Genomic DNA, 143,140 nt, shown 5'->3' with positions numbered 1-143,140 from the left:
TAAGAGTTGTTCCATCTTTTAGCAATATTCGAGCAATGTCTCAACGTTAGACACTAGCAATGGGCTTTGTACATCGTGATGAGCGAGTGAGTGAATGAGTTGGGTTTTACGCCGCTTTGAACAGTAGTCCAGTTATATCACGGCGTGTCAGCTTAATGTGGGAGGAAAGCCTGAAGTGATGCAGGTCTCAGACGGTTACCACTTCAGTGAAACCCACGAGCACGGGTATGGTGCTGACAAACCTAGAAACATAATCGGAGCGAACCGGGATTCGAACCCACAATCATAGGTTTCTGGCGTGCCCAAGGGACGCAACTCTGCACAGCGAATCGCGGCGCCTCAGATGACTGGGGCACCCGTGTGATGAGCGAACCACTGTAGTCTGTCAACTGTTATACTGGCACCCAGTTTTTCACAATTATTGTCCATTGAACCCACAACCATGTGACGAGATTTAGTTAGTATCGAATAAAAATCATTGACCTAACTACAAATACCAGTTTTATGTTTCATATGTGAGTATTATGTGTAATATTTCGTGTTTGAATTAAACATTTTTCTTATTGTTCTCATTTAATTTTGTGACCGTTCACATGGCCCTGTAGTGGGGGTAAGAACACGATTTATGTGTGTCAAGCGTGCTTGCTTGCGTGCATGACCCCAGGTGACCTTAATATCCAGCCCGATGATGAGGGAATGTCTCAAAGACATGTGAATAAATTAAAATTAAAATTAAAATGAGTTACAGTGAGTGAGTTGGGTTTAATGCAGCTTTTAACAGTATTCCAGTTATATCACGGCGTGTCAGCTTAATGTGGGAGGAAAGCCTAAATTGAAGATACCCACGGGTATGGTGCTGACAAACCTATAAACATAATCGGGGCGAACTGGGATTCGAACCCACAATCATAGGTTTCTGGCGTGCCCAAGGGACGCAACTCTGCACAGCGAATCGCGTGCCCCCTATGAAGTAAAGTATGATTTTAACTACCCTAGTACATGGAAATTAAATATTATACTAGAATAGTTGATTGAAACACCTAGAATAGTTGATTGAAACACCTTCGGGACATTACATCAGATGCGCAGTTGTCGGAAAAAAATATCTGCTTCCAATGTTGGTGTCATCTAGCATCTAAAATAAAAAATGACATCGTGGAATGAAATCTCAATACCCGCTTGTCAAAACCGTCCAGATTTTGCTTCTTCTTTTCTCTGCGGTGATCTTTATAGGGGAGATAATTCGGAATAAAGTCCTTCCAGATATATGCATGCATTGTTCTCTATATGAAACAATGATGAGATATAACAGAGGCGTAGGCTGGCCTAGGGTTATGCATGCAGCGTGCGTGCTTGGCACTCATTTGGCCATTGTTGTGAGACTTTAATTCCCCCACCCCCCTAAAAGGGATGCAACTCTGCACCCTACAGTAAACGTGTTATTATCCCCCGCCACGAAGTGGAAGGGGGATATAGGAATGGGTGCCGTCCGTCCGTCCTTCCGTCCGGCCGTCCTTCCGTCCGTCCGTCCGACCGTCATATTTCGTTTCCGGAACAGATCTTGAAAACCGTACCATATTTCTTCACCAAACTTGGCACATAGATAGATCTAGTGGTGAACTGGTGCCTTTTGATAGTTTGGGATTTTAAAAAAAGTTATTTTTCGAGTTTCCATGGCAACGACTTTGATTTAGACTGAAAATGGCGGTAGTCCTCGTTTCCGGAGCAGATCTTGAAAACCGTACCATATTTCTTTACAAAAAGGCCCAGTGAACATAGTTCACAGGAGCTAATGCATTGCACACACCCGACATGTCATATTGGCGGGGGATGTGAGTATTTCATGCTTGTTGAAGTATACAATGATCACACTCAAACTGCATTTAACAAATCTTTATTTAAAGGCTGTTGTCATAGGCAGGTACATGAGGTACTCATGAGGTAGGTGTGTTGAGTTTGTAGATGTACCGGCGGCTAGGCGGGCACACAGCTCCAGCTTGCCCTGTCCACTTGGAAGGCATCAGATGGCATTCCGCCTCTGAAACATGGGAAGGAATTGAGAGAAGGATGGTAAGAGAAGTGGGGAGTAATGTTTGCCGACAGCGATAAGGCAGCTCAAGAAAGTATTCACTAAAAAATGGAGTTGACAACAATTACAAACGTTTTCAAAACGTTACTAGGCTGAAAACGGTCCTTGAAACAATGCAAACTTAGGTCCAAAACACAACAATGAAACCCGTGTCATATACATCACTATCACCATCGATTATCCATTTCTTGCTTGTTTCATTTTTATCCATCATCAAACATGGTTGTAGACATTCTTTTGTCCAGCAGTTAATCACGGCGGCCAATAGGATGGGGTAGAATGTGGGACTCTTTAGGTCCACTGGGAATCACATCTTGTCTACATCTAAGAAAATCAGCTTCTGTGCAAATATTACAAAAACGCTTCTGGAGAACCTCCAAAATCGACGTATTTTAGTCGAATGCTACGCTTATAAGTCGCAAACATCAAGTGTTGAAATGAACAGTCTAGTTTTCAATCCTTTGAACACAGGGGCGGTCGGATAGCCTAGTGGTTAACGCATTCGCTCGTCACGCCGAGGACCCGGGTTCGATTCCCGACATGGGTAAAATGTGTGAAGCCCATTTCTGGTGTCCCCCCGCCGTGCTATTGCTGGAATATTGCTAAAAGCGGCGTAAAACCATACTCACTCACTCACCTTTGAACACATTTGATAACTTTCATAACGATTTCTGAAAGTTGTGTTCATTCATTTTTTAAATTATGTGGATCCAGTGCCGTGTTCACACCTCGCCCCACCTTTTATGTTTTATGGTTTAATGCGTCCCCGAGTGATACTGCTACAACAAATATATCTTGCCGACATGTTTCAATCTGCTATTAACAAATTGGAAACTGATAGGAACTGTTCGACTGAGCTGAGGTTTACTTTTGTTGTGTCACGTGTTTTCGTTTAAATCGAAACAGCGTGCAGCTTTTTGTTTCGAGGTAGCAAGGTGCAAGCGATTTATTGTTGATTTATAATCACTAGCAGCCTGTTTTCTTCTAGGCGGGATATGAGGGTTTTATTCTCCCGCTCAGAAATATACCCCTACCTAAAACTAAAGTCACGACAATACCCTTGACGACCGAGGATGATAATCAAAGTTAGTTTTCCCGTACTTACCTACAGTCCCTGATGCATGAGTTGTCGTAGATGTTCCCATTGGTGTCACAGACGGGCAACATAATCCTCGGGCAGGGGCAGCCCCTTGGCAAGGAATTGGCTTAAACAAATAGCATCGGCTAAACGAGCATGACGTGGTTGAAATAGGGTTTAACGTCGGGCTCAAGATTATTGGACTTACATAGCAATGTGCATGCATGTGTGTGTGTGTGTGGCTGCTTGTACAAGTCTTACGTATGCAGGTTTTATAGTGCAAGCCCGCTGAGATTCCATGCCGCAGTTTAACATCAATACCCTACTCAGACACAGTATACTGATTCCAGACAGGGTAACAAGAAGTACCATCTTTTAACGTCTTTTGGTATGACGCGGCCAGGGATCGAACCCCAGACCTTCCGCTCTGAGGGCCACAAGATCACGGAGGCTGTCAAATAACATGGAGCTTAGAAAATCTGGACACGTATCAAATGCGTTGTTTGTTCTGTAAAATGACAAACCTAAAATAATTGCTGTTGAATTTGATGAAATAATAAAATACATGATATTGTTTCATCTCCAAATGTGAAATGTTTGAAATCTAATCTCAACTTGTACACAAAAAAGGCACCAACTATTATACAAGGGCGCAAATAAACTCCAGGGAAAAAGGTTGTATACACGTGAAAGTTGGATTTGACCAAATAATTACAAACGTTATCAAAACGTTGCTAATCTGAAAACAGTCGCCGACACATTCCAAACTTAAGGTCCAAACCAGAACTATGACATCGGTATCAAAATACTTCACCATTTCTTGTTTGTTCCGTTTCTAGCCAACATCAAACTTGTATACTTTTTTCCCGGTATTTTATATCAAAAACCACACAATAAAGACGTGAACAAGATAGAAGCATATTTAACCCGAGAGATGTACAATAAAGTGAGATAAGTTTTTAAGTTTTCAGGCTCGCGACAGGCTGGGTCGTTTTTACGCGTACTTTTGTATTATAGATTAATCTAATCATACAACAGATATAATATTATGCAGAATATCTAGAAGAATTAGACTGACATTTCGTCACAGAAATAAAGTTGTCTTATTTAAACATATATCTACGAAAACAAATCCAAAAAATCCAAATGGAGCCGAGACCAATCCTTAATTTCAGACTAGAGCTGAGGCAATCTAGGTTTGCCAAGTCATTCTCATTGGACTCCTTTTTAAAAGAATTATTCTCTCGGGTCTGGGAGAAAGACTAAAGCAGGATCTATTTACTGACGATCTTTATCTCGACATTTAGTAGACACACTGTGATATAAATGAAATACTGTTCAAAGCGGCGTTAAACCCAACTCACTCACTCATTAATACAGATTCCTGTAAGCTACTCTGTTATCAATTCCTTAGAGTACATTTTGTTTATTCTAAAAGCGTGATCCGACTGTAGATTTGTAGATGTTGGAACTACATGTTTTTAACAACAAATTCACTGGCACTCTTTTGGGGAGGAAGTCAATGGATGTTATTATCACTATTACAAATAATGTAAATAATCGAGTTTGGACAAAACACAAAGTTATGCTTACCACACAGAGCTGTTGCCATCAACACGAGAACAACCATTGTCTTCATCTTGTAAGTCGGTGTCCGTTGTTTCTCACTTCAGGGGATGCCAGAGGATGAGTAGAGAGGAAACTCGCTTACTTGCCTTTTATACACCCGCATGGAATAATTATAATATCATTCACCCGACAGTTGGGACACCCACGGGGATCATTATCTGAATTAAGCAATTGATATGACATTTGTCATCTGACATATGACTTATTATTGCCCACTCAGACTGGGAAATATTTAACGTTAGCATTTTTTATATATTTTTATTTGATTTAAAGATATGTTTTTAAAAAAAATTAAGTATCTTTAAAGTATGACCCATGTGAAAAATTAAGTATATGAAACAGTTCAGTGTTTCTTTACAAGACAGTTCAGAGTGAATGTTGTTTAAAGCCGCAGTATTCCAGCTACATGACGACAGCGACTCGATTATTTATTCGAGTGTGGACGAGACAATCGAGTGGCTGATAGCATGAGCAACGAACCACACCTCACGATGACGTAAGATCAGCCGCTCATAAGGGTCCCATAGAGCTTCTAAACGTTTTAATGTTAGACATGTAGAGGGCAATTCCAAACTTGACGCATCAGAATGATTCTTATTTTGACTTGTGCAATAATGTTCTGGTGAACCCTTGACTTGCCTTTGCATGTGTTTGTAACGGGCAGGACAAGCTCACCTGTTCGCAAATACCTGGTGTCGAAATTGTTTGATAATGATTCATATACAGATGCTTGTGACATAGTCGGAATCGTCCAGTGGACTCCTTCGTATGATCAAGGAAATAAATTTGTCGATTATATTTTCTGACGATGTCAGACATTTAAGATTTTGTATTCAGTGCATATCTGAGTAATTTTGCGGCGGATCCGCAAAACTGTGTAATGTGATTGCTCTTGTGAGGCGACATGTATAGTATGCGTTCGAACTGATGATATTATGTTTACCGCCTCGCGCGTGTATGCGTGTTTGTGTTGTGTATGTGTTGTGTGTTTGTGTGTTGTGAGCGTGTTTTTTATTGTGTATGTGTGTGTTGTGTGCGTGTGTTGTGTGCGTGTGTATGTGTTGTGTTTGTAGTGTGTGTGTTGTGTATGTGTGTTGTATGCGTGTGTATGTGTTGTGTTTATAGTGTGTGTGTTGTGTATTTGCGTTCTGTGTTGTGAGTGTTCTGTGTTGTGAGTGTTGTGTGTGTTGCTTTTTGTGTTTTTTGGTGTTGTGTGTGTACCTGTGGCTGCAAGAGAGCATGTGTATATATATGATAGTACGGGATCACGTGCGCTTGTATTGTATCGTATTGTATTGTCTGCATTTTCCTGTACTTTCCTAGCTACTTACTGTATTTTTAACCTGTTTTTTTATTCGAGGAAGAATGTAATCTGCATGATATGTTTGGACAGAAAGTGAGACTTAAATTCACAAGGCCTCTCGGTTACACAAACCCACCTAGTTTCATTTATACCTGACATGCTATAGCAGTACATCCTGTGTTTATGTGTTCGGTACTTGCCTGTTTATGGCATATGTTGTTAATGACGATGTCTGTTTGCCTGTCTAGTATGTTATGATTGGTGTAGTGACACATTGACGAGAACCTGATCCATGGAGTGTCACATACTCACATAAAACACGCGTGTCAGCTCTTCACTGAACTGGGTATAATTGTTACGATTAACCTTAAACAGCACGACGACACTAACATCTGTGATTGCGGTCCAGGCTGTTTATATACTTGACATATGTTTAATGGCTAGGTTCTATCTAACTCTATATGGAGCAAGGTTTTGTGAGTGATTTGAATGTTTACTTTCGTTACCTCAGTATATATATGTACAAGCTGAAATAATAATAAGAACAAGAGCAAGAACATGAACATAAACAACAACAACAACAACAACAACAACTACAATAATTTGTATGGAGCATTTCAATGCTCAAAGCACATCTTTATTACTCCGGTCAATGGATCAGAGCAAATTCGAATTCGATTCTCAGCTCCCTGGGGTGTATACTACACAAGCTGCCTTATGAAGTGCTGGGGGCACGGGTGGCCCAGTCGTCTAAGGCGCCGCGATTCGCTGTGCAGAGTTGCGTCCCTTGGGCACGCCAGAAACCTATGATTGTGGGTTCGAATCCCGGTTCGCCCCAATTATGTTTCTAGGTTTGTCAGCACCATACCCGTGCTCGTGGGTTTCACCGAAGTGGTAATCGTCTTAGACCTGCATCACTTCGGGCTTTCCTCCAACATTGAGCTGACACGCCGTGATATAACTGGAATAATGTTAAAAGCAGCGTTAAACCCAACTCACTCACTTACTATGAAGTGCTGGCAGGATTTACACGAACATGTGCTTCAGTGGGGTAGACCCGAAGCCCCAGAAACCCTCAGGGGTCGAGCTCCCGAACAAGGCCACCCATCCACCTTCTTTCTGCCACCAACGTCGCTTTATAACGTCGCCTGATTTGTAACGAACACATGACCACGTTCCAACACAGGCTTAAGTTATAACGAATTGTCCGTCAGAGTATTCTCTGAAACTATAAGGACTTGCGAGTGAATGAGTTGGGTTTAACGCCGCTTTTAACAGTATTACAGTTATATCGCGGCATGTCAGCCTAATGTGGGAGGAAAGCACGAAGTGATGCAGGTCTCAGACGTTTACCACTTCGGTGAAACCCACGAGCACGGGTATGGTGCTGACAAACCTAGAAACATAATCGGTGCGAACCTGGATTAGAACCCACAATCATAGGTTTCTGGCGTGCTCAAGGGACGCAACTCTGCACAGCGAATCGCGGCGCCTCAGATGATTAGGCCACCCGTGCCCCCCATTAATATGACAAGGACGTCAGGACTCGCCGGGTGACGGAGCGAGTTAAGATATAAAGTCTCACAGACAATTTTGCACCCACTTAGTGTTTGTTTGTTGTTTAACGCCGCACTCATCAATATTCCAGCTATATGACGGCGGTCTGAAAATAATCGAGTCTGGACACACAATCCAGTGACTGAAATCATGAGCATCGATGACATGCTTCAACCAAGTCAGCGAGCCTGACCACCCGATCCCGTTAGTCGCCGCTTACGGCAAGCATGGGTTGCTGAAGACCTATTCTACCCCGGATCTTCAGGGGTCGCACCCACTAAGTGACCACTCTGGTGACCTTCAGTATTGGTACTGACAGACCAAGAATCGTAATCAAGGAGCATCTGGGATTCAAACCCTTGATCAGCGGATCCTGACTCCATGGACCACTGGGCCACCCATGGCTCCGTCGGCTCTGACGTCAAGTTTGATGCACTGGGGACCTATTTACCCGTTATCACAACGTGTATTGAAAGAAGTTCCTGTCGTCTAAAAAAATAAATCACTTAAATAGTCACGTTTTGTGTTTATGGGTGGTATGCCAAGGCCAAGGTGTTGGTATTTTTGTACACGCTCCAATAAACACACAAATCGGTAAGTTAGCGGTACAAATTCTGAGTGAGTGAGTGAGTATAGCTTTACGCCGCTTTTAGTAATATTCCAGCAATATCACGGCGGGGGACACACGAAATGGGCTTCACACATTGTACCCATGTCGGGAATCGAACCCGGGTCTTCGGGCGACGAGCGAACGCTTTAACCACTAGGCTACCCGACCGCCCCACATATTCTGACCACGTATTTTGGCTCGGAATCGAAAACTCAATCTATTTTGAGCTTCTGAGGAGGCTGGCTAAAAAAAGGGTTCGATTTTCTTCTTCTATGTCTCATTGGGTAGGTAAATGTATTTGCTTGAAATTAGTGTATAGTTTTATAGGGGTATTTACAGTGGGCGTTGCTGAATTCGTCCTCGAACGAACTTGGCCTCGTTGGCTTCGTTGCATCCCTTTCCTTTAATATAGTGTACTGACACCAGGTGTGATCTTATATCTTGAAGCTGCTTTTTGTGGTTAGCCCTAAAATGCAGTCCGTGATTCACGATTGCACGCTTTGAGACATGTAGGGAACAGTCCATGTCTTGGGAAGGGTGGTGAAAAAAAGGTTTCGGGAGTTACCATATTGAATACATGGATTTAATTCAAAGTAAATATGTTGTGGTTTATTAAACAAACATACCAGAAGAACAAAAAGCAGATTTTAGATTTCCCTGTCATGCTTGACAGATATATTGAAACATTTAGGGCTACTATGTGGCCTACCCAACTCCCCTCTAACCCATAGGTCGCGCTTGGGTTTGGCGTGTATCTCATAAGGGTATAAAAACAGCAGGGACCAAGCGTCTGTCACACCAGTCTCTGTCAAGGTTACTCAACGTTCAGATCCAACCATGAAGACCGCAATTGTTGTTGTAGCTGTAATGGCTGTTTTTTTCTTCGGTGAGTATTTTGAAATATTCTGCATCAATTTTAAAGGTCGGGAACTACTTGAAATATTGTGTATACTTTTATCGTCTATAGTTTTGATGTGGCATTAACCATAGTTAAACGCCTTGACATGTTTGGCCATATCCCAGGGTATTAATTCGGCTTCTAACACAATGCTGAGTAAGTGCGTTAATTTTCAAAATGGCAGGAATGTATCGAGTTCAGCCGGTGCCCGCATGTCTCCAACGCCGCGCCATACACAAAGATGGCTGTCCCGTGAAGATCCGGGACAGAATTGGTCTTCAGCAACCCATGCTTGTTGTAAGAGGCGACTAACGGGATCGGGTAGTCAGGCTCCTGACTTGGTTGATGCATGCCGTCGGATCCCCATATCATAGATCGGTGCGCATGGTGAGAAACTGGATTGTCTGGTCCATTATTTATAGAACGCCGTTACATAGCTGGAATATTGCCGAGTGCGACGTTAAAGAACAAACGGTAAGTAAGACAGTCGCTTTTCTAAAGCAGTGCTGTATAGTCATAATCTAAGTATTAACGGGTGGTCGCGTAGCCTTGTGGTTAAAGCATTCGCTCGTCACGCCGAAGACCCGGGTTCGATTCCCGACATGGGTACAATGTGTGAAGCCAATTTCTGGTATCCCCTGCCATCATATTGCTGGAATATTGATAACAGCGGCATGAAACAATACTCACTCGGAAGTATTAACATTGTAGCTATCAAGTTATCGTAATATTTCTTTATCTTATCGCTCTCGTCACGAAACAAGTCTAGCTTATTAAACTTGACATAGCTGTTGTGAGCTTAAGGAAGTTTAAGAAGGCTCGCAACTATCCATACCCAATGAGTTTATTTAAGTAAATTACTCGATGGCTAAAATATTCTAGAGCCCTGATGTTGACATCGGCATGGTGTGCATATTCATGAGGCAAGGCAGTAAACCGACTATGAAAATAGTTCCACGAGACTGGAATTTCCGAGTCGCATATTGTGTAGACCAAGACGATGCTAGTCCAATACAAATCGCGTAACAAAATCCACATCCTGTTCGTGAACAACATGGCGACTGTCGCAAAATTCCGTCCATTTCAGGATTTTGCAAAGCATGTGTACAGTCAACTAGGTGTCGATATATTTCCCAAATCTTGTTAAGTCGCGCTCATGTGTTGTGCTATAATCCATTACCACAATGTCTGTGACGCAGGGAATGTGAAACTTTCTTGGGATGAACTTGGGATGAGGTCGTTTTGACTGGGCGCTTCTATTTGTAGCTGATGCAAGTTGTATGAGAAATGAAATCTGCTCAATAGGAGGTACGTTTTAGGGCCGACTCATAATGGCCATTTTGGGCGCTCCGATCTCGGCCACGAAATTCCAGGCCAGATCGAGGGTGGAAAACTAGACTTTATAGTCTTGCCTTGGGACAAGTCCTGTAATTAGCACTTACAATTTTGATTTTTTTTTCCCCAGAGCACTCTGGCGTGCTAAGTTTCTCAGATGGCCCCTGTATGCCATCTTCCCGAAGCTAGGGAGTTGACTGTCGGTAAAAGTCCAATTTCCACTGCCAAACAAGGTTGGAATTGCTGGGCTCGATCGTAGCGCCACTAGTGGCTATTAAGAGTTATAACCCTTCTGTTGCTCCTATTGATAGATTACAACTCTATGTCGCTTACATTTGCTTCAAACAAAATGACGCTCTGAACGACAATAAAAAATCGGGTCTTACTTTGCGAAGTGCGTCACATGAGCAGCGTCATTAAAAACGTGAAAGATATGGAAAATATATCTGACGTCTTGTTGACATCGCACATGCTTTGCAAATCCTGCAATCGACAGAAATCTGCACGGCAGTTTACGAACCGGATGTCAATTTTGTTACGCGATTGTGATTGGACATGGAATTGGTGAGTTGTCTCCCTTGCCTTGGGAAGATGTTTGCACACCGACGCTGGTTTATGCATGCTATGATGTATTTTCAGGTAACGGCTCTGCCGACTGTAGGTGTGATATTGACAACGTGGTGGTGTGTGACACGGAAGGGAATAGCTACCCAAATGCCTGTGAACTTCGTTGCGAGTAAGTACAAATTAACATTCGCAAATTTCTAGTATCGACCGCCGTGTCGGAATGAGATCTTATTGGTACACGTGATCTTGATAAAAATGTAACTCGCCTCGAGGGGAATAAATTTCTCAAATCTTTTATACCCCGCCACGAGCAAATCGGGCTGCACGTGGATGTCGGAGACACGTAATAAATCCGATGTGCCCTGCTTAAAAGCAAAATTCCACGCTTTTTCCGAGTCATGGAAGCCACGCAGCACAGCGCAAGCTAACCTCGGCTAAATTGAAAAGCTGTTTTCCTCAATTTTGAATTTTTTTTTTTTTTGAAGTGTCATATTCAATATGTCGGTAAAATAAATTCATTGTAGCGGGATCACTCGGGGTACATGGGGTTTTGAGCGTCCCTTGGTTTTATACCACGAGCCTCCGGTTCGTTGGGCTAGCTAGCACTATAAATAGTCGTTTGTACGGACTAGTACAAGCGTACACGCACACACGTCGCTAAGTGCAATAATCTTGGACCAACCTTCAACCCCATTTCACGGCGCTGCACAGAATAGATCCATAACCAGTGCTGGTAAGAAGCGACAAATTCGAACGGCTGTCAGGCTAATTGCATGTCATCCTCCCATGGCGTGACGGGGTAGAATAGGTCTTCAGCAGCAACTCTTACTTGCCGTAAGAGGCAACTAACGGGATCGGGTGGTCAGGCTCGCTGACTTGGTTGATGCATGTCACAGATTCTAATTGTTGTGGATCGATGCTCATGATATCAATCACTGGATTGTCTGTTCCAGAACCGATTATTTACAGCCTAAAGCTGTAATATTGCTGAGAGGCCTTAAGCAACATTGAGCAGCAGGTACCTAACATCTGTTTTCAAATTCAGAGCATTATGTTTTCTGACAAATGTTTGTCCTGTTTGTAGAGGCAAGACGCTCGATAAAAGCAAGACCTTCAATAGCAAGTCTGGGGCCTGTGAGTGAACGTGCCGGCCTTCACCCTGGCCCACACCAGGATGCCACCGACATCATGGTGTTATGTGACCACGCCCTTGTGTAATAAATGATCTGGTTGAACTGTCTCGTCTTGTGTCTGGGTTAACCAAAACGGGCGATAAACCTGTTAATGGTTCAACCCTGAAATGTTTCGAATACTTGTAGCTGCAGCTGGGTTCAGAATTCTGGTATTAATTTTTTTTAATACTTGGATCATATCAGTGTATTTGTACAAATGGGCTACCAACAGAAATCTATGTCTGAGATAGTTGAAGACACATTATGCACATTTCTAAAGACAAGCGCGTGAAGATCCGGGTTAGAACGGAAAAGAAACGCAAGTCGAGTATGCAGTGTACATGTGTTTTATTTTCAACAGTAAAGACAAGAAATACTAATAGGGCAAGATGGACAAAAATTTCACTGAAGACAGTTTAATGGATTAAAAGGCAGATGACATAATTGTTTTTTCTAATGTTAAGGGCTTACAGTTCGGGTCAATACCCAAAATGTCGGTCAATACCTTGTGTGACCACCATTAACATTGATCACTGCCACACATCTGTACATTGAGTGGATCAGACGATTTGTGAAGGCCCTAGGGATCCTCCTGCATACATCCAGAGCAGCTGTGCGTAGTTCATCGGCAGTTGTAGGGACTGGGCGCACATTGTGCAGACGCCTTTGAACCTCATCCCACAAGTGTTCGATGGGGGTTCAGATCAGGGCTGAGGGCTGGCCAAGGTAGAACACGGATGTTGTGTTGTTGCAGAAAGGCCATGGTAGCTCGGGCAACATGGGGACGAGCGTTGTCCTGCTGGAAAATGTGTTGATGTTGGGGCCCCCCCCCCCCAAAAAAAAAAGGAACGTGGGGTCTGATGACTTGGTCGATAAAACGCTGAGCAGTGACGCCATGTCCCCGACCTTGACCAACATTCAGAAAGCACATGGGTCCAAGTCTCGCATTAAGTCAAGTCCCTGCCCATATCATGACGCTAGTCGTGCTTGTCGATGCCGTGGTTGGAGAACAGGACGTGCTGGTCGGCGACATCTGAGGTTGTTGGAACGGAGACGTGGTATTGGGGGTATTTTGATTCTGATAACATAAACTTAGTTATCACAGTTTGGAGAGATAGTGTCGGTTGTTTTGTTCCTCGGGGCGGATGGCCACGATGCATGTACCTCGGTATACAGCTATAATGTAGGATGCTGTTGGCTTTTCGCCTGCTTTTGTTGTATTTAACATTGTTACTTGCCCCAGGGCCCATCTATAACACCCCGCAGTTCAGGGTACAAGAGTTCAAACAAGGTTATCTTTTCAGAATGTTTCAGACCTATATGTGACTCTGGATAATGAGATCACTTAGTTACTTCGTTAAAACGCTTGGCTGATGTCAATCACAAATGACATCCCTCAATACAAAGTTCGATCAGTTTTGTGAAGAAGTATGTGAGAGACTGAATACAGTACAGGATGAAAATAACATAAGCTCCTCCTGCACAGTTGGTACTGAGCGTGCAAACAGATTGCATTCACGCAGTGGTAACAGACCTGTGGTTGTCAAATTTGCCTTCTTTAAGGATAAATCTGAAATATTCGAAGCTGCAAGAAAAACGTAAAAGGAAATGAACAATTTAGAGTGTCTGAGGATTTTACAGAGCAAATGCGACAGATTAGATCGAAATTACTCCCCTTCATAATGACAACTCTATGGAAATTCGTTATCGATGGTACTGGGATTCATGGTTACATTGTCACAGACAATAAATCTTGACACACTGTCTTGTATATGAACTCAAACCTGAATTCTAATACAGATTTCACACACTGTAAAATAGATTTGACAACCAGATCTCTGCACAACAAACTGGGGAACATAAATGTGGTGGTGTCAATGTACATACCAACCTTGATACTACAGGTTAATACTAAACAGATCTCAGATGGAATACCAGATTCAACCAAATTTCATCATCAGGAAGATAGAACACAAAACTGTTGTCAGGCAAGACCTAGTGAAAACACTGACTCAATACCAGACATGAATATAACTGATATTATGACTGGCAACAGTGCCATAGTTAGAAAAGGTTATATTACCACCATAAGCTCATGGAATATTAACGACTTCTTGTCAAAAATTGAGTTTTCGTATTTTACTCTCTTTTGTGAAATATATGACATTTTCTGTAGAACAGAGACAACACGTATGAATGCGCATGATATTTTACAAATCTATTTAACGACTAAGAAATCTTTAGTATCTTCCACTTCCTTAAGAGAGTTGGATGATGCTTAATCTCTCAAGGTAAAGAATAAGTTTTTGTTTCCATCAATCCTGAGGTTTCACCAGTATATACAAACAGAGAAGAGAATTGAATTGACATGTGCGAACGGCAATTTATTATCATTCTTCATAATGATGGCGATTCATCCGAATTTATTTTATGTGGAGATTTCAATGCCAGGACTGGAAATCAGTTAGATCTCTTGATCTCAACAATCATTAGATAAAGTCATAAACAACTATGGATTAAATCTATTAGGTATGTGTAAGATACTTGACATCCTTATAGGTAATGGAAGATTTAAATCACAGGCGATCTAACTTGTGTATCACACTCTGACTGCAGCGTTGTTGACATTTGTATCATTTCCACAGATATTTTTACAAAAATACCAAACATATACTATAGACTGATGTCTCAACTTGAGTGAGTGAGTTGTGTTTAACGCCGCTTTCAACAGTATTCCAGTTATATCACGGCATGTCAGCTTAATGTGGGAGGAAAGCCCGAAGTGATGCAGGTCTTAGATGTTTACAACTTTGGTGAAATCCACGAGCACGGGTATGGTGCAGACAAACCTAGAAACATAATCGGGGCGAACCGGGATTTGAACCCACAATCATAGGTTTCTGGCGTGCCCAAGGGACGCAACTCTGCACAGCGAATTGCTGTGCCTTAGACGATTGGGCCACCCGTACCCCCGTCTTAACTTGAGATCAGAAAAGACACTTCTTCCTGTATTCTTCCGAAAAATATATTATTTTGGTTAATAGAGAGAAAAACCTTCTCTCATCTTGGCTTTACCTATCATCTGTACCTTAGAGTTCATGTTAAAAGTCGGTTTAATTATTTCTTTAAGGGGGAATGGACGTTTTATCAGATGCGATGTGATGTAACGTAACGTTACGTGATGACCAACTCTCACAAGAATACAGTATAATACAGTACAAGATAAACTTGATTTGTATTTAACCTTGTAGACATACAACGGTAGTAATAAATATAAATAAAAACATAGACATGATCAGATGGAATGCTTCTATATTTTATTGCACAATCAATATGTACTTCTGTAGTCGGGAACGCTCCATTTGGTCAAAGGTGAAGGTGAAAGTCATCTACTTTCTGGCAGCAACACAAGAGTTGGCACTGAAGGTGTAGGCGCCTTCTGCGGCCTGGACGGCACCCCTACAATGTTAAGGTTCATCGTGAGGCAAGAATGAGAAATTGTTACTGGTACACTTCCTTCCATTTAGTTAGATTACATAGCATGTGTGTTTTGATAATAAAGGCAGAAAAGGATATTTATCGTTTCATTAAAATTAATGTATGCGATTAAAGATCTTAAGACACGATAAAAATAACACAAAAACATGTTTACATGGTAACTGAATTCCCTGCCCTTGTCTACTGAATACATATACAGACGACGTGTTGGTAACTTTCATTATTTCTTGAAGCAAGGTGGAGGGGTTGGGTGAGGGTGGGAGTGGGCGTGTTTTCAGATAATGGGGATTAAATGTTAAATTGTATGTATTTACAGTGATCATTGACAACAAAAGGACATAAGTGCTACAACAGATGTTATCACTTTACACTTTCTCATTGGCTTAGCAAATCGCAAAGAGAACCATCGTAATTATCATCACTATGATTAATTGCGGTTTCGTTACAGTCGACTAATCACTATAGTCTAGCCTGTTATATCTGGGATGAACTCTACTTTGCTTTGACACTCTTAGTGCTAGGGTTATGAGACGGATCTCTGTAAAAGTATTTCATGGATATACTTACTCAACGCAGTTCAACTGGCACGCGTTGTCGTAGTAGTTGCCGGCGGTGTCACAGACGGGGTCAAGGATGCGGGGACAAAGGCAGTCACAGTTGACAGTGCTGGCTATGAAGAAATATGAGGGGTAGAGTGACATGTCTCTCAGCAAGTACAAGGTTGTTGCTAGGAATATTTTCCACACAGTCTACCTTGTCCCACACTTTAAATAAACATTTTGTCAAGACGACTCGTATAAGTTGGGGGCACGAGAGGCGTATTCGTCAAAGGCGCCGCAATTCGCTTCGAAACGAAGAAACCTATGCGGTGGGTTTGAATCCCAGTTCGCCCCGATTATAATTTGAGGTTTGTCGGCACCATACCTATGTGCGTAAATTTCACGTAAGTGGTAAACGTTTGAGTTGTGCATCACACAATGGAATACCGCAAAAGCCGGCATTGAACCCAACTCACTCACTCATATTGATCACTAAATGTAAAACGATAGCTATGTTGCTTCATTAGGACGCGGTATTGTCATTCTGAAACTAACAAGCACGGTGGGATACTGACAGGAATGCGGGAACAAATGCAGTCACAGTTGACAGTGCTGTCTGTGAAGAAATTTGGGGGGTAGAATGATATTGCTCGAGAAGCACTACGTTTTTGCAAGGAATATTTTCCACACAATATACCTTGACCGACACTTTACATGAACGACTTTTAATCAGTAAATGTAAACGATATCAGTGTGGCTTCATTTAAACGCAGTTCGTCTGAAACAAACAGATATGGGTGTGATGGTGACAAACTAATTAGGATTGAAATCAGAACGAATCTTGGATTAAAGACTATAAGAGGATTCTGACTCAACTAACTCAGCGACTTCCTCCATCTCAGGCGACAGTGTCAATTGTGACCCGTGGGAAAATGCACAACCGATTGTGCATGTACACTTGAATATAACTGATTAAACAGAGTTCAAACTCACCACACAGCACCGCAGCAAAAACAGCAAGAATAACAGCAGCCTTCATCTTGATGCAAAAGGATGGAGCTTCTCTTCCGAACAGGATCAAAGTATCGAATGGATTCAAATGTCTGTATTTATACACTACACACGCCCAATAAAATACTAATTCAAGTAATATATAGCTCCTCGGTCGATTTACAAGTCGAGGATATATTGTATCCTCAAGCACCGGGTTGCTATAAGTAGTTTGTGTCGCGTACTACCAACTTCATATCCACATAAAAACAATCTCATGTGAACGTAAAAATATATTTATTATTCAAACAACATGTTCTGCAAAAGCATCCACATTGTGTCAATTTGGACCTTTGTCATATTGAGTGTTCGATGCCCGGTTTCAAATAACATTCCAAGGCATCGAATATTCAATAACATCCGAAAAACGAAAACATACGAAATGTTTATCAACAATGTAAAATACAGAAGTAATCGAAAATGTTCTGAAACATATTGATCGAACTGGATAATTATTTAATGTGTCATTGCCACGACGGCATCATCACAACTACAAAAGGGCTTCATTCAACCCTTCCTTTACATGAGTGAAAAACAATCTCAATGGTCAACAGATTACACAATGGCAGCATGATAGAGGATAGAACTAACAACTTATACCTTATAACACAAAGAGGTGAGCAGCAATTATTCTATGAAGGATGTTGACATCATCGGCTTATTTCTCGACATCGAATTGCTTTTCGCGTACCCTAATGTTATGGAGTCTCTGATTTTACAATGGTCGCTCTATCTGTTGCATCTGTCAGTTGTAATAGGTAAAGTGAAGGGAAATGGCGTTTAACGCCGCGTTCAAGATTATTGCACTTACAAAGTGACATGGACTAATGCCGATTTTTAAGTGCTAGTCCACTGAGATAGCAAGCTTCAGTTTAACATGAACACCACACACAGACACAGTATACTGACTCCGAGCTGACCTGTCCTTGTTTTAGCCCCTTAATGATGAGTGCCGGACAGGTACAATCAATAAGTACAATCTTCTAACGCCATTTGGTAGGACGCGAACTGGGATTGAACCGCTCTCTGGGGAGACGCTCTGCAACTAGGCATCAAAGGTGGTCCAGTTACAACAAATATACAACAATGGTGGTTCATTTTGAAGATAAATGCACTGTGTTACCATATAGAGCTGGCTGTCATGTGTAAAATGTGTGAAAAAACACCCTTTAAGTTGTCTTAATAAAATCCAGCCATCTGATTGCAGAACCCATATGAGTCGGTTGGTCGGCCTGCCTATACAGACATATGACGTCATCTGTTTGCCACGTCATAATTGACCTTGTTCCAATTTGAGTAAACATACCGATCTCACTGGCGTCGTAAAGAGGAATTGATATTGTCACACACACATATTTTACCTGAAATAATTTACCAGTGCCATAATATTTGAGCAACAAATGTCAAAATCTGATTTATATCATGAAAACAGCCCAGTTAAAAAAAGTTGTGAAAATGAATACAAACTGAGAAGCAAAACAAAGTACACCGAGTTTGCTTTTTTTTCGTGTAATTGAAAATTGAAAGAACTGTTGCTAAATTTCATTATGTCTACTTTGCCACTCATTGAAATGTTGTAAACTTGTGCTGAGAAAAGCAAATGTATTTATTTTCAAAGATAAGATGTCGAAGTAACAGTATCGTATTATGTGAAAAAACAATACATTTTTAAAAGTTTTTGAAATAACTATATTTAAAATAATAAAACCTTGTAGAAGTATTCTTTGAGTGCTGACAAAGCTCCAGTATAGTCCATTTGGGGGACATTTTATCTCTAACTTGCTATATTTTCACTTGAAAATCATACATAAGGTAAAATCCACTGAGAGGTATTGTTTCATTTGCTCCTCAGATTAACTGAACATTTCAGAACACGCTTCACCTTCGATCTCGCTTTGTGATAGCCATTTCAGCTAGTCCGGTATACCCGGGTAATGGCTACAACTACTCACCTTAACCTCGTGCATAACACATAAAGTTTTAAGAGAGTATAAATCATACCTTACAAATCGGCTGAGGAGACATTGGTATTCTTTTATATTTGCTTGTGCAGTGTATAAATGCGGTGACTTCAATCTATTCGATACCTTGATCCTGTTCGGAAGAGAAGCTCCACCTATAGCATCAATATGAAGGCTGCCGTTATTCTTGCTGTTCTTGCTGTTGTGCTGTGCGGTGAGTTTAAGTTCTGTTTTCTAAGTTTTCTGTTCCAAGGGGTCACATTTGGCCCAATCTTCAGTCAATGTGTTGGTAGAGCCAGAATCCTCTCAAAGTTGTTTTCAATCCCAGATTCTTTCTGATGTCCACACTTTCCTTTTGGTTTTAGAAGGAGTCGGCCTTGTCAGAATGAAGCTACATAGCTATCGTTTTACATTTAGTAATCCCAGTGAGGAAGTGAGCTGGGTTTAACGACGCCTTTTGCGGTATTCCAATCGTATGATGGTGTGTCAGCTTAATTCTGGAGGAAAGCCCGAAGTGATGCACGACTCAAATGTTTACCACTTCGGTGAAACTCACGAACATACGTATGGTGCCAACAAACCTAGAAACAAAAACGGGGCGAACCGGGATTTGAACCCACTATCATAAGTTTCTTGTGTACCCAAGGTACGCAACTCTGCAAAGCGGATGGACCACGACACACAGATATCGTTTTACATTTAGTAATCAAAAGTCGTCCATTTAAAATGTCGGTTAAGGTATATTGTGTGAAAAATATTCATTGCAACAGCCTTGTGCTTGCTGAGGGACCTGTATCAGGATAGACATATCATTCTACCCTTCATCCCTCTTTACAGCCAGCACTGTCAACTGTGACTGCCTTTGTCCCCGCATCCTTGACCCCGTCTGTGACACTGCCGGCAACTACTACGACAACTCGTGCCAACTGAACTGCGTTGAGTAAGTATATCTTAAAATATTCTTACAGAGATTCGTCTAATACCTCCATTCTAGGACAAGGGGTATTAAATCAAAGTAGAGTTCATCCCAGATTAGAATATAGTTGTTAATCATCGCCGGTATCGAAACTGCAGTTAATCCATATGATGATTAAATACCACGGTTCTTTTGTGATTTGAAAGTCAAATGTAAAGTGATCAAATCAGTCATAGCACCAGTGTATATTGTCGTGGTTAATACATACAACGTAACCTCCATCGTAGACAAGGGCAGAAAATCCAATGAGCAAAGAAACATGTTGTGGAATTTTGTGGTGTCTGTATTTCTAATAGCAGAGATTGATATAAATGAAAGATATTTTTTTTCAAACTGAAACTATCCCTTATTATTAATACATACATCCTTTGATATACTGAAGGGAATGTGCCAGATACAAGTTCTCATTCTTGCCTCACGATGGACCTTCATATTGCAGGGGTGCCGTCCAGGCCGCAGAAGGCGCCTACACCTTCAGTGCCAACTCTTGTGTTGCTGCCAGGAAGTAGATTACTTTCACCTTCACCTTTGACCAAATGGAGCGTCTCCGACTATAGAAGCACATATATGTTGTGCAATAAAACATAGAAGCAATCCATCTGGTCATGTCTGTTTTTTATGAACATTTATTAATACCGCTTTCTGGTGTAATCGTAAAATACAAATCAAGTTAATCTTCAACCGAAGTTTGAAAGTGTGATTGGACTAAATTGCCTTTTACAGTCGTAATGATGGCATTAGTTACAAGGCAAAAGTGTCCCCACCACACAGGGAGATGTCAAAGCCCATTATGATATTTTGGGGTAAAGCCTCCAGTAAGTGAAAGTCAAATTATGTAGACATTTCAAGGGTTGATTATTCACCAATTAACCGAGACAGGATACGACAAAGGAAGGATAGACCACAGAGTTGATTGATCACTGGCCATTCTCTGCCACCATTGTTTCCATCCCATCCTCATTTAGTCCGCTCATCCAACACGATGAACTCAGAGCATAAATTGTTCGGAAGGTTGGCCCACGTTAATGCAATGTTGACTTTGTATTGATGTACATATTTCCATCAAATACAGAGTCAACCGTCTCTGTTGTGTAGAGGATAGGGCGTCTGTTCGGAGAGAGAGAGAATGGCTGATGGTTCCATCCCCTGCCCACGTCATATCAAAAACGTTAAAATATGGTTACGTCATTAAGTTCACTGTGGGTGTTGTGATTCTGATCTGGGGAAAAGGTTTCATACATAGTTCATGGACAACTAAGCTGTTAAGTATACCCACATTCGGATTTACTGATATAAACATTGCTATCACAGTTTGGAGAGGTAGAGTCGGTTGTTTTGTCCTTCGGGGCGGACGGCCACGATGCATATACCTCGGTATACAGCTATCATGTAGGATGCCGTTATCATTTCGTCTTCTTTTCTTGTAGTTATCATTGTTACTTGCCTCAGGGCCCTAATATAACACCCGCAGCTCAGGGTACAAGGTTAGTCACTTTATGGCTGAAATAATGCCTCAGGGTACAAGGGTTCAAACTATGTTATCTTTTCAGAATGTTTCAGACCTATGTGTAACTCTGGACAATGAGACAAATCTCAGTTACCTCGCTAAAACTCTTGCCTGTATTCAATCACATATGACATCCCTCAATACGAAGTTCAATCAGTTTCGTGAAGAATGAAATTAGAGACTGAATAGACTAGAGGGTGAAAATGTCAGGTTGAGAAAACACTTATCAGACGTGGATATAAAAAACCGAGGAGGCTCAGTTCCGGCGTTGCTACTTGATTTTCCATGGGCTATCAGAAAGAAATGGGTAGCCATGGAGTGAAAGAGATAACAGGGTGTGGGATTTTATGTATTCGTTACATAGCTCACCCTGCACAGCGTACACATAGACAGAATTCATTGAGTGGGAACAGACATGTGATTGTCAAATTTACTTTCTTTAAGGATACATCTGAAATATTGGAGGCTGTAAGAAAAGATTTAAAGGAAATGAACAATTCAGAGTGTCTGAGATATTTTAATTCACTGTGGTATATATGTAGGAGCATTAGTTACTATAGCTACAAATCATGTTAGCAACAACCGCCCTTGTTTGACTGTACTATTCTCAAATCATGTTCAGAAAATGGAAATGTGATGTTAATTTATACCTTTATCTCAATGCGAAATCTGAGTACAAGAAGAGAAGTAAATAAACGACGAAGGCATACGATTCTAAACTGTGTGATGATATAAAGGTGGCAACTAAGCATGGAGCCTGTAAACGTTTCAGGATCACATTAAAAAGGGTGATACAAGGTAATACATTAGTTACTCCTTGTGACTAGATGTCTGGCTCACTTAATTTAAAAATCTACTAACCCCGCATTTAATAACCTGGAAGTCAAACCCTGTGATTGCTATGGAACGCAGTTTGTAAATTCTCATTCCTGTGATTGTCACGATTTATGTAGACTTATGTGTACTGTATTTACTTTGTACCAAAGGATGCCATGGGAAATAGTTTCTAGTTCTGAAAAGTATGTATTCATCCGTAAATGCTTGTATTAAAACACAATCTGGTAAAAACACAATTCTTCTTAACATCAAGTGGGGTAAGCCCTGGATGTATATTAAGTCCAACATTGTTTATTGTCTTCATTAATGAGCTCGTCAGAGGAATAGATAATGAATGATATTATGGTGTGTTCATTACACAAGATGTTAAAGATTTTTTGTTACTTCTACTTGTTGATTACGTTATAATGTTTTCATACTATGTTAATGGTCCACAGAAACAATTGGATGTATTATATTCTTTTTGCAACAAATGCGGATTGGAAGCAACTTTGTCAAATGAAAGGGTTTTTTTTAGAAATGGAGGCATCATTCCCAAAAATGAAAAATCGATATACAGCAATATCCCCATAAAGATGTTACTTATAATAAACATTTAGGTCACGATATGGCTGAAATATTACCGATGTGACTTTTAACATCAACTCACTCACTATAAACATTTAGGCTTGACGCTATCATCTAAACTATCATGGGCAGTTGCACACAATTTGCATCAAAAGCATCAAAAGCAATTAAACATGTCTATATTTTATCAAGCAAAATATACATGTATCCTTTTCTACAGCATGTGCTATACGTGACGGGAAACCTGCACCAAATACCAATGGGTTGCCACACTTCAGGAAGCAATTGAAAAAGGACATTCTTCTTCCTTCTTACTTCAAACGTTTTATAATGGTCGGAAAAAGACAAAATATTGGTTAAAATTACTGAGCCAAGATATCCTTATCAATGTTATAAACTACTGAAAGTCCTTGATGACAATGGTAAGACAAATTGAGTGTTCAATGTCGGATATTTATTATTTTCATGTGTTTAGTAATTTGTGTGGATTTCCCAAACTGTAGGGGGCATAAATGTATTCTTATGCTCTTTTAAACAAAGGTTACATGACATGTACAGTTAAAACGGGCATGATAGTATATCTTCTTCACATTTACTCAGCCATTACAATGATATCAAGTCTGCTATAGAACCAGAGAAGCAAAAAGTATGTCAGATGAAAAATCGTTTGTTTGGGCTTTATGTCCAAATTATGTCGTTACAAAATTTCAATGTAATTTTTAGATTTTATGTGATACAAGAGAAGTTGAAAGTACCTGTAAAAACTGCCAATTTGGAGAGATTGGGGATGAATTTCATGTTATATTAGTATGTGATAAGTATGAACATCTTAGAGAAAATATAATTCCGAAGATTGCTTTAAAAAGTTGTTAATGATCAGTCTTATCAAATCCAACAACTCTGCTGTTATACGTTCATTTGCCATATTGTTGAAACATAGTATTCTCTGTGAGATAGTTTTTATGTATCGTCTATATCATGCGACTTAAGAAATGAAAGTGAAATATCAACCGATAAAAATGTCTGTTTAAGTATGATACTTGTTAGGGAAGAGAATATATGGATGTCAACTTCTTTATTATGAGGAACACAACGTTTCGGAGTATATGATTACTCCTTCATCATGATACTTGTTGTGACCCTGCCTTGAGCTTGTCATTAAATGGATAAAACAAGGAGCCGGTTCGGAGTCAGCATTATGTGTCAGAGTAGAGTATTCGTGTTTCCAGTAGCATTTCAGTGTGCTAGCACCATAAAACCGACATAAGCATGAACTGGTACAAGCAAACACACACTTGTGCATGAAAGTAGGTACACGCGACGTTTAACCACACATGACCTCAGCTCAACCCACGCCGTCCTACCTCACCCCACCTCACCTCACCTCACCTCACCTCACCTCCAACGTGACGTCATATGAACCACAGATGATTTTATTTGACGACATTCCAAAACACAATGATTTCTCAACGTGAGATCATAAAACATACATCTTGCTGTATCCGTCATAAAAAAGACTGACCCTCATCCGTTTGACAGATGATATGTCCGAGGAACATTTTGTCATTTTTACGTCTTATACACAGAAGCGAGGATATGGTGAGGTTTCCTGTGTGGCTGGGAGTCTTTTGTCTTATCAGTGGCTTTATCATCAGTACGATATGACGGAAGCGGTTTAGGGCTTTTGTTTCAGGTGGGTTTTTTTTTCAAGAAAATAAGTTGACATTTATACTTAGTTCAAATTTCAAGATGCTTTGATGATATTTTCAAGATACTAAGTTGAAATGTCACGATATATACAAAGTAATCTTGAAATTTCAAGATACAGACGTTGAAAAAATGAATAAATAAATGGCCCTAAAGGCTTCCGTAAGATATAGTTTTCTCCCACTTTCAAATTGTTTACATAATCACAAACACACGTGAGCTATATATCCCAACAGACAAAAGTGTTCACCTCACTCTGTGACCAGTACTCAGAAAAGAATACTTGCTATCGTGCCGGATGGTGAGACACTTGACAATACACATGTGCATACAGCTATATCTTTGTCGACAGTCGTCAGCAGAAAAGATGTAAAAAAATTAAACATGACCAGGCTCATGTCTGTGCGATTAGATCTGGAGACACAACGAAAAGAACATGTTACCTTAATCCTTGCTTTTCCTGAAGATATATGTACGGACTTATTGTCAGTTTAATTATTTCTTGAAGGGGAAATGAATGGGTTTTTTCAGATGTGATGCAGTGTGATGAAAGTGACCTGACGTGACGTGATGTGATGTGAATCGCAAACAGATGTGAGATGAATTCAGCCTACACTACAGAGACAAATGTATTGACCTAAGTCTGTAATACATTCTGTCGTGTCGTATCGAATCGGAATACAGTGCAAGATAAACTTGATTTGTGTTTAACCTTGTCGACAGTCAACGATATTAATAAATGTACATGGAAAAGAGACATGAGCAGTTGGATTGCTTCTACATTTTATTGCCCAACCAATACGTGCTTCCGTTGTCACGGGCGCTCCATCTGGTCAAAGGTGAAAGTCATCTACTTCCTGGCAGCAACACAAGAGCTGCCACTGATGGTGTAGGCGCCCTCTGCGGCCTGGGCTGCACCCCTGCAACGTAATGGTTCATCGTGAGTCACGAATGAGGAATTATGTTGTTGTTGCTGTTGCATTCACTTCAATTCAATTTAGTTAGATTATATAGGATGCATGTATCTTGATAAGGGCAGAAAAGGGTGTTTTTCGTTTCATGAAAATCAATCTATGCGATTAGATCTCTAGACCCGATAAAAATAACACAAACATGTTTAAACGTATTCATTGAATTGATGCCCTTTTCTACTGCATACATATTTTTGCTGTCAAATTAAACATATATGTCGGCGACATATTGGTCAGATTCATTATTTCTTGAAGCGGGGGAGGGGCGTGATTTCAGTGACTGTCAGTATCATGGGCGTTAAATTGTATATACATACAATGACCATATACAAAAAAGGGACACTGTTATCACTTTTACATTTTCACATAGACAACCGAATCGCAAAAAGAACCGTCGTATTAATCATCACTGGGATTAATTGCTGCTTCGTTACAGTCGACTACTCACTATATTCTAGCCTGTTATATTTGGGATTAACTTGACTTTGATTTTATACTCTTAGTGCTTTGGTGGGTACATGAGACGGTTCCTGAAATAATATATCATAGATATACTTACTCAACACAGTTCAACTGACATACGTTGCTGTACGAATCTCTATAAGCATATTTTATGGATATACTTACTCAACGCAGTTCAACTGGCACGAGTTGTCGTAGTAGTTGCCGGCGGTGTTATCAACGACTAATGTTATCACTTTACACTTTCACATTGGCTTAGCAAATCGCAAAGAGTACCATCCTATTATATCATCATTGGGATTAACTGTGGTTTCGTTACAGTCGACTAATCATTATATTCTAGCCTGTTATATCTGGGATGAACAATACTTTCCTTGACACTCTTAGCGCTAGAGTTATGAGATGAAATATCCATGAAATACTTACTCAACGCAGTTCAACTGGCACGCGTTGTCGTAGTAGTTGCCGGCGGTGTCACAGACGGGGTCAAGGATGCGGGGACAAAGGCAGTCACAGTTGACAGTGCTGGCTGTGAAGAGTGATGAAGGGTAGAATGATATTGCTATCCTGATACAGGTCCATGAGGAAGCTGTTGGTTTTTGCAATGAATACTTTCCACACAGTATACCTTCATCAACACTTTACATTTTGTCCAAACGACTTTTTTATATTAAATGTAACACGATAGCAATGCAGCTTCATTACGACGCGGTCGATTCCTTCTGAAGCCAACAAGCACCTGTGGGATACTGACAAACCAAGGATCGAAATCAGAACGAATCTGGGATTCAAAACAACTTTAAGAGGATTCTGGCCCTGTTAGCACATCGACTTGCTCCATCTCAGATAATTGGGCCAACAGTGACCCCTTGCAATATGCACAACGAATTGTGGATGTACTTTGGAAAATAACGAATAGAACTTATAAAACATAACCTAAACTCACCGCACAGCACCACAGCAAGAACAGCAAGAATAACAGCAGCCTTCATCTTGATACTATTGTTGGAGCTTCTCTTCCGAAAAGAATCAAAGTATCGAATGGATTCAAATTACTGTATTTATACACTACACAGACCCTATAAAATACTAGTCCAAGTATTATATAGCTCCTCAGTCGTTTTACAAGTCAATTAACCATAAAACACGAACTTAAATTTTGTTTATCTTCAAACACGAGGCTGCTAGAAGTAGTTGATTTTTTTGGTGCCACGTTGTACCAACTTCATATCCACATAAAAATAATCTCATGTGAACGTTAAAAATATATTTATTATTCGAACGAAATGTTCTGCCATGGCATCCACATTAGGTCAATTTGGAGATTTGTTTTCAGATTTGCAGGTGTTATTGAGTGTTCGATGCACGGTTTCAAATTTTTCAAATGTTAACATTTCAGGGCATCGACTATTCAATAACATCCGAAAATCTGAAAACACATAATGTTTATCCACATTGTAAAATACAAAAGTTATCAGTAATTTTCTGCAGCACTCTCTTCTTGTTTACTCTTTCACAGTTGTGAGGCTGACATCACGTCACTCTGCAATGTGCTGACGTCATGCTGGAATACTGTGACGTCTGTTACGATTAAACACGTCTTGTTAGCAGAATGTGGAGAAAAAAAAATCGAAATTGTTCAGAAACACAATGGACCGAACTGGATAATGATTTAATGTGTCATTGCCCCGATGGCATAATCACAACACTAAAAATGGCTTCATCCACCTCTTGCTTCACATGGAAAGAACATCCAAACTATTCTGAAAGATATTGATTGAAGTTAATAATTAATTATTATAATTTTTGTAGTCTCACCGAAGAATGACGCCACCAAAGTCAAAATGTCATTAATGTTCTAACATCTTCACAATATAGTCATTACGACTCCAAGGTATCTTCAACGCCATGACTATTTTCCAAACAGCATATCAAGACCAATTCAAGGGGACATTAAGATGGTTTATAATCACTAAGATTATATTATAATCACATAATCACAACAAAAAAGTGGCTTCACCAAACTCACGTAAGTCAAAACAAGCATAATGGTGAGCTCACTGCACCAGGGCAGCAAGACAGAGTATAGAACTAACAACTTTAAACCTAGAACACAGAGAGATAGGCATGCACCATTCCTATTCGTGTACACTGGTGCCTGTACTATCGCATCTGTCAGTTGTAATTTATATATACAACACAGGTGGTTCATTTAGCATATAAACGCAATGTGTTTTCCACCTAGAACTTAGTTTCCTGTAGATTTAACTGCGCTCACTTGAATTTGGAATCGAATGCGCAGATTGTATTGGAAATTTAAAAGTACGGGATTGTGATTGGTCAATAAGAAGTTTTACATTACAAGAACCACCTCTCACAGGAGCAGCTGATTTGATTTGATCATACGGATGTCAATATTTACAGAAAAGTACTTCTTTAGTCACTGTTGGTAGGCATTTGAAATGATTATAGGTACAATAAAAGGTTACCATGTACACTACGTTAGTCACATATGTATGTGTAGCAATATAGATTGAAGGCAGAAAACACGGTAGAGATCGACTATAAGCATATCATAAAGTTCATGGACACCATAGAGCTTGATATTTGACGCTTTTGGTTTACGACTGTGGCGTGCTGTGAAGAACTAAATTCTTGAAAGCTTGCTTAATGTTCTTTAGAGGGCCCACTCCATATTGGCTACCCACGTAGAGTCTCTTTACTTGTGAACAGGACGTAAAATTTGAGGGAAAATGTTAAAAACTGATTTATATCATGAAACATGCCCAGTTCGTGAAAATGAATATAAACAAGGTACACCGAGTTTCTTTTTTATGTAATTGAAAGTTGAAAGAACTGTTGTTAAATTTGATTAAGTCTATTTATATTTAACTATCTACCAGTCCTTGAAATGTTGTAAACTTGTGCTTATAAAAGTCAGTGCATTTTGTTTCAAAGATAAGATGTCTAAGTGTCCAATCGGCAGTTGCATATTATGCGAAAAAAGTAATTTAATATTTAAAAGTTTTTAAAAAATGATATTTTAAAAATAAAACAATGTAGAAGTATTCCTTGAGTGTTGACTGAGCGCAAGTACAGTTCATTTTGGGGATATAATATCGCTAACTTGCGATATTTTCAATTAAAAATCAAACATATGGTAAAAACAACTGAGAGGTATAGATTCGTTTGTTCCTCAGTTTAACTGAACATTTTAATACACGCTTCAACCTTCGGTCTCGCTTTGTGTAAGACCATTCAGCTCGTAAAGTCCCGTATACCCGGGTAATGGCACATCAACTACTCACACAGCCTGGTGCATTGCACATAAAGTTTTAAAAGAGCTTAAAATCATAACTTACAAATCGGGTAAGGAGACATTTATCACTTGAATTATTTTACAGGGGCTTGTGTAGTATATAAATACGGAGATTCATTCGATTCATTCATACTTTGATCCTGTTCGGAAGAGAAGTTCCAACTAAAGCATCAAGATGAAGGCTGCCGTTATTCTTGCTGTTCTTGCTGTGGTGCTGTGTGGTGAGTTTAAGTTCTGTTTTTTAACTTCTATTCCAATGTATATCCACAATCCGTTTTTCAAGTGGGTCACATTTGGCCAAATTGTCAGTCGATATGTTAGTAGAGTCAGAATCTTCTCAAACTTGTTTTGATTCCCACATTTGTTCTGATATCGATCCTTGGTTTGTCGGCATCCCACCCGTGCTTGTTAGTTTCAGAAGGACTCGACCGCGTCCTATTGAAGCTACATAGCCATCGTTTTACATTCAGTAATGAGTGAAGGAGTAACTGGGTTGGAGTTAACGCTACTTTTAACAGTATTCCAGTTATATCACAGTGTGTCAGCTTGATTAGGGAGGAAATCCCGAAGTGATGCAAGTCTCAGACACGAGCACGGGTATGGTGCTGACAAACCTAGAAACATATTCGGGGCGAACCGGGATCTGAACCCGGCCATAGGTTCCTGGTGTGCCCAAGGGACGCAACTCTGCACAGCTAATTCGCCGAATTACCCAAATGGGCCACACGCGCCCTTGTAATCAAAATTCCTCTTGACTAAATGTCCATTTAAAGTGTCAGCCATGGCTTTAAGTGTGGAAAATATTCATTGAAAAAAACTAGTGTTTACTAAGGGACCTGTATCAGGATAGCAATATTATTCTACCCTTCATATTTCCTCACAGCCAGCACTGTCAACTGTAACTGCATTTGTACCCTCATCCTTGACCCCGTCTGTGACTCCGCCGGCACCTACTACGACAACGCATGCCAGTTGAACTGCGTTGAGTAAGTATAACCATGAAATATTCTGACAAATATGCTTCACATAACTCCTCCCTAGCCTTAAGAGAATCAAATCAAAGTAGAATACTCACGGATATAACTGGTTAAGATTAATATATAGTGATTACTCGCCCGTGTCGACAGATGTTTTCGCAATTTGTTTGTCAATGTTAAATTAAAGAGTTGTAACGTCAGTCATAGCAAAATACATACAATATAACCTCCATCATAGGCTAGGGCAGGATATCCACTAAGCAAGGCAACATGTTTGGGGACTTTTGTCGTGCCTGCAGATCGTATCGCATAGAGTGATGTTAATGTAACGATAAATATTTGTTTCTGCTTTTATTATCAATACATGCATCCTACATAATCTCAGGCAATTATTATCCTGTTGCATAAAAAGGGCGACATAAAGAATCCCGATAATTACAGAGGAATGTCTTTACTAGGTTCGCCAGGACGGTATTTTACATGTGTACTAAATCACAAAAATGGGCAGGTGTTATGAGTTCAGTTTCTGAAAATCAGAGGTTATTCGACTATGGATCATATTTTTACCTTGTGTGCAGTTATTGAAAAATGTCTTTGAAAAAAGATGAAATTGTAGGTAGTTTTAATTGATTTTAAAAAGGCTTTTGGTCATGTCAGTGGAGCAAAGCTATGGAAATTATCATTTTCCTATGGCTTAAATGGTAATGCTGAGGGCATTACATCGTATATACCGATGATTTAAGGCATGTGTTAGATGTAATACAGATTACGTTTGTCAATTTGGTTTGAGACAAGGATGTATGCTGAGCCCTATGTTATTCTCTTGTTATAAATGAATTAGCTGTAGATGTTATGGTACATGGAATTCATGGGATTCAACTCTTTCAAGATATAGTAGAAGTGTTCATGTTGTTATTTGCTGATGATGTAATTATGGTTTCTGATACTATATGCAGTTTACAACGTCAGATATATATTCTAGATTCATTTCCAGATACTCCAGATAAGTGGGGAATGACTGTTAACTTGCACAAATCTAATGTTGTGTTTAGAAGAGGAGGAAATGTATCAGCTAAAGAAGTGTGGTACTATAGGGTACAAGTTTTATGAGGTTGCTAATCCTTATAGATTATTGGGGTTAGTCTTCACTGTAAGTTTAGTTTAAGTAAATGTGCTGACGTGCCAAAAGGCTTATTTGAGTTACCTACTACAACTAGAAAAATATCTATTACTGCCTCCAAAGTGTTCTTTAATATGTCTGATCGTCAGAATAGTCCGATTATTTTGTACTCATCTTTAATTTGGGGGAGCACTAGATTTGAGAGTATAGAGAAAATACACTTCCTGGCTTGTAAAAACCTCTTACAAATAGGACCACAACCACCTAATGCTATAGTTTATGGTGAATGGGACCGATATCAAATGCATGTCAACTCACTCGTTCGCATTGTTGGATACTGGTGTTAAATAGTATCAATGCATGAATACCGCTTCCCCAAAAAGCGTACATGTCACGTTATTTAGATAATGTAAGGTATAAAAATTGGGCTTCAAATCTTACATATCTACTATTTCCTCGTCGTTTTGGTATTGTTTGGCCGTCACAAACAGTTCGAGATAAAAAAAAAAGTTAAATAAGTATGTTGAAGGATTGTGCTATTACTATGTTTCATCAAAATTGGATATCTGCTATAAATAACAATTCAAGATATAACCTTTGTGAAAAACTTTAAACGTTTGTTAGAACGAGAAAATTTAAAGTACCTTTATGCCATAGCTAATTAAAGCTTCGAAATATGTTTGCGAAGTTTAGAGGCAGACTATTACGGTTGCGAAATGATGAGGGTAGATGAAAAAAACTCGACATATGCATGAGAAACTGTCCTTTATGTAATCAAGGTGAGGTGAGGTGAAATTGGGTTTATTGTCGCGTCCAAGATTATTGCACTTATATAGCGACGTGTACGTGCGAGTGTGTGTGCGGCTGCTTGTACTAGTCCGGACTGATGCCGATTTATAGTGCTAGCACACTGAGATACCATACCGCAGTTTAACATGAATACCCCACTCAGACACAGTATACTGACTCCGAGCCGACCAGTCCTTGTTTTAGCCCCTTAATGCCAAGCGCCAGACAGGGTAACAACAAGTACCATCTTTTAACGTCTTTTGGTATGCCGCGGCCGGGGATCGAACCCCGGACCTTCCGCTCTCACGGCGGGCGCTCTACCACTAGACCACGGTGGCGGTCTTATGTAATCAAGGTATAAAGGATGAATATCATGTTTTACTTGTATGTGTTACTTTTGATGCTATTAGAATTACATATCTACCAAATACATGTATCACTAATGTGAATATGCATATATTTTTGACAAGCGATACAGAACAAATCAAATCACTGTGCCTGTTTATTTATCATGCGTTTGAAAGGTAAAAGGTTTTGTTAAATGTTGAAATTATTTATATTTTCACAACCATACTAATACATTATTTAAGGATAGACTGTGTATTTTTTCGGTTCATTGAGGCATGAATCGAAAAACCGATGTGCAAACTGTATGAATCCGCGTATCGGATTCTTACAAAAGTTTCCACATCGGTTTTTCGATTCATACCTCAATGAACTGAAAAAAATATATAGTCAATACTTATAATTCAATTCTACAACGTAGAACATGTTTTATCTACAATAGTTTAACCAATACAGTTGTACATATCGAAATAGACATAAATGACGAGAGTGATAAACATTCCAGGTGTATGAATACATACTGTGGCGTGACGTTTAATTTATGCACATAACTTCACACGCCTACACAGTCAGTAGCCAATCAACGGAGATGAGGATCAAAACAATGTTCATAGGACCTGTCAATTTAGGCAAGAGGCGAGAAGAACTGCAACAGTCAGACTGTAACGAACCGGAAGAAATATGTCCGGGAGAAGGCATGGTCAGTTACCGCCAGATTCAAACATTAGTTCCCTAAACACGGGAAAACTCAGTTTGAAAAATGCTAGTTAGAAATGAAACCTGAAGACATGAAATTTGTGGAACCGAGGCGAACGGACAAAAACACAGACGAGCGAGCCTGCACGTTTGCTGTTTCAATCCTTCGGTTTCAAAGGGTAGTTTGGACAATGAATATGTATAAATGTTGCAAAATGTCCTGAGCATGACAATACACGTGAGCAGAAATTATTCAACATTACGAAATGCCACGCCTGTCCGAAAATGAGCGCCTAATACGCCTAAAAGAGCGCCTGGTATGCTTGAAGCAGGATCGAGTCAAAGTGATGTTGCAAGACAATTTAACGTCCACAGAAACGCCATTTGGTGTTTATGGCAACGTTGGCAACAGACGACGAATGCAGCCAGAGACCATCCTCAGAGTGGCAGGCCACGCGTAACCAATAATCGACAAGACAACTGGATTCGAACAACACACCTACGAAATCGATTCCAGCCAGCAACAGTGACTGCAATAAACATCCCTGGCCTTCGACGAATATCTTTAACCGTACGTCGTCGCCTCAGATGTGCAGGATTTGTCGCCAGAAGACCTGCCAGACGTCCCATTTTGACAGGAAACCACCGTCAAGCACGTCTACAGTGGTGCAGACGGCGTCTACGCTGGACGGCCATGCAATGGGGACAAGTTATATTCACTGACGAGTCTCGTTTTCACCTCAGCCACAGCGATTGACGGATTCGAGTGTAACGACGTCGAAGTGAACGTTACGTCAATCATTGTGTCATGGAAGAAGATCGGTTCGGGGGCGGCAGCGTTATGGTATAGGGTGGGATTACAGCAAGACAGAGGACCCGTTTGAAAGTGGTAGAGGGAAATCCCAATGGAGAGCGCTACCGCGACGTGATCATCGGCCCTGTTGTTCTACCATTTTTGCGTCGTCATGGCCAAGGCATTATCTTTCAACATGACAAGGCCCGGCCTCATATTGCTCAACTTGTTCAAGATTCTCTTCAACAAAACAACGTGAATGTCATCCCCTGGCCGGCTCGCTCCCCTGATATCTCACCAATCGTGCACATGTGGGATGAGATGGATCGGCGACTTCGACGTCAACCACATGTTCCACAGACACTCCAGGAACTTCGAAACATGCTCGAGCAGATATTCAGAGATATCCAACAGGACTTTGTGCGACGCCTGGTCCATTCCATGAGACGAAGATGTGTTGATTGCATCGCAACCAGAGGTGGACACACACGCTATTGATTTGTAAATTGACATTTTGACATGTTCATGTTTTTTTTAAGACATCAGGCATTTTCTGAAGTCAGTATGGCAAATTAAACCATTTTAACACTTACGGGAGTCTTTTAACTGTTGCAAACCGAAATTGTTTCAGATTTGGTAAAAAACATAACTTTGCATTAAATCTTATTCAATGTCACAGGAAGTTTTGTTGTTCAGTATATATGGGCCTATGGCCTTGATACAGAATAAAGTATTTATTGATTGATTGAATACAACTAAGTGTACGAGCAACATAATTCCTCATTCTTGCCTCACGATGGACCTTTACATTGTAGGGGTGCCGTCCAGGCCGCAGAGGGCGCCTACACCGTCAGTGGCAACTCCTGTGTTGCTGCCAGGAAGTAGATGACCTTCACCATCACCTTTGACCACATGGAGCGTCCCCGACAACGGAAGCACATATTGGTTGTGCAATAAAATATATAAGCAATGCTTCTGGTTATGTCTATTTCACATGTATATTTATCAATATCCGTTGACGTTCAGTCCGTAAATAATGTTTAAATCATAAAAATAATTTTTTTAAATAGAACTGTCATTTTTTCAAAAACCTATGATCGTTGGTTCGATTCCAGGATCGCCCAGATTATGTTTTTAGTTTTGTCAGCACCATACCTGTTCTCGCGGCTTTCACCATAGTGGTAAACGTCCGAGACCTGCATCACTTCCGGTGATGTAACGGAAATACTATTCAAAGCGGTGTTGAACCCAACTCACTCTGGTCCAACAGGTGCTTTGTCCTGTCGGTCATGTATAGTAAAGCTACTCCGCTGTAGCTAAACCACTCAAACCAATACACTTTAACCAGTGTCACGCGACCTGCACGTACGTCCAGATTATCACAGAAGCCTGGGTACTGTGTTCATCTACCTTGAGTGGAAAGTTGCAAGTGTTTGTATACACTGGTGTGCCATTCGAGGGTTTGGCTGTATTTTATATGGATCACAAGGAACAGTTTACCGGAAGAAAATAGCACAACATTTCCACAAGCAACGTGGACTCGGTAAAGCATGTTTGCTTGTTTGTAGCGGCTCTTAACAAAATTCAAGTTATATGACAGCCTGTAATAGCTGAGTCTGGACCGGACAAACCATAGGTAATGGGGTGAAATGGGGTTAATTAACGTCGCGTCCAGGATTATTGCACTTATATAGCGACGTGCGTGTGTGCGTGTGTGCGTGTGTGCGTGTGTGCGTGTGTGCGTGTGTGCGTGCGTACTAGTCCGGACCTATGCCGAATTATGGTGCTAGCCAACCGAGATACCTTGCCGCAGTTTAACATGAACACCCCACTCAGACACAGAATACTGACTCCGAGCCGTTAAATCCGTGTTTTAGCCCCTTAATGCCGAGCGCCAGCCAGGATAACAACAAGTCCCATATTTTAACGTCTTTTGGTAGGACGCGGCCGGGGATCTAACCCCGGACCTTCCGCTCTCACGGCGGACGCTCTACCACAAGACCAGAGAAAATCTTGGTTAGTATAGGTCTTCAGCAACCCATGCTTGCCGTAAAAGGCGACTATGCTTGTCTAAGAGGCGACTAACGGGATCGGGTGGTCAAGCTCACTGGCTTGGTTGATGAATGTCATATCCCATTGGCGTGGATCGATGCTCATGATATCAATCACTGGGTTGTCTGTTCCAGACTCGATTATTTACAGACCGTCATTTTCCGGGAATATTGGCGAGTGCGGCGTTAAACAACAAACAAAACTTTCGGGAGCCTGACATCTACAGCAGGGAAACGCTCATGACTTGACAGAGAAATTAGTACAGAAATAAATTCGTTAAGCATTTTAAAACTTTCTACAAACCGTTATCCCTACAAATGGGAAATTGCATATTCGATTTCCAAGACTTGGCGGGTCCAAACAGTGCACAGCAGGTTGCAATGAAATTAAAACATCTATCATTGGACTACTGAAGATTATGGGTACCTTCAAGTTGAACCTCCAATATGTGTTACATATATACTCACACGCAAAAGAAACGCAAGTGGTTTTAAGCAAATAGGTAACAAACACGGAACCAAAAAATTGATACGAGTTTTAGAATGTAGGGAAGCCTGAAGGTGTTATCAATATTTTTGTTTTCATTTTGGAAGCCCCGAGTAAAAACGCAACAAAAAAAGAATCGCCAAAACGCACCATTTCAATGAATATGTGGGTATCGCGAAATAAAAAATGCACGAATTGTCACGAACTGTAGTGGGTATAAAACTGTGGCCGATTCTTGGACCTACCAATCCTTGGTCAACAATGCCACGCCTAACTCAAATTCAGAGAAACCAGGCTATCGGACGTTTGGAAGCTGGAGAGTCTGTCCAAGATGTTGCCCGTCATTGCAACGTTAACATAACCACAATTTACCGTCACCTGCATCGATACAATGCTACACAGACCACAGATGACCTTCCTCGGAGCGGTCGTCCTAGGGTCACCACACCTCGACAAGATCGGCAGATTACCCGTCAACACCAACGACATCCGTTTCTAACTGCAAGTGAAAGTGCTCGACAGACCATAGGAACACATAATCGACACATTACCCGGGATACTGTGATCCGGCGTCTCCGTTCAAACAACCTCAGACGTCGCCGACAAGCACGTCGTCCTGTTCTCCAACCACGGCATCGACAAGCACGACTTTAGTGGGCACAGGGTCATCGCAATTGGCGTCATCGTGAGTGGAGGCGTGTCATCTTCTCTGATGAAAGTCGCTTTTGTGTCTCCCATGCAGACGGAAGAGTGAGAATTTGGCGGCGTCGAGGTGATCGTTTCGCTGACCAAACCGTTGTGGAAAGGAATCGATGGGGTGGACCCAGCGTCATGATATGGGCAGGGATTGGACTTAATGCGAGACTTGGACCCATTTGCTTTCTGAATATTGGTCAAGGTCGGGGACACGGCGTCACTGCTCAGCGGTATATTGACCAAGTGATCAGACGTCGTTCCATTTTTTGCACAACATCAACAATACATTTTCCAGCAGGACAACGCTCGTCCCCATGTTGCCAGAGCTGCCATGGCCTTTCTGCAACAACACAACATCCGTGTTCTACCGTGGCCAGGCCTAAGCCCTGATCTGAACCCCATCGAACACTTGTGGGATGAGGTTCAAAGGCGTCTGCACAATGTGCACCTAGTCCCTACAACTGCCGATGAACTACGCACAGCTGCTCTGGATGTGTGCAGGAGGATCCCTAGGGCCTTCAAAAATCGTCTGATCCACTCAATGTACAGGAGATGTGTGGCAGTGATCAATGTTAAGGGTGGTCACACCAGGTTTTGACTGACATTTTGACCCGAAACTGTGTAAGCCCTTAACATTTGAAAAAAACAATTATGTCATCTGCCTTTTAATTCATTAAACAGTCTTCAGTCAATTTTTTTGTCAATCTTGCCCTATTAGTATTTCTTGTCTTTACTGTTGAAAATGAATAACATGTATACTGAATACTCGACTTGCGTTTCTTTTGCGTGTGAGTACAAAGTCAACATTGCATTTACGTGTGTCAACTTTCCGAATAATTTTATGCTCTAAGTTCATCATGTGTGTTAAATGAGGGGACTGAATGAAGATTGGATGGAATCAATGGTGGCAGAGAATGGTCAGTGGTCAATCCCGTCTGGGGTGATTTGTGAACCCTTTAAATGTCCACACAAATTGAATTTCACTTACTGGGGGCTTTAACCCAACACCTTACAAGTGTGATTAGGCATTAATTGAATCACATCGGTAACTTATAACTTATGTCATCATTACAACTGTAGAAGGCATTATAGTCGATTCACACTTTGAAACTTCGGTTAAAGATTAACTTGATTTTTATTTTACGATTACGAAAGAAAGCGGTATCAATAAATAAACATGAAAAACAGACATGACCAGATCTAGATGGATCGCTTCTATGTTTTATTGCACAACCAATATGTGCTTCTGTAGTCGGGGACGCTCCATTTGGTCAAAGGTGAAGGTGAAAGTCATCTATTTCCTGGCAGCAACGCAAGAGTTGGCACTGAAGGTGTAGGCGCCTTCTGCGGCCTGGACGGCACCCCTACAATATGAAGGTTCATCGTGAGGCAAGAATGAGAACTTGTTACTGGCACATTCCCCTTAGTATATCAAAGGATGTATGTAATAATAATAGGGGATATTTTTCGTTTAAAAAAACAAATTTTTCCTTTATTTATATCAATCCCTGCGATAAGATCTCCAGACACAACAAACTTCCACAACATGCTTCCTTGCTTATTGGATTTCCTGCCTTTGTCTATGATTGAGGTTATATTGTATGAATATACCACGATCATATACACCTATTATATCACTTTACATTTGACTTTCAAATCACAAAAAGAACCGTGTGATTTAATTATCATGTAGGTTAACTGCAGTTTCGTTACCGGCGACAAACCGCCATATTCTAATCTGGGATGAACTCTTCTTTGATTTACTCCTAGTACTAGAATGGAGGTATGAGACGAATCTCAATAAGCATATTTTATGGATATACTTACTCAACGCAGTTCAACTGGCACGAGTTGTCGTAGTAGTTGCCGGCGGTGTCACAGACGGGGTCAAGGATGCGGGGACAAAGGCAGTCACAGTTGACAGTGCTGGCTATGAAGAGACATGAAGGGAAGAATGATATGTCTATCCTGATACAGGTCTCTCAGCAAGTATAAGCTTGTTGCAAGGAATATTTTCCACACAGTCTACCTTGTCCCACACTTTAAATAAACATTTTGTCGAATTGCGAACCTTGGGCATGCAAGAAACCTATGATCGTGGGTTTGAATCCCGGTTCGCCCCGATTATGTTTCTAGGTTTGTCGGCACCATACTCATGTTTGTGAGTTTCGCCGAAGCTGACATGCCATCATATAATTGGAATACCGCAAACATCCCTCACCTGGATTACTAAATGTAAAACGATAGCTATGAATCTTTAGGAGGACTAGGCCGTCTCCTTCTGAAACGGATTGTGGATATACATTGGAATAGAACTTCTAAAACAAAACTTAAACTCACCGCACAGCACCACAGCAAGAACAGCAAGAATAGCGACAGCCTTCATATTGATGCTATAGGTTGAGCTTCTCTTCCGAACAGGATCAAAGTGTCAAATGGATTGAAATCACCGCATTTATACAGTGCACAAGCACATAGAAAATGATTAAAGTAATAAATGTCTCCTCAGCCGATTTGTAAGGTATGATTTATACTCTCTTAAAACGTTATGTGTTATGCACGAGGTTAAGGTGAGTAGTTGTAGCCATTACCCAGGTATACCGGACTAGCTGAATTGGCTAACACAAAGCGAGATCGAAGGTGAAGCGTGTTCTGAAATGTTCAGTTAATCTGAGGAGCAAATGAAACAATATCTCTCAGTGGATTTTACCATATATTCGATTTTCAATTGAAAATATCGCGCGATATTATTTTCCCAAAATGAACTATACTAGCGCTTAGTCAGCACTCAAAGAAAACTTCTACAAGGTTATATTATTGTACATATAATTTTAAATAATTTTTGGGGGTTTAATACGATACTGCTTATTGGTAACTTAGGCATCTTATCCTTGAAAATACATACATTTTCTTTTCTCATCACAAATTAAGAACATTTGAAGGAATGGTTGATGGTTATGTACATATAATGAAATTCAACAACAGTTCTTTCAATTTTGATGAAAAAGCAAACTCGGTGTACTTTTTCTTTCATGACGTGTTTCGAACATTTATTGCTCAAATACTACGGCACTTTTCACAAATAAAGAATACTTATTTCAGGTAAAATATTTTTGTGCGACAACATCAGTTCTATCTTACGACCGCCAGTGAGATCGGTATGTTAACTCAAAATGTGAACAAGGTCAATTATGACGGGACAAGCAGATGACGTAATATGTGCGAATATATCGGCCGACCAGCCGACGTATGTGTGTTTTATAATCAGACGGCTGTATTTTATTAGGATCACTTAAAGATTTTTCCCCACATCATTATACAGATGACAGGCACTGACAGGAAAGCTAGTTCAAAATGGAAACTCAGTGTATTTATGTTCCAAATGAATCCTCATTGTTGTATATTTACTACAACTGGACCACCTCCATGGTCTAGTGGTAGAGTGTCGGCCCAGGGAGCGGAAGTTCGGGGTTCGATCCCCGGCCGCCCCATTCCAAATGACGTTAAAAGATTGTACTTGTTGCTATCCTGTCTGGCGCTCGGCATTAAGGGACTAAAACAAGAAGAGGTCACAACACAAGGGTAAGCGAAAACAATTCGTTATGGAGAAATAAGCCGATGATACCAACATCCTGCTTGGAATAATTGCTGCTCACCTCTTTGTGCTATAAGGTATAAGTTCTATCCTCTGTCATGCTGCCATTGTGTAATGGGTTGACCATTGAGATTGTTTTTCACTCATCTGAAGGAAGGGTTGGATGAAGCCATCTTTATTGTTGTGATTATGCCGTCGGGGCAATGACACATTAAATAATTATCCAGTTCGATCAATATGTTTCAGAACAATGTCCATTTACTTTTTCCCCCCCCGCAATCTGCCAACAAGATGTGTTGAGTTGTAACAGGCGTCAAGGTATTCCCACATGACGTCAGCGCATTGCAGAGTGTCATCATGCCTTCCTCACAACTGTGGGAGTTCACATCAAGAGAGAGTGCTGCAGAAGATTACTGACAACTTCTCTATTTTGCAATGTCGATAAACATTTCGTGTTTTCGATTATCGGATGTTATTGAATATTCGATGCCCTGAAATGTTAACATTTGAAACCGGGCATCGAACACTCAGTAACACCTGCAAGTCTGAAAACAAAGCTCCAAATTGACCCAAAGTGGATGCTATGGCAAAACATGTTGTTTGAATAATAAATATAGTTTTACGTTCACATGAGATTATCTTCATGTGGATATGAAGTTGGTAGTACGCGACACAAACTACTTAAAAGCAACCCGGTTACAATATATCCTCGACTTGTAAATCGACCGAGGAGCTATATATTACTTGGACAAGTATTTTATGGGCCGTATGTAGTGTATAAATACAGACATTTGAATCCATTCGATACTTTGATCCTGTTCGGAAGAGAAGCTCCATCCTTTTGCATCACGATGAAGGCTGCTGTTATTCTTGCTGTTTTTGCTGCGGTGCTGTGTGGTGAGTTTGAGCTCTGTTTCATCAGTTATATTCAAATGTATCATGCACAATCCGTTGTGCATTTTCCCACGGGTCATAATTGACTCTGTCGCCTGAGATGGAGGAAGTCGCCAGAGTTAGTTGAGTCAGAACCCTCTTATAATTTTTAAGCCCAGATTTGTTCTGATTTCGATCCTTATTAGTGTCACCACCACGCCCATATTAGTCAGTTTCAGATGAACCACGTCTGCATGAAGTAAATTTATATCGTTAAACATTTACTAACTAAAAGTCGTCAATTAAAGTGTCGATCAAGGTATATTGTTTGGAAAATATTCCTTGCAAAAACCAAGTGCTTCCTGAGCAATATCATTCTACCCCTCATATTTCTTCACAGCCAGCCATAAAGCTACATAGCTATCGTTTTACATTTAGTAATCATAGTGAATGAGTGAGTGAGTTGGGTTTAATGCCGCCTTTTGCGGTATTCCAATCATATGATGGCGTGTCAGCTTAACGTCAGCCCGAAGTGATGCACGACTCAAACGTTTACCACTTTGGTGAAACTCACGAACATGAGTATGGTGCTGACTAACCTAGAAACATAATCGGGGCGAACCGGGATTCAAACCCACGATCATAGGTTTCTTGCATGCCCAAGGTTCGCAATTCGACAAAATATTCATTTAAAGTGTGTGACAAGGCAGACTGTGTGGAAAATATTCCTTGCAACAAGCTTATACTTGCTGAGAGACCTGTATCAGGATAGACATATCATTCTATCCTTCATGTCTCTTTATAGCCAGCACTGTCAACTGTGACTGCCTTTGTCCCCGCATCCTTGACCCCGTCTGTGACACCGCCGGCAACTACTACGACAACTCGTGTCAGTTGAACTGTGTTGAGTAAGTATATCAATGAAATACTTTTACAGAGATACGTCTCATAACTCAAGCGCTAAGAGTGTCAAAGCAAACTAGAGTCTATCCCAAATATAACAGGCTACAATCCAGTCGACTGTAACGAAACCGCAATTAATCTCAATGATGATTAATACGATGGTTCTCTTTGCGATTTGCTGAGCCAACGTAAATATCTAAAGTGATGTCCTTATGTCCTTTTGTTTTGAATGGTCATGGTAAAGACATACAATTTAACATTCAACCCGAATTATCCTGACAGTCACTCTAAACACCCCACCCATTCCCACCCCCACGAAACCTCTCCCCCTTGCTTCAATAAATATGTCGTCTACATATATCTGCTTCATTTGACAGCAAAAACATGAATCCGGTAGACAAGGGCAGGAAATTCAATTACCGTGTAAACATGTTTTGGTGTTATTTTTACCTTGACTCAAGATTTAATCGCATTAATGGAACGATAAATATCCTTTTGTGCTGTCATTATGAAAAAAAAAAGTTGTGTAATCTAACAAAATTGAAGGGAATGTACCAGTTACATTTTTCATTCTTGCCTCACGATGAACCTTAACATTGTAGGGGTGCCGTCCAGGCCGCAGAAGGCGCATACACCTTCAGTGCCAACTCTTGCGTTGCTGCCAGGAAGTAGATGACTTTCACCTTCACCTTTGACCAAATGGAGCGTCCCCGACTACAGAAGCACATATTGATTGTGCAATAAAATATTTAAGTAATCCATCTGGTCATGTCTATGTTTTTATTTATATTCAGTGATACCGTTGAATGTCGACAAGGTTAAATAATTATCAAATTTATCTTGAACTGTATTCCAATTCGACACGACACGACAGAATGTATTACAGAATGAGGTCAATACATTTGTGTCTGTAGAGTAGGCTGAATACATCTCACATCTGTTTGCGATACTGTAAGCAGAATTGAAAGTGTGAATGGCCTATATCTCCCTTTTGCAGACGTAATGATGACTGACGAATGATGTTTCCACCCGTTCCACATTAAGTCCCCTCAAACAACAAACACGGCATACTCAGAACATAGATTGTCTTGTGAGAGGTGGTCATCACGTAACGTAACGTCACATCACATCACATCAGAGAAAACGTCCATACCCCCTTCAAGAAATAATTCAACCGACTTTTAACATGAACTCATGAGGTACACATGATAGGTAATAACAGGATGTGCGAAGGTTATTCTCTATATTACCAACATATATTTTTCTGAAGAATACAGGAAGATGTGTCTTTTCTGATCCCAATTTGAGACATCAGTCTATTGTATATGTCTGGTATGTTTGTAAAAATATCAGTGGAAATGATAAAATTTTCAACAACGCTGCATCCAGAATGCCATACACAAGCCAGATCGCCTGTGATGTCTGATTAATTCTTCTATTAACTATAAGGATGCCAAGTATCATACACATATCTAATAGATATAGGCAATTGTTGTTTATGACTTTATCTAAAGATTGTTGAGAACAAGAGAAGTTATCGGTTTTATTGTCCTTGTCAATAGGTAAATAATCAACATGAACATTAATAATTTAACTAACTGATTTCCAATCTGCCTGGCAATGAAATCTCCACACAATACAAATTCGAATGAATCGCCATTAGCATGAAGAATGTTGATAAATTGCCTTTCGAGCGTGTCAATTCAATTCTCTTCTCTGAATATACTGGTGAACCCTCAGGGTTGATAGAAACAAACAGAAGGAAATATGTAAGGGGGACAACTCATTCTTCACCCTGAAAGACAGAGCATTATCAGACTCTCTTAAGGAAGTGGGAGATACTAAATATTTCATAGTCGTTAAATAAATTTTGCAAAATATCATGCACATTCATACACGTTATCTCTATTCACCAGAAAATGTCTCATATTTTGCAAAAGAGAGCAAAATCCGAATACTCAATTTTTGAGAAGAAGCCGTTAATATTCCATGAGCATATGGTGGTAATAACATTTTTTCTAACTGAGGCACTGTTGCCACTCATAAAATCAGTTATATTTATGTCTGGTATTGAGGCAGTGTTTTCACTAGGTCTTACCTAACGACAGTTTTGTGTACTTTCTTCTTGATGATGAAAAGTGGTTGAATCTGGTATTCCACCTGAGATCTGGTTAGTATCAACCTGTAGTATCAAGGTTGGTATCTACATTGACACCAACATATTTATGTGCTAGTACCACAGTCTGTTGTGCAGAGATCTGGTTGTCAAATCTATTATACAGTGTTTGAAATCTGTATTATAATTCAGGTTTGATTTCATATACATAACGGTATGTCCAGAATTATTGTCTGTGACAATGTAATCATCAATCCACGTATCATCGATAACCAACTTGCCATAGCTCATACGCGAGACTTTTTTGTCACCCCTCGCTATCATTATGAAGGTGATCAATTTTGATCTGTCTGTCGCATTCGCTCTGTAAAATCGTCAGACACTCGAAATTGTTCATTTTCTTTTCTTTTTTTCAATATGTCAACATTTCAGAATTATCATAAAAGAAGGTAAATTTGACAATCACATGTCTGTTCCCAATGCGTGATATGCAGTCTTAGGGTACGCTCAATACCATCTGTGCTGGAGGAGCTGATGTTCAGTGACGAGCACATGAAATCCCACACCCTGTTCTCTGTTTCAATCTGACAGCCCATGAAAAGTTGCAACGCCGGGACTGAGCCTCCAGATTACCAGTTTGTATTCCCAAGTCAAAAACATGTACGTGTTTTCTCAACTTCACTTTCTCGTCACGAAACTGGTGTTTTAGCGAGGTAACTAATAGTGGTCTCATTGTCAAGAGTCAAACATTGATCTGAAACATTCTGAAAAGATAACATAGTTTGAACCCTTGTATCCTGAACTGTGGGTGTTATAGATGGACCCTGAGGTAAGTAAGAATGTTAACTACAAAAAAGCAGGCAAAACGCCAAAGGCATCCGACATGATAGCTGTGTACCGAGGTATATGCATGGTGGTTGTCCGCCCCGAGGGACAAAACAACCGACTCGACCTCTCCAAACTGTGATAGCAATGTTTATGTCAGTAAATCCGAATGCTGGCATACTTATCAGGTTGGTTGTCCATGAAATATGTCTGAAACCTTTTCCCAGATCAGAATCACAACACCCACAGTGAACCTAATCACGTGACCATATGTTCACGTCTTTTGATATGACGGGGCAGGGAATGGAACCACGGACCCTTTCACTCTCTCTCCGGACAGATGCCCTATCCTCTACACAACAAAGCCGGTTGACTCCCTATTTGATGGAAATATATACGTTACTACAACATTGCATTTACGTGCGCCAACATTCCGACCAATTTATGCTCTGAGTTCAGCATGCGTGTTGTAGGAGGGGACTGAATGAAGATTGGAATGAAACAATGATGGCAGAGAATGGCCAGTGGTCAGTCAACTCTCTAGTCTGTCCTCCCTTTGTCGTATCCTGTCTGGGTTGATTGGTGAATAAGCAACCCTTTTAATGTCTACATAATTTGTCTTTAACTTACCGGAAGCTTTACCCCAAGACCTAACAGTGTGATTAACCATTAGGGATGATGTTCCTTGCCACTATATTAATTGTATCACATCAATGACGGTATCAGGGATATATACTAATGAATTGACAACTTCAATTAAGAATTGACCCTCACTTTGTGTGAGTTCATTGGAGTATGAACCTTCGTAGAGTGAGGGCCAAACTGTATGAACGTCGGAGCTTGCGACAAAGTGAAAGTCAATTCTTATAATTTTATATCACAATTTCCTACCTCAAAGGATGTAGGCCAAGATCTAAACACAATTTTATTTAGTACGTGTGACTTCATGTTTACACTGACAGCCAAACAACAACCAGCTATATCGCGGAATAAAATAGTTCCCCAAAATGAAAAGAACATGAGCGTATGGATGCACAACTTGCTCTTCAGAAACATCTTACGCAACACATGTGTTCAAATAATATCACCAATAGATGAGAAAGGTCTGTAAAGAACTACCTCTGCAAGTCAGTCACAATGAAAGCGCGTCGTAATACCTTTACATTAAGTACAAGACGTCAAAATGGCCGACACGATAAACGTGACGGGAGGATTTCCGAAGTTGTTAATGAACCTGTAGCGGTTACATGTGTTAGTCATCATTGATCAACTGACCGATTATTGAAAGGTGATTAAAGATGCGTCAAACAGACACCAAGGTAAATGCGTAGATTGCTGGAGACGGTCAATGTCAGCCTAGGCACGGATTGAGTCGATACCACGATAGTTTAGATGTGCATTTCTTCGTTTGTTCATTTGGATAGGCCGGAGCGAGGCTATTCGTGAACAATCATGCAGTCACGCTCTCTGACATTTCTCAATGTAGACTGAAACGCTGAGACCAAGTATAAAGGTTCTAAACGATCAGAAAGAACGCTTATGTATGTTTTCGTGCTAGGGAATTCCCAGGGGTTTCCCAAGGAATGTGGAAGTAGTCCGTCAGAGTTTACGTCATTTCAAGAACACGATTTCGTGAAAAACGTATGAACGTCAAATTGTGTCGTTCATACACTTATGAACGTCAATTTCGCGGTCATGCGACCGACCACTCGTCCAATGGAAAAGCCGTATATCGTGTAAACTTCAAATTAAAGAATTATTACATTGTGAACAGTTGTGTTTAGAACGGGATATCATAATGGGCTTTGACATGCCCCTCTGTGGCGGGGAGACTTTTGCCTAAAAACAAATGTCATCATTTCGTTGCGCGATTTTGATTGGACTATGCATAGACTCGTTAGTCTAGCAAAATGTAACTCCATTATACCAGCCTAGTTCGGCAAGGTTGGAAACTGGACTTTTATAGTCAGTTAACTCTCTTGCTCGGGAAGATGTAAATATACATGAAAAACAGACAGATGGATTGCTTCTATGTTTTATTGCACAACCAGTATGTGCTTCTGTAGTCGGGGACGCTCCATTTGGTTAAAGGTGAAGGTGAACGTCATCTACTTCCTGGCAGCAACACAAGAATTGGCACTGAAGGTGTAGGCGCCTTCTGCGGCCTGGACGGCACCCCTACAATGTAAAGGTTCATCGTGATGACCATTTTCACCTTTTGGATCAATTTACATTTGACTTTCAAATCACAAAAAGTACCGTGGTATTTAATCGTCATATAGGTTAGCTGCAGTTTCGTTACCGGCGATGATTAACCACCATATTCTAATCTGGGATGAACTCTACTTTGATTTGATACTCCTAGTACTAGAATGGAGGTATGAGAGGAATCTCTGTAAGCATATTTTATGCATATACTTACTCAACGCAGTTCAACTGGCACGAGTTGTCGTAGTAGTTGCCGGCGGTGTCACAGACGGGGTCAAGGATGCGGGGACAAAGGCAGTCACAGTTGACAGTGCTGGCTGTGAAGAGGGATGAAAGGTAGAATGATATTTCTATCTTAATACAGGTCCCTCAGCAAGCACAATGAAGTTACAATGAATCTTTTCCACACAATACACACTTTAAATGGACGGCTTTTAATTACTAAAAGTATAGCTATGTGTCGTGGTCCATCCGCTTTGCAGAGTTGCGTCCCTTAGGTACGCAAGAAACCTATGATAGTGGGTTCTAATCCCAGTTCGCACCAATTATGTTTCCAGGTTTGTCGGTACCATATTCATGTTTGTGAGTTTCACCGAAGTGGTAAACGTTTGAGTTGTGGATCACTTCGGGCTTTCCTCCTCCATTCAACTGACACGCCGTCAGCTGACAATTGGAATACCACAAAAGGTGGCGTTAAACTCAACTCACTCCCTCACTGGGATTACTAAATGTAAAACGATAGCTATGAAACTTTATTAGGACTAGGCCGACTCCTTCTGAAACCAACAAGCACGGGTGGGATGCCGACGAACCAAGGATTAATATCAGAACGAATCTGGGATTGAAAACAAATTTGAGAGTATTCTGGCTCTATGGACACATCGACTGACGATTGGGCCAAATGTAAACCCTTGGAAAATGCACAACAGATTCTGGATATACATTGGAATAGAACTTCTAAAACAAAAGTTAAACTCACCGCACAGCACAACAGCAAGAACAGCAAGAATAGCGACAGCCTTCATATTGATGCTATAGGTGGAGCTTCTCTTCCGAACAGGATCAAAGTGTCGAATGGATTGAAATCTCCGCATTTATACACCACACAAGCACACATAAAGAATTAAAGAGATAAATGTCTCCTTAGCCGATTTGTAAGGTATGATTTTAAATTCTCTTAAAACTTTATGTGTTATGCACGAGGTTGTGGTGAGTAGTTGATGTGCCATTACCCAGGTATACCGGACTAGCTGAATGGGTTTACACAAAGCGAGATCGAAGGTTGAAGGCTGTTCTGAAATGTTCAGTTAATCTGAGGATCAAATGAAACAATACCTCTCAGTGGATTTTACCATATGAATGATTTTCAAATAAAAATATCACAAGTTAGACATATTATTTCCCCAAAATGAACTATACCGGCGCTTAGTCAGCACTCAAATAATACTTCTACAAGGTTTTATTATTTTAAATATTTTTTTGGGGATAACTTTTAATTATTTTCCCCCCAAAATCATACGATGCTGGTAATTGGTAACTTAGGAAAATAATTTTTTCTGAACACAATTTTATAACATTTGAAGGAATGGTTGATGGTCAAGTAGGCAAATTTAACAATAGTTCTTTTAATTTTCAATTACAGTAAACTACGGTTATAACGAACACGCTTATAACGAACTAACGGATATAACGAACTAACTTTTTAGTCCCGACTATATGCTGTAGTTATGCTGTATATATGCTTATAACGAATTACGGTTATAACGTTCTAAAATTAGTAGTCCCTTTGAGTTCGTTATAACCGTAGTTAACTGTACACGAAAAAACAAACTCGGTGTATTCTATTTTGCTCCCCAGTTTATATTCATTTTCACGACGTGTTTTGAACTATGTTTGTTTGACAATATCAATTCTACCTTATGACGCCAGTGAGATCTGTATGTTAACTCAAAATGGGAACCATGTCAAATATGACGTGACAAGCAGATGACGTCATATAGGCATAGGTAGGAGGACTAACCGATTTATATGAGTTCTGCAATCAGATGGCTGGATTTTATTAGGATCACATCAAGTTTTTTCCCCACATCATTATACAAATGACATGCATTGACAGGAATGCTAGCTCTATATCGAAACACAGTGCATTTATGTTCCAAATGAACCACCATTGTTGCATATTTATTACAACTGGACCACCCCCGAGATCCAGTGGCTGAGTGTCTGCCCAGAGAGCGGAGGGTCGGGGTTCGATCCCCGGCTGCATCACACCAAATGACGTGAAAAGATTATTTGTTGTTATTCTGTCGGGCACTCAGCATTTAGGGACTTAAACACAAGGACAGGTCCGGCTCGCAGTATACTCTGTCATTGTGTTCATGTCAAACTGAAGCATGGCATCTCAGTTGGCTAGCACTATAAAATCGGCACTGGTCCGAACTAGTGCATGTCGCTTTGTAAGTGCAATACTATTCAACGCGGCGTTAAACGTCATTACGCATCACTTTACCTTTTACAACTGACAGAGGTTGCAAAATCAGAGACTCCATAACATCAGGGTACGCGAAGCGCAATTCGTTGTGGAGAAATAAGCCGATGATGCCAACATCCTGCTTGGAATAATTGCTGCTCACCTCTTTGTGTTATAAGTTATAAGCTGTAAGTTCTATCCTCTGTCATGCTACCATTGTGTAATGGGTTGACCGTTGAGATTGTTTTTTACTCATGTGAATCAAGAGGTGGATGAAGCCATTTTTGTTGTTGTGATTATGCCTTCATGGCAGTGACACGTTAAATAATTATCCAGTTGGATCAATATGTTTCAGACCAATTTTCGTTTACTTGTTTTTTCCACATTCTGCCAACAATATGAGTTCAGTTGTACCAGGCGTCAAAGTATTCCAGCATGACGTCAGCCCATTGCAGAGTGACGACATGTCTGCCTCACAACTGTGAGAGTTCACATCAAGAGAGAGTGCTGCAGAAGATTACAACTTCTGTATTTTGCAATGTCGAGAAACATTTCGTGTTTTCGATTATCGGATGTTATTGAATATTCGATGCCCTGAAATGTTAATATTTGAAACCGGGCATCGAAAACTCAGTAACACCTGCAAGTCTGAAAACAAAGCTCCAAATTGACCCAAAGTGGATGCTATGGCAAAACATGTTGTTTGAATAATAAATATAGTTTTACGTTCACATGAGATTGTTTTTATGTTGATATGAAGTTGGTAGTACGCGACACAAACTACTTATAGCAACCCGGTGCTTGAGGATACAATATATCCTCGACTTAAAAATCGACCGAGGAGCTATATATTACTTGAATTAGTATTTTATGGGCCGTATGTAGTGTATAAATACAGACATTTGAATCCATTCGATACTTTGATCCTGTTCGGAAGAGAAGCTCCATCCTTTGGCATCACGATGAAGGCTGCTGTTATTCTTGCTGTTTTTGCTGCGGTGCTGTGTGGTGAGTTTGAGCTCTGTTTCATCAGTTATATTCAAATGTATCATGCACAATCCCTTGTGCATTTTCCCACGGGTCATAATTGACTCTGTCGCCTGAGATGGAGGAAGTCGCCAGAGTTAGTTGAGTCAGAACCCTCTTATAATTTTTAAGCCCAGATTTTTTCTGATTTCGATCCTTATTAGTGTCACCACCACACCCATATTAGTCAGTTTCAGATGAACCACGTCTGCATGAAGTAAATTTATATCGTTTTACATTTACTAACTAAAAGTCGTCAATTAAAGTGTCGATCAAGGTATATTGTTTGGAAAATATTCCTTGCAAAAACCAAGTGCTTCCTGAGCAATATCATTCTACCCCTCATATTTCTTCACAGCCAGCCATAAAGCTACATAGCTATCGTTTTACATTTAGTAGTCATAGTGAATGAGTGAGTGAGTTGGGTTTAATGCCGCCTTTTGCGGTATTCGAATCATATGATGGCGTGTCAGCTTAACGTGGGAGGAAAGCCCAAAGTGTTGCACGACTCAAACGTTTACCACTTTGGTGAAACGCACGAACATGAGTATAGTGCTGACTAACCTAGAAACATAATCGGGGCGAACCGGGATTCAAACCCACGATCATAGGTTTCTTGCATGCCCAAGGTTCGCAACTCGACAAAATGTTCATTTAAAGTGTGTGACAAGGTAGACTGTGTGGAAAATATTCCTTGCAACAAGCTTATACTTGCTGAGAGACCTGTATCAGGATAGACATATCATTCTATCCTTCATGTCTCTTCATAGCCAGCACTGTCAACTGTGACTGCCTTTGTCCCCGCATCCTTGACCCCGTCTGTGACACCGCCGGCAACTACTACGAAAACTCGTGTCAGTTGAACTGTGTTGAGTAAGTATATCAATGAAATACTTTTACAGAGATACGTCTCATAACTCTAGCGCTAAGAGTGTCAAAGCAAACTAGAGTCCATCCCAAATATAACAGGCTAGAATATAGTCGACTGTAACGAAACCGCAATTAATCCCAATGATGATTAATACGATGGTTCTCTTTGCGATTTGCTAAGCCAACGTAAAAATGTAAAGTGATAACATAAGTCGTAGCACTTATGTCCTTTTGTTTTGAATGGTCATGGTAAAGACATACAATTTAACATTCAACCCCCATTATCTTGACAGTCCTCTCTAAACACCCCCCCCCCCCCCCCCCCCCCCTTGCTTCAATAAATATGTCGTCTAGACTGTGCTTCATTTGACAGCAAAAACATTAATCCAGTAGACAAGGGCAGGAAATTTAATTACCGTGTAACTATGTTTTGGTGTTATTTTTGCCGTGTCTCAAGATTTAATCGCATTGATTGATTTTAATGAAACGATAAATATCCTTTTCTGCCGTAATTAGGAAAAACACATGTTGTGTAATCTAACAAAATTGAAGGGAATGTACCAGTTACAATTTTTCATTCTTCCTCACCATGAACCTTTACATTGTAGGGGTGCCGTCCAGGCCGCAGAAGGCGCATACACCTTCAGTGCCAACTCTTGCGTTGCTGCCAGGAAGTAGATGACTTTCACCTTCACCTTTGATTGATTGTGCAATAAAATATTTAAGTAATCCATCTGGTCATGTCTATGTTTTTATTTATATTCAGTGATACCGTTGAATGTCGACAAGGTTAAATAATTATCAAATTTATCTTGAACTGTATTCCAATTTGACACGACACGACTAGAATGTATTACAGAATGAGGTCAATACATTTGTCTCTGTAGAGTAGGCTGAATACATCTCACATTAAGTCCCCTCAAACAACAAACACGGCATACTCAGATCATAGATTGTCTTGTGAGAGGTGGTCATCACGTAACGTAACGTCACATCACATCACATCAGAGAAAACGTCCATACCCCCTTCAAGAAATAATTCAACCGACTTTTAACATGAACTCATGAGGTACACATGATAGGTAATAACAGGATGTGCGAAGGTTATTCTCTATATTACCAACATATATTTTTCTGAAGAATACAGGAAGATGTGTCTTTTCTGATCCCAATTTGAGACATCAGTCTATTGTATATGTCTGGTATGTTTGTAAAAATATTAGTAGAAATGATAAAATTTTCAACAACGCTGCATCCAGAATGCCATACACAAGTCAGATCGCCTGTGATGTCTGATTAATTTTATATTAACTATAAGGATGCTAAGTATCATACACATATCTAATAGATTTAGGCAATTGTTGTTTATGACTTTATCTAAAGATTGTTGAGAACAAGAGAAGTTATCGGTTTTATTGTCCTTGTCAATAGGTAAATAATCAACATGAACTTTAATGATTTAACTAACTGATTTCCAATCTGCCTGGCAATGAAATCTCCACACAATACAAATTCGAATGAATCGCCATTAGCATGAAGAATGTTGATAAATTGCCTTTCGAGCGTGTCAATTCAATTCTCTTCTCTGAATATACTGGTGAACCCTCAGGGTTGATAGAAACAAACAGAAGGAAATATGTAAGGGGGACAACTCATTCTTCACCCTGAAAGACAGAGCATTATCAGACTCTCTTAAGGAAGTGGGAGATACTAAATATTTCACAGTCGTTAAATAAATTTTGCAAAATATCATGCACATTCATACGCGTTATCTCTATTCACCAAAAAATGTCTCATAATTTGCCAAAGAGAGCAAAATCCGAATACTCAATTTTTGAGAAGAAGCCGTTAATATTCCATGAGCACATGGTGGTAATAACATTTTTTCTAACTGAGGCACTGTTGCCACTCATAATATCAGTTATATTTATGTCTGGTATTGAGGCAGTGTTTTCACTAGGTCTTACCTAACAACAGTTTTGTGTACTTTCTTCTTGATGATGAAAAGTGGTTGAATCTGGTATTCCATCTGAGATCTGGTTAGTATCAACCTGTAGTATCAAGGTTGGTATCTACATTGACACCACCATATTTATGTGCTAGTTCCACAGTCTGTTGTGCAGAGATCTGGTTGTCAAATCTATTATACAGTGTTTGAAATCTGTATTATAATTCAGGTTTGATTTCATATACATAACGGTATGTCCAGAATTATTGTCTGTGACAATGTAATCATCAATCCACGTATCATCGATAACAAACTTGCCATAGCTCATACGCGAGACTTTTTTGTCACCCCTCGCTATCATTATGAAGGTGATCAATTTTGATCTGTCTGTCGCATTCGCTCTGTAAAATCCTCAGACACTCGAAATTGTTCATTTTTTTTCAATTTTTTGTTCAATATGTCAATATTTCAGAATTATCAAAAAAGAAGGTAAATTTGACAATCACATGTCTGTTCCCAATGCGTGATATGCAGTCTTAGGGTACGCTCAATACCATCTTTGCTGGAGGAGCTGATGTTCAGTGACGAGCACATAAAATCCCACACCCTGTTCTCTGTTTCAATCTGACAGCCCATGAAAAGTTGCAACGCCGGGACTGAGCCTCCAGATTATCAGTTTGTATTCCCAAGTCAAAAACATGTACGTGTTTTCTCAACTTCACTTTCTCGTCACGAAACTGGTGTTTTAGCGAGGTAACTAATAGTGGTCTCATTGTCAAGAGTCAAACATTGATCTGAAACATTCTGAAAAGATAACATAGTTTGAACCCTTGTATCCTGAACTGTGGGTGTTATAGATGGACCCTGAGGCAAGTAAGAATGTTAACTACAAAAAAGCAGGCAAAACGCCAAAGGCATCCGACATGATAGCTGTGTACCGAGGTATATGCATGGTGGTTGTCCGCCCCGAGGGACAAAACAACCGACTCGACCTCTCCAAACTGTGATAGCAATGTTTATGTTAGTAAATCCGAATGCTGGCATACTTATCAGGTTGGTAGTCCATGAAATATGTCTGAAACCTTTTCCCAGATCAGAATCACAACACCCACAGTGAACCTAATCACGTGACCATATGTTCACGTCTTTTGATATGACGGGGCAGGGGATTGAACCACGGACCCTTTCACTCTCTCTCTGGACAGATGCCCTATCCTCTACACAACAAAGCCGGTTGACTCCCTATTTGATGGAAATATATACGTTACTGCAACATTGCATTTACGTGCGCCAACATTCCGAACAATTTATGCTCATGCGTGTTGTAGGAGGGGACTGAATGAAGATTGGAATGAAACAATGATGGCAGAGAATGGCCAGTGGTCAGTCAACTCTCTAGTCTGTCCTCCCTTTGTCGTATCCTGTCTGGGTTGATTGGTGAATAAGCAACCCTTTTAATGTCTACATAATTTGTCTTTAATTAACTTACCGGAAGCTTTACCCCAAGACCTAACAGTGTGATTAACCATTAGGGATGATGTTCCTTGCCACTATATTAATTGTATCACATCAATGACGGTATCAGGAATATATACTAATGAATTGACAACTTCAATTAAGAATTGACCTTCACTTTGTGTGAGTTCATTGGAGTATGAACCTTCGTAGAGTGAGGGCCAAACTGTATGAACGTCGGAGCTTGCGACAAAGTGAAAGTCAATTCTTATAATTTTATATCAAAATTTCCTACCTCAAAGGATGTAGGCCAAGATCTAAACACAATTTTATTTAGTACGTGTGACTTCATGTTGTCACTGACAGCCAAACAACGACCAGCTGTATCGCGGAATAAAATAGTTTCCCAAAAGGAGAGGTAACATGAGCGTATGGATGCACAACTTGCTCTTCAGAAACATCTTACGCAACACATGTGTTCAAATTATATCACCAATAGATGAGAAAGGTCTGTAAAGAACTACCTCTGCAAGTCAGTCACAATGAAAGCGCATCGTAATACCTTTACATCAAGTACAAGACGTGAAAATGGCCGACACGATAAACGTGACGGGAGGATTTCCGAAGTTGTTAATGAACCTGTGGCGGTTACATGTGTTAGTCATCATTGATCAACTGACCGATTATTGAAAGGTGATTAAAGATGCGTCAAACAGACACCAAGGTAAATGCGTAGATTGCTGGACACGGTCAATGTCAGCCTAGGCACGGATTGAGTCGATACCACGATAGTTTAGATGTGCATTTCTTCGTTTGTTCATTAGGATAGGCCGCAGCGAGGCTATTCGTGAACAATCATGCAGTCATGCTCTCTGACATTTCTCAATGTAGACTGAAACGCTGAGACCAATTATAAAGGTTCTAAACGATCAGAAAGAACGCTTATGTATGTTTTCGTGCTAGGGAATTCCCAGGGGTTTCCCAAGGAATGTGGAAGTAGTCCGTCAGAGTTTACGTCATTTCAAGAACACGATTTCGTGAAAAACGTATGAACGTCAAATTGTGTCGTTCATACACTTATGAACGTCAATTTCGCGGTCATGCGACCGACCACTCGTCCAATGGAAAAGCCGTATATCGTGTAAACTTCAAATTAAAGAATTATTACATTGTGAACAGTTGTGATCAGAACGGGATATCATAATCGGCTTTGACATGCCCCTCTGTGGCGGAGAGACTTTTGCCTAAAAACAAATGTCATCATTTCGTTGCGCGATTTTGATTGGACTATGCATAGACTCGTTAGTCTAGCAAAATGTAACTCCATTATACCAGCCTAGTTCGGCAAGGTTGGAAACTGGACTTTTATAGTCAGTTAACTCTCTTGCTCGGGAAGATGTAAATATACATGAAAAACAGACAGATGGATTGCTTCTATGTTTTATTGCACAACCAGTATGTGCTTCTGTAGTCGGGGACGCTCCATTTGGTTAAAGGTGAAGGTGAACGTCATCTACTTCCTGGCAGCAACACAAGAATTGGCACTGAAGGTGTAGGCGCCTTCTGCGGCCTGGACGGCACCCCTACAATGTAAAGGTTCATCGTGATGACCATTATCACCTTTTGGATCAATTTACATTTGACTTTCAAATCACAAAAAGTACCGTGGTATTTAATCGTCATATAGGTTAGCTGCAGTTTCGTTACCGGCGATGATTAACCACCATATTCTAATCTGGGATGAACTCTACTTTGATTTGATACTCCTAGTACTAGAATGGAGGTATGAGAGGAATCTCTGTAAGCATATTTTATGCATATACTTACTCAACGCAGTTCAACTGGCACGAGTTGTCGTAGTAGTTGCCGGCGGTGTCACAGACGGGGTCAAGGATGCGGGGACAAAGGCAGTCACAGTTGACAGTGCTGGCTGTGAAGAGGGATGAAAGGTAGAATGATATTTCTATCTTAATACAGGTCCCTCAGCAAGCACAATGAAGTTACAATGAATCTTTTCCACACAATACACACTTTAAATGGACGGCTTTTAATTACTAAAAGTATAGCTATGTGTCGTGGTCCATCCGCTTTGCAGAGTTGCGTCCCTTAGGTACGCAAGAAACCTATGATAGTGGGTTCTAATCCCAGTTCGCACCAATTATGTTTCCAGGTTTGTCGGTACCATAATTATGTTTGTGAGTTTCACCGAAGTGGTAAACGTTTGAGTTGTGGATCACTTCGGGCTTTCCTCCTCCATTCAACTGACACGCCGTCAGCTGACAATTGGAATACCACAAAAGGTGGCGTTAAACTCAACTCACTCCCTCACTGGGATTACTAAATGTAAAACGATAGCTATGAAACTTTATTAGGACTAGGCCGACTCCTTCTGAAACCAACAAGCACGGGTGGGATGCCGACGAACCAAGGATTAATATCAGAACGAATCTGGGATTGAAAACAAATTTGAGAGTATTCTGGCTCTATGGACACATCGACTGACGATTGGGCCAAATGTAAACCCTTGGAAAATGCACAACAGATTCTGGATATACATTGGAATAGAACTTCTAAAACAAAAGTTAAACTCACCGCACAGCACAACAGCAAGAACAGCAAGAATAGCGACAGCCTTCATATTGATGCTATAGATGGAGCTTCTCTTCCGAACAGGATCAAAGTGTCGAATGGATTGAAATCTCCGCATTTATACACCACACACACATAAAGAATTAAAGAGATAAATGTCTCCTTAGCCGATTTGTAAGGTATGATTTTAAATTCTCTTAAAACTTTATGTGTTATGCACGAGGTTGTGGTGAGTAGTTGATGTGCCATTACCCAGGTATACCGGACTAGCTGAATGGGTTTACACAAAGCGAGATCGAAGGTTGAAGGCTGTTCTGAAATGTTCAGTTAATCTGAGGATCAAATGAAACAATACCTCTCAGTGGATTTTACCATATGAATGATTTTCAAATAAAAATATCACAAGTTAGACATATTATTTCCCCAAAATGAACTATACCGGCGCTTAGTCAGCACTCAAATAATACTTCTACAAGGTTTTATTATATTAAATATTTTTTTGGGGATAACTTTTAATTATTTTCCCCCCAAAATCATACGATGCTGGTGATTGGTAACTTAGGAAAATAAATTTTTCTGAACACAATTTTATAACATTTGAAGGAATGGTTGATGGTCAAGTAGGCAAATTTAACAATAGTTCTTTTATTTTTCAATTACAGTAAACTACGGTTATAACGAACACGCTTATAACGAACTAACGGATATAACGAACTAACTTTTTAGTCCCGACTATATGCTGTAGTTATGCTGTATATATGCTTATAACGAATTACGGTTATAACGTTCTAAAATTAGTAGTCCCTTTGAGTTCGTTATAACCGTAGTTAACTGTACACGAAAAAGCAAACTCGGTGTATTCTATTTTGCTCCTCAGTTTATATTCATTTTCACGACGTGTTTTGAACTATGTTTGTTTGACAATATCAATTCTACCTTATGACGCCAGTGAGATCAGTATGTTAACTCAAAATGGGAACCATGTCAAATATGACGTGACAAGCAGATGACGTCATATAGGCATAGGCAGGAGGACTAACCGATTTATATGAGTTCTGCAATCAGATGGCTGGATTTTATTAGGATCACATCAAGTTTTTTCCCCACATCATTATACAAATGACATGCATTGACAGGAATGCTAGCTCTATATCGAAACACAGTGCATTTATGTTCCAAATGAACCACCATTGTTGCATATTTATTACAACTGGACCACCCCCGAGATCCAGTGGCTGAGTGTCTGCCCAGAGAGCGGAGGGTCGGGGTTCGATCCCCGGCTGCATCACACCAAATGACGTGAAAAGATTATTTGTTGTTATTCTGTCGGGCACTCAGCATTTAGGGACTTAAACACAAGGACAGGTCCGGCTCGCAGTATACTCTGTCATTGTGTTCATGTCAAACTGAAGCATGGCATCTCAGTTGGCTAGCACTATAAAATCGGCACTGGTCCGAACTAGTGCATGTCGCTTTGTAAGTGCAATACTATTCAACGCGGCGTTAAACGTCATTACACATCACTTTACCTTTTACAACTGACAGACCATTGCAAAATCAGAGACTCCATAACATCAGGGTACGCGAAACGTGATTCGTTGTGGAGAAATAAGCTGATGATGCCAACATCCTGCTTGGAATAATTGCTGCTCACCTCTTTGTGTTATAAGTTATAAGCTGTAAGTTCTATCCTCTGTCATGCTACCATTGTGTAATGGGTTGACCGTTGAGATTGTTTTTTACTCATGTGAATCAAGAGGTGGATGAAGCCATTTTTGTTGTTGTGATTATGCCTTCATGGCAGTGACACGTTAAATAATTATCCAGTTGGATCAATATGTTTCAGACCAATTTTCGTTTACTTGTTTTTTCCACATTCTGCCAACAATATGAGTTCAGTTGTACCAGGCGTCAAAGTATTCCAGCATGACGTCAGCCCATTGCAGAGTGACGACATGTCTGCCTCACAACTGTGAGAGTTCACATCAAGAGAGAGTGCTGCAGAAGATTACAACTTCTGTATTTTGCAATGTCGAGAAACATTTCGTGTTTTCGATTATCGGATGTTATTGAATATTCGATGCCCTGAAATGTTAATATTTGAAACCGGGCATCGAAAACTCAGTAACACCTGCAAGTCTGAAAACAAAGCTCCAAATTGACCCAAAGTGGATGCTATGGCAAAACATGTTGTTTGAATAATAAATATAGTTTTACGTTCACATGAGATTGTTTTTATGTTGATATGAAGTTGGTAGTACGCGACACAAACTACTTATAGCAACCCGGTGCTTGAGGATACAATATATCCTCGACTTAAAAATCGACCGAGGAGCTATATATTACTTGAATTAGTATTTTATGGGCCGTATGTAGTGTATAAATACAGACATTTGAATCCATTCGATACTTTGATCCTGTTCGGAAGAGAAGCTCCATCCTTTGGCATCACGATGAAGGCTGCTGTTATTCTTGCTGTTTTTGCTGCGGTGCTGTGTGGTGAGTTTGAGCTCTGTTTCATCAGTTATATTCAAATGTATCATGCACAATCCCTTGTGCATTTTCCCACGGGTCATAATTGACTCTGTCGCCTGAGATGGAGGAAGTCGCAGAGTTAGTTGAGTCAGAACCCTCTTATAATTTTTAAGCCCAGATTTTTTCTGATTTCGATCCTTATTAGTGTCACCACCACACCCATATTAGTCAGTTTCAGATGAACCACGTCTGCATGAAGTAAATTTATATCGTTTTACATTTACTAACTAAAAGTCGTCAATTAAAGTGTCGATCAAGGTATATTGTTTGGAAAATATTCCTTGCAAAAACCAAGTGCTTCCTGAGCAATATCATTCTACCCCTCATATTTCTTCACAGCCAGCCATAAAGCTACATAGCTATCGTTTTACATTTAGTAATCATAGTGAATGAGTGAGTGAGTTGGGTTTAATGCCGCCTTTTGCGGTATTCCAATCATATGATGGCGTGTCAGCTTAACGTGGGAGGAAAGCCCAAAGTGTTGCACGACTCAAACGTTTACCACTTTGGTGAAACGCACGAACATGAGTATAGTGCTGACTAACCTAGAAACATAATCGGGGCGAACCGGGATTCAAACCCACGATCATAGGTTTCTTGCATGCCCAAGGTTCGCAACTCGACAAAATGTTCATTTAAAGTGTGGGACAAGGTAGAATGTGTGGAAAATATTCCTTGCAACAAGCTTATACTTGCTGAGAGACCTGTATCAGGATAGACATATCATTCTATCCTTCATGTCTCTTCATAGCCAGCACTGTCAACTGTGACTGCCTTTGTCCCCGCATCCTTGACCCCGTCTGTGACACCGCCGGCAACTACTACGACAACTCGTGTCAGTTGAACTGTGTTGAGTAAGTATATCAATGAAATACTTTTACAGAGATACGTCTCATAACTCTAGCGCTAAGAGTGTCAAAGCAAACTAGAGTCCATCCCAAATATAACAGGCTAGAATATAGTCGACTGTAACGAAACCGCAATTAATCCCAATGATGATTAATACGATGGTTCTCTTTTCGATTTGCTAAGCCAACGTAAAAATGTAAAGTGATAACATAAGTCGTAGCACTTATGTCCTTTTGTTTTGAATGGTCATGGTAAAGACATACAATTTAACATTCAACCCCCATTATCTTGACAGTCCTCTCTAAACACCCCCCCCCCCCCCCCCCCCCCCCTTTGCTTCAATAAATATGTCGTCAAGACTGTGCTTCATTTGACAGCAAAAACATTAATCCAGTAGACAAGGGCAGGAAATTTAATTACCGTGTAACTATGTTTTGGTGTTATTTTTGCCGTGTCTCAAGATTTAATCGCATTGATTGATTTTAATGAAACGATAAATATGCTTTTCTGCCGTAATTAGGAAAAACACATGTTGTGTAATCTAACAAAATTGAAGGGAATGTACCAGTTACAATTTTTCATTCTTCCTCACCATGAACCTTTACATTGTAGGGGTGCCGTCCAGGCCGCAGAAGGCGCATACACCTTCAGTGCCAACTCTTGCGTTGCTGCCAGGAAGTAGATGACTTTCACCTTCACCTTTGACCAAATGGAGCGTCCCCGACTACAAAAGCACATATTGATTGTGCAATACAATATTTAAGTAATCCATCTGGTCATGTCTATGTTTTTATTTATATTCAGTGATACCGTTGAATGTCGACAAGGTTAAATAATTATCAAATTTATCTTGAACTGTATTCCAATTTGACACGACACGACTAGAATGTATTACAGAATGAGGTCAATACATTTGTCTCTGTAGAGTAGGCTGAATACATCTCACATTAAGTCCCCTCAAACAACAAACACGGCATACTCAGATCATAGATTGTCTTGTGAGAGGTGGTCATCACGTAACGTAACGTCACATCACATCACATCAGAGAAAACGTCCATACCCCCTTCAAGAAATAATTCAACCGACTTTTAACATGAACTCATGAGGTACACATGATAGGTAATAACAGGATGTGCGAAGGTTATTCTCTATATTACCAACATATATTTTTCTGAAGAATACAGGAAGATGTGTCTTTTCTGATCCCAATTTGAGACATCAGTCTATTGTATATGTCTGGTATGTTTGTAAAAATATTAGTGGAAATGATAAAATTTTCAACAACGCTGCATCCAGAATGCCATACACAAGTCAGATCGCCTGTGATGTCTGATTAATTTTATATTAACTATAAGGATGCTAAGTATCATACACATATCTAATAGATTTAGGCAATTGTTGTTTATGACTTTATCTAAAGATTGTTGAGAACAAGAGAAGTTATCGGTTTTATTGTCCTTGTCAATAGGTAAATAATCAACATGAACTTTAATGATTTAACTAACTGATTTCCAATCTGCCTGGCAATGAAATCTCCACACAATACAAATTCGAATGAATCGCCATTAGCATGTTGATAAATTGCCTTTCGAGCGTGTCAATTCAATTCTCTTCTCTGAATATACTGGTGAACCCTCAGGGTTGATAGAAACAAACAGAAGGAAATATGTAAGGGGGACAACTCATTCTTCACCCTGAAAGACAGAGCATTATCAGACTCTCTTAAGGAAGTGGGAGATACTAAATATTTCACAGTCGTTAAATAAATTTTGCAAAATATCATGCACATTCATACGCGTTATCTCTATTCACCAGAAAATGTCTCATAATTTGCCAAAGAGAGCAAAATCCGAATACTCAATTTTTGAGAAGAAGCCGTTAATATTCCATGAGCACATGGTGGTAATAACATTTTTTCTAACTGAGGCACTGTTGCCACTCATAATATCAGTTATATTTATGTCTGGTATTGAGGCAGTGTTTTCACTAGGTCTTACCTAACAATAGTTTTGTGTACTTTCTTCTTGATGATGAAAAGTGGTTGAATCTGGTATTCCATCTGAGATCTGGTTAGTATCAACCTGTAGTATCAAGGTTGGTATCTACATTGACACCACCATATTTATGTGCTAGTACCACAGTCTGTTGTGCAGAGATCTGGTTGTCAAATCTATTATACAGTGTTTGAAATCTGTATTATAATTCAGGTTTGATTTCATATACATAACGGTATGTCCAGAATTATTGTCTGTGACAATGTAATCATCAATCCACGTATCATCGATAACCAACTTGCCATAGCTCATACGCGAGACTTTTTTGTCACCCCTCGCTATCATTATGAAGGTGATCAATTTTGATCTGTCTGTCGCATTCGCTCTGTAAAATCCTCAGACACTCGAAATTGTTCATTTTTTTTCAATTTTTTGTTCAATATGTCAACATTTCAGAATTATCAAAAAAGAAGGTAAATTTGACAATCACATGTCTGTTCCCAATGCGTGATATGCAGTCTTAGGGTACGCTCAATACCATCTTTGCTGGAGGAGCTGATGTTCAGTGACGAGCACATAAAATCCCACACGCTGTTCTCTGTTTCAATCTGACAGCCCATGAAAAGTTGCAACGCCGGGACTGAGCCTCCAGATTATCAGTTTGTATTCCCAAGTCAAAAACATGTACGTGTTTTCTCAACTTCACTTTCTCGTCACGAAACTGGTGTTTTAGCGAGGTAACTAATAGTGGTCTCATTGTCAAGAGTCAAACATTGATCTGAAACATTCTGAAAAGATAACATAGTTTGAACCCTTGTATCCTGAACTGTGGGTGTTATAGATGGACCCTGAGGCAAGTAAGAATGTTAACTACAAAAAAGCAGGCAAAACGCCAAAGGCATCCGACATGATAGCTGTGTACCGAGGTATATGCATGGTGGTTGTCCGCCCCGAGGGACAAAACAACCGACTCGACCTCTCCAAACTGTGATAGCAATGTTTATGTTAGTAAATCCGAATGCTGGCATACTTATCAGGTTGGTTGTCCATGAAATATGTCTGAAACCTTTTCCCAGATCAGAATCACAACACCCACAGTGAACCTAATCACGTGACCATATGTTCACGTCTTTTGATATGACGGGGCAGGGGATTGAACCACGGACCCTTTCACTCTCTCTCTGGACAGATGCCCTATCCTCTACACAACAAAGCCGGTTGACTCCCTATTTGATGGAAATATATACGTTACTGCAACATTGCATTTACGTGCGCCAACATTCCGAACAATTTATGCTCATGCGTGTTGTAGGAGGGGACTGAATGAAGATTGGAATGAAACAATGATGGCAGAGAATGGCCAGTGGTCAGTCAACTCTCTAGTCTGTCCTCCCTTTGTCGTATCCTGTCTGGGTTGATTGGTGAATAAGCAACCCTTTAAATGTCTACATAATTTGTCTTTAACTTACCGGAAGCTTTACCCCAAGACCTAACAGTGTGATTAACCATTAGGGATGATGTTCCTTGCCACTATATTAATTGTATCACATCAATGACGGTATCAGGAATATATACTAATGAATTGACAACTTCAATTAAGAATTGACCTTCACTTTGTGTGAGTTCATTGGAGTATGAACCTTCGTAGAGTGAGGGCCAAACTGTATGAACGTCGGAGCTTGCGACACAAAGTGAAAGTCAATTCTTATAATTTTATATCACAATTTCTTACCCCAAAGGATGTAGGCCAAGATCTAAACACAATTTTATTTAGTACGTGTGACTTCATGTTGTCACTGACAGCCAAACAACAACCAGCTGTATCGCGGAATAAAATAGTTCCCCAAAAGGAGAGGTAACATGAGCGTATGGATGCACAACTTGCTCTTCAGAAACATCTTACGCAACACATGTGTTCAAATTATATCACCATTAGATGAGAAATGTCTGTAAAGAACTACCTCTGCAAGTCAGTCACAATGAAAGCGCATCGTAATACCTTTACATCAAGTACAAGACGTGAAAATGGCCGACACGATAAACGTGACGTGAGGATTTCCGAAGTTGTTAATGAACCTGTGGCGGTTACATGTGTTAGTCATCATTGATCAACTGACCGATTATTGAAAGGTGATTAAAGATGCGTCAAACAGACACCAAGGTAAATGCGTAGATTGCTGGAGACGGTCAATGTCAGCCTAGGCACGGATTGAGTCGATACCACGATAGTTTAGATGTGCATTTCTTCGTTTGTTCATTAGGATAGGCCGCAGCGAGGCTATTCGTGAACAATCATGCAGTCACGCTCTCTGACATTTCTCAATGTAGACTGAAACGCTGAGACCAATTATAAAGGTTCTAAACGATCAGAAAGAACGCTTATGTATGTTTTCGTGCTAGGGAATTCCCAGGGGTTTCCCAAGGAATGTGGAAGCAGTCCCGTCAGAGTTTACGTCATTTCAAGAACACGATTTCGTGAAAAACGTATGAACGTCAAATTGTGTCGTTCATACACTTATGAACGTCAATTTCGCGGTCATGCGACCGACCACTCGTCCAATGGAAAAGCCGTATATCGTGTCATCATTTCGTTGCGCGATTTTGACTGGACTATGCATAGACTCGTTAGTCTAGCAAAATGTAACTCCATTATACCAGCCTAGTTCGGCAAGGTTGGAAACTGGACTTTTATAGTCAGTTAACTCTCTTGCTCGGGAAGATGTAAATATACATGAAAAACAGACAGATGGATTGCTTCTATGTTTTATTGCACAACCAATATGTGCTTCTGTAGTCGGGGACGCTCCATTTGGTTAAAGGTGAAGGTGAAAGTCATCTACTTCCTGGCAGCAACACAAGAGTTGGCACTGAAGGTGTAGGCGCCTTCTGCGGCCTGGACGGCACCCCTACAGTGTAGAGGTTCATCGTGATGACCATTTTCACCTTTTGGATCAATTTACATTTGACTTTCAAATCTCAAAAAGTACCGTGGTATTTAATCGTCATATAGGTTAGCTGCAGTTTCGTTACCGGCGATGATTAACCACCATATTCTAATCTGGGATGAACTCTACTTTGATTTAATACTCCTTGTCCTAGAATGGAGGTATTAGACGAATCTCTGTAAGCATATTTTATGGATATACTTACTCAACGCAGTTCAACTGGCACGAGTTGTCGTAGTAGTTGCCGGCAGTGTCACAGACGGGGTCAAGGATGCGGGGACAAAGGCAGTCACAGTTGACAGTGCTGGCTGTGAAGAGGGATGAAAGGTAGAATGATATTTCTATCTTAATACAGGTCCCTCAGCAAGCACAATGAAGTTGCAATGAATCTTTTCCACACAATACACCTTGACCGACACTTTAAATGGACGGCTTTTAATTATTAAAAGTATAGCTATGTGTCGTGGTCCATCCGCTTTGCAGAGTTGCGTCCCTTAGGTACGCAAGAAACCTATGATAGTGGGTTCTAATCCCAGTTCGCACCAATTATGTTTCCAGGTTTGTCGGTACCATATTCATGTTTGTGAGTTTCACCGAAGTGGTAAACGTTTGAGTTGTGGATCACTTCGGGCTTTCCTCCTCCATTAAGCTGACACGCCGTCAGCTGACAATTGAAATACCACAAAAGGTGGCGTTAAACTCAACTCACTCCCTCACTGGGATTACTAAATGTAAAACGATAGCTATGAAACTTTATTAGGACTAGGCCGACTCCTTCTGAAACCAACAAGCACGGGTGGGATGCCGACGAACCAAGGATTAATATCAGAACGAATCTGGGATTGAAAACAAATTTGAGAGGATTCTGGCTCTATGGACACATTGACTGACGATTGGGCCAAATGTAAACCCTTGGAAAATGCACAACAGATTCTGGATATACATTGGAATAGAACTTTTAAAACAAAAGTTAAACTCACCGCACAGCACAACAGCAAGAACAGCAAGAATAGCGACAGCCTTCATATTGTTGCTACAGGTGGAGCTTCTCTTCCGAACAGGATCAAAGTGTCGAATGGATTGAAATCTTCGCATTTATACACCACACAAGCACACATAAAGAATTAAAGAGATAAATGTCTCCTTAGCCGATTTGTAAGGTATGATTTTAAATTCTCTTAAAACTTTATGTGTTATGCACGAGGTTGTGGTGAGTAGTTGATGTGCCATTACCCAGGTATACCGGACTAGCTGAATGGGTTTACACAAAGCGAGATCGAAGGTTGAAGGCTGTTCTGAAATGTTCAGTTAATCTGAGGATCAAATGAAACAATACCTCTCAGTGGATTTTACCATATATTTGATTTTCAATTAAAAATATCACAAGTTAGACCTACTATTTCCCCAAAATGAACTATACTGGCGCTTAGTCAGCACTCAAATAATACTTCTACAAGGTTTTATTATTTTAAATATTTTTTTGGGATAACTTATCATTATTCCCCCCCACCACCACCAAAAAAAAAATCATACGATGCTGGTGATTGGTAACTTCGGAAAATAAATTTTTCTGAACACAATTTTATAACATTTGAAGGAATGGTTGATGGTCAAGTAGGCAAATTTAACAATAGTTCTTTTAATTTTCAATTACAGTAAACTACGGTTATAACGAACACGCTTATAACGAACTAACGGATATAACGAACTAACTTTTTAGTCCCGACTATACGCTGTAGTTATGCTGTATACATGCTTATAACGAATTACGGTTATAACGAACTACAATTAGTAGTCCCTTTGAGTTCGTTATAACCGTAGTTTACTGTACACGAAAAAGCAAACTCGGTGTAATCTATTTTGCTCCTCAGTTTATATTCATTTTCACGACGTGTTTTGAACTATGTTTGTTTGACAATATCAATTCTACCTTACGACGCCAGTGAGATCAGTATGTTAATTCAAAATGGGAACCATGTCAAACATGACGTGACAAGCAGATGACGTCCGTATAGGCAGGCGGACCAACCGATTTATATGAGTTCTGCAATCAGATGGCTGGATTTTATTAGGATCACATCAAGTTTTTTCCTCTCATCATTATACAAATGACATGCATTGACAGGAATGCCAGCTTTTTATCGAAACACAGTGCATTTGTGTTCCAAATGAACCACCATTGTTGCATATTTATTACAACTGGACCACCCCCGAGATCTAGTGGCAGAGTGTCTGCCCAGAGAGCGGAAGGTCGGGGTTCGATCCCCGGCTGCATCACACCAAATGACGTGAAAAGATTATTTGTTGTTATTCTGTCGGGCTCTCGGCATTTAGGGACTTAAACACAAGGACAGGTCCGGCTCGCAGTATACTCTGTCATTGTGTTCATGTCAAACTGAAGCATGGCATCTCAGTTGGCTAGCACTATAAAATCGGCACTGGTCCGAACTAGTGCATGTCGCTTTGTAAGTGCAATACTATTCAACGCGGCGTTAAACGTCATTACACATCACTTTACCTTTTACAACTGACAGACCATTGCAAAATCAGAGACTCCATAACATCAGGGTACGCGAAGCGCAATTCGTTGTGGAGAAATAAGCCGATGATGCCAACATCCTGCTTGGAATAATTGCTGCTCACCTCTTTGTGTTATAAGTTATAAGCTGTAAGTTCTATCCTCTGTCATGCTACCATTGTGTAATGGGTTGACCGTTGAGATTGTTTTTTACTCATGTGAATCAAGAGGTGGATGAAGCCATTTTTATTGTTGTGATTATGCCTTCATGGCAACGACACGTGACATTATTATCCAGTTCGATCAATATGTTTCCGACCAATTTCCATTTACTTGTTTTTTCCACATTCTGCCAACAATATGTGTTGAGTTGTACCAGGCGTCAAAGAATTCCGGCATGACGTCAGCCCATTGCAGAGTGACGTCATGTCTGCCTCACATCTGTGAGAGTTCACATCAAGAGAGAGTGCTGCAGGAGATTACTGATAACTTCTGTATTTTACAATGTCGATAAACATTTCGTGTTTTTCGATTTTCGGATGTTATTGAATATTCGATGCCATGGAATGATACCATTTGAAACACTCAATACGACCTGCATGTCTGACAACAAAGTTCCAAATTGTGGATGTTATGGCAGAACATGTTGTTTGAATAATAAATATAGTTTAACATTCACATGAGATTGTTTTTATGTGGATATGAAGTTGGTAGTATGTGAAAGAAACTACTTATAGCAACCCGGTGCTTGAGGATACAATATATCCTCGACTTAAAAATCGACTGAGGAGCTATATATTACTTGAATTAGTATTTTATGGGGCTTGTGTAGTGTATAAATACAGACATTTAAATCCATTCGATACTTTGATCCTGTTTGGAAGAAAGCTCCACCTTTTGCATCAAGATGAAGGCTGCTGTTATTCTTGCTGTTTTTGCCGTGGTGCTGTGTGGTGAGTTTAAGCTCTGTTTAATCAGTTTTTTTTCAAATGTACATGCACAATCCGTTGTGCATTTTCCCACGGGTCACAATTGACACTGTCGCCTGAGATGGAGCAAGTCGCTGAGATATCTTGGTCGAAATCCTCTTATAGTTTTTAATCCCAGATTCGTTCTGATTTCGATCCTAATTAGTTGGTCACCATCACACCCATACTTGTTAGTTTCAGATGAACTGCGTCTGAATAATATCGTTTACACATAGATATCGTTAAATTTACTAATTAAAAGTCGTCATTTTAATGTGTCGGTCAAGGTATATTGTGTAGAAAATATTCCTTGCAAAAACCAAGTGCTTGCTGATCAATATCATTCTACCCCTCATATTTCTTCACACCCAGCCATCAAGCTATAAAGCTATCGTTTTACATTTAGTTATCACAGTGAATGAGTGAGTGAGTTGGGTTTTATGCCGCCTTTTGCGGTATTCTATTTATATGACGGCGTGTCAGCTTAACGTGGGAGGAAAGCCCGAAGTGATGCACGACTCAAACGTTTACCACTTTAGTGAAACTCACGAATAAGTATGGTGCTGACAAACCTAGAAACATAATCGGGGCGAACCGGGAGTCAAACCTACGATCATAGGTTTTTTGCGTACCCAAAGTTCGCAAAACTGCAAAGAAACTGGCCGCGCGACGCCTCCCGTGCCCCTTGTAATGTGAGCCGTCTTGACAAAATGTCTATTTAAAGTTTTGTGTAAGGTACATGTAAACTGTTTGGAAAATATTCATTGCCACCACCCTCTGCTTGATGAGGTACCGACGTTATGCTTGCTGAGGGACCTGAATCAGGATTAGACATATCATTCTATCCTTCATCTCTCTTCACAGCCAGCACTGTCAACTGTGACTGTCTTTGTCCCCGCATCCTTGATCCCGTCTGTGATACCGCCGGCAACTACTACGACAACGTGTGCCAGTTGAACTGTGTTGAGTGAGTATATGTATGAAATATTCTTACAGAGATCCGTCTCATAAGTCCACCCTAGCACTAAGAGTGTCAAAGCAAAGTAGAGTTCATCCCAGATATAACATGCGAGAACATAGTGATTAGTGGACTGTAATAAGGCGCAATTAATCCCAATGATGATTAATACGATGGTTCTCTTGTAAATGTAAAGTGATAACATCAGTCGTAGCACTTATGTCCTTTTGTTGTGAATGGTCATGGTCAATGCATACAATTTAACAGATAACCACCATTAACCCAGTAACAATTTCTCATTCTTGCCTCACGAAGAACCTTAACAATGTAAAGTGATCAAATCAGTTATACCACTTATGTCCTACAGGCGTATATGGTCGTGGTTAATACATACAATATAACCTCCATCATAGACAAGGGCAGGAAATCCAATTAGCAAGGCAACATGTTGTGGGATTTTGTCGCATGTCGCAGAGATATAAATGAAAGATACATACTTTTGTTAAACGGAAAATATCCCCTATTATTATTGCACACATCCTTTGATATACTAAATTGAAAGTGCCAGTAACAAGTCCTCATTTTTGCCTCACGATGGACCTTCATATTGTAGGGGTGCCGTCCAGGCCGCAGAAGGCGCCTACACCTTTAGTGCCAACTCTTGCGTTGCCGCCAAGAAGTAGATGACTTTCACCTTCACCTTTGACCAAATGGAGCGTCACCGACTACAGAAGCACATATTAGTTGTGCAATAAAATATAGAAACAATCCATCTGGTCATGTCTATGTTTTTATCTATATTTATTGATACCGTTGAATGTGGACAAGGTTAAATAAAAATAAAGTTTATCTTTTAAAGTACACTGTATTCCGATTCGACACGACACGACACGACACGACACGACACGACACGACACGACAGAATGTATTACAGAATGAGGTCAATACATTTGTCTCTGTAGAGTAGGCTGAATACATCTCACATCTGTTTGCGATTCTGTAAGCAGAATTGAAAGTGTGAATGTTCTATATTTCCCTTTTGCAGTCGTAATGATGACAGACCGACATTGTTTCCGCCCCTCTTGCAACAAACATGGGATACTCAGAAAATAAATTGTCTGGTGAGAGGTAGTCATCACGTAACGCTACGTCACATCACATAACATCAGAGAAAACGTCCATTCCCCCTTTCAGAAATAATTAAACCGACTTGTAACATAAATTCATGAGGTACAGATGATAGGTAATATCAAGATGTCATTCTCTATATTACCAAAATAATATATTTTTCTGAAGAATACAGGAAGATGTGTCTTTTCTGATCTCAAGTTGAGACATCAGTCTATAGTATATGTCTGGTATTTTTGTAAAAATATCAGTGGAAATGATAAAAATGTCAACAACGCTGCATCCAGAATGCGATACACAAGTTAGATCGCCTGTGATGTCTGATTTAAATCTTCTATTAACTATAAGGATGCCAAGTATCTTGCATATGCCTAATAGATTTAAGCAATAGTTGTTTATGACTTTATCTAAAGATTTATGAGATCAAGAGAAGTTATCGTTTTTATTGTCCTTGTCAAAAGGTAAATAAAGAACATCATCTTTTATTATATTATCTAACCGATTTTCAGTCCTGGCCTTGAAATCTCCACATAAAATAAATTCGAATGAATTGCCATTTTCATGAAGAATGTTAATAAATTGCCGTTCGGGAATGTCAATTCAATTTTCTTCTCTGTTTGTAAATACTGGTGAACCCTCAGTGTTAGTGTTGATGGAAACAAACACGAGGCAAATATATAAGGGAAACAACTCATTCTTCATCCTGAAAGATTAAGCATCATCCGACTCTCTTAAGGAAGTGGGAGATACTAAAATTTTCATAATCGTTAAATAGATTTTGCAAAATGTCATGCGTATTCATACGCATTGTCTCCATTCAACAGAAAATTTCACAAAAGAGAGTAAAATCCGAAAACTCATTTTTTTACAAGAAGCCGTTAATATTACATGAGCATATGGTGGTAATAACATTCTTTCTAACTATGGCACTGTTACCACTCATAATATCAGTTATATTCATGTCTGGTATTGAGTCAGTGTTTTCACTAGGTCTTGCCTGACAACAGTTTTGTGTACTTTCTTCTTGATGATTAAACTTGGTTGAATCTGGTATTCCATCTAACATCTGGTAAGTAGCATGGTGACTATAATCTGTAGTATCAAGGTTGGTATGTACATTGCCACCACCACATTTATGTGCTAGTTCCACAGTCTGTTGTGCAGAGATCTGGTTGTCGAATCTATTATGCAGTGTGTGAAATCTGTATTAGAAATTGGGTTTGAGTTCATATATGGAACAGTATGTCCAGAATTATTGTCTCTGTGACAATGTAATCATCAATCCCCGTACCATATATAACCAATTTGCCAGAGATGTTTTTGTCCCCCCTCGCTGTCATCATGAAGGGGATTAATTTCGATCAAATCTGTCGCATTCGCTCTGTAAAATCCTCAGACATTCAAAGTTGTTACTTTCCATTTACTTTTTTCTTGCAGCTACCAATATTTCAGATTTATCCTTAAAGAAGGTAAATTTGACAATCACAGGTCTGTTCACACTGCGTGAATGCAGTCTGTTTGCACGCTCAATACTAACTGTGCAGAAGGAGCTAATGTTAAGTGACAAACACATAAAATCCCACACCCTGTTCTCTGTTTCAATCTGACAGCTTATGAAAAGTTGCAACGCCGGGACTGAGCCTCCAGATTATCAGTTTATATTTCCAAGTTTAATACATGTGCGTGTTTTCTCAACCTATCATGTTCATCCTGTAGTGTATTCCTCCTCACGAATAGGTGTTTTAAGGTAACGAGGATTGGGCACATTATCCAGAGTCACATATAGGTCTGAAACATTCTGAAAAGATAACCTAGTTTGAACCCTTTTCCCGGGAAGTGCGGTGTCTTATAGGTAGGCCCTGGTCCAAGTAACACTGTTAAATACAACAAAAGCGGGGAAAAAGCCATCGGCATCCTACATGATAGCTGTATACCGAGGTATATGCACTGTGGCCGTCCGCCCCGAGGGACAAAACAACCGACTCTACCTCTCCAAACTGTGATAGCAATGTTTATGTTAGTAAATCCGAATGTGGGTATACTTAAGAGCTTGGTTGTTCATGAACTATGTCTAGAACCTTTTTCCCAGATCAGAATCAAACACCCACAGTGAACCTAATCTCGTGACCATATTTTTACGTCTTTTAATATAACGGGGCAGGGGATGGATCCACCGACCATTCACTCTCTCTCCGGACAGAAGCCCTATCCTCTACACAACAGGGACGGTTGACTCCCTATTGGATGGAAATATATAGTTATTACAAAGTCAACATTTCATTAACGTGCGCCAACTTTCCGAACAATTTATGCTATGAGTTCATCATGCGTGTTGAATGAGGGGGCTGAATGTGGAATGGATGAAAACAATGGTGGTAGAGAATCAACAGTGGTCAATCAACTCTGTAGTCTGTCCTTCCTTTGTCTGGGTTGATTGGTAAATAATCAACCCTTGAAATGTCTACATAATTTGATGTTCACTTACCCGAGGCTTTACCCCAAGACCGTACAGTATGATTAGCGATCGTGGTTGACGTTCCTTGCCACTATATTAATTGTATCACATCAACGACGGTGTCAGGGATGTATACTAAGGAATTGACAACTTCAATACATTGTGAACAATTGTGAGTGAGTGAGTGAATGAGTCCGGTTTAACGCCGCTTTTAACAGTATTCCAGTTATATCACGGCGTGTCAGCTTAATGTGGGACGAAAGCCCGAAGTGATGCAAGTCTTAGACGTTTACCACTTCGGTGAAACCCACAAGCACGGGTATGGTGCTGACAAACCTAGAAACATAATCGGATTCGAACCCACCACCATAGGGTTCTGGCGTGCCCAAGGGAGACAACTCTGCACAGCGAATTGCGGCGCCTCAAACGACTTGGCCACCTGCGCCCCCTGAACAATTGTGATCAGTACGGAATGATGGTGGGTTTTGACATGCCCCTGTGTGGTGGGGAGACTTTTGCCTTATAACTAATGTCATCATTACAAATGTGAAAGGCAATATAGCCCAATCACTCTTTCAAACTTCGTTTCAAACTTCGTTTCAAACTTCGTTTGAAGATAAACTTGATTTGTATTTTCGTTTCAAACTTCGTTTGAAGATAAACTTGATTTGTATTTTTCGATTTCGAAAGAAATCGGTATCAATACATTTACCATCTTCCCTAGGCAAGAGAGTTAACTGACTTTTAAAGTCAAGTTTCCATCCTTGCCGAACTAGGCTGGAATTACTGGGCTCGACCAGTGGCTATTACCAGTTATGTCCCTTCTAAGCCTCTACTATAGACCAATCAGACTCAACCTCTCGTATCACTTGCATTTGCTTCAAACACAATGGCGGAGCCAAGTCAGGACGATCTGATTGATAATCAAGATCTATATTGTGATAAAACGGTTCTTAAATGGCGAAATGCATCAAATGACGTGAGCACCTTGATTGAAAGCGTGAAAAGAATGAGAAAATATCGGCTGACAACGAGTTGGCGGTGCACATGCTTTGAAAATCCTGCAATCGATCAAAATCTGCACGATAGTTTCCGAACCGGATTTCGATTTCGTTGCGCGATTTTTATTGGACTATTCATAGACTCGTTAGTCCAGCCAAAGTGTAACTCCATTATACAAGCCTAGTTGGGCAAGGTTGGAAACTGGACTTTTATAGCCAGTTAACTCTCTTGCTCGGGAATTTGTAAATATACATGAAAAACAGACAGATGGATTGCTTCTATGTTTTATTGCACAACCAATATGTGCTTCTGTAGTCGGGGACGCTCCATTTGGTCAAAGGTGAAGGTGAAAGTCATCTATTTCCTGGCAGCAACGCAAGAGTTGGCACTGAAGGTGAAGGCGCCTTCTGCGGCCTGGACGGCACCCCTACAATATGAAGGTCCATCGTGAGGCAAGAATGAGGACTTGTTACTGGCACGTTCACTTCAGTATATCAAAGGATGTGTGCAATAAGAATAAGGGATATTTTCCGTTTAACAAAAGTATGTATCTTTCATTTATATCTCTGCGACATGCGACAAAATCCCGCAACATGTTGCCTTGCTTATTGGATTTCCTGCCCTTGTCTATGATGGAGGTTGTATTGTATGTATTAACCACGACCATATACGCCTGTAGGACATAAGTGGTATAACTGATTTGATCACTTTACATTTGACTTTCAAATCACAAAATGAACAGTGGTATTTAATCATCAAATTGGTTAAATGCAGTTTCGTTACCGGCGATTAACCACTATATTCGAATCTGGGATGAAATCTACTTTGATTTTATACTCTTAGAACAAGAATGGAGGTATGAGAATATCACTGTAGAAGTGTTTCATGGATATACTTACTCAACGCAGTTCAACTGGCAAGCGTTGTCGTAGTAGTTGCCGGCGGTGTCACAGACAGGGTCAAGGATGCGGGGACAAAGGCAGTCACAGTTGACAGTGCTGGCTATGAAGAGAGATTAGGGGTTAGAATGATATGTATATCCTGATACAGGTCCCTCAGCAAGCACTTGGCTGTTGCAATGAATGGATTCGACATAGTATTTCTTGACCGACACTTTAAATGAACATTTTGTGTTTGCTTCATAAGGACACGGCAATATCGTTGGAATGAATATTTTCCACACAATGTACCTTGGCCAACACTTTAAATGGACGACTTTTAATAACTAAATGTAAAACGATATCTATGTGTCGTGGTCCATACGCTTGGGAGAGTTGCGTCCCTTGATCTGTGATCGTTGGTTTGAATCAGGGTTCGACCCGATTATGTTTCTAGGTTTGTCGGCACCATACTCATGTTCACTAAAATGCTAAATGTTTGAGTCGCGCATCACTTCGGGATTTCTTCCCACATTAAGCTGACACGCCACCATGTTATTGGAATACCACACAAGGCGGCATTAAACCCAACTCACACCCTCACTTGGATTACTAAATGTAAATAGATAACTATGTAGTTTCACTAGGACGAGACCGACTCCTTCTTAAAGCAACAAGCACGGGTGGGAAGCCGACAAACCAAGGATCGATAACAGAACGAACCTGAGAGGATTCCGGCTCTTCTAACACATCGACCGACGATTGGGCCAAATGTGACCCGTGGGAAAATGCACAATGGAATGTGGATAAACATTGGAAGAGAACTTATAAAACAAAACTTAAACTCACCGCACAGCACCACAGCAAGAACAGCAAGAATAGCGACAGCCTTCATATTGATGCTATAGGTGGAGCTTCTCTTCCGAACAGGATCAAAGTGTCGAATGGATTGAAATCTCCGCATTTATACACCACACAAGCACATATAAAAGAATTAAAGTGATAAATGTCTCCTTAGCCGATTTGTAAGGTATGATTTTAAATTCTCTTAAAACTTTATGTGTTATGCACGAGGTTGTGGTGAGTAGTTGATGTGCCATTACCCAGGTATACCGGACTAGCTGAAATGGCTTACACAAAGCGTGATCGAAGGTGAAGAGTGTTCTGAAATGTTCAGTTGATCTGAGGATCAAATGAAACAATACCTCTCAGTGGATTTTACCATATATTTGATTTTCAATTGAAAATATCACAAGATAGCGATAACATTTCCCCCAAATGAACTATACTGGCGCTTAGTCAGTACTCAAAGAAAACTTCTACAAGGTTTATTATTTTAAATATAATTTTGTAATAACTTATAATATTTGTTTTCGTATAATACGATACTACTGATTGGTAAAGTTATAAAGAAGCAAACTCGGTGTACTTTCTTTTGCTCCTCAATTTATATTCATTTTCACGACGTGTTTTGAACTGGGCATGTTTCATGATATAAAACAGATTTTAACATTTGTTGCTCAAAGACAATGGCACTGGTCACGAGTAAAGAGACTTGTTTCAGGTGAAATATGTTTGTGTGACAATATCAGTTCTACCTTACGACGCCATTGAGATTGGTATGTTAACTCAAAATGTGAACAAGGTCAATTATGACGTGCCAAGCCGTGTGCGTATAGATCGGACAAACAACCGACTTATATGTGTTCTGTAATCAGATGACTGGATTTTGTTAGGATCACTTAAATTTTTTTTCAACCTCATTATACACACGACAGGCATTGACAGGAAAGCTAGCTCTACATGGAAACACAGTGTATTTATCTTCCAAATGAACCCTCATTGTTGTATATTTATTACAACTGGACCACCTCCGTTGTCTAGCGGTAGAGTGTCGGCCCAGAGAGCGGAATGTTTTGGTTCGATCCCCGGCCGCGTCATACCAAAAGACGTTAAAAGATGGTACTTTAGTGTTACCCTGTCTGGCGCTCGGCATTAAGGGGCTAAAACAAGGACAGTTCGACACGGAGTCAGTATACTGTGTCATTGTGGTGTGTTCATGTTAAACTGAAGCATGGTATCTCAGTGGGCTAGTACTTAAAAATCGGCATTAGTCGGGACAAGTGCATGTCGATTTGTAAGATCAGTGATCTTGAGCGCGGCGTTAAACGCCATTTCCCTTCACTTTACCTATTACAACTGACAGATGCGACAGATAGAGCGACCATTGTAAAATCAGAGACTCCATAACATCAGGGTACGCGAAAAGAATTCGATGTCGAGAAATAAGCCGATGATGCCAACATCCTGCTTGGAATAATTGCTGCTCACCTCTTTTTGTTATAAGTTATAAATTGTTGGTTCTATCCTCTGTCATGCTGCCATTGTGTAATGGGTTGACCGTTGAGACATCAGCACATTGCAGAGTGACGTCATGTCTGCCTCACATCTGTGAGAGTTCACATAAAGAGAGAGTGCTACAGAAGATTACGTCTGTATTTTACAATGTCGATACACATTTTGTGTTTTTCGATTTTCTGATGTTATTGAATATTCGATGCGCTGATATGTTAGCATTTGAAACCAGGCTTCAAACACTCAATAACATCCACAAGTCTGAAAACAAAGCTTCAAATTGCCCCAATGTCGATGCAATGGCAGAACATGTTTGAATAATGAATATAGTTTTACGTTCACATGATATTATTTTCATGTGGCTATGAAGTTGATAGTACGTGACACAAACTACTTATAGCAACCCACTGCTTGAAGATACAATAAATCCTCGACTTAAAAATCGACCGAGGAACTATATATTACTTGAATTAGTATTTTATGGGGCTTGTGTAGTGCATAAATACTGACATTTGAATCCATTCGATACTTTGATCCTGTTCGGAAGAGAAGCTCCACCTTTTGCATCAAAATGAAGGCCGCTGTTGTTCTTGCTGTTTTTGCCGTGGTGCTGTGTGGTGAGTTTAAGCTCTGTTTCATCAGTTATATTCAAGTGTACATGCACAATCCGTTGTGCATTTTCCCACGGTCATAATTGACTCTGTCGCCTGAGATGGAGAAAGTCGCTGAGTTAGTTGAGTCTGAATCCTCTTATAGTTTTTAATCCCAGATTCGTTCTGATTTCGATCCTAATAAGTGTCACCATCACACGCATATTTGTTAGTTTCAGATGAACCGCGTCTACATGAAGGCACATAGATATCATTTTACATTTACTAACTGAAAGTCGTCAATTTAATGTGTCGGTCAAGGTATATATTGTGGAAAATATTCCCTGCAAAAACGTAGTGCTTCCTGAGCAATATCATTCTACCCCTCATATTTCATCACAGCCAGCACTGTCAACTGTGGCTGCATTTGTTCCCACATCCTCGTCAGCATCCCACCGTGCTTGTTAGTTTCAGAAGGACTATACCGCGTCCTAATGAAGCTACATAGCTATCGTTTTACGTTTAGTAATCAATGTGAGTGAGAGTGTTTGGTTTAATGCGGTATTCCAATCATATGAGTGAGTTAGTGAGTGAGTGAGTATGGTTTTACGCCCCTTTTAGCAATATTCCAGCAATATCACGGAGGGGGACACCAGAAATGGGCTTCACACATTGTACCCATGTCGGGAATCGAACCCGGGTCTTCGGCGTGACGAGCGAACGCTTTAACCACTAGGCTACCCGACCGCCCCTCCAATCATATGATGGCGTGTCAGATTGATGTGGGAGGAAAGCCCGAAGTGATGCACGACTCAAACGTTTACCACTTTGGTGAAACTCACGAACAGGAGTATGGTGCTGAGAAACCTAGAATTATAATCGGAGCGAACCAGGATTCATAGGTTTCTGGCGTACCCAAGGTTCGCAACTCCGCAGAGCGAATTGCGGCGCCTTAGACGAATAGTGCCCCCTATTAATAGCTATCGAAGTCGTCTTGACAAAATGTTCATTTAAAGTGTGGGACAAGGTATACTGTGTGGAAAATATTCATTGCAACAACCTTGTGCTTGCGGAGGGACCTGTATCAGAATAAACATATCATTCTACCCTTCATCTATCTTCATAGCCAGCACTGTCAACTGTGACTGCCTTTGTCCCCGCATCCTTGACCCTGTCTGTGACACCGCCGGCAACTACTACGACAACGCGTGCCAGTTGAACTGCGTTGAGTAAGTATATCCATGAAATATTCTTCCAGAGATCCGTCTCACAACTCCACCCTAGCACTAAGAGTGTCAAAGCAAAGTAGAGTTCATCCCAGATATAATATTGTGATTTGTAGACTGTAACGAAACCGCAATTAATCCCAATGATGATTAATTCGATGGTTCTCTTTGCGATTTGTTAGACAATGATAAGGGTTGGAAATTCAAGATCGACGTTAACTTGTTTTATTTTTATTTTTGTCATGTGTAGAGATCTAATGGCATAGATTGGTTTTAATGAAACGATATATATGCCTTTGATATTAATACATACTTCGAACTAAAATAAAGGAAATATACCAGTAACAATTGCTCATTTTTGCCTCACATTGTAGTGGTGCCGTTCAGGCCGCAGAAGGCGCCTACACCTTCAGTGCCAACTCTTGCGTTGCTGCCAGGAAGTAGATGATTTTCACCTTCACCTTTGACCAAATGGAGCGTCCCCGATTACAGAAGCACATATTAGTTGTGCAATAAAATATAAAAGCAATCCCTCTAGTAATGTCTGTTTTTTATGTATGTTTATTAATACCTTTTAATAAGTGTATCTTGGACTGTATTCCGATTCAGCACGACACGGCAGAATGTATTACAGACTAAGGTCAAAACATTCTCCCCTGTAGGGTAGGCTGAATATATCTCACATCACATTAAGTAAGCAGATTTGAAAGAGTGAGTGAACTTTTTTTTCCACAGGCCGCCATTGTTTCCACCCGATTCTCTTAAAGTCCCTTCACACAAGAAGCATGGGATACCCAGAACGTAATTGTCGGAGAGAGAGAGAGAGAGAGAGAGAGAGAGAGAGAGAGAGAGAGAGAGAGAGAGATCACATGACGTCACGTCACGTCACGCCACGTCACGTCACATACTTTTCATCACATCGCGTCACTTCACATCACTTCACATTATACCATTTCTCGTCACGTCACTCTTCACTTTTATCACACCACTTCACTTCTTCACTTTACTTCACTTGGTATCGGATCTCATCGCATCGCATCGCATCGCATCGCATCGCATCGCATCGCATCGCATCGCATCGCATCGCATCGCATCGCATCGCTTCGTATCGCATCGCATCGCATCGCATCGCATCGCACGATACACGATTCAGGCCCAAACCTATATACTAAGTAATAAACATTCGGATGTGGTACAGGACACGAGCGGGTTTGAATGTGGCTACCTGGCGTAGGATTCATTGGTCAGATGAGTGCAGTATGTTATTGCAGGTTACTGATGACAGAGGAAGTGTTTAGAGGCAAGGTCATTCGCTCCGAAACACATCCAGACGACCCTTGAAGTTGGTCAGGGATCTGTGAAGGGATATGTTTCATGTGATTGCAAACTGGACCTTGTGATGCTAAATAGTGAGAAATATTGCAATGACTTCCTTGATCCAACCAAAGTACCATTTTTCGACAACCATCCTCTTAGGACAACCCTGGTGTGAATTGACGATAACGCTTGACCAAGGGTTATTGGCGATAACACAGATCAAGGGTTTCTTAATCAGGAGGAAATAGCAACGCTCCCATGGCCAGCATGCAGTCCGGATCTGATCATGAACCACACAGAACACCCGTGGGACATTCTTGGGAGTTTAATCCATCAAAGAGACCCTCCCGTGAGAACGTTAGCAGAACTGGATGCTGCTCACATCAGGAAGTGTTGGTGCCACAAGAAACCATTCAGAGAGAGAGAGAGAGAGAGAGAGAGAGAGAGAGAGAGAGAGAGAGAGAGAGAGAGAGAGAGAGAGTGGATCCTACACACATTACTGACTGATCAGTGGTTATATCACTTTCCCAGTGTGGAAATGACCTTCAATTACACTGGCTTGTTTATATCCCGCCCTATATGTTACTGGCGTTGATAGTGTTTCAGCGCTTTAGTGGCTATAAAACACTTGCTGTTCTATGATCACTGCTGCTGACACATAACTGCAAATATTCACAAAATTTAAACTATTGTTTCATGTCAATAAACCTCTTTACACAATTTTGTTGTCGTTTTATATAAAACTCTCCCCATATTGTTTACATTTTGACCCCAGTTTTTGTATTGTCAAAAATATTGAGTGGCGCTTAACTTATTTTCTAAGTAATATGTCTTGTTTGAGTGGATTTCACATTAAAAATATCTTTACATGTGAAAGCGAGTTCATATTTTATTATAAATATTTCAGGGAAAAGTGGTCGTGAAATTGTGATGTGTCTCAGTAACTAATTCCATTCTGAATGAAAGAGTATATGAATTACATGTTTGAGTAGTAGTTCATATAAATTTAGATGTGTAGATACGGTTTACTGGTATCCATATAGTGATACCTATTGAAGGAGAAGTTCGAAAGTTAAAATCGTTAAACATAATTCGTTAATAATGGGGATGGGGTCTTTTCATCCAACAAATCATCCATCAAATATAGTTCATGTAAATAAATAACTCAGGTCATCATATGTTACTTTGAAAATGAACGGCATCTCCACCGCAGATATCAGGAATGAGTTCAGTGAAAATGCAGTCAATCTGACTTACCCGACTAGCATCACCAATAGTATTATGGTCCATATACATATTAACAATATCAAGCACTAAGGGATGAATGTTATGCTCAAAAGTTCAAACTTGCTTCCGTCCTTCAGCTTTCCAACTCTGATTTTAGATGATTAAATATCAAATCACTATTAGCCAGAGCTTGTTTGTTTCATATGCCATTATGATGAAAAACCGTTTATAGATACTCTTACCGTTGTTATGGTTTCACTACCTACAGTTTATCCTAAGTTTGATTTAACATTTGTGCATATAGTTTTGTTTACATTTATTTTTTTAATTGTATTCCGTTTCTTTTAGTTTTTATCATATTTTTAAAATTATTATTATGATCTACATTTTCCTTTTTTGGATGACATACTTTTGTGGACCTTGTGACTATCATGAAGAGAGAATGTATCTCAAAGCAGACCTCGGTGTTGAAGCTGAAATATTGATGACAATAAACTCAAATCTACCTGGTTTCGACGGTAGTGCGGTACACAACACTGAATATCCCATTGAATTGTATCGTCTTTTTACCGCCACCTACTCCGTATCTGGAGAGATATGTGCATGCTCTTTCATCTTTGACCCGGTTTGTGGCACTGACCTCAAAGTCTTGTGTAGAACCTGTATGCTTGACAGCACGTAAGAACTCATTACTTGTCAAACTTCTTGAATAGTTTTGACCCCAGTATTACATAAATCATCATATTCGATAGCCAAAAACGGTATAATTCCAACGTTTGCATGTAGCACAGATACTTGACGGTTTAATGACACAGGAATGTTTAAACACTGAAAATATAGTGTTTTTGTTTATTCACGTCACTGTTTCTACAGTGGAGTTGAGAAATTAGCTGGAACCTTTACCATCTCAGGCAACTCGTGCGCCGTCGCCTTAACACCATCTGAATACATTCATTAAGGCCCCCTTTTTTACTGAACCCCAAATGTTCATTCATTAAAATCTTTTGTTTCTTTTTATGCCATATGAGGGTGGACGCAAGCGACAAGTGTAATCTCACGGCGTGTCAGCTCCTGTGAGGAAGAGCACAAACTGATGAAGGTCTATGTCGTTAACCAGGGATGGTGCTGCTAAAACAAAGAATCATAATCAGAGTGTTGGATTATGACCCCGGCACGCCAACGGTCCGCTGCGAGGCAGGTTGACGTCAATACACACTGCCTAACTATTCACCACCCGTGAACATGTCTAGCTGACAGTTTAGCTTGTCACCATGTTTGTCACCATGCTTGCACTTTGTGTTACTAATGGCGGTCACATAAAACCTTTTCTACGATGACGAAAGCCTACAGAACGAGCTATATCTCGCAGTGAGGAGCAATAGAGACATGTGTGCATCTGATCTTAGCTGGTCTAAATACTGTAACATTTATATGCAAACAATCACGCCTTTTTATCAAGACAAATAACCACCAATCAGATCAGCATGCTGTTGATGTCCAATAGTGCTAGCACACCGAAATACCACTGACAATATGTACACGGCCACTCCTTGTTTCATCTCCCCTTAATGCCGACATCAGAGGCAGGGTAACAACAAGTAGTATATTTGTACGTCTTTTGATATTTGGTCGAATCACCCCCTTCTCTCTCTCCCTCCCTCCCTCCTCTGCCTCACCCTCTCTCACTCTGGGCAGACGCTCTATCCACTATCACCACAGAGATGGTTGACTCCCTATTTGAGGGAAATGTATATAATATGCTAATACAAAGTCATGATGTATTTACGAGCGCCAACATGTATTCCGAGAAATGTATGTACTGAGGAGATCATGCGTGTTTTAATGAGGAGACTGAATGAGGGTCGGGTGGAGCAATGGTGGCAGAACAGGGCCATTATACTCTAAAGTCTGTACTGCGCTTCCCTTGTATCCTGTATGGGTTGATTGGTGAATACTCAACCGTTCAAATGTCTCGACTGTGCAAGGGAAATATAGTCCACTTACACTTTCAAATTTGCTTACATAATCGCAAACAGATGTGTGATGTATTCAGCCTATCCCCACAGAGACAGATGTGTTGACCTTTTTCTGTGCAGGTTATCAGCCAAAAGCACATTCTGTCGTATCGAATGATGGCTCAGTTCAAAATTACATGTCTTGTATCTAATCATGTGGACAGCCATCAGTATTAATAAAATCAGAAAAATAGACATGACCAGATGGTTTGCTTCTACATTTTATTGCTGAAGCAATATGTGCTTCTGTGGTCGGGGAAGCTCCATTTGGTCAAAGGTGAAGGTCATCTACTTCCTGGCAGCAACGCAAGAGTTGGCACTGACGGTGTAGACGCCTTCTGCGGCCTGGACCGCATCCCTGCAAAGTGAAGATCAGTCGTGAGTCACGAATGAGGAATTCGTGCTACTGGTACATTTCCTTTATTGTAGTTACATTACATAAGATTATGTATAGCTGATAAAGGTGTCGTTTCATTAAACTCAATACAAGCAATTGGATCTACAGACACGACAAAAATCCCCAAACATGTTGCCCTGCTTATTGACTTTCCTGCCTTTGTCTATTGAATACATGTTTATGCCGCCAAATGAAACAGATATATGCAAATGACATAATTCTTGAAGGGGAAAATGGACGTCATTCTAGTGACTGTCGAGATCATGGAGATATAATGTATGTATTTACCATGATCATATACAAAAAAAGACAAAAGGGCTACGGCTGATGTTATCACTTTACGGTTTTTCGGGTGACCAATCCCCATATTCTTAACCTGTTATAGTCGGGGTGAGTTATATATTGATTTAATACTCGTGCTGGGTGGAGTTATGTGAAGGATTTCTATAAAATAGTCATTGATATACTTACTCAACGCAGTTCAACAGGCACGCGTTGTCGTAGTAGTTGCCGGCGGTGTCACAGACAGGGTCAAGGATGCGGGAACAAATGCAGTCACAGTTGACAGTGCTGGCTGTGAAGAGAGATTAGGGGTTACAATGATATGTCTATCCTGATACAGGTCCCTCAGCAAGCACTGTTGCAATGAATAGGTTCTACACAGTATATCTTGACCGACACTTTAAATGCACATTTTGTTTTTGCTTCATAAGGACGCGGTCGAGTCCTCCTGAAACCAACAAGCTCAGGTGTGATGCTAAAAACTAAAGGGTCGAAATCAGATCTAATCTGAAATTCAAAAGAACGTTTCGCGGAAGGAACAATGTCATGCTTCGGATTCCACTTTCTAAGTAAAGTATAAATTCTATTACCATACATCCATGTCAAAATGGTCTGATCTGATCTTGACAAGATAGACACAATTTTATGGATAACAACTTCTTTAATACTGTAAAAAGCGACGTTTCGGTAAAGATCCTTATACCGTTGTCAAGCAAGACTGAATGAGGGACATAGTGCAGAATATATATAGCAAGTGGAGGATTAACAGTAGAGGATTAACAGTAACAACAAGGGCATACATGAGTGGGATAACATAGGTAGGTTATCTGATCTTGATAAATTACTATGTATCCCACCTTGGAGTGAAATACACTTCTCAGCGGGAGAATCAATGCATTGTACCCCGCCACGAAGAACACCGACTGCACATGTATTGCTGAGAAGGAGAATAACTCCCTTATACCCCGCCACGACCAAGACAGACAACACGTGGATTTCTGAGATATAGAATAAATCCCTTACACCCCGCTTTGAAGCAAACCACTGTACGCTTTTTCCGAGTCAATGAAAGTCTCATGACATAGCACACATTAACCTGTTTTCATTCTTTTACAATGTCATATTAAAATAATCGTTGTAGCAGGATCCCTCGGTACATATGATTTTATAAAAGCTAACGAGGGATGCATAAAATCACATGTACCCAGAGCGGTACTACAACAACCTAAAGAGTGTAGCACATGATGGCCATCACACAAAGGCATCAGATAGAAAAGGATTAAACTCACCGCACAGCACCGCAGCAAGAACAGCAAGAATAACAGCAGCCTTCATCTTGATACAAAATGTGGAGCTTCTCTTCCGAACAGGATCAAAGTATCGAATGGTTTGAAATCGCCGTATTTATACATTACACAAGCCAATGTAAAATAGTTCAAGTGATATAAAGCTCCTTAATCGATTTGTAAGCTATGATTTTATGATCTGTTCAAATGGCATGTGCTATGCACCGGGTTGTTGTAAGTAGTTAATGCTCGTCATGCCAGGTAGTACCCAATTCAAATCCACATAAAGCTCTCATTTGAAATTCACGTACTTTAAATGCCAGTTAAGAGATAGTTACAAACATGCAAGATTTGAATATTCCAAGAAACCCTCATTTTACCTTTAAAGGTTAAATTCCCAATCTTGTCAGCACTACGTTCGCTTCGTGCTACGTTTGAACCATCTTGATGTACAAATTGTATACTTGAGTTTGAAAACCTCAGGTGGAAATCACCCTTTTGTCAGGTAGGTAGGCTTTCCGTTTCAGTGAGGGAGTGGATGGATGTGTTCTCGTTGAGTGCGTTGGGCTTTTCGTTTTAGAGAGTGAGAGGGTGAACGGATTTTCGTTGAGTGAGTCGTATGTTGATATAGGTGTGCCCGGTGGGGTTCAGCACCCGAAACACCAGCTGTTTTGCTTTGAGACCAGCCGGATTAAGTCACCCGTGCATTTCAGTGTGTGTGTGTGTGTGTGTGTGTGTGTGTGTGTGTGTGTGTGTGTGTGTGTGTGTGTGTGTGTGTGTGTGCAGCAGTGATTCCTACGGTATGGTGACTCACTTAACTAGCAAGATTGAAACTGAGAGATGGTATCGACTCTGAAAGGATATTGTAGATATGAAAGGATATAGACTCCAATATAATCCCGTTATACAACGACATATCCTGTAATGTTCTTGAGAACATTGGACTGTTTCACATAAACTGAGGAGCAAAAGAAATTATGCCTCCCAGTTTCATTTTTTCATACGTTTGATTTTCAAATGAAAAAAAATTCAGTTAGCAATATCATATTAAAACATAGGATGTACTGGCGATGAGTCAGCACTCAAAGATTACTTCTACATTGTTTTATTTTGAAAATATGATTCGACTTAAAACTTTTACAAATTAACATGTTGGTTTGTGCATAATACACAATTGTTGATGGGTATCTCGCGCATCTTATCATTGAAAACCCCCCAAAATATTTTTTGGCACACATTTACAACATTTCAAACATGGTAGGGGTCATGTGGTTGCAAATTCATTTCTGATCCTTGTCTTCATTGAACCAATTCATGTTTAATTCAATTCAATTTAATTCTATAAAAATATACCCTGTCACAGATAACATTTTACAAACTGCTGTAGGAACGACTGATGGTTAAATAGACTCAATCACATTTCAAAACATTCTGTTAATTTTAAATTACATAAAAAACAAACACGGTATACTTTCTTTTGTCTCTGAGTTTATATTCATTCTTCACGACATGTTTTGAACTGGTCATGTTTTATCACATAAATCCGTTTTTAAACATTAATTGCTTAAACACCACTGTACTGCCCAATCATAATTTTTTTAATAGGAAGTAAGAGTGCTGAATTGATAGCAGCAGACGTTTAAGAGCGATATGACCAAGATTACTGCACTTGTACACGGTATAAAGGTAGGGGGAAATCTTACCCCCGCCCTTCGTGGTGTAGTGCCCGGAAAGCGGAAGGTCGGTGGTTCGATGCCTTGGCCATGCCATATCAAAAGATGTTGAAAGATTGTACTTTTTGTTACCCTTGCCTGGTGCTCAGCACAAAGGGGGTGAAAACAAGACTGGTCAATTAGTTGATATGTCTGCGTGCATTTAGACGTTTAGATGTGAATCCTACACCGTTATCAAGCTGGAGGCACAACAACCAAGTGATGAGAGGTATATATACATAACATGTTGTGATAAGCAGCAGAGTAACATTGACAACAACGGTAATAGATAACAAGCAGATAATTGGTTGAAGCGAAATGTATAGTAAGAATAACAAATAACCTGATTTGGCCGTGTCATACCAAAAGACGTTGAAAGATTGTAAATCCTGTTACACTTGGGTAAGGGTGTGAAAACAAGACTTGTCAACTAGGAATCAGGGTGATTTGTCTGAGTGGTGTATCCATGGCAAACTGCAGCATTCTGTCTCAGAGTGCTAGCTCTATATTACCGGCACATGATATCAAGCACTATGCGGAAAATTACATTATATTCTTTAGAAATTCTTCCTTTTTCCGAATTATATTTTTCATATGCTTAAAATTAATTAATGATGAATTTATGGGATTACTACATTCAGATGCAAAGAATACATTTTGTAAACTTGCAAAGATGACACCAAGTATTCACAAACGGGTGAAGATGTCTTACCGTACTAGTGTCCCCTATTTTTAATGGAAGTTGGCGACAGAGAGTTGGAGAGCGAGTGAGTGAATGAGTTTGATTGATTGATTGTTGTTTAACGCCGCACTCACCAATGTGCCAGCTGTATGACGGTGGTCTGTTAATAATCAAGTCTGGACCAGACAATCCAGTGATTGACATCATGAGCATTGATCCACATAATTGGGATACAACGAGATGCATGAACCAGGTCAGCGAGCATGATCACCCGATCCCGTAAGTCGCCTCTGACGACAAGCAAAGTCGCATTGTACGGCAAGCATGGGTTGCTGAAGACCTATTCTACCCCAGATCTTCACGGGTCGAATGAGTTAGAGATTGAGTGACTGAATGATTTGGAGAGTAAGTGAGTTAGAGAGTTATAGCGTGAGTTAGAGGTTGAGTGAATGAGTGAGTAAGTTTGAGACAGGGCGAGCGAGTGAGTGATGTGAATTCATGTGCACTTCACCTCTTGTGAAATAGTCATTTATACGATGCCTCTAATTATATCTTCGATTACAAAATCGACCGAGGAGCTATATATTACATGAATTAGTATGTTATATGGGCTTGTGTAGTGTATAAATGCGGAGATTTCAATCCATTCGATACTTTGATCCTGTTCGGAAAAGAAGCTCCACCTTTTGTATCAAGATTAAGGCTGCTGTTCTTGCTGTGGTTCTGTGCGGTGAGTTTAAGCTCTGTTTTATCAGGTATATTCAAATGCACATGCACAATCCGTTGTGCATTTTCCCACGGGTCACCGCTGAGTTATGCGAGCCAGAAACCTCACATAGTTTTGAATCCAGTATTCGTTTGTCACCAGTTTCTCCCCATCCCTCCCGTACCCGTTGGTCTCAGATTGACTGTGTCGAAGTGAAGCCACATCGATAATGTTTTACATTTAGAAATCAAAAGTCGTCGATTTAAAGTGTCGGTCAAGGTATATTGTGTGGAAAAAAATCCTTTCAAAGACAAAGTGCTTCCCGAGGAACCAGTATCAGATTAGACATATCATTCTACACCTCATATTTCTTCATAGCCAGCACTGTCAACTGTGACTGCCTTTGTTCCCGCATCCTTGACCCCGTCGGTGACACCGCGACAACGCGTGCCAGTTGAACTGCGTTGAGTAGGTATATCCCTGAAATTCTTACAGCGAACCGTCTCATAACTCGACCCTAGCAAGGGGAGTATCAAAGCAAAGTAGAGTTCATCCCAGATATGACAGGCTAGAATATTGTGATTTGTCGACTATAGTGAAACCGCAATTAATCCCAATGATTATTAATACGATGGTTCTCTTTGCGATTTGTTAGACAAGGACAAGGGTAGGAAGTTCATGTAAGCATGTTTTGGATTTATTTTTGTCACGTGTAGAGATCTAATCGCATAGATTGATTTTAAAAAACCTCGATAAATATGCCTTTTATATTAATGCATCCTATGTTATCTAACTAAATTTAAGGAAATAAAACCAGTAACAATTTCTCCATCTTGCCTCACATTGCAGGGCGCAGGAGGGGCCTACACCTTCAGTGTCAACTCTTGTGTTGTTGCCACCTTCACCTTTGACCAAATGGAGCGTCTCCGATTACAGAAGCACATATTGGTTGTGCAATATAATATAGAAGCAATACATATGGTCATGTCTGTTTTTCATGTATATTTATTGATCCCGTCGAGTTTCGACAAGGTTAAATACAAATCAAGTTTATCCTGAACTGTATCCCGATTCAACACGACACGACAGAATGTATAACAGACTAAGGTCAATACATTTTTCCCTGTAGAGTAGGCTGAATATATCTCACATCTGTTTTCGATTATGTGAGCAGGATTGAAAGTGTGAGTAGACTATATTTTCCACAGGTCTCCATTGTTTCCACCCGATTCTCTTTGAGTCCCTTCACATAACGAGTATGGGATACTCAGAACAAAATTGTCGGAGAGTCACGTCACTTCAATAACATGACATGACATCACGTCACGTCACGTGACTTTCATCACATCACATCACGTCACTTCACATCACTTCATATTACACCACTTCGCTTCACGTCACGTCACATCTCTTCACTTTTATCACACTAAGTCACTTCACTTCTTCACTTTACTTCACGTGGCATCGAATCGCATCGCATCGCATCGCATCGCATCGCATCACATCGTAGCTCTTCACTTCACTTCACTTCACTTCTGAAAACACGACAACATGGGGTGACCCTGACCATGGAAGCACAATTGGTTTAACAATATAATATAGAACCCATCCATCTGTTCATGTCTATTTTTCTGATATTATTCATACCATGAATATGAATCTGTAAATTAATGTAACCCTTGTGATACAAGTTTCAGACCCAAGCCTATATACTGAGTAATAAAAGATGAGCACCAGTATAATTAGATGCGTGTAGAGGTTTGGAAATTAAAATTTAAAAACTAATTAATCTGATGACACAAGCAATATTCCAAATACTAGATCGTTGCTGAGGCTTGTGAGGCGTGTCCCCTTTGCCGGTGCCCCTGCATTAAGGAACAAGTGAACTTGCATCACTTCAAGACGTTGGGATATCGAGCACGTAGACCAGTCAAACGTTCATTTCTTGAATGACAGACCTATCCGCGAACGACTGAATGTGGCTTCCTGGCGTAGGATTCATTGGTCAGATGAGTGTAGGATGTTATTGCATGTTACTAATCGCAGAGGTGGTGTTTAGAGGCAAGGTCAAAGGCCATTCGCTCCGAAAACACCTAAACGACCTTTGAAGTTGGTCAGGGATCTGTGATGATATGGGGATGTGTTGGATATGATTGCAGGCTGGACCTTGTGACAGTACTGGGCACGCTCAATTGTGAGAAATATCGTAATGACTTCCTTGATCCCATCGTAATGCCATTCTCGACAACCATCCTCTTAGGATTCGACCTATGTTAAATAACGATAACGCTTGACCAAGGGTTATTGGCGATAACACAGATCAAGGGTTTCTTGATCAGGAGGCCATAGCAGCACTCACATGACCAGCATGCAGTCCGGATCTGATAATGAACCCCAGAGAACACCTTTTGGGACATTCTTAGGCGTTCAAACCATCAAAGAGTCTCTCCCATGAGAGCGCTAGCAGAACTGGATGTAGCTCACATCAGGAAGTGTTAGTGACACAAGACACCATTCAGAGACTAATACGTAGCATGAGACGAAAGGTACAAGCAGTGAATTATGCAGTGGATCCTGCACACATTACTGACGGATCAGTGGTTATATCACTTTCCCAGGATGGGAATGACGTCGACCTTTCTGCTACACTGGCTTTTTGATATGCTGCCCTATATGTGACTTGCGGTGATAGTGTTTCAGCTCGTTCGTGGCTATAAATCACTGCTACTGACACATAATAGCAAATATCCACAAAATTTAAACTATTGTTTCATGTCAATAAACCTCTTTACACAATGTTGTCGTTATATATAAAACTCTCCCTATCTTGTTAACATTTCGACCCCAGTTTTTGTATTGTCAAAAATGTTGGGTTTCGCTTAACTTATTTTCTAAGTAATATGTCATGTTTGAGTGGATTTCACATTAAAAATATCTTTACATGAGTTCATATTTTATTATAAATATTTCAGGGAAAATGGGTCGTGAAATTGTGATGTGTCTCAGTAACTTATTCCATTTTGAAAGAAAATGTACATGAATTACATAATTGAGTAGTAGTTCATATAGATGTGTAGATACGGTTAACTAGTATCCATATAGTGATGACTATTTAAGGAGAAGCACGAAAGCTTAAATAAACCTAATTCGTTGAACATGGGGATGGGGATAACAGGTCTTTTCATCCAACAAAATCAACTCGTCAGAATTGTCATATTTCATGTTAATAAATAACAACTCTAGTCATTATATTTTACTTTGAAACAGAACGGCATCTCCATCGCAGTTGTTAGGAATGAGTTCGGTGAAACTGCAGTCAATTTGACTTACCCGACTAGCATTACCAATAGTATTATGGTCCATATACATATTAACAATATCAAGCACTAAGGGATGGATGTTATGCTCAAAAGTTCAAACTTGCCTCCGTCCTTCAGCTTTCCAACTCTGATTTTAGATGATTAAATCTCAAATCACTATTAGCCAGAGCTTGTTTGTTTGATATGCCATTTTGATGAAAAAACATCATCGTTGTTTTGTTTATATTTATTTTTTCAAGTGTATTGCGTGTTCATCTAGTTTTGATCATATTTTTAAAATAAGTATTATGATCTACATTTTCCTTTTCTGGATGATGTCGACATTATTTTGTGGAACTTGTGACTATCATTAAGATAAAATTCATCTGAAAACAGACCTCGGTGTTGAAGCTGAAATATTGATGACAATACACTCATATCATACAAACAAAACTTCAGCAATGACCGAGGGGTACTTCTTGAATAGTTTTGATCCACGTATAACATAAATCAGCATATGCGATAGACATATAACGCTATAATTCCAACGTTTGCATGTAGCACAGATACATGATGGTTTAATGACACAGGAATGTATAAACACTGACGAAATATTGGTTTTCTATTTCACTTCACTGTTTCTATAGTTGAGTTCAGGAATTAACGGAACCTATACCATCTCAGGCCACACGTGCGCCGTCGCCTGAACCTGCCCGAACACCACCTGAAAACATTCGTATGACGGCCTCCTTCTTTACTGAACCCCAAATGTCCATTCATTAAAATGCAGAAAGATTCGTATATCTTTTGTTGCTTTTTGTGCCATATTGGAGTGGATGAGTGCATCTTAGCTGGTCTAAATAAAGTAACATTTATATTCAAATAATTCTCTCCATCAAATAACCACCAATCAGATCTTCATGCATTTTCTTCCTCGCTTGGAGAATAAGATTCGAGAAGAAGTCACACCAACGCAAGACAACATGTGCGAGGGAAGTTCCCACCCGGTTCGGGGATGGAACATTCCAGTTCTGTCCATCTCTTTTACCAGCTCCACACGATCTATGCTCCTACAGATGGTGTGATTTTTCTGTATGCCTACTTCCTGACAAGCGAAGAGACAACATACAACCGTTTAGGCAACTCAGCCCCAGACACTATACAAGAATGATGAGTGAGCGAGTTAATATGGTTTTACGCCGCTTTTAGCGATATTCCAGCAATATCACGGCGGGAGACACCGTGAAATGGGTTTCACACATTGTACCCATGTCGGGAATAGAACCCGGGTCTTCGGCGTGACGAGCGAGCGCTTTAACCACTAAGCTACCCGACCGCCCCACAAGAATGATGAAGAAGTGTACCGATTTGCGAACATTGCGTTGGTGCTATTCAATCTTGAAGATGATCTATGGATTGCAACCATTAATGAACCGCCAACACATACATAAACTGTGTCTAAGTTGGCTGACTATGTCATCAAGCTGTGGGTAGAAGGGTCAATGGCACGACTGGCTTGAAACCTTTTCGCCACCAACCATATGAAGGGATGCCACAGTAGACTGAACACGATTGTGGGCCTTGTTGCTGGGTAGACAGGGCTCATGTCTGATGTAAACCCAGCATCTTATGTTGTACAACTTGTGTAGTTTGTGTCATATAGGATAATATGCGAGCGATATGTAATGATTGTGTATGTATCAGTATCTGTGATTATGGACATATATTTCATACACATGTAAAGTGCCGATCGTTTTCTTTCAGAATCTGTTAAATAAAAGTATATTCCACAAGTTGTGTGGTAATGTTATCTTTCTTAAACATATACTGGCCCATATATAAGCAGTCACATATCTGTAGTCTGATGCGGACTGTAGCTAATTTGATTGCAGAAATGCCAATTAAGAGCTTCGTTACACAAAATTCAGAGGGGATACCTCCAGACTGTGTACGATTATGAGCTGGATGAAAATGAATCTGATTCATATGTAACATTTTGTGTGACCTGTTGTCCAAAATCCGAATATATACTGATAACAAAATGCAACAGATAGAAAATGAATAGTTTGAATATCATAGATGTGGAGACTTGGATAAACCTGTGCACCGAACATAACCTGAGTCATTCTTGCACACAATACTCGCATGAACAGTGGTGCCTTACCTTTCACATTTGGAATATTCATATTGAACATTAAATATTAAAATAGTTATGATACCAGGTGTTCGCGAAAAGGTGAAAGTACCCTGTCTCATCGGCGGCACCCGTCACAAACACACAAAAGGCAAGTCTGTTTCCCAATGAATGTAAAAAATTAGTCCACGCCCACCGAGGCAGACAACTTTTATTGGAATGTCGGGGAATCCCAAAATTACAGTCGAGGGAAGTCCCTTTCTGCTCACGTCACAGGACATTAAGCGAAACACGTGCATATTCATTGTCAAAACAACTGTTTTTGTTAAAATATAGTAGTTAAAACATTTCGTTGTCGAATTTGATTGTAAGTATTGACTGGTGATCTTTTTCGGTTCATTTAGGTATGAACAGAAATACCGATGTGCAAACTGTATGAATCCGCGTAAGTGTGTGTGTGTGTGTGTGTGTGTGTGTGTGTGTGTGTGTGTGTGTGTGTGTGTGTTGTGCTTGTACTAGTCCGGGCGTATGCCGGTGTTTAGTGCTGGCACACTGAAATGTGTTTGTACGTCTCTTGATATGGGATCGAATCACCTCTCTCTCTCCTTCTGCCCCCTCCCTCCCTCCACCTCTCTCACTCTGGGCAGACGCTCTATCCACTATCTCCACAAAGTTGGTTGACTCCCTATTTGAGGGAAATATACATGATATGTAAATACAAAGTCAAGATTGTATTTACGTGCGCCCACCTGTATTCATGCGTGTTGAATGAGGAGACTGAATGAGGATTGGGTGGAAACAATGGTGGCAGAACAGGGCCATTGTCAAGTATACTCTGAAGTCTGTACTGCCCTTCCCTTGTTACGGGGGTATGGGTGGCCCAGTCGTCTACGGTGCCGTGATTCGCTGTGCAGTGTTGCGTCCGTCCCTTGGGCACGCCAGAAAGCTGACTGCCGGTTCGATTCCCGGTTCGCCCCGATTATGTTTCTAGGTTTGTCAGCACCATACCCATGCTCGTGGATTTCACCGAAGTGGTAAACGTCTGAGACCTGCATCACTCTCCTCCCACATTTAGCTGGCACGTCATGATATAACTGGAATAATGTTAAAAGCGGCGGTAAACCCAACTCACTCACTCCCTCCCTTGTCGTATCCAGTCTGGGTTGATTGGTGAATAATCAACCCTTTAAATGTATACATATTTTCCTCCAAGACTTTACAGTGTATTTAGCCATCAGGGCTTATATACCTTGCACCATTAATTGTATCACATTATTGGCGGCATCAGGGATGTATACTAAGGAGTTGAGACTGCAATACACTTTGATCAGTAGTTGAACGGGCTACCGTGATGTTCTTCGGTATGCTCCTGTGTGGAGGGAAGGCTTTCGCCTTATAACTGCACCCCCCCCCCCCCCCCCCACCTCCCCCCCCCACCCCTCATTTCGACTGTGCAAGGGAAATATAGTCCACTTACATTTTCAAATAAGCTTGCATAATCGCAAACAGATGTGTGATATATTCAGCCTATCCCCACAGAGACACATGTGTTGACCTTTTTCTGTGCAAGTTATCAGCCAAAAGCACATTCTGTCGTATCGAATGATGGCTCAGTTCAAAATTACATGTTTTGTATCTAATCCTGTGGACAGCCATCAGTATTAATAAAATCAGAAATATAGACATGACCAGATGGATTGCTTCTAAATTTTATTGCTCAAGCAATATGTGCTTCTGTGGTCGGGGAAGCTCCATTTTGTCAAAGGTGAAGGTGATGGTCATCTACTTCCTGGCAGCAACGCAAGAGTTGGCACTGACGGTGTAGGCGCCTTCTGCGGCCAAGACGGCACCCCTGCAAAGTGAAGATCCATCGTGAGTCACGAATGAGGAATTGGTGCTACTGGTACATTTCCTTTAATGTAGCTAGAATACATAACATTATGTATTGATAAAAGTGTCGTTTCATTGAACTCAATCTAAGCGATTGGATCTGCAGACACGAGAAAAATCCCCAAACATGTTGCCCTGCTTATTGACTTCCCTGCATTAGTCTATTGAATACATGTTTATGCCGCCAAAGTGAACAATTATATGCACATGACATAATGGGGAAATGGACGTAATGTCAGTGACTGTCCAGATCATGGAGATAATATTTATGTATTTACCATGATCATATACAACAAAAGGACAAAAGGGCGACGGCTGATGTTATCACTTTACATTTTCACATTAACAATCAAACCGCAAAATGGGATTAATTACGGTTTTGTGAGTGATTAATCACTATATTCTTAACCTGTTATAATCGGGATGAATTCTACTTTGATTCGATACTCTTAGTGCCAAATGAAATTATGTGAAGGATTTCTGTAAAAATAGTCATTGATATACTTACTCAACGCAGTTCAACAGGCACGCGTTGTCGTAGTAGTTGCCGGCGGTGTCACAGACTGGGTCAAGGATGCGGGAACAAATGCAGTCACAATTGACAGTGCTGGCTGTGAAGAGAGATTAGGGGAAGAATGACATGTCTATCCGTCACAAGTCCCTCGGGAAGCACTAGGCTGTTGCAATGAATAGGTTCTACACAGTATACCTTGACCGACACTTTAAATGCACATTTTGTGTTTGCTTCATAAGGACGCGGTCGAGTCCTCCTGAAACCAACAAGCTCGGGTGTGATGCTGAAAACCAAAAACTCGAAATCAGAACTTATCTGAAATTCAAAACAACGTTTCGCGGATGTAACAATGTCACACTTCGCATTACACTTTCTAAGTAAAGTATAAATTCTATTATCATAGCTCCACGACCAAGACAGACCACATGAGGATTAGGGAAAGGCGGAATAAATCCCTTACACCCCGCGTTGAAGCGAAAAGCCGTACGCTTTTTCCGAGTCAATGCACGTCACATGACATAGCATACGTTTACCTCGGCTCAATCGAACAGCTGTGTTCTACCAATTTTGCATTTGTTTTTGTTCTTTTACAATGTTATATTACACTTTTTGTTGTGGTAGGATGATTCGGTACATGTGATTTTATAAAACCTAACCAGGGACGCAAGCACTAGGCTGTTGCAATGAATAGGTTCTACACAGAATACCTTTGCTGACACTTTGAAAGCAAATTTTGTGTTTGCTTCTCCTGAAACCAACAAGCACGGGTGTGATGCTGAAAACCAATGGATGGAAATCAGAATTAATCTGAAATTCAAAAGAACGTTTCGCGGAAGTAACAATGTCATACTTCGGATTACACCTTCATACCTCCATTTCAGAATGATGAGATCTGATCTTGAGAAAATACTGTGTATCCCGCCTTGGAGTGAAATACATTTCTCAGCGGGAGAATCAATCCCTTGTACCCCGCCACAAAGGACACCGACTGCACGTGTATTGCCGAGAGGGAGAATAAATCCCTTATACCCCGCCACGACCATAAAAGACAGCACGTGGATTTCTAAGAGTAAGAATAAATCCCTTACACCCCGCTTCGAAGCGGAAGACCGTACGCCTTTATCGAGTAAATGTAAAGTCACATGATCTAGCACACGTTAACCTCAGCTCAATCGAACATCTGTGTTCTATCAATTTTGCATTTGTTTTCATTCTTTTACAATGTCATATTAAAAAATCCGTTGTAGCAGGATCACTCGGAACATGTGGTTTTATAATACCTAACGAGGGATGCATAAAATCACATGTACCCAGAGTGATACGGCTCCACATTATAGAGTGAGGCACATGATGGCCATCACACAAAAGGCAGCAGATGGAAAAGAATTTAACTCACCGCACAGCACTGCAGCAAGAACAGCAAGAATAACAGCAGCCTTCATCTTGATACAAAAGTTGGAGCTTCTTTTCCGAACAGGATCAAAGTATCGAATGGTTTGAAATCGCCGTATTTATACATTACACAAGCCAATGTAAAATAGTTCAAGTAATATATAGCTCCTTAATCGATTTGTAAACTATGATTTTATGATCTGTTCAAATGGCATGTGCTATGCACCGGGTTGTTGTAAGTAGTTAATGCTCGTCATGCCAGGTAGTACCCAATTCAAATCCACATAAAGCTCTCATTTGAAATTCATGTACTTTAAATGCCAGTTAAGAGATAGTTACAAACATTCAAGATTTGAATATTACAAGAAACACTCATTTTACTTTTAAAGGTTAAATTCCCAATCTTATCAGCACAATGTTCGCATCATGCAACGTTTGAACCAAATTGATTTTTATATGAAAACCTCAGGTGGAAATTATCCTATAGTCACGTAGGTAGGCTTTAGTTTCAGTGAGGGAGTGGATGGATGTATTTTCGTTGAGTGAGTTGGACTTTTCGTTTAAGTGAGTGAGATGGTGAACGGATTTTCGTTGAGTGAGTGGTTGGTTTTTCGTTGAGTGAGTGAGTTGAAGAACACCTATGTTAATGTAGGTGTGCCCTGTGGGGTTCAGCACCCGAAACACCAGCTGTTATAGCTTTGAGACCAGCGGGATCAGGTCACCCGTGCGTTTGTGTGTGTGTGTGTGTGTGTGTGTGTGTGTGTGTGTGTGTGTGTGTGTGTGTGTGTGTGTGTGTGTGTGTGCAGCAGTGATTCCTACGGTATGGTGACTCACTGAACTAGAAAATGAAACTGATAGTTGGTATCGATTCTTGTAGGATATTGTATATATGAAAGGATAGATACTAGATACCTGCTTCACTTCGGGCTTTCCTCCTACACTAAGCTGACACGCCGCGATATAACTGGAATACTGTTAAAAGCGGCGTTAAACCCAACTCACTCACTCACTCAAACATGGTTGGGGTCATGTGGTTGCAAATCATTTCTGATCCTTGTCTTCATTGAACCAATTCATGTTTAATTCAATTCAGTTAAAATTACCCTGTCACAGATAACGTTTTACAAACTGCTGTAGGAACGACTGATGGTGGAATAGACCCAATCACATTTGAAAACATTCTGTTAATTTTAAATTACATAAAAAGCAAACACGGTATACTTTCTTTTGTCCCTGAGCTTATATTCATTCTTCACGACATGTTTTGAACTGGTCATGTTTCATCACATAAATCCGTTTTTAAACATTAATTGCTTAAACACCACGGTACTGCCCAATCATAATTTTTTTTAATAGGAAGTAAGAGTGCTGAATAGATAGCAGCGGACGTTTAAGAGCGATATCACCAAGATTACTACACTTGAACACGGTATAAATGTAGGGGGAACTTTTGTCCCCGCCTTCGTGGTGTAGTGCCCTGAGAGCGGGAGGTCGGTGGTTCGATGCCTTGGCCATTTCATATCAAAAGTGAGTGAGTGAGTATGGTTTTACGCCGCTTTTAGCAATATTCCAGCAATATCACGGCGGGGGACACCAGAAATGGGCTCCACACATTGTACCCATGTCGGGAATCGAACCCGGGTCTTCGGCGTGACGAGCGAACGCTTCAACCACTAGGCTACCCGACCTCCCCTATCAAAAGACGTTGAAAGATTGTACTTTTTGTTACCCTTGCCTGGTGCTCAGCACAAAGGGGGTGAAAACAAGACTAGTCAACCAGCTGATATGTCCTCGTGGCGTTTCCATGTAAGAATGCGGTTTATTGAATTTATGCAACGTTTAGATGTGGGATCTTCCAACGTTATCAAGCTGGAGGGACAACAACCAAGTGATGACAGCCACAGATTATCTTTGACAACAACGGTAATAGATAACAAGCAGATACGTGGATGAAGCGAAATGTATAGTAAGAATAACAAATGGCATGATTTGGCCGTGTCATACCAAAAGACGTTGAAAGATTGTAAATACTGTTACACTTGGGTAAGGGGGTGAAAACAAGACTTGTCAACTGGGAATCAGGGTGATTTGTGTGAGTGGTGTATCCATGGCAAACTGCAGCATTCTGTCTCAGAGTGCTAGCACTATAAAACCGACATATATCAAGTACTGTGCGGAAAATTAAAACTATTCTTTAGAAAGTTTTCCATAATTTAATTTTATATTTCCGTTTGATTAATATTAATTAATGATGAGTGTATGGGATTACTACATTTACCTTACTGAATAACCTTCCTTCCGCAAGACCCACTGATTGCAATTAAGTCGACAAAGAACTGGTGACCGAAAATGAATCGCTTAAATGCGTGACTGAGTAATATTCCTACAGGTATCTCAGTCAGATGCAAAGAATACATTTTGTAAACTTGCAAAGATGACAGCAAGTATTCATTTTGTAAACTTTGCCATGCTACTAATCTCATGGGAGCCGGCCTGTAATGTAAAATTATAGCTTCCCTAATAATAATAATAATAACCTCCCTTAGCCTGCAACATAAATATCATAGTGCACAACTTAAATGATGGGTCACCTATCCCAGGATTGCCCAACTGAAATAAACCATTTTATCCTGCAAAGATAAAATTAATTGTTTCTCTTGTGAAAATCTTTGAGATCCATAAACTTATCTTAGTAGGTGACCATACGTTGTATATAGAGGTTATCCCGCGAGTGTGTTTGGGGATGGTAAATATCCTGCATTAGGAATAAACATTGTATTTTAGCGAGCCTTGGCGAGCTAAATACATAGTGTTTATTCCTAATTCAGGATATTTACCATCCCCAAACACACAAGCGTAATAACCTCTTTATCATATAATGTCATTCTTTAATTCTGTGCTTCAAAATCGCTTTCCCTCTCTCAGAAACATTACCGAAACATTGCGAGTTTTCCTGGAATGCGCGCATTAATATTTATTACGTCACAGGGTGAGTGATGTGTTAGTCGGACAGTGACAGTAGCCAATATAGTTCCAACTGAAATCTGTTTCTTATACAGTGGCGAAGCAACATATACGCAGAACAACAATTGTTTTTAATTGCCTTTCGCGGCAATCCATCGGTCTGTCCGCTAGAGTAACTGCCCTTTGTCAAAGGGAAGCTACTCTAACCCTAGTCTATGAGACGTCACGGCCGCGGTCAGACGTTGTTGACAGTCGGTCTGTCCTGTCAAAACGATAAGAAGTGTACTCAGATGTACACACAGCGACAAAACGAAACAAGGTAACAATTCAAACATATTCCCGTCAAATCCAACTATTTTAATTTGTGGAGAAGGTTTCAAGCCGTAGAGGTCTACAAGCACAGATAAGGCTACTGATCCCGCTTGGCTAGGCCTCGTGCCCTCGCCAAATTGTTTCGAAATTTATATCTCGAAAGTTGCCAAAACTTATAAAATGCCTTAGCAGCGTCACAGAGAGACACAGATTTTCAGTATATTAGACTGTTCTTTTGATAATGATAGCAATTATCGCTGTAGTTAATCCAGATTCCCGATGGTTAATTCTGACTCGATCGCCGAATGACGAGTGCGACGCCATGTTTGTTTATAAAAAGTGAAAGTAGTCCCTACTTGACCTTTGATATTTGCATCTCTATCCGCATATGACCCCAACGGATATCGTTTTTATCCGTTGGCTTTATCCTGCCGAGAAACCTACCCATTATATGATAAATTGCATATATATGTTTTAACTTTTATCACCATAAACAAAATACCCAAGATTTGGATGTCGTTTTTTACTCTTGCCGAGTCTGTTGATATATTTCTGAAAAAAAACCATGATAGCATTATAATCATGTGTTTCTATTCAAAATGATATTGAAATGTTTTCAATTTTTTTCTCAAGAACATCATGGTATAACATGGGCGAAACTAATTAATGTAACAACAATAACAATGTTTTCAACACGTTGCAGAAATATTTTGCCAGAACGAAACGTTTCTGGAACCATTCAAAATCACGTGAATAAAACTTTTTCAAAAGCATTTCTGAAATATTTTACAAAAACATTTTTGAAACGTCATAACCAAATGTGTATAGAAAATGTTTCTGAAATAATCATGCGAATAAAACATTTTAAAAAATATTTCCGGGACGTTTTGTGAAATGTTTTGGGGATGTTTTTATAACATTTTCGTGTTAGCTGGGGGGGTATCCATGTTTACCAGGGGCATGGTATCACAGTGGGCAACACTATCAAACGGCTTTGGTTCGGACTAGAACAGACAGACAGACAAACACACATAGACAGATCAGACACACACAGACACATACACACATCTTGACCGCGCCATAAAACTCCATTTCACTTCCTCTCCTCCCATCCACCATAGTGTCACTACAATACCTTTAAATCAAGCTCAATGACTTTCTTCGATTCGTTCTTTGAATCAGCAAATGGTGTGTGATCTACTACATATTAAACCCGTAAAGATCCGGGGTAGAATAGTTCTTCAGCAATCCATGCTTGCCGTAAAAGGCGACTATCAGGATCGGTTGATCAGGCTCGCTAACTTGGTTGATGCATGTCATCGTATCCTAATTGCGTAGATAGATGCCCATGATATCAATCACTTGATTGTCTGGTCCACACTCGATTATTTACAGACCGCTGTCATATAGGTGGAATATTGGTAAGTGCGGCGTTAAACAACTAACAAACAAACACAATTACATATTACTAATCAAAATTTGATATATTTTTGGTCGTGTTGTGTGTGACCCAGGATGGCTTTATGTAATACATAAATCAATCACTGATGCAACTGCTCGTGGTTTACCGCGTGTCCACCTGCTGCACGTTGTACTTGTGTCTGTGTGGGGACTTTAAATCGGTTCAGGTGCTTATCTAATGACATTCAGCGAACGAAGTTCATGCTATTCGTCATGTGCTGCATATTCCGTCTGTTGCACATGTTTCAATCGGTGTGTGCGGCATGTATTCGTGATCATTGTGATGGTGGCAGTAGTTACGGTCAAAGCAGGATCAATAGACAGCCATGTCGTCAAAGGCGCTCCAATTCGAGAGCTGCTGTCCGTTCGGGTTTGCCAGAAACCCATGATTGTTGGTTAGAATGCCAGTTCGCCCTGATTATGTTTCTGGGTTTGTCAGCACCATACCCGTGCTCTTGGGTTTCACCAAAGTAGTAAACTTCTGAGACCTGCATCACTTCGGGTTTTCCTCCCACACGAAGCTGATACGCCGTATTATAACTGAAACAGAGCAGTGGCAGTAGTCTCATCATCATCATTATTAGTGGACATGGTAGACGTTATGTACAAATATCAATGGCAGATGTGCTATTTATTGCAATACATGTTTTTTCACTGCAGTCAGGAAAACTTTATCATGACGGCCTGTAAATAATTGAGTCCGGGACAGGCAAACTGTAGCTGACTGAAGTAACGGCTACCTTAGTAACAGTACTAGATGTATTATTATTATTATTATTATTATTGATAGCTTAAAAACTCCACGCGACTGCAGCATTACCCATATTGTCAGAAGGATTGTATTCCTGGTAGCAAACCCGGGTACTACCCCAACATCAGTCAACAGAGGGGGAGGTACCAAACCTAAGCCACCGACAACAATGGGGAGTCGGACAGCTTGGTACTTGGGATTCAAGCGTGACATTTCGAAAGCGAGGTCTTCATAATTGCCATGGTTTTCCTGAATCTTGTCAATCACATTAGTGTCAAAAGGGACAGAAAATTCAATAATATAAATGATTTCCTTGGATTCATAAAAAAGGACAAGCTCAGGTTTGTTGGCCTTGATACGCCTGAGACTGTATATTGGCCTATTCCAAAGAATATTGTATTTTTCATTTTCAATGACGCCCTCAACATATTCTGGGTCGTACCATGGATTTACCTCTGTGTCAAAACCACAAGCATGGCAAAGACGGTAACAAAAGGATCGAGCCACTCCTTCATGTAATACTGTGTTTGTGCCCAAGCTGGGCATCCACTGACAATGTGTTGGACATTCTCATTAAATTTATTGCATAATCTACATTTCATATTTACATTTGATGTAAAATAACGCATTGATGGTTTCAAGTGGAAAATGACTTCTGTTTCACTTTTCAGGCCAGCCGACTTCATCCAAGCGAAGGACTCTGCGTGGTTGCTGACCTTATCAACACACTGCACATACACTCGATGCAGTGGTCGTTAAGTTAGCATCTCCTTGAAAAAGTGAGTCTGGGCTGATTTGATATGACACTTTGCAGAAGTACAAAACCATATACAACATGAACATTGACCTTTAGATTTTGTCCCACATCCTTGGCTCGTTTTGGAAAACTGAGGAATGTCTTGTTTTCCGTATGAGTCTTGACATGCTTCAAAAGAGGATCATCAGAAAAATAAATGTTTTAAAAAGTGCACAATACAATTCTTTCATGAAGAGGCTCCAAGATGGGGATGACACCTGGAAGCAGTTATAGTAAAAAAACAACAGCTGTACCAATTTTAATGGGAGGGCGTGGTTTGATTAATGCGAAGGCTCTTCATGATAGAATTGTACTCCATATTTCACTGACTAGACTTTGAACAAATGTATCTGTGGAAGTGGTAAAGGATGAAATATATATCTCTGGTTGTAATAATCACATGAAGGTATGGAAGATGAGGAAAAATGTCGCGTGATGAAAGAGTTCCAAGGAAGGGAAGATGGAACGTAGATATTTGTGGTTAAGGTCACAAGGTAAAAATAACCGTTTTTAATATTTATAACATAATTGAGCAAGCTAGAATTTAGTGACATATTCAAGAGGTGTTTTGTCATGTTCTCCTAAACCACGCCTTAAGCCCCGCTGTTTCTGCCATATGTTCCCCCACTTACCACTCGATGACGTGACTTCGAAATCACGTTTTAACAATAAACCCTACATACAATCAACGGGGAGTCTCCAATAGCTGTATCTCTTGATATGTATACTGCTTTTTGTTTGAACACGTGTGCCATGCATGTGAATAATTGTCATTTTGACCTTCTACGTCCTACCGCGTTCAACATTAAGTGATTATTGTGCAATATTTGTGACTTCATATTTTGTATAAATAGACCAGAAATTGTTGAATGATCAGATGAGCTATCACATCAAGATGAAGACTGCTGTTGTTGTTCTCGCTGTTCTAGCTGTGGTTCTCTGTGGTGAGTACATTAACCAGACTTTTATATAAATAGTTTGGGAACAATGGTATGAAGCTTTTCGCGAGTTTTAGTATATTTGTACTTGTGGAGGCCGGAGCAAAATCAGCATCGACTTCAGTAGATCGAGATTAAGGCGTGATTTTCAGATAGTAAAAGCGGATCGATACATTACCATGATTTAGCAGCTAGAGTCAAGAAACGTTTGTTCGTTGGTTCGAATCTCACGTCACCCTAATTATAGTTCTTTGTCGACAGGGGCGGTCGGGTAGCATAGTGGTTAAAGCGTTCGCTCGTCATGCCGAAGACCCGGGTTCGATTCCCGATATTGGCACAATGTGTGAAGCCCATTTCTGGTGACCTCCGCCGTGATATTGCTGGAATATTGCCAAAAGCGGCGTAAAAACCATGCTCACTCACTCACTCACTTTATCCGTGTCCGCGGGTCTCACCATGGTGGTACACGTGTTAGATAATCACGTCAGGTTATCATCATCAACAAACTGATACACCGAGATACACCTGCAATACTGATTGTTTTGATGTACCAATTCCATAACCTCCAGAGGAGCAATTTCCCACTGAGCAAACTCTTACCCAGTCATATCGGTTGAGTTTCTTACATGTCACCCTGATTGTGTTGATTGTTAATATAGTGGTAAGTCGCATTTTATTTACAACACATATAAAACCTGAGATCTCCTTAACGCTTGTTTAACGTGAGGTGATCAAAGCCCCTAAGTCCTATGTCAGAGATGTTAAGCTCTGTGTTATGACTTATTAATGTACACTTGACGTCTCACGAGGATGTTTGCAAAATGTTTTAAGATTACATAAAAAGCACGGGTGTTTTTCTCCTCCTGCTAGCCAGCACCTCGACCTCCGCAGAGTGCAACTGTCCCATGATCTATCTGCCGAAATGTGGAACTGACTTAAAGGTCTATGGCAACGAATGTCAGCTCAATTGTGCGTAAGTACATACTTTACTTACGATAAATCCTACTATTGAAAGTTCCTTAAAACGTAAGTGGACATCGGAGCTATTTTCAACAGCGAAAGTCGTGGATTTAATGATAATGTTATTCTTTTACCGATTTAACCTGCCAACAATGGCAAACGGAGAAACCAATCTTTTTAAAAGCATTTCCACAATCATTTACGATCATTTCAGGCATTGAACGTGTGTAGCACAGCTGTGTCGTAAGGTAACGTTGATTTGAACATGAACATAAAGTTGAAGCTCTCTGTTGTCCCTCAAACTTTAAATACACTCGCTTGGTCGGCACCTGTTCTCTATCCATAATGTATTGGTACACAGTGTACATATAATCACGATGCTTACCGACAATAACTGAGAAAAAGTACTTAGAAATAGTATCCCCCGCGGTGAAGAGGTCGTTAAATCAGCTGTTACAATAAGATAGTTTGATTTGAAACCAACGATTTACCATTCAGTATCGCGTATTTTCCAAAGTCACTATTAAACTGTTGTGTGGTCGTTTCCAAATATAATTTAGTGCGGTTAAATCAACAGGCGACCTAGCTCTAATATAAAAACAGTATGTTTATCTCCTAAATGTATTGAAATTCAGTTTGCTCGTTTATTTTCTGCAGTGGAGTGAGCGAGTATGCTGGGACATACAGCATCACCGGTAACAGCTGCACCACCAACTGAGCGTACACGGCGTCTCCTACAGAATCGTCAAACAGTGGATGTAGATTTCTTGTGAACGAAATAAATCCTATTGCAACAGTGTTTGTTTGTTTTCCATTTTTGTTGTTTAACGCCGGACACAGCAATATTACAGCAATATTGGGGCGGTGTGTAAATAATAGAGTCTAAACCAGACAATCCAGTGATTCACATCATGAGCATCGATTGACGCAATTGGGATACGATGACATGCATCAACCAAGTCAATGAGCCTGACCACCCGATCCCATAGTCGCCTCTTACATCAAGAATGGGATGCTTGTGTAAATTAGGTTATGTTGTCGAAATTGCAGTTTTTGTTCAGTTGATATCGAGACCCCAATGCATCTTTCCTGGTCCTGTAATATGGTTCAGCAAATCTTGCGTCATCTTGAAGTTTGGCTACTTCAAAAGGCTAACATCCAAATCGAAATTACAAAGAAACATGTGATGATTGGTTTTCCAGAAAAGCGCAATGACCCTCTAAATATCATCTTCTTGATAACAAAAGACCTTATATTTAAAAGTAAGTTAAATAAGAGACTCCCGTCATTTCAAGTCTTTCAGAACGAAATAAGAAACTACTATAACCTTACTAAATGTTCAGCAATTATTGAGTGTGACATTGGCCTATTCTATAAATTTTGGTCAACATGCCATCATCTATTTAGATGATTAATCAACTATGTACTGGAATGTCACATCTTATCAAATAAATGTAAAATGATTGAAAAATTAAAAAAATATAAAAAAAAGAATGGGATGCTGAAGACCTCTTCTCACCCGGATCTTCACGGGTCTAAGTGTGAGATAATTTTTCGTAGAGTGTACCCTTCTTTTGTACAAGGACTGAAAGAGCAATTCATGGAGTTCATTGTACTAATAACCAAATTCAGAAATGACATGAATCGCTGACCCTGTATCTTATAAGAACATAATAGAAACAAACAGCAATTTACACAGAAAAACTTGCGCCAATATATATTTGGGCTTCTCTCTGTAGACATATGACGTTTCTCTAATCCGTGGCTGTCTCAAACTAGGCATATTTGAGATAGACGTTCAATTAAGAAGTTACTTCAATATGTTTTAAGCGTTAATTGTTATTTTAAAACCGCGAGAACCATGGAAATGTGAGTGAGTGAGTGAGTTGGGTTTAACGCCGCTTTTAACAGTATTCCAGTTATATCGCGGCGTGCCAGCTTCATGTGGGAGGAAAGTCCGAAGTGATGCAGGTCTCAGACGTTTACCAGTTCGGTGAAGCCCACGAGCACGGGTATGGTGCTGACAAACCTAGAAACATAATCGGGGCGAACCGGGTTTCGAACCCACAATCATAGGTTTCTGGCGTGCCCAAGGGACGCAACTCTGCACAGCGAATCGCGGCGCCTTAGACGACTGGGCCACCCGTGCCCCCCACCACGGAAATGGATTCATGAGGGGTCAGTGTAGGGTTGCCGAAATGCGAGCCGCATAGATATAGAGCATGACTTAAGTCAGGTTTTATAGGTTGTTTGTTTGTTTGTTTGTTGTTTAAAGCGCACCCAGTAATACCACAGCCATATGACGCCAGTCTGTGAATAATCGAGTCTGGATCAGGCAATCAAGTGATTGAGCATCGATCCACGCATTTGGGATACGATGATATGCATCAAAACAAGTCAGCGAGCCTGACCACCCAGTCCCGTAATTACTCGCCTCTTACGGCAAACACGGGTTGAGAAATTAATAAGTCAATAATAATAATAATAATAATAATAATAATAATAATAATAATAATAATGTTGGTGCAGACAAACCTAGAAACGATGAGCCTGTATTGGAACCTATGATCACTGCGAACTTTCAGTGCATAATATGAATCGGACACCCGTGACCACTTACACAACATGACAAACTTGCACGTGTGAACATATTGTGTAATCATAAACGAATTAAGCAAAAACAACACGCCACATATATACTTATGGAAAAAAAGTTTTGAGTGGGTTGTCGATCTGAGTGAGTGAGTATTGTTTTACGCCGCTTTGAGCATTTTCCAGCAATATCACGGCGGGGGACACCAGAAATTGGCTTCACACATTGCACCCATATGGGAAATCAAACTCGGGTTTAAGCACTAGGCTACCCCACCGCCCTTGTCAATTAGAACTAAGGAAACATCGATATTTGCCTTGAAACAAAGTATCGCTTGTTTACGCTTAAACACTGTTGTTTATACTTCGTAAGTCGACATGAAGAATTATTTCAACTCAACACGTCACTGGTTTGACGTCACATGGCTCAGTGACACACACGATATATTGTTAATTCTAAAATAGAAAGTTCCAAATGTAAAGATATTTTTGTCCCTAAGACTTTACATACACTGAGTTTCTCTTAGTGGGTGAGTGAGTGAGTGAGTTGGGTTTTTAACGCCGCTTTTAACAGTATTCCAGTAGCCCGAAGTGATGCAGGTCTCAGACGTTTACCAGTTCGGTGAAACCCACGAGCACGGGTATGGTGCTGACAAACCTAGAAACATAATCGGGGCGAACCGGGATTCGAACCCACAATCATATAGGTTTCTGGCGTGCCCAAGGGACGCAACTCTACACAGCGTATCGCGGGACCTTAGACGACTGGGCCACCCGTGCCCCCAGTTTCTCTTAGTAGATTTCTATCGTGATGTCTACCAAAATGCATTGCCCTACGTAAAATGGTAATAATCGCATTTTGTAAACTGCTATTTTGCATATTTCAAAATGCCTTCTAACAGTGCTAAAGGAAAAAGTGATTTCTGTGATGCGGACATCACATCAGCTGTGGCAATCACAGGCGGATATAATGATTGTAATCTTTGACTGACCAATCAGAATCAAATATTTTCGATTTATCGCCAACGTATTCTCGGGAATGCTTTCAGAAAACATGTCACCATGATTCTGTGCCAGCAGCTGGTGGAATGTGAAAGGGCCTATTTAAACACCTATAAAGCGTATACAGCACTGCGAAACGCACATCGGTCTTGAAACATTCAACTTCACGGTACTTCGTGGGACAAGAGGGGCTACTTGGTTTAAACATATTTTTATTTCAAAAGAAATATGGATCGGTAAACAAGCAAAACTTGCTTATGTAAATACCTCTCCAGGTAATAACTTTACAACAACTGGTTATATATCAGATTATATGTAAGATAGTGCTAAACATAAACATACTAAATGCACAAATAAAATATATGAAGCCAATACAAGTGGTGTCTGTGAAATAAGATATAGCAGTTTTCCAATACTACATGCATAAAACTAAGCTACTCGAATCTTTTGCTTGTGACAATGAAATCGTGAACTGATTTAAGAATAGTCATGTTTGTAGAACTGCTAACTGAACTATTGCCATGTAATATCGTTTTTAAATCATACCCATGTGTGTAGAAGTACATAGTGTTTCTGATATTATGGTATTTTTGACACTTCAGGTATAGAAAAAGTGAATTGCGTCTTCAAAGTGATACCCACAAGTGCAGTCTGATATGTCTGATACATGTCGTCTAAACGTATATATCCCCCAGTTTTAACACGAAGATCACACTCAGTACACTGCAAACCGACCAGTCCTTGTTTCGTTCCTCAATGCGCCAGGCAGGTTAACGACAAGCACCATCTTTTCACTCGTCCTTTTGGGTCAGTTTGAATTGATATATGAAGGTTACTGTTGAGGGTGCCAATTTGGTTGAAATATAATTGTATTGAATTTTTGACACAAAGAATTATATCTGTGTTCGAAGTGTAACTACAGATTTAATAGATTTAAATAAATTAAATTGTCAAAAAAGCTTATTTCTGTTATTTCACTACTCCTGACCAATGATGACAATGGTTACGAATCTAGACTTCATATCCGTGGAACGTGGCAGCTCGGAAGGAAAGCCTACACAAAAGAGGCGCCACAGACGTAGCTGACATCTTGCCCAACATAGTGTAAATACTAAAATTCTATATAATTTAACCTCTGACAGCCTCCTAGCCAACTCCCAGATATTTATGTCAACCGACGGCAATATGTTAGCTCTATGACGGCCGTATGAAAATAATCGAGTCTGGTTCCAGTGGTCGACATCATGCGTATTTAGTACGCAATATGGATACCATTACGCGAATCAACGAAGACAGCAACGGTTAAGCTCGCGTTCATTGCTGTGGTAGACTCCGGCGGTGTCACAGACGGGGACCGGGTACGGGGCCATAGGCACTCACTGTTGACGGAGGTGGGTGAACTGAAGAAACATTCACACAAGGTTAACACGCTTTATTATTACCATAATTCGTAAGTATCTTCCCAGTATAAATCGAGGATATACGCGATTAGTTTGCAATAAAATGTTACTCTTATTTGTAGCTAAACTCTTCCTATTGGCCACTGATTAGTCTACTGATAGTGAGTTACAGTACGAATCCTATCATTAATATGCGGTAGTGGTTCGGGCTGCCAATTCAAATGCTGCTGTCTTGTATGATTATGTATAGATCTAACCTAAGTATAATGTAAAAAAACGTTACCATCATTAGTACATAACACATGACCTGTATGAATGTATTGTTTTCTTGCAAAAGTATTTCAACACCTGGGACCGCCTCCGTGGTCTAGTGGTAGAGCGTCCGCCCGGAGAGTGGAAGGTCCGGGGTTCGATCCCCGGCCGCGTCATACCAAAAGACGTTGAAAGATGGTACTTGTTGTTACCCTGTCTGGCGCTCGGCATTAAGGGGCTAAAACAAGGACTGGTCGGCTCGGAGTCAGTATACTGTGTCTGAGTGGGGTATTCATGTTAAATTGCGGCATGGTATCTCAGTGGGCTAGCACTATAAATCGGCATCAGTCCGGACTAGTACAAGCAGCCACACACACACGTGCATGCACGTCGCTATATAAGTGTAATAATCTTGGACGCGACGTTAAACCCCATTTCACCTCACCTTCACCTCACCTATTTCAACACCTCGAGTTAAACCTAGCTTGACGCTACATTACATTGCGTCTACACAGGGTATACATGAGTCTTCATTTTGATTGGGGGCGGTCGGGTAGCCTAGTGGTTAAAGCGTTCGCTCGTCACGCCGAAGACCCGGGTTCGATTCCCGACATGGGTACAATGTGTGAAGCCCATTTCTGGCGTCCCCCGCCGTGATGATGCTGGAATATTGCTAAAAGCGGCGTAAAACCATACCCACTCACTCACTCATTTTGATTGAACGGTTGTTGGTGGCGAGACGAAGCTTCCAACTGATATGCAGAATTGATGAGACAACCATCATTTCCTCTCCCTTTAATACCTGAGAAATCGTACACAATGGATACAAACATTATTTAAAAGCTTTCCAAGTAGCCCGTCTTGTCCCACAAAGTACTGTGAAGTTGATTGTGTCAAGACCGACATGGGTTGTGCATGGCTTTATAGGCTTCATAGGCGTTTGAGTGTCTGAAAATATGACCTTCACATTCCTCCAGTTGCTGGTGGTTATCCCGAAACATGGGTTCAGAGGGCATTAATGTCAGTAGATGATTTGTTACTGGACATGTGCCAGATATTAGCTCCACGTATTTCATACCCTTTAGTTTTATTGTCAGACCGCCTCTGAGGTAGAGCATCCGACCGGAGAGCGGAAGGTCCGGGGTTCGATCCCCGGCCGCGTCATACCAAAAGACGTTGGAAGATGGTACTTGCTGTTACCCTGTCTGGCTCTGGCTCTGCATTAAGCGGGTAAAACAAGGACTGGTCGGCTCGGATTCAGAATACTGTGTCTGAGTGGGGTATTCATGTTGAACTGCGGCATGGTATCTCAGTGAGCTAGCACTAAAAATCGACATGATCAGTCAGGACAAATACAAGCAGCCACACAAACACACACACGTACATGCACGTCGCTATATAAGTGCAATTATCTTGGACGCGACGTTAAACCCCATTTCACCTCACCTAGTTTTATTGTCTCAAAACAGATAAGTCACCATAAAAGGGACACATTAAAACACGAAATAAGCTATGTGCAATAATTAATCGAGATGTCATTACTGTGATATGTAATTGCAGGTGCTTACATATTGTGATTCAGGGAATATTGATAAATCTTTTTATTCTATCATTAATTTGTTTTTTTGTCCGTTTCGCGGATAGCAACATGAAGCTATGGATACACACAATAACAATAATGAGCTGGTATCATGAAATAATAATTATGTATAATTATGAGACACAATATACAGACACGGCTTTCCACACGGCAAAGAAAATCTGACACATATTTGTTATGTTCAGTTTTCAGGGTCGAAATAGTATGTTAAGCTTTACGTTGATAAAGATCAAAGTAATGTACACGATGGCTGTGATATCATGCCCGTCTGTTGCAAACTGCCAGCGTGGAATGATGAAATAATGTATTCTACTCACATAAGTTCTTGTGAAATATAGGGTCAGTTATATCTGATAAAAAATAGTGAGTGAGTTGGATTTAACGCCGCTTTTAACAGTATTCCAGTTATATGACGGCGTGACAGCTTAATGTGGGAGGAAAGCCCGAAGTGATGCAGGTCTCAGACGTTTACCACTTCGTTCAAACCCACGAGCACGGGAATGGTGCTGACAAACCTTGAAACATAATCGGGGCGAATCGGGATTCAAACCCTCAATCATAGGTTTCTGGTGTGCCCAAGGGACGCAACTCTGCATAGCGAATCGCGGCGCCTTAGACGACTGGGCCACCCGTGCCCCCTGATAAAAAATAAAAAATAAATACACCATTGTAGTCAGTGTTATATAATTAATATGAAATTTGATGAAAGTAAACTCTCAGGAATAAACTGTACAATGCCCCTGAGACAGATATTATAATGTTATAATTAGGCCAATCTAAAACGTGTGAAACTTGTTAGATACTACTATTGTAATGTCACGCTTGTTATTTTCATAATATTTCCAACAAGTTCATTATGTCAAATGTCTTTATTCACATGAAAAAAATTGTTTATACATCAATCAGATCATAAATTGGGACCGTTCTTGAAATTTCAAGAAGTTTCACGTTTGTGCTTTCTCCTCCGGCCAGCCAGCACCTCGACCTCGCAGAGTGCATCTGTCCCATGATATATGAGCCGAAATCTGGCACTAACCTAAATGTCTATGGCAACGAATGTCAGTTTAAGTGCGTATAAGTTCATATTTACCATAAAACCTACAATTATGAAAGGACGTTAAAGCGTTAAAAGGTTAAAAGGTTAAAATGGTAATTATATATAAGTGGACATCGGTTCCAGTTACTGGCCGACATTATACCGTTAAAGATAACGGTATCCCTTGACCGTTTGTCACTGCCAATTGTACTAAACGGAAAAACCGACCAATGGTTGAGTTTGGTTGTCGATCTGAGTTTCGAAAACATCGAAAAAAAGCCTTGAAACAAAGTATGGTGTTTGATATGATTGAACATTGTTTTTTTAACATCGAGATGCTTTGTTATTCGCATTTATTCCGGATAAGCTAACATGAAGTGTGAACCCCAAAACCAAAATTAATCAAACCTTGTAAGTTTTTTTTCTATACCACATGCCACTATTATGACATCATAGCGCTCATTGTGAAACAAAGGATATGACGTCAGAGTCAACTACAAAAACGCCAAAATTTGAAGGTCTCTGTTGTCCCTAAAACTTAAAATACACCCGACAAAGAACCTGAGTTTATGCTTTGCGGATTAAATTTAATAAATATTTCGTTTATGCATTGGGCTGGGCAGCAACACAGGAGTCCCAGCTGACGCTGTCAGCCGCGAAATATCAAGGACAATGCCCGTTAAAAATATACATTGAAATACCAACTTATAAATAATATGTTGGTTAACCCCCGTCTGAAGTTGTTTGGAAAGTTTGTCTATAGTTTATTAAGTTATTCAGACATTTAATCGAAGTATGAAACTTGAAGGTCCTTCTTGCAATTGCTAGGTGACCTTGGTTGCATATTATATCGGATCATGATATCGAGTTTATCGAAATGGTTTATTGCATCGATAACACTATCCATTACATGATAAAGTATAATGATTTTTTAATGTGAAGTTTACACGATATACGTCGCAAGCTCCGACGTTCATACAGTTTGGCCCTCATTTTATGAAGGTTCATACTCCAATGAACTCACACAAAGTGATGGTCAATTCTTAATTGTTTACGTTAACGTTATTGCATCTCCAGCCTATTTCGGTAATTGCATATTAGGGAAGATACATTTTAGTAATATATCTCTCACCGTGTAGTCATCTCTATATATCACTAATCACAAAAAACCCACAGCTAGAACAACGAGAACAACAACAGTCTTCATATTTATCTGATCGCAAGGCTCAGCTTACAAAAGTTCAATGACAAAGACAAAAAGGAAGCCCAAAATTGTTGTCCATTTATACAAGATATAACCTCACTAACATTGCACCATAATAATGTAATGTCGACCGTGGAAGGTCGTGTCAGGCCTAATTCACGAAGACTCTCATAAAGATAACAAGTGTAACAATGAAACAGTAGTATCTAACAAGGTTAGCACTGTGTAGAGAGGCCTCGATGACTGTGTTATTATGGTTAAACCATAAACACAGTCATAACAATATAATAGCTGTGTCAAGGATATAACATTTTTGTGGAAGCCTCAGTGGCTGACTGGGTCAGATCTCAGACTTTGTCAGCTGGCCGTTAGGTGCCTCACTCACTCCGGATGAGACTCAATCCCCAAAAGTACTAGAATCTGTACTTTACTAAGAAAGTGTTATCCCAAATATAACATGTGTTACATCAATACATTATATCCATTTACACACACACACGCACGCACGCACGCACGCACGCACGCACACACACACACATGCCGTGAACTCTACTACTATCACCAACACAAACGGTATTACTATTATAATCATGATTACAACTGCTGCCACCATGACAACCACTACTGTTAAAACCACCAACACTACATACATTCGCACAGCCTCGCACAGAACCACTTATAACAAAAATCATTCTTGTTGTTACCATCAACATTTTTTAATTTGGTATCAACCTTCCATTAATAACAGAGCACACAGAAACAAGAACCGTCTGCATGGCAGATAGACGCTATGTCACAGCAATGTGTAGTCGGCTCATACACTCTGTACATTACGGTACTTCTGATACAAACACCATTTACCATCATAAAGTTCCTCCAAATTATTGATATCCTAAAGCTTTTATAGTTAGCATCAATAACCTAGGTATGAAGGGTGTCAAACATGAACATATACCAAACTGTGTCAACAGATCTCAGTATGTTGACAATGTGATCAAAAATTGACGAAATTGTTGTTTATACCTCTTACTTTGTTCAGACGTAACCGTTGTCATATATAGACAGTAACATGCTATCTACAAAATTAATAATGTCAGCAATAGACTAGAAAAAAACCCGATATTGATTCACTACAAGTTAACCTTGTGTTCCTCGTCAGTGCAGCCACCTCCGTCAACAGTGAGTGCCTATATGTCCCGTATCCGGGTCCCCGTCTGTGACACTGAGTCTACCACAGCCAGGAATGCGATCTGAACTGTGTCCAGTCATCATCAATCTATGTCAAACATTTCAACAACTCAGTGGTTTGATCACTCTAATAATCTGCTTCACACAAGTAACCCGACAGATTTTTTAATCCCTCTTTCATGAACAATCAGATAGTACACAATGTACCTGTGATGATGACGAGCAAATTAACTCTGATTTATTACACATACTTTCCAAGAAGATGACATCTAAAACTGTTTAAAGAGCATACACATAATCACCTGGCCCTGGTGGAATGGGAAATGAATGTTTTAAAACAAACAAGATACCATATAACTTCACTGCTTACTAAACTTTTTAATAAAATGCTTCTCAGCAACCCAGATGTCTTGGGAATGAGTATTATATGGCCGTTTGACAAGTCTGGCAGTGTGCATGAACCAAACAACTATGGGTATAGTATACAGGTGTATCCCTGATTGATTCATTGTGTAAAGTGTTGACAAGTGTGGTAAATCAAAGACTAAAACGGTGGTGTGACACTAATACCGTAAATCAGAGCTGGTTGTCGGACAAATTTTTCTACTGTTGGCTTTTTCGTACACCTGAGGCTATGATACTAAAATATCTAGTGAAGAAGACGGCCGATTTTACTGTCTCCTCCTTGACTTTTCAAAAGCTTTTTGACTGTTGATCATGCTGTTCTGTTTAGAAGTCTCCATCTAAAGACAAACTCCAGAAGAAATTAATATTGTTGAAAAGTTCTGTAATGCTACAGGAATGTATATCTATCTCAACAAGACTATCAAGATTATTGTTTTCAGAAAAGGCGGACCACTGAAACATGAGACACGGTAGATAGAAACTGTGAATAACTACAAATATCTTGGCACTTTTTTCACTCCCAAACTCTCATGGTCCAATCATCAATATGTTTAGCAGCACAAGCCACTAAGGCATTATTACCAATCAACCAATTTCAACAAAACTTTGACATATATAGACTGTGATAAAATGTGAGTGTGGCAGAACCCGTTAGCAGCATCGTTACATGTCAAGAGCAGTCAACTACTGATGCAGGCTCTTTAATATGGGGAGTCGCAGGCTAGCACAACACGCATATATGCTTAATTATGCAATTATGCTTAAGTCACTGGATGATTGTTGTAAAACAACATGGACAACCCACATCAGGACCTTCTTCTTCCAATATGGATACGGTTTTGCATGGTGAAGTCAAGAAATCAGTAATATAAAATGTTTTTTTAAGCATTTGAAAACAAAGATTACACGACTGTCTCTACCAAAATTGGCACCTATCTCCTGGAAACTTCAACTACATGTCTATACTACTCACAATACAAATCCTTACTCAATGTTGAGCGATACTATCATCATCTGAGCTTCCTCTGTGTTACAAAAGAATTATCTCAAGATTCAGATATAACAACTTTAGATTAGCAATTGAATGTGGACGACACTCTAACACTTCACGTGAGGAACTACGGAACGACTTTGCCTGTACTGCCATACTAAGAATGTAAATAGAGGATGACTAGCACGTATTAAAGGTTTGTGAAAAATAAGGAAAGGAAAGAATGTCTTGATGAACGCTCTGTTTACCAACAGTTTATGTCTCTGATATCCACTGATTGCATAAGAACTATGAAATGTATTGGCCTATTTCTATTAAAAGTTACAAAATTCCGTACACGTTTTCGAGAACACAAAATATTTTCACTATTTAATAATTGATCCCAATGCTCATGATATATGATAGCCACTGAAAAGTACTGCACACACCAGCATCGTTACTACCAGTCAGAATATGCGTGTACAGAGACAGCCACTGTAAATTAAGAAAAGGTTTGCAGGAAAAAGTGGGAACGAAAACATAAAAAAACTATTATAGACTAGTGACCCACTGAGTTTAAAAGATGATGGATCGTTAATATTACCAACAACGGGCTTATCCTGACTTGATTACGGGGCGCTGTATGGCTGTTATGTTGCTCTAAACAGTGTAAGTTCTCCTTCACAGTTAAATATCATTTAACATAAACCCCATCCGAAAGTGTTTATCAAATACTATTTAGATAATACTTGCTTAAGGGCCATTGATTTAAATTACCAACTATATGAAAAAAACACGTATAGATAGTTCTTATTTTAAAAATGTTTGTGATGATAAATGTCGTTTGCATTAGGAGTACAGTAATGTGAACAATATGTATCGATTACACACAGCTGTGACATCGCGTCCAAAAACAGTGGTTATTGTAATTTGTCGTTTATTGTCCCAACAAGGCTGTGTGAATGTATGTACTGTTAGTGGTAGTGACAGTAGTGGTTGTCGTGGTTGTAGCTTAAGTAATCATAACGAAACTATATTAATGCTGTGATAGTGGCAGTAGTGGGGTTCAAGGGACCTGAAGTCAGCAGCGGGTTCGTTATTCGTTTTTCGAATAACGAAAAACAAGCCAGCACCGGGTTCGTTATTCAAAGGCTGTATATTAAACAACCATAGCAATGTGGTCAAATACACTAGGACTCATTTAATATATGACGGCAGGTTCGTCTTACATCATCATCCAAAAGCAGTTAAGTTATTCAGTACTTTTGAATAACGAAAAACAAACCAGCACCGGGTTCGTTATTCAGACTTGGTATAACAAAAATAAGATACCGTATTTCCAGAGGGTTCGTTATTCGTTATTCGTTTTTCGAATAACGAAAAACAAGCCAGCACCGGGTTCGTTATTCAAAGACTGTATATTAAAACTACAGTAATGTGGTCAAATACACTGAAACTCAATTAATATATGACAGCATGTTCGTCTTACATCGTCCAAAAGCTGTTTAGTTTTTCAGTACTTTTGAATAACGAAAACCTAAATTGCAGCATTTTAGTTTTCAGTTCATGTCCAACAAATTGACAAATGTGAGGTCGTCTAATCTATGTTCAAGCAGCTGGAATCTAAACAGCACCATCCATCTTTTATCAATAACACTTTTCAGGCGGATTCTTTCCGCAGTTTATGGATGAATAATAACGAACTAAAAGGGGATAGATGAAACTGTATTCACTTTATTTGCAGGAAAGGTTTACAATACTACTTACACTCTTGTATGATAATTTTCATAACAGTTAAATGTAGTGAGTTACCTAGACAGTATTTTCTGTACAAATCTTTTGCCTGATAGCAGTTATGTTCATTTCAAAGGTAAATTTGCTGTGGACAGAAAGTTATATACGGCACAATGCAAAACTGATCCATCTGACTGGTATAATACTAAATGGCAATGTATCTATACAGACAATGTACACTTATGTTTACTGAAGTCTTGAACTCTACTGAACTATAATCTAAGTTTACTACACTATGCAAGTGGTTGTCCGGAACTGTGCAAACAAACGTGAGGTTAACTTGTCACCTATATGATGAATACAATCATAGGATCAATTCCAGGTCGTAGTCAACGATCAAAGTTACAAACCTAAACAAGTCTAATGTCATATTACCAAACATTCGGAGAGTAGTAAGACATCTCACTGCAGCTGTGTGATCTGTCACCACCATTAACTAACCAGTCACGTAATTCATGAAAACATAGATACATTGTAAGACTCTGTTCTGTTGTGGGTGATGATGGACACTGACCAGAAATGGGTTTTTTTCTGTGGGAACGGATATAGGTGGTGTGGTTGAAGAAAGCGACACAGTGACAGGGTCTACGAGCAGAGGCCAAACTCATTGTACAATTAAATTTTCCTATATTTGTTTATTTGTCCTAAAATACAGTCAGTATTTAATGAGGGCTACTTCTGCAAAGGTTTTCCCACAATGTAAGTCTTTATTGTAAATAGGTACATAAATAAAAACAGAAGCAGATTCTTTATTCCATTTATTTTTATATTTTCTTGGACATGAACTGAATAACGAACCCGGTGCTGGTTAGTTTTCCTTATTAGAAAGTACTGAATAGCTTAACATTTGTTGAGAGACAGACTATAGACTATCCTATATTTCATCTAGATAATTTGTATTGGTAACAAAGGCCATTTGATTCTAAAGTGTATGAGGATTTCAGGGAAGCAAGCATCGCAGCTGAGTTTGAAATATACGTGATATAATAGGCATCTCATAAACAGCAACTGAAACGTGATTTTGTAAACACTATCCAAAATGGCAGAACGTACACTTCGGTGTTTGTGTTTGCGTATTTCCCAAAACATTCTAAACGATTCTAGGCGACATTTCAAAATTTTCATTAGTGATTAGATGAATAACGGATTCCCATGATCACTAATAAGTTATTTTTGAAATTCAATTTTGCGAGTAAAGATCCAATATTAAGGTTTCTGAACACAAAGTAAATAACGCTGTGAATGGTGATTTAGTAATGTGTCAAAATGGAGAGATTTACAATGTACCGATGTTTCCAAGGTAACTTTCAGTAATTTTGCTTTGCCTAAAACTACAGTGGAAGATATCACAGAAGAGGGAATTTCCCATCGAATTCAAAACTGTGAAGTGTATTAGTGTATTTTGAATTTGATTCGACTTCGAAGTGAGGGTTGAAGATGAGCGACATATATGTCGATGGGACGACCAGGGGGTTTACACCCTAAAAAACCAATATGTTCAACACAGACGGAAGTGAACATTCGACTGAAGCACGAGCAACATTACTTATCAATGACTTATAATCAGGAAAGTAGTCCGTCATAATCTGACCTCAGGTCATCACCATGGAGTAGCCAATCACGGGCCTGGAATTCAATCTCGCACATATGTTTGATACCAGTCACCTAGCAGGAAGAACTTTCAAGTTCACATCGATGAAATATCTGATTGCTAAAAAAACTTTCCAAATACGTTCAGATGGGTCTTTCCCAATGTGTGGGCGATTCTGTGAACAAACAAGGCTGCACATCATTTGGCACTATTTGATAAATGGGGCAGTTCATTCAAAGACATCTTAAACATTGAATTAGTCTAAAACATCGATTATTTAAGAATGACATTATATGATAAAACGATTATTTACCTTCGTATGATAAATCTCTTATATCAGGAATGAACGAAATGTAGCATGCTCGATAAAACATATTACATATTTTATTCATAATTGATATGTGCTAGTTGTGACACGGAAACACTCAGCTATTAATCGCCATGTATCTTCATAATATGTCCCTTATATAATTGCAACTTTTAGCCATGACTTTAACCTGTATAATAGGTCGGTGGCCTATTAACGGAATAAACACAACCACATTACAGCAAATATCGCAATGTAATATATTGTTTATACTTTGGTTTATAAATGGAATTTTACCAAAATGCAAGATTATGTATATTTCACGGCTGACTCCCGCCCCCACCCACCAGCTAGCCAGCACCTCAACCTTCGCAAAGTGCGCATGTCCCATGATCTATCAGCCGAAATGTGGAACTTACTTACAAGTCTATTATAACAAATGTTAGCTCAACTGCGCTTAAGTTTGTACAATTTCGGAAAAAAACGATATATTTGATCTCGATCAGCTTTTTCTTTGATGAAAGCAGCAATATTCTACGCCATTCTGTTGAACTTATTACAGACCATGAGGTACGAGTGATTTCGGAAAATATGTCACGAGCGAAATTAATGTTTTTAGTTCCGAGCTTTTCACGAGTGATATATTTTCCGTAATCACTTGTACCGAGTGGGTTATTCTATTTATTACCCATAATCATATTAAAGACGTTTCAAGGGAATTAAACTGTCGCCGATCAAGAATCAGCTGTTTTGTACCAATCCGCGTGTGAAAAAACACTGTCAACTCACTCCAATCGCATTACTCACTTTACGTGTTGTTACGCGTGATAAATATAGTTATGTTGAAAAACTAAAAGATCACATTATTGCAGTTATATTTCAGTCTCATTCACACAGCGTACACTATTTAGCATTGATAAAGAAGACAAGTTTCCAAAAAGGTTCATCAGGTTTTTTTAAATCAAGGCTTGTTTTGACAAGATCTCGTCACTGACAGACAGCCGCCGTCGTGCATCGGCAGAGACGTGCATTTCACATTGAGAAGAGGAAACACGGAAGACATGTCAATTTTTTATGTGTCATTTGAAAAATATCCCAAAACCTATAACAACAACATAGACGGAATGTACAGAAGTCTTGTCTGTTAGAGATAAGTTACGAAAAGTAGATACATTTTGAATAGTAGGATTGCTGTCAGAGCGTCGGAATGAATGACCCGACTTGACCCAGATATGAGACAGCCAAAACCCGGAATGACAAGAGAACCGGCGTTACAGTTTAATCCAGACAACAAGTTTAATGAGCATCGTGTGTGATTTGAGACATGTGTGACTGATTTGAAACATGTGCATGTGGGATTTTAGGAAGACTTGTCAAACACGCTTGTGGAGTGAACAAAGCCGAGTAGATGACGGGAGTTAGTCTATGTTTTGATGTCGAATAGCTGTTGATAGACGAACACGGTATCTGGAGACTAGGTGAAAAGGTGTCCGCATTCACGAAGTTCATTTAGTTCAATATCGGACACATGATCAGCTCACTGGGGTAAGTTTTCTTTTCCTTGTAATTAAATTATTTTTGTTTTGATTTCTAAACCTCTCCGAGTTCAGCAAAGTGTTGGCAGTCATGTCGCTAAGGTAGCAATCTATGCTACCCTTGATCTCCTTCAAAGTAGACATTTCGAATTCTGAAAACGTTTACATTCACACAGTATATAAAAGTGTCACAACGTTCTTATTTCTTCACACAATATTACAAAATTATACAAAATAATGGATTTTTATGTTGTCTTTCAGAAAGTCTAAAAGTTGTTGCAAAATGAGTTTCTTTTTATTCTTATGCCATCGTTGAAAGTGTGAGCTATTTTTCGTCTTTTTCTTACCTGTATAAATGTGTGAAGTAAGCCAACCAGGCCCCCTCTTTGAATACGAACTGTATACATATACATGAATATACCAACCTGAATGTTCGCACAAGTGTTTCCTGGTGCGCTGCATATTCCCACGTAATACTTTACTGTCGCGTTCATTAGTGTGAGTTAAAATCACAGTGCCTGGTGTCCGATTTGATGCTGGTATTCTGAAGACTATATCCCTTGGGCACGTCACATATTTATGATCGTGGGTTCGAATTCCGGTTCGCCCCGATTATGTTTAAAGGTTTCCAGCAGAATACCTATGACCTGGGTTTCAACAAAGGGGTAAACGTGCGAGAACTGCATCACTTCCCTTTCTCCCTCATTCGGCTGACACGCCGTGATATAATTGAATTACTGTTCAAAGAGGCCTTTAATCCAACTCACTTATTGAAGTGTACGCGGAAAAACTCTGTCGTCTTTTTTTTTTCTTAGCACTGGAAATAAACACTCACCAGTTTTGAACATTGTCGATATTTTGTGGTTGATGTAAATGTATGGTAATATTTGATACACATTTTCAATTAAATCAGCCATTGTATCTCATATTTCCTTGCTTTTAATACCGTAGATGCAGAATTGTAAAGTCATTGATCTAGTATTAATTAATCTAACCAAGCGACTGTAATTCTATCGGGTATGAAGTCATATTGCTGTACGCTGCACTTGTGTAGTGGATAGTCAGGGCAAACGGTGTCGGGATACCTTGATGTAGAGCCAGAGTGTCCAACAAAGTGTGAATACATCGTAAATAGAATGACCCTTATGTCATTTTAAATTATCACCAAACCCGATGTTAACCATTTACAGTAGGAGTGAACGGTAAGTAATTATTTAAAAACTGGCCGAATTATTTTCGTATGATTGTGTTGTTATTTTTATCAAATATTTGTTTGTATCCTTATCCTGATCAGTAAGGGTCATGCGTTGAAGCATGCACCCAGAGACCAATAACTTCCGAAGATCAGGGTTCAAAGGTCAATACAATATGTGATTTTCGTGCAAACAGTATGCTTGCAACCTCGACCTGGTGGATGTCAAATGCTAAAAATGCTGTTCAATACAGAATCATTTCAAAGCCATGCCATCTTTTTCAAAACAGAAATCTCATAAATTACAGAAAGAACAAACAACATGAACTGGTTCTATGCTTTTACACGTATGCCCTATCATGTTCAAAAATATTAATTGATGTGTTATGTTCTCTGTCAAGGGCATTTTTGTCTTTCACACAAGGCACTAAGTTCTGTTTTCGCCATTTGGTGCCGTTTTGCTGAGGTGTCAAAAATCCTTTTTACACAGCTGCGTTAAACAAGCCAAGCCAACAAGTATGGTATGTATGTCTGATTTACCTGATTTACACATACGTTTTAGAACATATGGTGTTATTAATTTCATAAAACCTACGACTTTAAAGGCATTAGAGCACTGGACATCTATATGACATACGTCCCATACTTGTTTGCTTAGCTTGATCCCGATCCATTTAGTATTGATATAATATATGACACAAGATGGATTACATGGATTGAAGCAGGTATGGATTTGTTCCTCCATATTAGCTTATGTGTGACATAGTCCGAGTTTTAATTCAAAATGTTATTCATTTTTAGCACATTAATGTGCTTGCACATCCTTTACACCAAAGACCATTCAACCAGGCAGTCAATTACTGTACAACTGTTGCGGTATAAAGATAATTAATGTTGTATTACCTTTGTCAAATCGTGCCTAAATCTATACAGTATCACCTAATATATAAAATCTTTCACACTTTGTAACCATGATCCAGGCTTTACTACTAAGTGTGTATAACGCTTTAATGACCCATTTACTACACCCCTTCCAGTATGATTTTCTATATTTCAAAAGCAATTACAATTATCTTTAGCTGTAATGAACATAATAATAAAATTAAAAGTATTATTTAAAAAAAACAACAAGAATACAACTACATGCTTCTGAGGTTAGAGTAAGTTTCTCAGAGGAACAAAATGAATGCTTCTGGTATGAAACACTGGTGTGCCTGGTCAAGAATACTGTGGCATTGATGAAATATTTCTGATTTTGTCATATGACATATTACGAGCAAGCAGTCAGTCTCTCTCTGTTATTAATACAGCTAAAAACTGTGCCCGCTAAAAGCTGGTGCTTATGAATGCTCATCAAATAGAGATGCTACCAGGTGTTCACAAAAGGGTGGCACAAATGTGAAAATGAAAACAAACTAAGACAGTTATGATTAATTACATTCATTGTAACCCTTTTGTGTAGACAAGAGTCCAGGCTGAAGTTTATTTGAAACAGAAACGTTGTACAAAGTTGGATACGAATAAATGCTTTATTGCTTCCAGACAACTCTGGATTGATATCAACATTCGGGCCTGAAGTATCATGTTCACCATCTTCAGCATCATGATCCCTCACAAGGCTTCACTTCGGATCTGTGTTTGTCTGGCTTTGTTAGTCATTTACTTCGAATGCAAACATTTGGGATTGGCAGTTGGCAGTAATAGTGCACGTAGTGTGTCTACTTATTCTCTTCACTCGAGCAAGTCTTTGCTAAGTCAGTGGAGTAATATTTCGAAAGGTGCATCAAGTATGAAAACGTTGCCAGACTCTTTCAATGGCGATGACACGGTTCCGAATCTGTGTCCTCAGGTGCCACCAAACTTAGGTAAGTGGACACATAGTCAGGGCAAAATAAACTTATCTCTTTCTCACGTTGGTACTGATAACGATGTGTAGCATGGTTGATCATAGAACAGTGGAATATATGATCATGAAATGCGGTCGCAGAGAAGGCAGCATATGTGGCAATAATTTAAGTAGGTTTAGTGATTGAAGAGGCCTCCTCGTGGACAATGATCGCCTTAAACCTAATTTATCGAGGTGAGATGGATTTGTCTCTTTCGAAAGCAATAAACATAATTGTACAATAAACAAATGAATATTGCATAAGTAGAGTTTTGCGAAGCTTTTGCCAATAATGCAGACGTAGAGCGGCAGTGGGACACTAGAAATGCATTTAACACACTGTACACATATGGGGAATCATATGCCACTGCCTGCAATACTGCATAAGTAGTTGTGCAGAGGTGCGTCATGACATGTCCACTGGTCATGCTTCACAGATTCGCCCCGATTATGACCATTGGTTTGTCAGCACCATGTCATTGCTACGGCTTCTTCCAACATTTAGCTTATATACCATATCTGAAATATTGGTCAATAGGACGGTAACTCAATTCATTGACTCCAGTCAGTCTTAATGTTTAACCATTCACCGCCTGCTTTTGGAATCGGGATTGTTTCATGCTTATCTATGTTTCAGTGGGAAATATTACCGCACGTATGGAAGCTCTCCCTTTTGAGGAACTTGAAAGGCGATTTGCAGAACTCAAACCCGGTGGTCGGTTCACACCTCCCGATTGTAAGTCCCGTCACCGAGTGGCCATCATTGTTGCCTATCGCGACCGAGAGTCCCACCTGAAGGTCCTCCTCAACAACCTCCACCCCATGTTGCAACGGCAGCAACTAGACTATGGCATCTACGTTGTGGAACAGGTAAATCTTGTATGTCAAGTCTTTTTAACAGTTGATCCACACTGGGCCTTTGCCTCACACGTTCACAGTGGGTGGAACTGCCGAAATTAGTATAGAAACATGCCTATAACTTTAACATTTGGTTATTGATATTCGCGAATCAAGTAGATGTGTACGGGTTTTTACACGTACATTAATTGTTTGATCAAAGAACATGGTATAAGTTACAGAACAAACAAAGCCACTAATAAGACCAGTATGTTGACTGAGGAGGAAATCTGCCAAAGGCACGCATCAGTACTATCATCTTCTGGGCTTCATTCTAAAACCTAAAGACATGTCCATACCACTTTTGTATGAGATTCCAAAGCTCCTTACGTACAAAGAGATATATATTGATGGTTCCAGTAAATACATCAATAAATCCCTGTCTCAAAGATCAACAATAGTTCGTAATACAATAAGGAAAGGCCTTTGTTTATAGTCTGAGAAAGTATTTCAGACAAGTAAAATTAATAGCGTGTGGTTTCTCGAAGGCTTAAAATATTTGCTTGAATATTTGCAATCTCAGAAACGAACCAAGAACCTAGAGATTTCTTTTCAGATAAGACATTTAGGCAAGAAGTAGGCATCCCCATGGGTATCAATTGTGCTCCCCCCTAAAATGCTTCTTTATACAGATGAATCGGAATTTCGGCATTGATTGGCAAAATAATATGACTTTAAGTTAGCCAACCTGAGCTAGAAATGAAGGCTACCAATGAAACCGCCTTCCAAATGTCTACTTTTCCTTTATGTCGGGCCATATGCCAGCAGCTACAGTCTATGGTGTCAAGATTTCATAACTTTCCACAACGATTTTAAAGAGCGTCATAAGACTCTTGCTTAAAATTATTTGATCAGGCTTACAGCACAAGTTTTATGGTAGAAATGTGAACGACATTTTTAAATATGACGAATCAGTGACCAAAAGGATGTCGCGATCACCTGATATCACTACTATTTGATAGTGATTCATAAACACATGCCCATGATATAGTTTGAATCGTACAACGGACTCTGCTTTCAGTAGATATTTCATATGATAATGGAAACGAAGGGTTTTGTCGCTTTTATTTAAGAGAAATAAAACATTTTGATTGATGGTGTTTCAAATTGTGGACATACGTATTACAGGCTTTGCCGGGCATTTTCAACAAAGCTATGTTATATAACATAGGCTACACAGAAGCAATGAAGGAATACGACTACCAGTGCTTTTTCTTCCACGATGTGGATCACATCCCAGAGAATGACAAGAACCTGTACACCTGTCCAAAGAACCCACGTCATGTGGCAGTTGCCATTGATAAGCATCAGTATAAGTTAGTATTTTCTTTTATTTACCTCGAGTTTTACTTCTTGTAAAATCGTCAAATAAGTCACATTTGTCGTGATAGCCCAATTGTTCTTCACAAAGATATGAATCTATATAATCTCTCCCTTGTTAACATTATTGCCAATGTTGTCACAATCACACGCCTCCTTATCAGATAATCCCCTTACACACACTATATAGATGGTGTACACAATTATCTGTAGTTGAATTAACATAAGTAGGCCTTTGGTAACGTACATGTAATTCGTTATGTATAAAAGTTTGATCCTAATGCTGTTGATTTAGTTTTACAAGACAGATTGCAGCATCGTAAAATATTGTACTCTGTACAAAAAATGAGACCAATAGGGATGCAATGTATGTTATTCCCACTCCCGTCATGCACACAGTTTAAATGCCAATGGTCATATTCAAGTCTAAAGACATGAAAATTCCACGAAATGTGTAATAAGCGTCATAAAACATTGAGTATTTATTGTTTGAACCATTAACGTGTGATGAATTTGGATTTACGCGTAAAACAACTACCTTTACGCGTTAGGCAACTACGTTTATGCGTTAATTAAACAACTACCTTTGTGCATACAATTACTAGCTTATACGTAAGAGGCAGCTTTGCGTGTAACAAGTGCGTTACGCGTAAACCTACGTGGATTTCCTATTGGAGAACGAATGACAAGTTTTTCAAATTTGGAATTGAGAAGAAAACACTTATCAAGAAAGTGTTCATACGAAGTGAAAAGACCCATAGTTTTAATCTTCATTTAATTCTATTCATCAATGTAACAACCAATTATCTATCACACAGACTTTTCTATCAGGGCGCATTTGGCGGGGTGATCGCACTGACCAAAGAACACATGAACACAGTCAATGGCTTCTCAAATAGATACTATGGCTGGGGTATGGAAGATGATGACATGTTCAGAAGGTAAGAACGTGGTTTGATCTGAATACTTCTCAGACCCTCACTGTTAGCTCATTAGAATAGTCCAATCAGAATCACAGCATGAACTGTAGAACTGCCATCTATTATAGTATGTAATTTCCCCAAAGGTAGTTCTTGGGCTGACACACCTCAATGCATATGATACACCTGAGAGTGTTAGTTTTGTTTGGCGCGGTCATTTATTCCTGAACAAAGTGCAGAAACTGACATTGATTCCTCAGGATTATTAGTCCTGGGACATTGTTACGAAGTACTGTATCTCCGAGAAGACTGGACAAAGGTAGTCTACTACTGCTCCAAGGATACAATGTATTTAGGATTGTGGTTTCTGCATATTTGACACCCGGATAACAGTCTTCATTCCAAGTCGCAGCGAGAAAGGTTGCTAAAGCCTGGTGTCATGGCTCGTTTTCAGTGATCTATTCATATACTTCACCGCTATTCTGTCCCTTACGCCCAATGGATTCTGTTTCGACGGATAATCGAGAATGGTTGATCTCTGCCGTTGACGTATATATTTCGCTCCACTGTCCCTATTTGAAAGACAGTATCGCTGACTGAATGACTGCTAACAAGGCACTAAACATTTACTGCTTTTTTGCCGAAAAGGCGAATGATCAGAATGTCTTGCTTTAATGTAAATCATTTGCGGCACATTCAAGCAAGCTTTCGTAACTTGTTTTTCAAATGCACTTCCTGAACGTGAGTTCAATCGTCGCATAGGCAATATCTCGGCCATACCTACTCACCAAATAAACTCACAGTCTTGTGGAAACCTTCGTTGACCTAGAGCGGATACAGCTAGGATTACAGTTTCAATTATGAGTGGACATTGTGCTCAGCAATTGGTTTGTTTGTTTGTTGTTTAACGCCGCACTCAGTAAAATATTGTAGCTATATGACGTCGGTCTGTAAATAATCGAGTCTTGAGCATCAATCCACGCCATTAGGATACGATGACATGCATCAACCAAGTCAGCGCGTCTGACCACCCGATCCCGTTAGTCGCCTCTTACGACAAGCATAATCGCCTTTTACGGAAAGCATAGATTGCTGAAGAACTATTCTACCCCGGATCTTCAAAGGTCCAGCAATTGGTCTTAGTGAAATGACAGATAGACAAATTGCCACTTTCGGTGCATTTTCTGTTAGCTCTTGGGTAAAACGTTACATTCCCCACCATTATGAAAAAAAGCTATGTAAAACATGTGGATAAATATAACTATTATGATAGGCATTTGTTGCTGTGAAAGGATCGTAAAGGAATGAAGTTACAATCTCATGTCCAGTCGCATTAACCGTCCAGAAAGAACTTATAGTAAACTATGTATTTCTATTTTCAGACTTAAACACAGTGGTTTAAAAATAACTCGAGCATCAAAAAAATTTGCTCGATACAGGACGATAAAACACAGTCGAGACAAAACAAATCCAGTAAACAAGGACAGGTACGTTGTAGCTGAAGGGATAAGCTGTTAGAGTGAGTGAGTGAGTTAAAATGTAACGTCAAATCGGCAGTATTTCCGCCATATCGTGACAGGAACTTAAACATTTTATAATGAATATATTTAGATTGAATGAAAACCTGTCATCGATGGGCAGTATGATAACTAGATTTGCACAGTTTCGATTTTAAAACAAGTTGAGTGAGTGAGTGAGTTGGGTTTAACGCTGCTTTTAACAGTATTCCAGTTTTATCGCGGCGCGTCAGCTTAATGTGGGAGCAAAGCCCGAAGTCTCAGACGTTTATCACTTCGGTGAAACCCACGAGCACGGGTATGGTGCTGCCAAACCTAGAAACATAATCGGGCGAACCGGGATTCGAACCCACAATCATAGGTTTCTGGCGTGCCCAAGGGACGCAACTCTGCACAGCGAATCGCGGCGCCTTAGACGACTGGGCCCCCACTGTTTTTACACTGAAATATTGATCCCTTGTGATGGAAAATCAATACAGTCAAGATGGACAGGCTTGACCGCGAGTCTTTCATTACAAAGGGCAAAAAGCGGAGGATCCTCGCCATTCAATAAATACTCACGTGTATATCTGCTGTGGCCAATACGACATCGTAGCATAATGACCTCTTCAAATCTGGACTAACAACCCAAGTAGGTGTAACCGATAGTTTGCTTTATCATATAATTGGTAGGTTTCTCGGCAGGATAAAGCCAACGGATAAAAACGATATCCGTTGGGGTCATATGCGGATAGAGATGCAAATATCAAAGGTCAAGATGGGACTACTTTTTGTGTTTATTAACAAATATGGCGTCGCCCTTGTCATTCGGCAATCGAGTCAATTAACAATTAACCATCGGGAATCTGGATAAACTACAGAGATAATTGCTATCATAAGTAAAAGAACAGTCTATTATACTTAAAATCAGTGTCTAACTGTGACGTCGCTAAGGCATTTTGTAAGTTTTGGCAACTTTGGAGATATAAATTTCGAAACAATTTCGCCAAGGCTCGCTAAATACAATGTTTATTCCTAATACAGGATATTTACCATCCCCAAACACACTCGCGTGATAACCTCTATTTATTTCATTAACTTATTGATAATTACTTTGGAGTCCCACTTTTTTTGCATTTGATCACGGATGAAAGATCTAATCATGGGTTTATAATCACTGTAAGGGATAAGAAGAATGGGTCACATACTTGCTGAGCGCTGCCTTTGCCTCGGCATCGGCCATTGTGTTACCAATGATTTCAACATGGCTGTGTAACAAACAAAAGACGATGTCATATTGGCCAGTAGCAAGACCATTAAAAACATTTTGTCTGATTTCTTTACTTAATGTCAGGTCTACGCTTGGCCTCACCATTTGCCAATGAGGTGATAACAAAAGTTGGATGCGATCTATTTTGAACGTTAATATTAGAAGTAGAAATTGATTCCTTATTGCAAAATCAACGTAAAGTGGATTAAGTACGCAACCAAGAGCTGGATTTGACTGATTGGAACATAATGTAGTGACGTATTTCAAATTGAAACTACTATGTTCAAGGGACCACTTGTGAATTGTATTAAGGCAGATTTGTAATTGACTTTCAATGGTATGCATATTAAAATCCTCCACGAGAAGTTAAGCATCTACCGAATCACTTAAAACCTTTGAAAGACTATTGACTTTTAGACGAAATAATGGGACAGACAAACTATTGCCTTTAGGATTTCTCAAGATCGAAAAATATTGACACTACATGTTATTTGTTGACAATAAATTTTTTTACAAAAGATTCTAATCGTACTCAGGACTATGAATGATGTCCTGCCTGACTAAAATAGTAGAGCTTCCAGTCACTTTATCACCCGGAAGAGAAAATGAATAAATATGCTTAAATGTTAAGATACGTCTCTTGGAGACAGATTGCTGACGGTTTTATAATCTTGTAGTAATAAAACATGGTCCTGAGACCTCTGCAATTCCACTGAATTAATCATTTGTGTTACTCATGAATGTGGAGTAACAGGGGATCGACTCCTGACTTTCATTTTGGAAGAGTGATCACTTGTATGACCACCAGTGCTCACGTGACGGGATACTTCCGTATCCATATTCTCGAACAATCCATACCTGTTGTAGAGTAGCACAGGATCTTTGAGTGCCTTTGGCACTCAGTCAGTTTTAATTCTTTTTATAATTAGGTCATTCAACAATTGTTATTGCTATAGCTTTTGGGGTTGTTTCTGTTGATGTTGAGGTTGACAGGGATTGATGTTAAAGCTGTAACATGGTTTGTTTCAGGTTGGTTAATTTCAATTTCAGACACGTGCTTTGGCATGTCTCCCACTGTCAATGACATATCTGTCTGACAGAGAACTGATGCTGTTTGAACCGTTTTAATTGTTTTAACTACGGAAGCATAACAATTTCCTGTTGTGTTTGCAGCTGTAACTAAGTTGGCTTGTTTCCGGGCATCGGTATAGCTGATCCTTTGCACACATTTAATCCTTTGTACATAGGACTGAAACTAAAATTCACTGCAGTTCAGTCGAAGATGACATATGGTCACCAGAATCACTTCCTTCACCGACATAGGGGCGCAAACCACGGCAAACGGGTTGCCCAATTTTGTCGACTTTTACGACAAGCAATGGTGTATTGGGGACACATTCTACCCCGGGTCCCCATGGAGTTCTTAGCTTAAATTTGCAAGATCCGGATTCGCAATGACACAAAGCGAAGCTAATATATTTTGCAGAATTTCAGTCAGAAACATTTTTGTCTTAAATTGGAAACAAAAAAACTTGAAAAGGTCTTTAAACATACCCACTTAAGCTGTCCGTATCCCTTTTTTAGACATCAGGAAATCATTTGAATGTTTTCAAAAGGATAAATATGTTTGTGTTAAGTAAAATAAATATCTCTGGTATAAATGATACACTGGTATTGAAAAATAGTGCTTGGATCTTGCTGCTTCTTTCATATAACCAAATATAGAGTACACATACACTGTAGCATCCGTATTTTTAAGGTCAAAGTGACGACCTGCTTCTAAAGAAGCACATGGCGAGAAGCAAAGTCCCTGACACAAAATTAAAGATGAAATGCATCAACATTTGCATGAGGTTATGTGCCACTGTACCCTGATATGTCTGGTACAGTCTCGATGCAATACAGCCTAAATCAACATAACTCAATAACTCACATAATAAGCCGTAAGTTAATTCACGGCATAGTTATATGGAATACACGTGTTAAACAGTTTAACAAAAGAACCAAAGTGCAGAAGGTTAACCCCTTTATCATGAGACATTCACTGTTCTCGTCCTTACCACAAGTATTCTGGGTGAATGTGAAACTTAGGGACACATGCAATTGGACAAATACCAAAGACATCAAATACTAAAATTCACAATAGTTACAATGGATGATAATTTGCCAAGCAAAACGCCGGCGTAAGGATCTATACCGAAAAAGTCACATCATAATAGAATAAAGAAGTTGTCATCCATACTGTTACTTGCCAATTACTTAAAATACTTGTCAAACAGTTCAATTCCTTCTGGTTCGCAACATATGGGAGGTCAAAATATCCACATATTCAAGTACAAATAACGTATATTTTTACTTCACGTACATGTTACGCATAAAGTCGTCGGCTGGCAATTAGAAGTGATCCACCTGATGAAGGAGTAAGCATATACTCCGAAACGTCGTGTTCCTCATATTAAGGAAGTTGACATTTTCTCTCTTTTGTAACGTATACTTGATCCTTTTCAGATTCAAACTCTTACGGCAGGTATCCAAAGATATGGAAACTGATGGATTAAATTCACTCCGCTATGACTTACTGAAAAAGGAGTATAAAAAACTGTACACCTGGGTCTATGCGCAGGTTGGTGAAAAAAGGTGAGTTCGAGGTTTATTCTTTTATCAGTACAGAGTCCTATGTTTTCAAGGTATATGCCGGAAATTGATGAACGGTTGAAAAATGTTGACATTGTCATTACTTCGTTTGCTTTCCCCAACAGATTCCTTCCTCATGAATCGAATGGTCAAGTTTAGTTCACACATGTCCACATCACCTTTTCAAGCAAGTGCTCACCTCCTAAAAAGCAAGACATCACACTGAAAAGGTTATTAAATATAATAAAGCATTCTTACCCAAAAAGTGTCAAGTCTTCATGTTCTACCAACTTTTATATGTAAGCGACAATCTAAATATGACCACTGCAAACATGTAATTTCATTCATATGCCAAGGATAGAGTACTTGGAACGAATTCCAACATGGGGCCCTCATGGAATCTAGTTATGTAGTCATGTGTATATATATATATATGTAGTTTATTAGAAATGTCAAATATTATGTGGATAAATATAGATGATTAACTGACAAAATGAAATAAGTAATAAAATCGTCAGCAATGTTTCCTAACCCAGAACAGTGGATGTAACAGTAATGATACAACCACCTTTCAAGTGACGGTAACAATCACCTGGATCGTTGACAGTCATGCTACCGACACCGGATGTTTGTTTGTTTGTTTGTTGTTAAACGTAGCACTCATATTCAGCTATATATTATAAATAATTCAGTCTAGAGTGATTGACATCAAGAGCATCGATCTACGCAACTGGGAAACGATGACATACATCATTCAAGCCAACGACCATCCGATCCCGTTCGTCCCTTACAAGCTGGGTTGCAGAAGAACACGGATCTCCAGGGGTCCGGTTGAATGGTATCACGTCCAGTTGGGCAAACCACAGGCCACATGTCATGGAACTTTAAAAGTCGCATGCCTTTAACTACCACAATAAGAAAGTTATATGACACAAACGGCACGGTGGCGACGGTGGCTGACGGTTAAAATGCATGGGTCTGCTCAATCAACTAAATGGTCACATTAACCTTTCAATAATCTAGGCCAAATCGTTTCAGAACAAGGTACCATCCTCCAGAAATGTGAAACAAAGAACGTTTGGTGATGTAAACATTTTGAAAAAAGTGTAACTGCACGCTTTGCAGAGCATCTTTCAAGTGGTGACATTGGTCAATTCCTGGTGTGGTGAGCTCAAACTGCATTTGAAGAACCCGCAAACACGTGGAATTATCGATTGTGTCGGTCTGATAATTTGAATCAGACGCCAATCCCAATGATAGACATCATTACGGATTAATATGGGAAATATCAATCGAGACTTTGTTAATTGGCATTTGTTATTTCGCCCTCTTATCACTCTTATATTTGTATAGACAGCCTTCTGGAATATGTCCAATCATCTGTCTCAAACGATCAAAACTGGCACGTGTGTTCCCCGACCGGAAGTGTTTTTTTTTTTATATTGGACGTGCTTTTAACTTTGTTATTAAGGTAGCTAGAGGTAGAGTACTTTCTGTCCCGAAGGCGTATTGCAGAGGGTATATTTTCCCAAACCAATAGTGGTGTACTATACTTGAAGTATTTATAGCTTTGTTATTAAGAAAGTTATAGAAATAGGCTTTTATATTATCAAAGTTCTACTGGACTGGAAATGTGTGTTCTCAAACCGGCAGTGATGTTATCAAAATCGATGTACTTGCATGTATAATATTTGGATTATGGAAGCTAGAGGCATAGGGTCATTTGTTTCAACGTTGTACTGCATTGAGCATGTAGGAAGTCAACTGTCACATTATACATGTTTCAAGAAAGATATTTTTGGGACAGAGAAAGCTTAAGGTGGGAATTGGTGCTGCTCCAGGATTTGTAACTCTTCTAGTTGATATTTATGTTAATTATGTGATTCCAATTCTTTAGTACACCCGTATCCTTCTTCTTTGTTCATAAAGTTTCCAATGACATTTTCACATAGCTGTCCACATGCATAATGAATCTGAACCTGGAAAGGGTTGAAGGAGGACTGCTCTCTGATCCTGAATGAAGTCGATCGTTTTCTTGATTTTTTTCCAATCATTACTTTAACTCTCGATATGATATAGTGGTTTACAATGATAGTGGTCATATGTGTAAGGCATTGAACTGTACCAAGAGCACCGTGACGTATACTCTTAAAAAAACACGCAAAGCCAAATTTCTGTAAGATAGAAAAAATACATTTATACGGGGAACCGTACAAGGTATTGAGCCAAAATGTTGTGGAGAGAAACACTTGGTGATTGTAGTCATCTCAGTTATCGGTATCGGTTATCTCCCCATCGCAGTTGAGGCCATACCCTGTGTTGACGACACCAATGCAGTCGTTGTTGACGATGTTGTCGACTTAATATGACGCGTCGAACAGAACGTCTTTCTCGTACACCTGCTGCTCTTAAACTGTTTCGTACGGCCTGGTCGGAGATTCCGAACAGTCCGTGTATTTGGGATGCGGTTGAGGTGGCTGTGGTCGTACTTTCACGTAGGTGGCGCAGTCCGATGTAGCGATCTTGGGCGGGTAGGGTTTGTCTTGGTCGTCCCGACTTTGGCCGATCACGTGTTGACCAATTCTGTTGAAACCGATCCCATAGTCTTGTGATGGGCGCTACATTGAAAACCCTGGCTACAGCTGATCGGGATTCCCCTGCCTGCAGAGCGGCCTATCACGTTGTTTCTTTGCACTTCTGTTAATCTTGGCATGTTGTTGAACTGTCACTGTTCGATTGACGCAGATGCCAGGCACAGCTCCATGGCCCTTTTGTTAATGCACTGGGTGCGTTTTTCCGAATCATACGTGTCTCCCGACTAATTGATTGCATGTCCTTGTGATCATTTTGATCGGGAAAATTTGTCAATGACAATATAACAATTTAAACCTCTTCATGTTGCACCTCTTGGTCCGCTAATTTTGCTTTTGTACCCCAAAATATCCGTTTTGGCTTTGTATTTTGAAGAGGAAATGTATATTTTAGTGGCATATACATGTAGAAATAAGTACAATGCACATTTTAAGTGGAAATGATTTAGCTCCAGGTGTCCACGACCTGTTTGGTGTCAAGGTGCCTTTGGGTGTTTTAAAACTCAGCAAGAAAACGATGAACTTGACCTCATTTTCAATATCATGACTTCAGTCCCGTAACAGGAACATCATCAATCTTACTTTTACGGTAATTATATTTTTTTGTTTGGTTTGTTGTTTAACGCCGGCGGTCTGTAAATAATTGCGTCTGGGCGAGACAATCCAGTGATTAATATCATGAGCATCGCTCCACGCAATTGCGACCGATGACATGTATCAACCAAGTCAGCGAGCCTGACCACCCGATCCCGTTAGTCGCCTTTTACGACAAGCATAGTCGCCTTTTACGGCAAGCATGGGTTGCTGAAGACATATTCTACCCCGGATTCTTTACGGGTCGGTAATTATACAGGTTTAATTAAGGTAATATGACGTTTGTTCATTTAATTAAGGTAATATGACGTTTCTTCATTCATTGTGGTCCTTTTGTAATATTGAATGGTGCACTGAGTAGATAATAGTTAATACCACTGTCATAAATTTTATAGCTACTTCAAGACATACCTATGATTGATAATATAGACAACCATCTTGGCAAAATACCAAACAATCAGCCAGGCCACAGGCTGTTACCATCTTATCCGCATTTCAGTTTCTAATCGGATTCAAAGTGTTTATTAGCACCAATAAGTTTGCTTTGTGTTACAGTAGTTGGCTGGTTTGTTTAACGCCGCACAATATTCAAGCTATATGACGGCGGTCTGTAAATAATCGAGTCTGGTCCAGATAATCCAGTGATTGATATCATGAGCATCGATCCCCATTGCGTGCATCAACCAAGTCAGCGAGCCGGACCACCCGATCCCGTTAGTCGCCTCTTACGACAAGCATAGTCGCCTTTTACGGCAAGCATGGGTTGCTGAAGACCTATTCTACCCCGGATCTTCACGGGTCTTGTGTCTAGTAAGACATATCAGGCGAAATCAGTTTAAATTCAGGCACATGAGTGAGTGAGTATGGCTTTACGCCGCTTATATCAATATTCCAGCAATATCACGGCGGGGGAGACCAGAAATGGGCTTCGCACATTGTACTCATGTCGGGAATCGAACTCGGGTCTTCGGCGTGACGAGCGAACGCTTTAACCACTAGGCTACCCAACCGCCCCTCAGGCACATGAAGGACACGTGATAGCGAAAATTGTGAACTAAGGTATGGTTTCGGTGTAGGATATAAGTGGCCTTTAGCGGAGATGTATTTCAATATGCTCAATGTTGATCTTTATGTGGCCTTTGTTCTTTGATCCTTAAACTCATACATTATCAGTCATTTTTTACGTTTAATCCGGCTTTTAGGCATGTCCTCAGATCATGCTTTTGCGTATTAAAGTTTAAACTTTTCCTCAAACAATAAGAATATTGCAAGAGCACGGACAGCTTAAAATACTTCAAACAAAGCATAACATGTGCTACTTCAATACGGCTTGTTATTTATTAGCAGTCAAATATCTACCCTTGTTGATTTGTGAAGGCGTAACAGATTGTACAGAAGGTTCATTCGATACCCCTGAGTTATATTGAACTAACTTGATAGAATACTACATGAAACAAGATCGTGTTTTACAGCAAACCGATTGAAAAGTCGAAGCAACAGCTGACAGTGTGTCAGCACAATGTGGGAGTATACATGTAGTAGTGACGAAGAGTCCAAAGCTCCAGAGAAACCAATCAGCACGGGAAATGTGCTTACAAACCAAGGATAAAAATGAGGGCGAAATTATTGGCAAGATTCATTCGAAACAACGACCATAAAATCACGGCATAAGACACGCAACACTGCAAATGAATTCTGGCGCCTGAGCCAACTTGTGTCGAACCAAACCCATCCCGGGGCCCCCTGTTTGGATACGAAGTGTCGAAATATATTTCCTACCGGCATAAAATAAGGGAACAACTGATTGAAAGTACATTGTGTACATTTTAAACAGCGTGGCGTTGCATGTGAACGCAACATCTAATCAAAATGAAATTTCACATCATGGATGAACAGCACGAGTTGCACGGGCACATAGAAGCCAAAGTTTCTGCTACTGCAGGGGAGCTCACACTCATCGATGCAACTGAGCTGAGCACACGCTTCAAAGTGAATAAAAGCTATGAACGGATGTGGTTATTGAGAATGGACATTTGGCTGGACAGTGACATGTTGACGATATTTTGCGTCATGCCGTTGTTCCATTCAGCATTATCGATAGATAAAGCCAGACCACATCGTGCCCAGCTCGTCACTGATTGTCTTCGACGAGAAGGCATACGGACATTAGACTGGTCCGCTAACTCCCCAGACATGTCCCAAATAATGCATCTGATGCATGTACTTAGGCGGAGAGTGTGCGCCAGACACCCTGCACCCGCCAACTTGGCCCAACTTGAGATAGCTCTAAGGGCAACCATGCACGGTTATTCAACAGCATGCCATCACGGTGTCGTGCATGTATCGCCCGACATGGTGGACACACCAGCTATTGATCTACACGCCCGAAATTGATTTTCCAGCCATTTATCGCCACAAGACAGTCATTTCAACAGTTCCCATATTTTGTGTCGGTATTTATATATGTAGCCCATTCTGGTTTTGATGCACGACATATTCCAACAATTAATTGTCACGTTTATTTGTGTACAAAATATGTTTCGAGTTAAATCAACAGTAAAAAGAAAAGCTGTAAAGTATGGCCATACGTCACACTGGTATGCTCAAATTTCGATATTAACAAAACGTTTGCTGATGTTAGTTCCTTACGCATTGTTTGGAACCATTTAAAATCGACATATGATGGTTGATCTTTGGAAATATTAACAACACACTTCCAATTAAGCGAGCCACTGAAGCTCATATTTCTTTAATACACCATGGATACAGAATTCTGAAATCATTGATTTCTAACTAATATTCCGTTCATTGATTGTTCTAGCTTTTATATAAAACCTTACAGAGCCACGGTATGGCTTCATGGCGTGCTATATTAAAACATTTGTGTTGTCGATTTCTTCACCAAAACGGTGTACAAATAGTGTGCGGTAGAGTCTCTGTGAGTGGGAAGAGCACGATGTCAATACCAATGTGTATCCAAAGGATATTTTAGCCATGACATCACTGTGTCGCTGTTTACATGTAAAACAGTTATCCAGACATCCTCAAGGGCACACGTGAAGCGAGCATTAAAGGTAAGTTGATATTTTTTATTTGTTCTTAGTGAATATCATTATTTCACGCACCACTATATTTTAGGGGACGAAGGTGGCACCTGTCACAAAAACATGCAAAGGCAAGCTAATTTTTCACCTAAAAGAACACGGTGAAATAACGCAAAGGGAATTGCATCTGACATCATTTTTGTAACCGGTGCGTCCTCATGTCAACTCATGTCAACCAATGCAGTTTAGTGATGTGAAACCTTGGTCCTCTGAAATTAAACAGATGGTGTAGCGTAACGGTAATTACAACTAATTACATCTGCTGACTCGTATGATAAAACATAGCCAACATGACATGTTTTGATGAGTCTATCGTCTCGAGCTCCCCTCAAAAACTAGAATACCGATGTTTTAACTTACTGCGGACGTTTCTAAAAATAATATTATGAACACGATTTTAGAATCTGCAATGTATCGCTTTTTAAAATAATTAATCTTGAAAAGAAAGCTGCGCACTTCA

At 39.9% G+C, this 143,140-nt stretch overlaps 2 protein-coding genes and 16 long non-coding RNA genes across 18 annotated transcripts; 10 read left to right on the top strand and 8 right to left on the bottom strand.

Moving 5' to 3' along the window:
* Positions 1-1,878: 1,878 nt before the first annotated feature.
* LOC124112955 lies at positions 1,879-4,889 on the bottom strand. The gene is made up of 3 exons (XR_006857702.1): positions 4,761-4,889; positions 3,195-3,294; positions 1,879-2,038 (listed from the first exon to the last, which is right to left on the bottom strand). It is a non-coding gene; the product is annotated as an uncharacterized LOC124112955 (long non-coding RNA).
* Positions 4,890-8,996: 4,107 nt separating this feature from the next.
* LOC124112961 lies at positions 8,997-12,196 on the top strand. The gene is made up of 3 exons (XR_006857703.1): positions 8,997-9,152; positions 11,139-11,235; positions 12,151-12,196. It is a non-coding gene; the product is annotated as an uncharacterized LOC124112961 (long non-coding RNA).
* Positions 12,197-15,538: 3,342 nt separating this feature from the next.
* On the bottom strand, positions 15,539-17,381 carry LOC124112984. The gene is made up of 3 exons (XR_006857707.2): positions 17,269-17,381; positions 16,304-16,406; positions 15,539-15,697 (listed from the first exon to the last, which is right to left on the bottom strand). It is a non-coding gene; the product is annotated as an uncharacterized LOC124112984 (long non-coding RNA).
* A 2,004-nt stretch (positions 17,382-19,385) lies between these two features.
* On the top strand, positions 19,386-20,856 carry LOC124112987. Its single transcript, XR_006857708.2, has 3 exons — positions 19,386-19,500; positions 20,124-20,226; positions 20,702-20,856. It is a non-coding gene; the product is annotated as an uncharacterized LOC124112987 (long non-coding RNA).
* A 4,795-nt stretch (positions 20,857-25,651) lies between these two features.
* LOC124112976 lies at positions 25,652-27,368 on the bottom strand. Its single transcript, XR_006857706.2, has 3 exons — positions 27,260-27,368; positions 26,740-26,842; positions 25,652-25,800 (listed from the first exon to the last, which is right to left on the bottom strand). It is a non-coding gene; the product is annotated as an uncharacterized LOC124112976 (long non-coding RNA).
* Positions 27,369-29,766: 2,398 nt separating this feature from the next.
* Positions 29,767-35,323, top strand: LOC124112968. Its single transcript, XR_006857705.2, has 3 exons — positions 29,767-29,853; positions 30,516-30,618; positions 35,168-35,323. It is a non-coding gene; the product is annotated as an uncharacterized LOC124112968 (long non-coding RNA).
* Positions 35,324-38,797: 3,474 nt separating this feature from the next.
* On the bottom strand, positions 38,798-40,026 carry LOC124112993. The gene is made up of 3 exons (XR_006857710.2): positions 39,927-40,026; positions 39,414-39,516; positions 38,798-38,950 (listed from the first exon to the last, which is right to left on the bottom strand). It is a non-coding gene; the product is annotated as an uncharacterized LOC124112993 (long non-coding RNA).
* A 1,963-nt stretch (positions 40,027-41,989) lies between these two features.
* Positions 41,990-43,718, top strand: LOC124111654. The gene is made up of 3 exons (XR_007218323.1): positions 41,990-42,078; positions 42,860-42,962; positions 43,560-43,718. It is a non-coding gene; the product is annotated as an uncharacterized LOC124111654 (long non-coding RNA).
* A 4,203-nt stretch (positions 43,719-47,921) lies between these two features.
* Positions 47,922-49,191, bottom strand: LOC124111641. The gene is made up of 3 exons (XR_006857517.2): positions 49,086-49,191; positions 48,321-48,423; positions 47,922-48,076 (listed from the first exon to the last, which is right to left on the bottom strand). It is a non-coding gene; the product is annotated as an uncharacterized LOC124111641 (long non-coding RNA).
* Positions 49,192-51,487: 2,296 nt separating this feature from the next.
* Positions 51,488-53,156, top strand: LOC125373150. Its single transcript, XR_007218326.1, has 3 exons — positions 51,488-51,584; positions 52,373-52,475; positions 53,081-53,156. It is a non-coding gene; the product is annotated as an uncharacterized LOC125373150 (long non-coding RNA).
* A 7,710-nt stretch (positions 53,157-60,866) lies between these two features.
* LOC125373149 lies at positions 60,867-62,619 on the top strand. The gene is made up of 3 exons (XR_007218324.1): positions 60,867-60,963; positions 61,751-61,853; positions 62,461-62,619. It is a non-coding gene; the product is annotated as an uncharacterized LOC125373149 (long non-coding RNA).
* Positions 62,620-66,594: 3,975 nt separating this feature from the next.
* Positions 66,595-67,888, bottom strand: LOC125373151. The gene is made up of 3 exons (XR_007218327.1): positions 67,769-67,888; positions 66,994-67,096; positions 66,595-66,749 (listed from the first exon to the last, which is right to left on the bottom strand). It is a non-coding gene; the product is annotated as an uncharacterized LOC125373151 (long non-coding RNA).
* A 2,263-nt stretch (positions 67,889-70,151) lies between these two features.
* On the top strand, positions 70,152-72,002 carry LOC124111669. Its single transcript, XR_007218325.1, has 3 exons — positions 70,152-70,259; positions 71,139-71,241; positions 71,846-72,002. It is a non-coding gene; the product is annotated as an uncharacterized LOC124111669 (long non-coding RNA).
* Positions 72,003-79,561: 7,559 nt separating this feature from the next.
* Positions 79,562-81,395, top strand: LOC124111676. Its single transcript, XR_006857525.2, has 3 exons — positions 79,562-79,667; positions 80,767-80,869; positions 81,241-81,395. It is a non-coding gene; the product is annotated as an uncharacterized LOC124111676 (long non-coding RNA).
* A 4,238-nt stretch (positions 81,396-85,633) lies between these two features.
* Positions 85,634-87,492, bottom strand: LOC124111664. Its single transcript, XR_006857523.2, has 3 exons — positions 87,394-87,492; positions 86,294-86,396; positions 85,634-85,783 (listed from the first exon to the last, which is right to left on the bottom strand). It is a non-coding gene; the product is annotated as an uncharacterized LOC124111664 (long non-coding RNA).
* A 10,128-nt stretch (positions 87,493-97,620) lies between these two features.
* On the bottom strand, positions 97,621-99,831 carry LOC124111647. Its single transcript, XR_006857519.2, has 3 exons — positions 99,724-99,831; positions 98,322-98,424; positions 97,621-97,775 (listed from the first exon to the last, which is right to left on the bottom strand). It is a non-coding gene; the product is annotated as an uncharacterized LOC124111647 (long non-coding RNA).
* A 7,008-nt stretch (positions 99,832-106,839) lies between these two features.
* Positions 106,840-108,697, top strand: LOC124112998 (serine protease inhibitor dipetalogastin-like). Its single transcript, XM_046473223.2, has 3 exons — positions 106,840-106,947; positions 107,812-107,914; positions 108,559-108,697. The coding sequence occupies exons 1-3, from the start codon at positions 106,881-106,883 to the stop codon at positions 108,617-108,619; spliced, it is 231 nt and encodes a 76-aa protein (XP_046329179.1). The 5' UTR covers positions 106,840-106,880; the 3' UTR covers positions 108,620-108,697.
* Positions 108,698-125,838: 17,141 nt separating this feature from the next.
* On the top strand, positions 125,839-136,652 carry LOC124113009 (beta-1,4-N-acetylgalactosaminyltransferase bre-4-like). The gene is made up of 8 exons (XM_046473235.2): positions 125,839-125,979; positions 127,512-127,834; positions 128,492-128,724; positions 129,880-130,067; positions 130,890-131,012; positions 132,374-132,478; positions 136,266-136,394; positions 136,517-136,652. Exons 2-8 carry the CDS (start codon positions 127,552-127,554, stop codon positions 136,548-136,550), a joined length of 1,095 nt encoding a protein of 364 aa, XP_046329191.2. The 5' UTR covers positions 125,839-125,979; positions 127,512-127,551; the 3' UTR covers positions 136,551-136,652.
* Positions 136,653-143,140: the final 6,488 nt, after the last annotated feature.

Source organism: Haliotis rufescens, unplaced genomic scaffold, assembly GCF_023055435.1.
Source record: "Haliotis rufescens isolate VD_foot unplaced genomic scaffold, xgHalRufe1.0.p SCAF_5, whole genome shotgun sequence".
Classification (NCBI taxonomy): domain Eukaryota; kingdom Metazoa; phylum Mollusca; class Gastropoda; order Lepetellida; family Haliotidae; genus Haliotis; species Haliotis rufescens.
The sequence above is the reverse complement of the archived record's forward strand: the minus strand, read 5'-3'. Positions and strand labels throughout refer to the sequence as shown.

Bases quoted from the DNA above. Each gene is read 5' to 3' on its own strand.
- LOC124112998 (XM_046473223.2), top strand. From the start codon at position 106,881: ATGAGCTATCACATCAAGATGAAGACTGCTGTTGTTGTTCTCGCTGTT. The intron at 106,948-107,811 runs GTGAGTACATTA...TCCTCCTGCTAG, and splicing joins TCTAGCTGTGGTTCTCTGTG to CCAGCACCTCGACCTCCGCA. The intron at 107,915-108,558 runs GTAAGTACATAC...TATTTTCTGCAG, and splicing joins GAATGTCAGCTCAATTGTGC to TGGAGTGAGCGAGTATGCTG.
- LOC124113009 (XM_046473235.2), top strand. From the start codon at position 127,552: ATGTTCACCATCTTCAGCATCATGATCCCTCACAAGGCTTCACTTCGG. The intron at 130,068-130,889 runs GTTAGTATTTTC...TCTATCACACAG, and splicing joins ATTGATAAGCATCAGTATAA to ACTTTTCTATCAGGGCGCAT. The intron at 131,013-132,373 runs GTAAGAACGTGG...TTCTATTTTCAG, and splicing joins GATGATGACATGTTCAGAAG to ACTTAAACACAGTGGTTTAA.